This window comes from Oryctolagus cuniculus, chromosome 7 (genome assembly GCF_051225735.1).
Source record: "Oryctolagus cuniculus isolate XC-2025 breed Fujian yellow rabbit chromosome 7, ASM5122573v1, whole genome shotgun sequence".
Classification (NCBI taxonomy): Eukaryota; Metazoa; Chordata; class Mammalia; order Lagomorpha; family Leporidae; genus Oryctolagus; species Oryctolagus cuniculus.
In genome coordinates, this window is record NC_142873.1 from 80,620,702 (window position 1) to 80,764,880 (window position 144,179).

Here is a 144,179-nt window from a genome sequence, read left to right on the forward strand (position 1 = left end):
GGTCACAGTTTTACTTGTTTGCTTTAATGTGATTGTACTAATTGTGTTCTCACCAATAGTTTATGAAATTTCTTTTAGCTCCACATCTTATTCAGCACTTAGCATGGTGAGGTTTAGTTATTTTTAATTTATATCTCATTGTTTTAAAAGATTTATTTATTTATTTCAAAGGCAGAGAGAGAGAAAGAGAGAGAGAGAGAGGAGAGAGAGAGAGAGAGAGAGAGAGAGAGATATTTCATCTACTGGTTCACTTCTCAAATGGTTACAATGGCTGAAGCTGGGCCAGTCAGGAGCCAGGAGCTGGGCTGGTCCAAAACCAGGAGCCGGGAGCTTCTCCAGTTGTCCCACAAGTGTGCAGAGGCCCAAGTATTCAGGCCATTTTCTGCTGCTTTTTCTGAGACATTAGCAGGGAGCTGGATTAGAAGTGGAGCAGACGGGAAACGAACCCGAGCCCATATGGGAAGCTGGCATTGCAGGAAGCAGGTCTACCCACCATAGTGGCCCCTGTATATCATTGTTTACTAGTGATGTTGACTACATCTTTCTATATTTAGCTGCTGGGGATTTTTATTTTTCAAATTACCTCCTTATCTCTTTTGCTCATCTGAAGACCTTTAGGTCCCTTCTAGAATCTGACAGGGTTATTTGTGACCTACAGTGATAAAATCCATCCTATCTTTAACAGACCCAGATAGTAGTCCTGTCTGACCTTCTGTTTCATCTGCCACCTCTTGGGAGGCTGGGATTAGTGCTGGCTTAGGTGAAATTTCACTATAATCCATGGATCCTGGACAGGGTGCAGGGATACGGAATGCCTCCTGTCTATTAGGAATCAGTTAAGGTGAGATGCTTCGACTTCCAGGACAAAACAGGAGATTTAGTAAGACTCTCTACATTTCTACCTTGCACGTTTCATCTGAAAACCTCAAGGCATTCAGGAAACATTAATTAATTAAGCTTTCCAACAGCCCTGTGAAATAGGTAAGGATGTAGAGGAACATCTCTCCTGGGAAACAACATGGCAGCTGTTTAGCAACATGCAGGAATACCAAGTGGCAGGCAGTGAGGACCTACAGACACACGCCATTAAAAATGAGAAAAGCACATGGAGGTAGAGCTCTGTCATGGAACGTGGCCAGATCTGGCCCTGACAGCTCTGGTGCTGGGAGGAAGCAGGCCCAGGCAATATGCTTAGCTGAAAACCCAGGTGGGTCTAGTGACCTGCATCTAAGAATCACAGTGCTTCCTCAGATAACACGATTTTTGCTTATCAGTTAAGAAAATCGTTTATGACATCATTGCTCCTCATGACTTAAACCTTATTTCTGTCCTGAGGCGGGAACAGAGCTAATGTAGTAGTCAGTAAAATAGGAAGAAGCGTTTTGAGTGAAAATTTCTCTTGTTAATCAAAAGATTTCCCCTGATTTTCTTTTTTTTGTATCAAGATAATCTAGGGGTTGGATAAGCCAGAGAGAAACAAAAAACACATCAGTAATGCAAGTGTTTAGGACTTAGGAGGAAAATATTTAATTTTTTAAAAAATTATTTTATTTATTTGAAAGTCAGAGTTACACAGAGAGAGAAGGAGAGGCAGAGAGAGAGAGAGAGGTCTTCCATTCTGCTGGTCCACTCCCCAAATGACCGCAACTGCCAGAGCTGAGCTGATCAGGAGCTTCTTCTAGGTCTCCCACATGGGTGCAGGGACCCAAGGACTTGGGCCATCTTCTACTGCTTTCCCAGGCCATAGCAGAGAGCTGGATTGGAAGAGGAGCATCTGGGACTCGAAATGGCACCCGTATGGGATGCTGGTGCTGCAGGCTGGGGCTTTAACCCGCTGCACCACAGTACCAGCCCTGAAAAATTTAATTTTTAGAGGTTTACATTTTAAAAATTACTATTTTGTTTTATTGGCACATATAAATTATACATATTTTGGGGTACCCAATGATGTTTTGATGCATGTATACATTAAGTAATATTCAAACCAGGATAGGCATGTTTATCTCCTCAAACATCATTTCTTTGTGGTAAAAACATTTAAAGTCCTTTCTTTTCAAAAATTTTTCAAAAATCAGAGTTCATTATCTGCATTCACTCTACTGTGCTGTAGAACACCAGCACTCACTTCTCTTTAACTGCAACTCAGCACCGCTGACCAACCTTTCCCCATTCCTATTTGCTTCCCTACTTTTCCCGCCCTCTGAAAACCTCTAATCTACTCTCCGCTTCTTTGAAATCAATCTTTTAGATTCCACATATAAGTGAGATTGTGCAGTATTTGCCACTTTGTGCCTGCTTTACATCATGTCACATGTCTTCCAGTTCCATCCCATGTTATTGCAAATGACAAAATGTCACTGCTTTATATGGCCAAAACACATTCCATCCCAACAGCATTCCACATGCCCTTTATCCATTCATAGACACTTAGGTTGCGTCCATTTCTTGGCTGGTGTGAAAAATGCTGTAATAAGCACGGGAGTTCAGGTATCCCTTCAGTAGGCTGATCTCCTGTGCGTTAGGTATATACCCAATAGTATGATTGCTGGGACATATGGTAGTTCTAGTTTTAGTTTTCTGAGAAGCCTCCATACTGTTTGCTACAATGGCTGTACGAATCTATATTCACACAAGCAGTGTGCTCCCTTTTCTCCATCCACATCCTTGCCAGCACTTATTATCTTTTATCTTTCCGACTATAGCCAGTGTGACTGGATATTTCATTGTGGTTTTGATTTGCATTTTCCTGATGATTAGTGATATTGACCATTGGAAAAATATACCTGTTGAGCATTCTATGTCTTTTTTTCATGAAAATAAATTTTATTAATTTTTTTTTATTTTTTGACAGGCAGAGTGGACAGTGAGAGAGAGAGAGACAGAGAGAAAGGTCTCCCTTTGCCGTTGGTTCACCCTCCAATGGCCACCACGCTGATCTGTTGGCAGGAGCCAGGTGCTTCTCCTGGTCTCCCATGGGGTGCAGGGCCCAAGTACTTGGGCTATCCTCCACTGCACTCCCTGGCCACAGCAGAGAGCTGGCCTGGAAGAGGGGCAACTGGGACAGAATCTGGTGCCCTGACCAGGACTAGACGGAGGATTAGCCTAGTGAGCTGTGGCGCCAGCAATTTTATTAATTTTATATTAGGCATTTTACCAATGCCTAAATGTATTAAAATTCAGCAATTTCATTCTACAATTTTCTCCTTCCCTCCTTCCCTCCTTCCCTCCTTCCTTCCTTCCCTCCTTCCTTCCTTCCTTCTTTCCTTCCCCTAAAACCTTTTATTTAAGGTATACAAACTTCATGCGTTTCACATACACAAATTTGGGAACATAGTGATTCTTCTCACCCTGTCCTTCCCCCTGCCCGCACTCCCTCCCTTCCTACTCCTCCCTGTGCTATTCCTATTGCCCATGTAAAAATTGAATCACTTGTTCTTTTGCTTTTGGATGGAATTCCTTATATATTCTAGATGATATTTAATATATTAATAGCTAATGTGACATTGGCAGTACTTAAGGCACTAACACATTTTGGTTGTTGTCCTTAAGAGCGGGAGTTAAGTAGAAAATTGAAGGGATGGGGTGTAGGTGGGGAAATACGTTCTAACAAGAAGGAACAGCCTGGGAAAAGGAGCAGAGATGAGGCAGAATGTGGCTCATTTGAGGAAACGCAAAGAGATGAGTTTGGCAGGAGTAGGGGGTCTGTACTGGGGAGCGACAAGAAGTGAAACTGGTTGGGCAGGCAGAGGCCGGGTCGTGAAGGGCATTCAAATGTGTGGTGCATTAAAGGGGAGCCATTGAGGGACAACGATACGTTCGATACGTATGCAGCTGAAGTTGGTAGAAGCAGCTACTGCAGAAAGCGTGGCTGGGTCTGCTGTGTGACATGGGGAGAGCTGTGCCTAAGGGGTACTGCATTCTTGGATGAAGCTTGTTGTGGAAAACAGAAGAGCAAAGGCCTGTGTAGTTCTCATTCCACCACTGCTCCTCTTTCCCTGCAAGGAATGAGCTCTGTGCATGGCAGTCCTGTGCGGGGTGCACAGTCACGTTCAGGATGCCTTGGGCCTCGCTTGCCACGCTCCATTTCTGCAGGCCCGGGGGGAATGAATTACTGTGGAACTTGCTTAGCAAAATCCTCACCGTACACGCTTTCTCCTGGTAAAGGACTGGGGCAGACAGGGGAATGTTTGTAGACCTCAGATATGTCTTCACCTCCTTCTTGGGAGCCAGGGCCCGTCTAGAAATAAATAACTTTTATGTTGAGTCAAGTTCAAAACAACATGCCAGTTGCCCAATTTACACCTGTGGGGAAGAGAAGACACTTCAATGAGAGCTAATTGAATGGCTCTGCCCTTGTAGCAGGTGCCTGTGTTTCTGCTAGTGGAAAGAAGGCCCCTGGAGAACCAAGAATCCAGCGACCTACATTTCCCTGGGAACTCTCCCGCGGCAGAGAAGCACAGTGTGTTCCAGAGGAACTTTTTCTGTTTTCAGAACACGTGGAGTGTGTGCAGGGTAAGCAATCTGTTACTCCGCGGCCAGGTGCTGCGGCCTCTGTGAGAGCAGTCCTGTGTGTGAGCTGCTGAGAAGGCGTCTGAAAGTAGAATGCAGGCTCTTACCCTGCAAACACCCATCATCTGGTGGCTTCACACGCAGCTGCCTCCGGAGCGCCGAAACACCGTCCCAAGTGGGAATCAGAGGCTCCGGATGGAGTTGGGGCAAGCAAAGAGCACCCAGGGATGAGAGGCCTTCTGATGAGGGGGTCTTTCAAATTGCTTTGGCTTGAAGAAGGGGAGGAGCAAGGTCACTCCAGGCAAGTGGGAAAATGAGAGACGTTTGGAGATGGATCATGAGAGCTGTCCCAAGGACCTGTCTGCCCTTGTCTCTGCCCGGCTTAAAACCTGTCATTAGCTCCTCATCGCCTGTGGCATGGAGTGCGAGTTATTAGCTTGACATATAATTGGCCTCTCCTTATCCCTCCAGTCTCCTCACCTTCTCACCCTGTGCCTTGCAACGGATCTTATTCTTATACCTCTCTGCAGGGCTGCCTCCCCCGTGCTATTTCATGCCTCCATGATTCTGTCTCTATCTCCTCTACTTGTAATGTCCTTTCTTGTCTGTTACCCTGGTGAAGTCTGATTTAGCCTTCAAAGCTTTTCTCAGACCTCCATAATTGCCCAAGGTCATACAAGGCTTCTTTTAAAAGTTCGTGTAAGGCCGGTGCTGTGGCTCACTTGGCTAATCCTCCGCCTGCGGTGCCGGCACCCCCGGTTCTAGTCCCGGTCGGGGTGCCGGATTCTGTCCTGGTTGCTCCTCTTCCAGTCCAGCTCTCTGCTGTGGCCCAGGAGGGCAGCGGAGGATGGCCCAAGTGCTTGGGTCCCTGCACCCCATGGGAGGCCAGGAGGAAGCACCTGGCTCCTGGCTTTGGATTGGTGCAGCACGTCGGCCGCAGCGGCCATCTGGGGGGTGAACCAATGGAAGGAAGACCTTTTTCTCCCTCTCTCACTGTCTAACTCTGCCTGTCAGAAAAAAAAAAGTTCATGTAAAAGTGGAATGTAAAGGTAAATTTATTTGGATACAAATTTGTTTTTTTGAAACCTGTGCATAGTTTCTTCATGATATGCATTTTCCATGAACTTTTTGAATCCCCCCCCCCCCCCACTCCACCCCATATAGTGATGAAGTGGAGGCAAGCTTGTTTGGCCTGGGTCCAGAGCATCTGCTCTTAACCACCATGCTCTGTGATCTGTGAGGAGAGGACTCCATTATTCATAAGCATTTCATGCTGATCAGAGTTGGTCTCAGTAGGTGAATGGAGCCCTTTAGGAAGAAAAGTGTTGTGAGTCTAGTACCCCTCCTGCTACAACACCTAGAGCAAGACACACTTTACCTGTGGGCTTTATTTTTCTCATCTGTAGAATGACAACCCTGCTCTAATTTATCCACAGGGTTTAAAAAATTATAGCAATATATTAATTTAAAAATACTCCAGAAATACTGGCAAAGTTCATCTTAGGCATGTAGAATTGTGCTCAAGCACTGAAATGAAGCATTTCTTAGATGTCAAGGATTAATATGATGATAGGATATGGTCTAATATCAAAGCATGGACTTCAAAAACTAAACTCAGAAACAAAATAGGGCTTGTCTTTGTAAAAGGTTGGAAGAAAGGGTAAAAGTAGTCAACATATCTGCCGCCTTACTGGCTGCTGTGTGACCAGAAGCCATGGGCCCTTCTCTCATTCTCAATTTCTTCCTCTGGAAGTGTGGATGCTGATGTGGTGCCCCCCACGGGGTTGGTGTGAAGATTAGACAAGGTCGTGTGTGTAAAGACCTCAGTGCAGCGCCTGACATCCTAAATAGCCCAGTAAGTATTAGCCATGGGTTGCAGGATGGTGCCCCAGGGTCGGGAAGAGGTAGATGTAGCTGGTTCACGCTTGGGGAGAGCTCCATCTCTGTTATCTGGCAACTACGTCTCCTCAGGTAGAAGAAGCTGGTGCTATCCAATGGCACACTGCGTTAGGCTGGGATTGTGAGGCCGAGAAATCCTGAATACTAAAAACAGTAAAAGCAGTAACAGCAACAGCAACAGCAACAGTAATCACCATTCTCAGATCGTCCTGCCTTCAGAGCTTGAGTTCTTGACCATTTTGTTCTCTGAAGATACTAAAAGCCACCCCTTAAGGGACAAGGGAGGCCAGCACTATTATTCTATGGCTCAAGTCGTAGCTGTGGGTGCAGCAGTGCCAGGGTCGTGCCTGCCTGCGACAGGGTGAAAGTCTGTGTGATGTCATTCAGATGAACAAGGGGGATCCCTCATGAGCCAGCTGCCAGGGCACCTGGATGTCCCAGTGTGCACCGCCCTTGGAGACAGAGGCGTTGGCATCCTCTATTAAAATGCAAATTCGATCTGGAAGGCACTACACGTGGATCCTTTACCTTCATTCTAAAGTCATAAATCAGATTTACAAATCTCTTGTTTGGGCAGGAAGCCAGGGACGCTCCAGAGTACTGGGTATTCTGTCTTCTCTAAAAATAGTTCAGTACGAAATTGTCATCTTTCTTCCATGCTCAAATCTGGACAATTTCATTTTCTTTTCACTGGCCTTATAGTTGAGAGAAAGTAATTCATGTCCAACTCTATATAATATTGCACATTTTATAACCCAAGAAAACATTTTTTTCCCTAAATGAAAGATACTTTTGGAAAGCTTGCAGGCATGGGTTAGTTCAAGCCCAGTCTTTCATTTTTAACTTAAATCTTCCTGATATTCATCATAATCTGTTTCTCTCTGTGTGTGTGTATTTATTCTGTATCTATCTGTCTGTCTGTCTGTCTATCATCTGTGTATCTTATTTGTTGCTTTTTAACAGCATTTAATTTATATTTTCAAGTAAATGTGCTAATAAACAGAGTGTTCCTATTGTGAAAGGCTCTGAGGGAAAAGTGAAAGTCAGCCACTAAAGACTTCCCATCCTAAAAATCTTACAAGATAACAGAGAGACAAGTTATAAACTAAGACAGCAATGATGGGCTGCACATGGCTGTGCAGGTGCAAAGGAGGAGATGAAAAAAGCCAGGATAGGGCAAGGAATGGGAAAGAGGTGAAAACGACTCTAAGGTTTTGAACTTGGATGATTGGAGGGACCACGGTGCCATCAACAGAAGGGAGGAGGGCAGGAGGTCTGGGGGCAGGCATGAAAGAGGAGACAATGACTTTGGGTCTCAATGTGATGGATTTAATTGACATTGACTTGAACACCGATTAAGATGTTCAGCTGCCTTGTCAGCTCTGATGAAGACTAGTTCGGTGACTTTATCCTCCTTCTGATATTTATGCAACAGAGCTTCATGCTAGGCAATGAAAGGGGGTTAAAAAGAAACAGAAGGCATGATCTTTGCTGTCCCAGAGTTCCAGCTGGCTGGGGTGAGAGACTGTGTACTCCACAGTGCCAGGTATTAGCCAGCGATATGGGCCACTATGTATAGGACAGAAGAAGGAGCCCTGGTTGTGACCAGCCACCAGCTGTAGGAACCCCTGGTGGAAGTTATTCTCAGAGTCTGAAGAGCAGTGAGCCCCTGACAACCTTACAATCAAAATTGAAAAGATATTATGTCCTCAAATCAGGCTTATTTAAAAGTGAATAAAATCAGTGTAATAGGTATGCATTTTACTATATTAACCTTATTAATATAGATAGATAAGGCAGTGTCACCAACTGATTTATTTCCATCCTTTCATGAGGAAAGTGGTATTTTTTAAGCCATAATGAATGGGGATTAATGGCCATTGGTGACCCCAGGAGTAACCATCACTGCTGTGGGCAGGGGAAGCCAGGGAAACTACTGCCTTCTTGCCAGCTGCTCCCCACCCCCTTCCCACACACTCTTGCCAGGCACACATTCTGGCTTCCCTGCCTCTTGGAGCCTGCTGGCCATATGTTGAGTCTCACTCAGTACCTGATACTTGCTCCTATCGCTAAGGCTCATTCTACTTGGCAGTGGTGAGCACAGCCCAGGAGTCTAACCTTTGAGCAATTTCACAAATGCCACAGGACCCATGGCTACTTAATGTGGTTATTGTCCAGGGCTGACTCTGTCCACAGAGATTGGTTTTAAGCGCCCCCCACTTCTGTGGTTGAAAACACCAGTAGCAATTACAGATCCGACCTAGGGAATGTCTCCAGGCTCACTGAGAGCGCTGAAAGGATTCCACTTTCTAATGCCTGTGAACAGTTGGACTGGGGAAAGTGAGAATTTAAAGAATTTATTGGAAAATATTTTCCTTTTGGCAAGCAAAATCTTAGAGTATTATGGAAATGTCAGAGAAATTATAGAGATATAACATTCATGTTTGGAATAATACTTTTTATTCTTTGATTAAAGCATATACCTCTATCTGATAGTAATGGATGTCAGACTAAGGGCTTTACTACCTCATTAAAATAGTGCCATCTAGTGGCGAATATTTCAAATTGTCGCTAGGTACCTAGAGATTTGTCACAAGTCCTCAGGGGGTTCGGCTTAAAGACCATGCAGTGTTTATAATTTGCTTGTCTATTTATTTATATATTTGTTCACTTCATTTACATATAACTTTTTTTTAAAAAATTTATTTATTTATTTGAAAGGCAGAGTTACAGAGAGAGACAGAGAGAAAGAGAATGAGCTCTTCCATCTGCTAGTTCACTCCCTAAATGGCCACAATGGCTGGAGCTGGGCTGATCCAAAGCCAGGAGCCAGGAGCTCCTTTTATGTCTCCCACATGATGTAGAGGCCCAAGCACTTGGACTGGCTTCTGCTGAGTTTCCTAGCGCATTTTAGCAGGGAGATGGATTGGAAGTGGAGCAGCTGAGACTAGAACTGGTGTCCATATGGAATGCTGGCGTTGCAGGTGGAGACTTAACCTGATGTGTCACAGTGCTGGCCCCTCCTTATCACTTTGTACATGCTGAGGATTTTGATGGGTGTTGTGTTTGAAGAGATGAGGAAGACACAAGTCCTGGCCTCCAGGAGTGTGTAGTCTAGGAGGGGTTTGCAATCCAGATGTAGCAGCTAAGAGAGAAGCACAGCAGGAGCCCGGGAGACTCAAATATCACTAGAGGTTTCCATGGCATTGCTGGAAAGGCCCACCATATGGAATAAGATGTACCTTGCAGGAGTTATGGAGGCAAAGAGGAGACAGCTGTTGGCAATATCACCACCTTGCACTGGGGGCACATTCCCGACCCTGCCAGACCTCTCTTTTGGGTTCTCTTTGATGCTCTGGTTCCACCTTTAAATCAGGGACCCAATGAACTTGCAGTGTGCTGTCGACTCCCCCTCCCTGCCTCTCTCTCTCTCTCTCTCTCTCTCTCTCTCTCTCTCTCTCACACACACACACACACACACACACACACACGAGCTTGATGCTTGGTCATCCGAGGACATGACCTGCAGGACATGGGGTCATGTGTTTCAAGCCCTGGGCATCTTCCAGGAAACCGTTCCTACATTTTTCAATGCATCATCTGCCCATGGCTTTTTCTCTGGGCCTGAGAGTTTTCTCATGAGTTTCCTCTTCTTTACACAGTCCTGCCTCTGCTCAGTGCAACCTGCGTAGGTCCTGTTTAGAGAAATCCACACTCTATGTGATCTTGCTGTGACACCAGATCTTTCTAGTTGTAAGGGCTCTTTTCCTTTATAAACCAGGCCAGTCATATTGACCTACCTACTTTAATTAGTGTTGGTAAAGTGCTTTAATTATGATTTAGTATTTCATACCCTCTGAACACAAGCAAAAGCCTCGTTATACCTTGTCTTCACTTGTTGTAAACCTCTTTGTGTGAAAATTTTCCCACATACTGTTTTTGGGTAGAGTTTAACACTTAAAAATTTTCCACTTCATTTACTTTTTAACATTGTGCACCTTGAATAGGTCTTTTCACTCTCTTTCTAATTGGTTCTGATGAGTTCTCTTGGTTCTCCGTGCCCTCTGTTTCCTCTGTGGTCATGGCTTTCCCAGCTCTGGCCTTCTGTGGGTGTTATTTCCCTTTATGATCAGAACCCTTTTGGGGCTGGCACTGTGGCATAGTTGGCTAGGTCTCCGCCCGTGGCTTCAGCATCCCATATGAATGCTGATTTGTGCCCCGGCTGCTCTTCTTCTGGTCCAGCTCTCTGCCTGGGAAAGCAGCGGAAGATGGTCCAAGACCTTGGGCCCCTGCACCCATGAAGGACACCTGGAAGAAGCTTCTGGCTCCAGGCTTCTGATTGGCCGTTGCAGCCATTTGGGGAGTGAATCAGTAGATGGAGGACCTTTCTGTCTCTCCCTCTCTCTGTCTGTAACTCTGCCTCTCAAATAAATAAATAAAATCTTAAAAAAAAATATAAAGAACTCTTCCCTTACTTTGTTCTTCCTTATACTGTTTGTCTATTTTCAACCTGTTCCTTTCTAGCTCATCTTCTGGATCTTCCCATTCAACCCTTCTCTCTCACTCTCTATTCTACTTCTCCATGTCTCCTATCATGGGTTTTTTTTTTTTCCCCACTGTCTGCATCTCTAAGGTTCTACTTCTCAGATATTTGGTGATCACATTCCTTACTGAGTAAGTGCCTGTATAGTTGGGCTCAGTGACTGCCTTGGGTATACCATTCTGCCAGTGTGAGGGAGGTACGAGATCTGTCAGGAAGGAACACTGAATTCATTGATTCATTCATTCATTCACCAGACATGAATGGTGCATCTGCTGGCTACTAGACAGGCATTGTTGTTAGGGCCAGATGGAGACAAATACAAAGAAGAATGAGCTAGTCTTTGCTTTAAAGGTACGCATACTCTAAGCATTAGCAAATGGTTCAAGAAATTATTATGATTTGGGCTCCAATAGAGATAGATGGAAAGTGTTGAGAGCATGCAGAAGCCTAAAGCAGTTAATTGTGTCTGAAAGAGGTGGGAAAGAGTTCACAGTGCATGAGCGTGAGGCCGAGGATGTGAAGAATGGTGTGCAGATCATCTGCTAGGCGTGGTTGGGGTCACTGAAGGGCAATCTGAATAGAGATGACTTGGAACAGAGCAGAACCTGTAATCAAAGTGCTGGGGCCAGGGAAGCAAGGATGGCAGATGCAAGGCATTTACTGGTGAAAGATGAGACTGGAGGAGTGGGAGACAGTTTTGTGGAGACATGTGGACCAGGGTTAGGGACTGATCCTGTAACTACTGGGGATCCATGGATGGATGGGTCATGAAGATTTGAGTTTTATGCAACATAGGGAATAGATAAAAGTGAATAGATTCAATGGTCTTTCAGAGGTCAAGTGGATGGAACTGAGGACTGATTTGGAGTGGGAGGGGAAAGTGAGGATCTAAACTGGGTTTGCTTTTATTGGCATCTTTTCTCCCTAGGACTTCAAATTCCCCCAAGGTATCATCCTTTTCTAGAGGGATCTTCTCTCAAGCAGTTTAAAATGGGAAGCTCCCATTCAGTTGCCCTGAAACATGGTTCCACAGTGAATTTCTGTTTTCTGACCAGTGCTGGCCTTGGCTGATGTGCCTGTCCAGCCTGTGGTGCTGAGGGGAATCAATGGCTCCCAGTGGAGGCAGAGTGTGGGGGGCAGTAAGCTGATGTGTGTGTTGGGGATAGTGATGAGGGGAAGGGAAAGGGCTCTTTACCTATTCATCTGACAACCCAGGTGCCCTGTGGATGTCTGTGGATTGGAAGAAGGGAGGAATGGTTCTGAATGGTGGGTGACATAAGGAGTATTTATATTAATTTTCTATGAAATTATTTGTATGGATACAAACTTGGAGGGAGACTGGAAGTCAGCAGATTTTCCCTCCTAGTTATATTTTACTTAGACCAATATTGAAATTATTGGAGTGGCGTGGTGGGTTAAGCCCACACCTCATATTGCAGAGCCAGTTTTAGACCCAGCTACTCCACTTCCAGGTCAGCTGCCTACTGATGTACCTGGGAGACAACAGATGGTGACTTAGGTAATTATGCTCATGACACCATGTGGGAAGTCCAGATGGAGTTCTTGGTTTCAGCCTGGTCCAGCCACGGCTGTTGCAGGCATTTGAGAAGTGAATCAGTGGATGGAAGATCTCTATTTCTCTCTCTCTTTCCTCTCAAATCAATCAATCAATCAGTCTTTAAAAGATGCTAAGGTTGTTTTATATCTCTCAAATTCAAATAATTTGGTGGGGGAAGGAGATATTAAACTATGATGAATGTTGTGGGGAGACTTATGGCCAGGTTAGCATTCTTTCTCAGGAGGATTCTGTAAGAGATAATTAAACTGAGTCAGCATCAGTGGACCTAACACCCTGGCTTCAGAAATGAGAGATGTTGACTCTGGAATCCAGCAGCACTTGCTCTACATGTACTCCTCCTCTCCCCACTGCATTTCCAGCCTCTTAGATTCAGCTGAACATTTCTAGATTCTGTATTTTCCTCATTTTTTGGAGGATCATATAAACTCACTAACTCATCGGATTTGGTGTTCTCTCTGCACATCTTCAATGCCTTGAGACATAACCTGTTATTTCATCAGGTATATGCAAAAAATGTTTGGTGGCAGCAATGCCTTGGTCCTGCCCTGAGCCTCCATCCTCATTAGGGATGTTAGATGCGTTGTGTTAGTTACTCCAGTTCTGCGTCCTTCTGCATCCCTGCACCTTTGGTGTGTGACTTTGTAATTTCCCTTGCTCGAGTTGATTTCTTCCCCTTTGCATTCTGAGTTTGGTCACATGACTTTCTTTGGCCAATACAATGTTGGTGATAAAGAATTTTATTACACTTTTGCTATTAGGTTGTTGATGAGATTTAGACATCCACCTTTCTCTTCCCTACCACTGTGGATCTGGTACTTTAGACAAGGACATACAGATGCATCTCCTGAGATCTTGGCATCAGTCAGAAGTCTGGACCCTCTAACCCTTCTCCAGCCCCATCCTCTGCCACCAGAAAGACCCAGTCCACTTTCCCTGTTCTGCTATTCCAGATGGTCTTGTGTCCAACCTCCCCATAGTTGTTCCTTTCAAATTCCCTTGGTGTGTGAAGTATCATTAGTCTTGACATCCAATGTGTTAATTGAGGAGGGTGGGCCATCTCACCTTCACAGGGAAACTACAAAACAGATATTAATCTATGTGATACTTGTAAATGGTTGGAAAAATGCCCACGTTTCTGTTTCCACTGTTGCTCCTCTGTCCTGGCTGTGCGACCATGCCTGGGCCAGCTTCCTAGTGGGTAAAACACACAGAGCAGTGTGGTGCACAGTCACCCATTCACCATCATCGATAGATCATTCACCTTGGGTCTGTAAGCCAGGCAGGCTAAGATCAGCAGAGCTCCTACGCAATCCATAGCTCACTGCAGGAGCCTGACGAAAGCCATGCAAGGTGAATGAAGACTGGCCAAAATCAGTGGACCCTCCCAAACTTGGGAGCTAAGCATGTGATTTTTGTTGTGGACTGCTGAGAATTTTGTGGTTGTTATGCAGCACTGATATAGCAACAGATCACTGGTAAATCAAGTGTTGGGGCTTCTGGACTGACCCTGCAATAGAAAATATAAAGTCTCCAAACTTTAGTGATCTCACTGAAACTGTCTCCAAAAGTGAAGCACAGAATTATATTGCAGCACGTGTTTAGCCCTTTACCCTATTTTTGAGTTTATTTCATTTAATTTTTTTATGCTAGAACACTTCATAAGCAATTAAAAAAAGCCTTAAGTAAGATTAGCAATTTGCACCTTTTAAAAAATTAACAGCACTCTGTTGTTTTGATATTGAGCTCCATTATCAATTTGCATCTTTAAAGAGGTGTAACCTTTCTCAGATATTTTGCTCCGTGTTCTTATATTTAACTGGCAAGACTTGATTTTTACATTGCTTATGTTGCATTTACTTCTGCACAATTAAAGTAAGGGGAGGAGAAGAAAAAACCCAAGGCTCAAGATTTAGGAGTGTGATGTGGATTTCTATAACCTTGGCTTTTCAGAGCGAAAGCCTAATCCTGTCCAGAAGCAACTGTGTATATTAATAAGGAAAAACATCATCAAGCCTAGGAAACCTCATTGCACTCTTCTGCATGCTTGCGTGGTACCCTTTTATTTACTAAACTAGCCTCATGGACCAGTACGACCTGCAGCCTGCAGTGGAGCCTGGAACACTCCCAGTCGTATGAGAGGAGTCTCTTGACTGAGAACTCCCATCTTCTACATTGCCTTGCCCAGACTGTGCGAAGTCCCACCTTCCCTAGCCAGCCCAGCCAACAAGCAGTGCTCCACGATGCATCAGAGGCTGCAGGGCTCATGGACCCAAGTCATCCTTTGCTTCCTACGCCCATCTCCAGAAAGAAGATGCAGGTGGGCAGCAGTGAAGGCCTTCTCCACTAGCTGAAAGCACACCAAATATCCTTTATTGGATTAGAAAAAAGTGGGAACCATAGTGCCCAGTGGAAGGAACTTTATTTTTTTAAATGAAAATTTTGTTAATTATCTATGTTTTCTTTCATTTATAATGAATTATGGAACATTTTAGCTTGTCTTGGATTTCAGTTTAAACCCAATGTATTTTTTATCAAATCATGAACCAATGTATTTTATATTTTTCAACAATGGATCAGTGACAACTGAAGCCTGACCTATATATTTTCTCAGTCTCCTGAGCTGGAACAAACTCAGAAAATTAACATTTTCCTAAGCTGAGTTTATATTCTACTAAGTCTCTGTTGAGTTGCTAGGCGGGTGTGGTCATTCTTGCTCACTTTTTAGACTTCTGTGTAATGTGTAAAAGCTTTGGTTTTATCCTTCAGGTCCCATTTTACCTTGGATTAGTTGTTCTTTCCAACATAGTAAGTGGAAAGAATCATGTTGCTCACTGCAGAGGAGAACAGGAAGCATTACATGTTTGTCCCTACCGTGTATTCTAAATGATTTTTTTTTATTTTTTGGACAGGCAGAGTGGACAGTGAGAGAGAGAAATAGAGAGAAAGGTCTTCCTTTTCTGTTGGTTCACTGCCCAATGGCTGCTGTGGCTGGCACACTGCATTGATCTGAAGCCAGGAGCCAGGTGCTTCTCCTGGTCTCCCATGCGGGTGCAGGGCCCAAGTACTTGGGCCATCCTCCACTGCCTTTCCGGGCCACAGCAGAGAGCTGGACTGGAAAAGGAGCAACCGGGACAGAATCCGGCGCCCCAACTGGGACTGGAACCCGGTGTGCCGGTGCCGCAGGCGGAGGATTAGCCTATGGAGCCGCGACATTGCCCTCTAAATGATTTGTTAAATCTTGCTCTTTACCTCTCTCCATGCAGGTTGACATGGTATGTATAGACATGTAGTCCCCCAGGACAATGTCCTCTAGCTATTTGCATGGTGTTTTCTTGGGGGAACCTGATTCTGGAAATCTCTGATGGATATCCTTTGATTTCCATTTTAGGAAACATTAATGTACACTGCAGTGGTCCTCTAATTTTTCGCTTAGACATTTCTGTAGTCCAAATGTTGAAGGAAAATATCACATCACATGGAGTTTGAGGATATTTTAGTGATATTGACAAAACGGATATGATTAACTTAACAAAGTTGATTTTGTAATATTATTAACTCATTTATTCTTCTGAAGATAATAGAGAAGCTTTTGTCACGTAACTTGAAAAGTTCAAAGAAGACTGAATATTTTGGATGCCAGAGGTATGTAAGAACTGCTATGTGTAAAGGACTACATTTGAAAATTTAAGAAGAGAAAAAAGACTCATGGAGAGTGAAGGTGTGAGAACAGGCAGACGTCCGACAATACTAGCCCAAGGAAGAAGTCACACCGTGCAGCCCCTGGAGAACAGTGACCCGTGGGGTGCTCCAGAGGTAGTGCTGGCCTCTCTGCAAGGCTCTGCCTGCTACAGTGGAGTTTGCATTTCAGGCAACCGCGGCTCTGTTTTTTTACATTTTTACTTGATGCTTTCTAAATTATAAAGGAATTCATTCTAGTTGTTGCAAGGGAGACAATACAAAGACCTGTAAGAGAACGCTAATCATCCGGTTCTTTCCATTTCCACTTTCAAGCTCCTAAGGCCTCAGTGTTAGCTGACTCTTGTGGGCCTTTCACACTTTGCAAATTTCTTATACACACACAGACACACAAATATATTTTTTACATGTAATTTAGAACTATCAAAATGAGACCATGCTCTACATACTATTCTTTGTTTTCCTTATTTCACTTGTAAAATCCTGAGAGTAAACAATATATAACACCATTCTTTCATTTTTTTTCTTATTTTCTTTGTGCAAGCACACACATACACACATACACAGAGATTTACATAAATAGGATCATTAATAGAAACTGTTGTTATTTGTTGATTGCTTTCTTTTTTGTGGTCTCACTCTCCTTTCTCTCTCTTTTTCTTTCTCAGTCCTGCAGCCTACATGGACAATCTGGTATATATCCTCCAGTGATTTTCTCCATTCTCATATAAAATTCTTATGCACAGGCTTATGCACACATGTGCACACACAGAGAGACGTGCTTCTCTCTGTGTCAGAAACTTACAGTGTGCTTCAGATTGAGATTCAGAAAGGGGACTTTTCTTAGTCTCTTTTCTGGGTTCCTCTTCCTTTTTGTTTCAGTTAAAATTTTTATTTTATTTATTTGAGAGGCTGAGAGACAGAGAGTTCCCATCCTCTGAAGAATGTGGGCCAGGCTGAAGTTGGGAGCCAGGAGCTGCATATTCAATTCAGGTCTCACATGTGGGTGGCAGAGACCCAGGTACCTAATGTCCATATGGGATGTGGCTTTACCTGCTACACCACAATGCCAGCTCCCAAAGCAATAATTTCTAAGCAAACACTGATATTCCAGCAACATGGGGATCACACCTCCCCCACCCCTCCCTTCTATTTCAGATGAGTGGTTCCTGCAGGATTGCTTCAGGTCTGTTCTCCTGCAGCCAGCCTGAGCTAAATGAAATACAAACTTGACCTCTGTGTCACTTTTAGGTGCTGGGGAGGACTGGGGAATGTACATGAACGTGGCTGACTTGAAGGGCCACAGTCAGTTCAAATCTAACCAGGTGGAAGAAGAGTGGATGAAAGAAGGACTTTGTTAGAGGGAGCTGCTGGCTGAAGGTCAAGGGGTTCATCTTGTGGGTGATGGCGAATAAGCTGACAAGACTGTCCAGAGTTCTGTTGAGGCGTCATAGCAAATCCCCCATGGGAACAAGTTCTTTCCAGACTGTACTCCTTGTCTGAATGCTTTATCTGTGTTCTCCATTGGCAACCAACAGCTAGGGTAAATGTCATCTATAGCTCCCCAAGGCTCCATTAGATAGTCATCTACTAGGAAGGAAGACGTTTAAGTAAGAGCCAGGAAATACTGTAATGAGATAGATTGGAACCAAACATTTGGGAGAAGATATAGATGGTAATATTGTAATCGAACTGTAATAAGAAGGAAGAATATCTTAAATTTTTCACACTGAATGTTATTTCAGTGAAAGTCCTACTTTATTTTCTCATGGTTGAACTTTGTTAAGCCTCTGAGCATTTCAGGAGCAGGGAGGGAAACGGAGAAGCTTGTTCTCATTTGTTGTGGGTCTTTAGCCTCCTTAAAGACTGTTTTGGGAATTTTGGCCCTGTTGTGGATGTGAATCTTGTGTCGTGATTTTTTTTTTAAGATCTCATTTACTTATTTGAGAGATAGAATTACAGTCAGAGAGAGGGAGAGACAGAGAGGTCTTCCATCCTCTGGTTCACTCCCCAGATGACCGCAACTGCTGATGCCGGGCTTATCCGAAGTCTGAGTCTCCCATGTGGGTATAGGGCCCCAAGCACTTGGTCCATCTTCTGCTGCTTTTCTAGGCACATTAGCAGGGAGCTGGATCGGAAGTGGAATAGCTGGGACATGAACCAGTGCCTTTATGGGATGCTAGTGCCGCAGGTGTAGGCTTAGCCTACTAGTGTGTCACAGCACCAGCCCCGTCATCAGGATTTTGATTGTAAAATATGACACATGACCTCAGGCTGTGGTGAGGTCAGATGAAGTTCATTAATGTCAGTGGCCAAGGGCACTGCAAGAGTAGCAGGTACTGAAGGGTCTTTGAGTTCCTCAGTCATCTGCTTGTGGTAATCTTTCTTTTTCTTTTCTTTCTTTTCTTTTCTTTTCTTTCTTTTTTTTTTTTTTGACAGGCAGAGTGGACAGTGAGAGACAGAGAGACAGAGAGAAAGGTCTTTCTTTGCCGTTGGTTCACCCTCCAATGGCCGCCGTGGCTGGCGCGCTGCGGCCGGCAGCACCTTGCTGATCCGATGGCAGGAGCCAGGTACTTCTCCTGGTCTCCCATGGGGTGCAGGGCCCAAGGACTTGGGCCATCCTCCACTGCACTCCCTGGCCACAGCAGAGAGCTGGCCTGGAAGAGGGGCAACCGGGACAGAATCCGGCGCCCCGACCGGGACTAGAACCTGGTGTGCCGGCACCGCAAGGCGGAGGATTAGCCTAGTGAGCCACGGCGGCGGCCATGTGGTAATCTTTCTGCTTCACTAGGACAGACAGCACCTGACTTATTTATTTATTTATTTATTTTGACAGACAGAGTGGACAGTGAGAGAGAGAGAGAGAGAGAAAGGTCTTCCTTTGCTGTTGGTTCATCCTCCAATGGCCGCCGTGGATGGCACACTGCGCCAATCCAAAGGCAGGAGCCAGGTGCTTCTCCTGGTCTCCCATGGGGTGCAGGGCCCAAGCACTTGGGCCATCCTCCACTGCCTTCCTGGGCCATAGCAGAGAGCTGGCCTGGAAGAGGGGCAACCGGGACAGAATCCGGCACCCTGACTGGGACTAGAACCCGGTGTGCCGGCGCCGCAAGGCGGAGGATTAGCCTGTTGAGCTGCGACGCCAGCCTAGCACCTGACTTATGGTGATTTAACTTATGAGTTTTTTGATTTTACAGTGATGTGAATGTAATATGTTTTTAGTGAAAGTTATACTTTGAGTTTTTGGTCTTTGCCCAGGCTAATGACATGTGGTAGCATCCTCTCTTGGGATGCTGGGCAGCATCAAGCCATAACTCCTGCTCTGCCCATGATCATGAGGGTGAACTACCAATACTCTGCAGTTACATTGCTGTTCACTAGGCTAGGTGTATTAAATTCATTTTCTACTTATGATGGGTTTGTTGGAATGTAACCCCCATCATAATGCCAAGAACATCTGTAGTTAGGAAGAGACTATTGTACTTTACTCTGGACACCAACCACTAAAATTCCACGGTACTTTGTGACACCTTGAAGAAACATGTTACTGGGCTGCAGGCACAGTCACAGCACAGAGATTTTGTTTGGTTTCAGCCTATGCTTGTAGATCATAAAGGTCTGATAGAGTCAGTGACCATGAATAGTGTTATAAAGCCTGAATTGTTTGGGTTGTTTTTTGATAAGGGAAATTGGATCCAACATGCAATGAGAAGTAGTTTGGCTCTTTACATATCCAAAGAGGGACTGGCATCAAGAAAATTCTGGAAGTTATGAGAGAGAGCTATTGATTTCTTTTTTGTTTGTTTATATTTTTTTTTAACTTTTGTTTAACGAATATAAATTTCCAAAGTATGACTTATGGATTACAATGGCTTCCCCCCCATACCGTCCCTCCCACCCGCAACCTTCCCCTTTCCCACTCCCTCTCCCCTTCCATTCACATCAAGATTCATTTTCGATTCTCTTAATATACAGAAGATCAGCTTAGTATACATTAAGTAAAGATTTCAACAGTTTGCTCCCACACAGAAACATAAAGTGAAAAATAATAGATGATTTTTTTAAATGGTGATGAAATCAGATCAGACCTATTGTCATGTTTAATCCCAGTGAGAGTCAAGTTGGGAATTGATAATTTCTTTTTTCTTTTTTTTTTTTTTTTTACAGAAGATCAGTTTAGTATACATTAAGTAAAAATTTCAACAGTTTGCACCCCCGTAGAAACACAAAGTGAAATATACTGTTTGAGTACTCGTTATAGCATTAAATCTCAATGTACAGCACATTAAGGACAGAGATCCTACATGAGGAGTAAGTGCACAGTGACTCCTGTTGTTGACTTTACAAATTGACACTCCTGTCTATGGCATCAGTAATCTCCCTATGCTCCAGTCATGAGTTTCCAAGGCTATGGAAGCCCTCTGAGTTTGCCGACTCTTATCTTGCTTAGACAAGGTCATAGTCAAAGTGGAGGTTCTCTCCTCCCTTCAGAGAAAGGTACCTCCTTCTTTGAAGACCTGTTCTTTCCACTGGGATCTCACTCACAGAGATCTTTCATTTAGTTGTTTTTTTTTTTTTTTTTTTTTTTTTTTTTTTTTTTTTTTTTTGCCAGAGTGCCTTGGCTTTCCATGCCTGAAATACTCTCATGGGCTTTTCAGCCAGATCCGAATGGCTTTAGGGCTGATTCTGAGGCCAGAGTGCTGTTTAGGACATCTGCCATTCTATGAGTCTGCTGAGTATCTCGCTTCCCATGTTGGATCACTCTCCCCTTTTTTTATTCTATCGGTTAGTATTAGCAGGTACTTGTCTTGTTTATGTGCTCCCTTTGACTCTTAGTCCTTTCATTATGATCAATTGTGAACTGAAATTGATCACTTGGAATAGTGAGATGGCATTGGTACATGCCACCTTGATGGGATTGAATTGGAATCCCCTGGTATGTTTCTAACTCTACCATTTGGGGCAAGTCAGCTTGAGCATGTCCCAAATTATACATCTCTTCCCTCTCTTATTCCCACTCTTATGTTTAACAGGGATCACATTTCAGTTAATTTTCAACACTTAAGAATAACTGTGTATTTATTACAGAATTAAGCCAGTCATATTAAGTAGAACAGACAAAAAAACTACTAAGAGGGATAATGTATTAAGTTGTTCATTAACAGTCAGGGCTATGCTGATCAAGTCACCGTTTCTCATAGTGTCCGTTTCACTTCAGGAGGTTTCCTTTTTGGTGTTCAAGCATGGGATATTTAAAATATATACTACTATCATAAATTACTGAAACATTAGATAAAATTATTTACCTGTTTATACAATTGAGGCATTTAAATGAAATTACAAAATTAACAAGTATCTACTCCTCCCTCCAAAACTGCTTAGTACAACATAATGACACTGGGGACTTGAACAACGTGTTTCTATAACATCAAAACTTATTGAAAACAGAGTTGTGTTTTTCTATCATTGGAAAGATTACCAAGTACTGGATACTCTCTCATTACAATAAATCTATATAGGTAATATTCTTTCTAGAAACTATGCCATTCCGTATTTATTATGGATAATTTCAATATGTACTTTATATATGTACAAAGGCACTAAAAATGAGCATAGACAACAGAATTAAGAGGAGGAATTTTGGGTAAGATGCTATTGGAGTGCCCACATCCCACATTAGACTGCCTGGGTTTGAGTTCTGATGCTGCTCTTGATTCCAGCTTTCTGCTATTATGCACTGTGGGAAACAACAGGTGATGGCTTCAATATGTGGGTACCTACCATCTGCGTGGGAATGCTGAATTGAATTTTCAGCTTCTGGCTTCAGCCTGACCCAGGCCTGGCCTTTGTGGGCATTTGCAGAGTGAACTGAAGGATATGAATGCTCTGTCTCTGTCTCTGTGTATGCCTTTAAAAGTCATGGTTTACAGCTTAACCCACTATGCCACAGCACAGGAATCCCATATGGGCACCGTTTGTCTCTGCTGCTCCACTTCCAATACAGCTCCCTGTTAATGCACCGAGCACCAGGAACCAGCCACGTGGAGGAGCATCAAGGCCTGTATCTAAACCAGAAAGCCTAGAGCTCATGGCCGGAAGGCCATGCGCCCTGGAGGCGCCGGGCTACAGCAAGTCCCCTCCTGACAAGAGGCCAGGGAAGAAGAGACTTCTTCTTTTTTTTTTTTTTTTAAAGGAAAGGGTTTATTGGGGAAAACCCAGCAGACCAGAGGGAAGGGGCGAACAAGGAAAAAGAGAGAGGAGAGTATGAGAGAGAGAGAGAGAGAGAGAGAGAGAAAAGGAGAGGGAGAGGGAGAGAGAGAGAGAGAGAGGAGAGGAGCTAGCGAGGAGAGAGTGAGATGAGAGAGAGACTAGAGAGGAGAGGAGAGGAGAGAAGAGAGAGCCAAGAGAGAGCAGAGAGTGCAGATAAGAGAGAGAGCTATTGATTTCAAACATTAGTAAGATTCAGATGATTTGGAAATTAAAATTAAAAATAAAACATTGTTCCTTCTGCAGAAGCAGAAGACTAGCTTTCTGGGTCCATTATGTACCTATGCATCCTAATTTCATAAGCCTTGGTCCTAATGAGTCATACCAAAAATGTTTGCCACCTTCCCATTTAGAGCAACAGAAAAAGTGGCAGCTAACAGTAGCATCTGGTTTTTCTATCTTTCCTGGGCTAGTGTCTGAATGTGGGAGCAGCAGAAGATGGAAGAAAGCCATTAGGTATTTGGCCTTTGTTCTTTAAAACCAGTTCATCATAACCATGTACCATTTCCCACTGACTAAGAAAAATAAGCAGTGGGCATAATGATGTTCTTGTGTGACAAGGGCAAAGACTGGAGGCTCATGCTGTCCCTATAGGAAAATTCGCACTTTTTTTTTTCTTTTTTGTCATTACCTCTGCAGGAAGTGTCAGAGGTAAAATGAGATGACCAACCCTAGGAGATCTCCTCAATTTAATCAATGCTTGTAGATTAGTGTTAGTTAACTGGAGGACATGATTGCTATTTGAATTGAACTAGAGAGGAGGGAGAGAAAAGCCAAGACTGCCTTGGACTTCAGAAGCCCCAACAACTGTGACCTCAGAGCAAGGAGTGGGATAATAGTGACCGAATTCAACAGAACTGAGCTTACCTGGACGGAAGTTGCTTCCAACATCATCCTCGTGTCATGCGTTTGGCTGGAGGGCAGAGAGGATTCTGTCACATCTCTCAGGATGGTGGGAAGTGTTACTTTCTGAAGTTTCACTTGGAGGACCCAGAAATGGTGCATTATTCTGTGCTGGTTTGCTTGTTGCTGCAGAAACTTTTCTTCTTTTTCCTTTTTTTCTCTTTTAAAGAAAAAGAAGGTAGGGGCTGACACTGTTGATTGGTAGGTTAAGCATCCACCTGCAGCACCGGCATCCCATGAGGGTACCTGTTTGAGTCCTGGCTGCTCCACGTCTGATTCAGCTCTCTGCTATGGCCTGGGAGGGCAGTGGAAGATGGCCCAAGTGCTTGGGACCCTGCACCTGCGTGAGAGATCCAGAGGAGGCTCCTGGCTCCTAGCTTCAAATTGGCCCAGCTCCAGCCGTTGCAGCCATCTGGGGAGTGAACCAGTGGATGGAAGACCTTTCTCTCTCTCTCTCTCTCTCTCTCTCTCTCTCTCTCTCTCTCTCTCCTCCCCCCTTTCAAGTGAATAAATAAACCTTTAAAAAGAAAGAAAAACAGGTAAGGTAAAATAAAGTAGCCAGGCAAATATATTGGTGTCAAGGTCATTTGGAAGGCACGATTTTATCCAATATTCTGTCCAACGTTCCTTGCAACTCTCCTGCAGCATGCTACTCAGAGATGTGGGACACCGAGGCTTTCAGCAGGAAGCAGTTTAATTGTGCCGTCACTGGCTCTGCAGATTCACATCCAAAGGCTGAGCCGTGAACAATGCTGGGCTGGTTCCCTGTTTCAGCTTTAGTTCCTCTGTCCCCCTCACATGGTAACATGCATTCTGACTGGGTGCTGTAGTGCTACAGGGTTGTTCCAGGGTTGCCCATGTGTACAAAGATACTGATGTTGCCACACTTTCTTTCCCTTTGTTCTGGGAAGGCTCTTGACTTTCCTGTTTGATCTCTAGTGTCCCTAGAGAAATTCCTCCAACTCCCTTTTCGAAACTGCCCCATTGGGGCTGGCATCCTGGTGCCATGGGTTAAGCTGTTGCCTGCGATGCCCATAGGAGGCCAGTTCAAGTCTCAGCTGCTCCTCTTCCAATCCCGCTCTCTGCTAATGTGTCTGGGAAGGCAGCAGAAGACGGCCTGAGTGCTTGTGCCCCTGCCACTCATGCAGGAGAGCAAGATGGAGATCCTGGCTCCTGGCTTCCATTGCCCCCACTTGACGGAGTGGCCCAGCAGATGGAAGATCTCTCTCTCTCTCTCTGCCTTTCCAATGAATAAAATAAACCTTTTGAAAATTGTCTCATTGTTTTCACTTTCTGTGCTACAGGATGACACCTGGAAAAGCAAAGCCAAGCCACTCTGGAGATGAATTTCAAATGTTGAGTCTTCCAGTGAATTTGAAACTTAGCCAAGTATCTTCTCCCATTCCTACTTTTTATTCCTTATAAATTCTGAGAAACTTTCCTGCTAGCATACTTCTCAGACAGTGACAAACTGAATCCTCATTAAAACAAAGAAAGGTTAAGGGGAAAAAATAACCTATTTAAAATGAGGTAACTCACCAGTCTTTCAGCTATAAATTGACAATAGGATTTATATAAATCCATAATTGTATCTCTTTTACCTGCAGTTAGGTTAGTTAATGATGAAAAAAGTATACAGCTGATCGTGTGGCTTTAATGAGGATTCTTTTTGCAGAGTTAAAAAAATCCACCAAATTAAATTCTGCCAATTTACTCCATTGCAAATTGAGCACCACCCTGTGAGCAAAAAGAAAAAGAAAAAAAAGAAAAAGAAAAAAATCATCAAGTAGCTTAAATCAGTTACAGCTAAATGTGTAAGTCAGCATGTGCTTTAGCCTTTAGTCATGAAGAATATATTAGATTTTAAAAATAAATGGCTTTCTGCTGAGTCCTCATTGCAATGGCTTTCTGACTTTTAATTAAATTTTCAGTACTTGTGGATGCTTCCTCGTGTACTCTGGCCACAGAGCATGCATTGCCTCCATCATTAAGTGGAGTGGAAAACCAAATTGGAGATTATTAAGCTTGTTCATTTCTTTGTTATCAGTAGCTGGTTACTCTCTCCTTTTTACTTGTTAAATAAGGATGGAGCTTTCTACCAGGATTTTTTCCAAGAATGAAATAAGCTCTCGTAAACAGAGCATGATTAGCCCTAATGCGGGAGCTTGTTAAATGTTCCTCATTATACATTTCTGGTCTGTTTCATCAGTGTTAAATGAACTTAATGTAAATTAATAAAAACAGGTTTGCATTATTTGTAACAGGATTGAGTGTAAAAAAAAGAAAACTGTAAGCAACACTAAACTTGGCAATGAATGTTGAAGTTTGCACTTTTTTCTCCGCTGCCCTTTCTGTTCTATGGAATTGAATAAATGGTTCTGAGGACTTAATATTTAATCTTTGGGAATGGAACATTACACATTAGGTCTTACATTACAGACTTTAATTGCTAATTTGGTGCCTTCCTGCGAATTTTGTCTTTGCTCCTTTTGAACTTCCCAGAAACAAAGAGATTTATGAAAATCATATATTATTGTAAGGAACCATCTTCAACAAAGGAATTTGAATTTTATACCAACAGGGTCAAGTGCAACATAATTTTGGCTACAGATCCTAATGGTAGGTTTTAAATTCATATTTGTTTTGATTTATAAAAATGAGTTCATTGCAGACGCTCCAAGGCAAATGTGTTATGTAAAACTTCACGTTGTTTTAAACAGTGACACTCTTAAAATATAAGGTTTTTTCTCCTAATTAAGAAGAAGCCAAACTGCAAAGACACTTAAACATGCACAGAAGGTCAAAAAGCTAAGGGCCGCTAATCTAAATGATAAAGTGATTTATCTCTGAGATGTGGAATTAGATACCCATGAGCAAGTAAGAATAATTGGGTATCCTAGTATTTAAAATTTTAGGACTTTCATTAACTAAAGTCGAATGTGCCTAAATTGCAAACTCCTTTAGAATATGTTGTTAAGAATATGAGGCTACAGGGACTTGGCCTTGTAGTTGGTGGTGAAGTTGGTTAAATATCTGTATGTGGTGGTTATAGTGTTGCACGGCATTCACAAACGTCTTAATACTCTTGAGGGGGGAGCTAGCATTTAAAAATATGATGAAGTCAAGATAAAAAGCCACTAAAATATGAAAAAAATGCATCATGCAACCATGGGCACAGTCTCATTTTGAGTAGGAGTATTCTGGAATTTTACTTTTCATCCAAAATATTGTAGCTCCTCAAACTAATAGTGCCTATTAACTATGAGGACACTTCAACAAGTTCATGGAAATGGAAGTTAAGGGTAGATTTATTCCATGAAAAGAAATGTTTTCTTTTTGACAGGTCTTCAAAGAGTTAATGGAAAATGTATATTATGAAAAAATTGTGCATGAATTTCAAAATTTTTAAAAATTATTTATTTTCATTTTGCTTGAAAGAAATACAGACAGATATCCACATACAGAGAGAGAGAGAGAGAGAGAGAGAGAGAGATCTCATTTACTGGTTCACTCTGCAAATGCTTGTAATAGCCATGGCTGGGCAAGGCTGAAGCCAGGAGCCAGGAACTTCATCCAGGTGTCTCACGTGACTGGCAGAGACCCACGTTCTTAGGCCACCACCTGCTGCCTTCCAAGATGTGCATCAGCAGAAAGCTGGAGTAGGAAATGCAGCTGGGAATGAAATCTAGGCACTCCAATTTGGGATGGGGCATCCCAAGTGGTGTCTTAAGTGCTGTACTAAATGCCCATCCCTCAAAAAATTTTTTGCACCAAAATAAACTTATTTTCTAATCCTATTTCCACTAACATTTGAAGTTTTTGTAATTTAAAAAATATATTTATTTATTTAAATGGCAGAGCGTAATACACACACACACACACACACACACAGAGAGAGAGAGAGAGAGAGAGAGAGAGAGGAATCTTCTGTTCACTGCTTAATGCTCCAAATCACTACAATAGCTGGGGCTGGGCCGGGCTGAAGCCAGTAGCCAGGAACTCCATCTGGATCTCCCACTTGGGTGGCAGGGACTGAAGTAGTTGGGCCATCATCCATTGTTTATTAGGTGCATTAGCGGGAAGCTGGATTGGAAGTGGAGTAGCTAGGACTCAACCAGCACTCCTATATGGGGTGCTGGCATCCCAAGTAGCAGTTTAACCTGCTGCACCACAATGTCTACCTCAGTACTCTTCTATTTATTTAACATTAGTGATAGCAAAAATAGTGAAATCTTGATTTTTAACTAGAATTCTTGGACAATGTCATGCTCGCACTCCAGAATAGTGAAATTCCAGAATGTACTCCAAAATTATCGACCATGGCAGATGCGACTGTTCATAGCACTCTCTCTCTGGCAACTTGGATTGTTCTCAGCATCCTCCTCAGCACAGTAATTGAGGCAGTTCCTACCAAATCTATTGCAATTATTATGTGAGATGAAGTCTTTTTCGCCATCACTGTTCTCATTTGTGAACTTAGGACTTTTTAGAAGTGGTTAAAAAAACCAATCTGTTTTTCAACTTTTGTAGCTGAAATATTTTAGATGACTTCCGGCCTTACTAGGGTATGGTGAACATATTTTAATCACTATATCATTATTCATTTAAATCTTCATTTCCTGAACTTTTTTTGTGATTCAGTGCCATCATTATGATAAGGAGTTTTATTTTCATAATTATTTATATAGGCAGGGTAGAAATTGTGCCAAGCTCAGGATGTGTACTGGAATGGTTCCCTTCCTCCCTCTCTCCCTCCTTCTTCTTCTTCCCTCCCTCCTTCCCCACCTTCTCTCTTTCTGAAAAACCCCAGTTCCTTGGAATTTGTTAACAACAGTAAGAAGAAATGGTTAAAAATTTCTCAAGTGTATCTTAGAGGAAAGGCAGGACACAGGCCTTCTGGACTATCCGGGCAATGTTAAAATGTTGTCCCTTCGGCTTTGTCACAGGGCCATCCACTTTGAACTTCAGCCTCATTCTGCTTTGCTGCTCTCTGTTTGTCTTCTGCCCTGGTGCAGCTTTGATCTTATCCTCTGACAGCTCCATGCTGCCTCCTTTTACTGGCCAGCTCCTGCCCTGGGTCTTTCCCCTGGGTTAAGATACTGGAGCTCTCGCCTTCCCTTACTCCCCAAGGAAAGCAATATAACCAGCTTCCAGTGAGCTGATAGTTTTTATTCACAGAGCTCTATTAACAGAGTTTACTAAATGTATTAACAGCAAATGAGACCTCATCCTTGTTTTTATGTGATGAGAATTATTGGTAATTCTATCATTGTGTAAAGATCATAGGGAGAGATTGGGGCATTTCACAAGAACTTCTGAGAATCAACTGCTACCTCAGCACAAAGACAAGAAATGTAAGTTTTTTTAAATAAAAAGATTTATTTTATTTATTTGAAAGACAGAGTTACCAAGAAAGGTAGAGACACACACACACACACACACAGAGAGAGAGGTCTTCCATCTGCTAGTTTACTCCCCAAATGTCCACATGGCCGGAGCTGAGCTGATCTGAAATCAGGAGCCAGAAGCTTGTTCCAGGTCTCCCATATGGGTGCAGGGTCCCAAGGACTTGGGCCATCTTCTACTGCTTTCCCAGGTGCATTAGCAGGGAGGTGGATCAGAAGTGGAACAGCTGGGACTTGAACTGGAGTCCATATGGGATGCTGGAGCTTCAGACTGGGGCTTTAACCCACTGTGCCACAGTGCCGACCCCAGAAATGTAAGGATTTGGGGTTGGCACTGTGGCATAGTGGGTAAAGCCACCGCCTGCAGTGCTGGCATCCCATATGGACTCCAGTTCAAGTCCTGACTGCTCCACTTCTGATCCAGCTCTCTGTTGTAGCCTGGGAAAGCAGTGAAAGATGGTCCAAGTGCTTGGGCCCCTGCACCCACATGGGAGACCTGGAAGAAGCTCCTGGCTCTTGGCTTTGGATCAGTGCAGCTCTGGCTATTGGGGCCATCTGAGGAGTGAATCTTTGGATGGAAGACTCTCTCTTTCTCTCTCTCTCTCTCTCTCTGCCTCTGCCTCTCTGTAACTCTGCCTTTCAAATAAATAAATAAATCTTAAAAAAGGAGAAATTTAAGGATTTGACACGTGGCCTACACATAGACTAAATATTATAACAATAAATGGTTTTAGATTATCATTTAAAATACTGCAAACTATATGTAAGTGGTATACCAAAGCATGATAAGAAAATAGGCTTAAAATATGAGGAAGATGACTGACTTATGTATCTCTGCACAATAATAGTAATAATAATGATGATGACAGAATATATTAGTTGAATACTCACCATGTACTAGGCCCTATTTCAAGAATTTCTATAGGTTAACTCATTTCAGACAACTCTATTGGGTAGCTACTATATTCTCCCTGGTTTATGAATAAAGACCTGGAGTTGTCAAGACAGCAAATGGCTTGCTCAATGCCCAATAGCTGGTAAATATCAGAGCATGTGAAACTGGCAAGTGCATGTGGGTCTTCTGGACAATTGCAGGATGGTCAAGGCAATGGTGGGTTCCCAGGCAGAGAAGGTCTGGCCCAATGCGTTGCTGTCCTGGCTCACCTGCCAGAGCTGACTGTGGTCTACCCTGAAACAACCAGTTGCTTCCAAGGTTTTCATGGTGTTTGGGATCAAATCCAAGAAATCATCTTTTAGATATAAAATTACTACCCTTTTCCTTACTGAACATCTGATAGGTATGAGGTCTTGCACAGAATCATAAGATGAATATAACGACCACTGGGGGTAGATTTTTAAAATTATGGACAATTAGATTTTCTTTTAGGTCTTCTCACCCCTCCTAATATTAACAATACTGATGTGCTTGAGGTCCTCTAGAGAGGTGCCATAAGCCATTTAGTAAGTTTTCAGTAGATTCTTCCCTGGTACCTTTCAGGCATGTCCTGGAGTGGGCTAGAAAAGTCGTAATTTTGCACAGGTAGAAAATCATCTGTACCATTCATCATTCTGCTCATTGAATGTTAAGTAAATGTACGCAGTGTGTTAAAGCCTAAATGCATGACCTAAAAGCATGAAAAAATATTGATGAGGGGAATGAGAATATATAATTCTGATTTCTCAAATCTTTTCCCAGTCTATTTCAGGGAAAAAACAGCCAAAAAAAAAAAAAAGACTAAGAAAGGAACATTTCTTACTCATATAATCTTAGGGAAATTCTAGCAGGTAGCTAGCTGTGTTTTTAGATTGCTGTGAAGTCTCATTAGTTGAAAGCAATTGTTAATGATATTTAGTAAAAATGAGGATCATCATAGAGACCACTTTGTTGGGCTTCCTTTGGAGAGTTCTTAGGAGGACTCTGAGTGATTTTTCATTCATATTTGGCAATTTCATAGATCTTCCCAACATAAAAGTCAAGGGCAGAGGGAAACCTCAATCCACTTAAAAATGGTGATATAGGGCAGTATTTGTCATGGTGGTGAAGCTCTACTTGGGAAAGTGGTGTGTCATACTAGAGGGTCTGAGTTTGAATCTCAGCTCCACTTCTGATTCCAGCTTCCTGCTTATGTGTACCCTGGGAGGCAGAAGGTGATGGCTCAAGTAGTTGGGTTTATGCCATCCATATGGGAGAGCTGGACTGAGTTCCCATCTGCCAGGCTTTTGAGAAGTAAACCAGTGGATGGGAGTCTTCTCCCAACTCCCTTTCCCAAATCACTGTGCTTTTCACCTCTAAAAAAAAAAAATAGAAAAAAAAGAAAACAACCCTCAATAAATAAATTTTAAAAACAATGGCATATATTTTCTTCATAAAATTTTCAGGGAGGAGTTTTCCCAGGATCTGTTTGGTTCATGTGTCACTCAGATAGGACAAAAGGCCCCCAACACAGCCATTCATTCATTTTACCTCATCCTTCACTTGTATTCACCCTTGCAACACAGCCAATGAGTGCATTAACTTACAAAATTAAGGACCTATGTCATGCAATAAAATGACACAGCAATTATCATAGCTACAACCTAAACACGCAATCCATGTTTAGCTACAGCCTAAACACGCAATCCAGGAGAGGTGTTCCACCTTTGAATTCTCATGGCAGCACAGCAAGGCAGATGCCATCCCTATGTGTTGGATGAGAAAGCCAAGGCCCAGCAAAGTGGAGGGATCCACTGAAGTCACCCAGTTTGTCAGAGGTGGAGCTGAGGTTCACAAAAATACCTAGAGATTGCAAAGCCACTGCTTCATTCTGCTGCCCTATGTTACTGCCATTAAGAAATTCTGTGTCACCTAATACATGCCAGAAACAAAAGATAACCACTGCACTGCCGTGTTAGAAAGGAAAATACTGCGAGGGGCCTTGTCAGCCCCACCTGGCTATTTCTGACCACTGCGAATGCTTTGGTACACGCTTAAGACACAGACTTCCCCAGCCAGGCAGGTGGGCTGGCTAGATAGGATTAAGGCATGGGGAGTCTTTGCCAGGCAAGGTGCTCCTTCCTGTCGGAACACATTGCAGTAGAGTCCTGCAGTCTGCGAGCTGGTAGCCCCTCCTCCCGCTTCTGCCTCCTAGTGGGCTGTCTGAGGGAGGCTATACATATGTATTAAGTTATTAAGCGGTGGTATGGGCTCTCACAAGTTCAAACACAAAGCCTGCTGTGTCTCTGCTCGAGCATCTCCAGGAGGGCCTGGATTAATAGAAATGCAAATGGAGCATCTGCACAAGGCCATATGATTAGAGCCTCCCCCTCACACCTCAAAGTCAAGAGCAGAAAAACACTGCATGTGAAATACAACAAAAAATGGTGATATAATATGCAAAGTCTGTTACCCTTTCAACAGCAGTCAGCAAAACATTTCTACTCACACCACTCAGAACAGTTCTGCCCCAACTTTATGATGAAGCTAATGTTTTTCATTGGGCTAAAATTGCTTTGGGTTTGTTAGAGCCTTACTGATGGCTGTATTGCCAAAGACTCTGCACACCACTGTTGAGCCCACTCTAGAAATACACTGTTTAAACAAGTGGGGCTTTAAGGTTTTTTGTCTCTTCACCTCCCTGGGGTAGAAATTCAGTGGTCAAAGAAGCGCTCGGGGGTAGTGGTATCAGCCCGCCTGCCAGGGCTAGCCTTCCATCCTGTCTGGCCTGAGTTCTAGTTGTCACCACGCTGGCTTGGGCCATTTGGTCAGCTTGCCTCTCTTTTTGTGGCTGCACTTTTAATGGCACATGACACTCTGTGTCTTCAGGATGGGGACCGAATTGCAGCATATCAACATAATGATGTTTAATGTATGTTTGTGGCATGAGTGAGTGCATGAATGAATAAAAAGTGAAAGTCAGCTTCCTCTCCGTGCACGCTGCGGGCAGGAGGTGTCCATGTGACAGGGGGGCGTAATTTAGTGCAGTCTCCTCCCTGGAGGAAGTCCAGAAGCTCACCTACGACTGCCCCTTCCTGTCTCTTCCCTGTGACTAGTGTTCTTCCTCTCTGAATCCAATCTGCCTTCTTTTTTTCCCTTCAGTGGGTTGATTTGGCATGCATATGCCTACTCGGGTTTGGAAAATAATCTTTCCCCAGTCATGGCCCTGTGAGATTAGATAACCAAGAGAGAGAATCTGTGTTCTTCCCTGAGAAAGAGATGGCATCCATGAGGCTGGGAGTGAGGCATGCGTAGGGATAAATCCTGGGCTGACCCTGATGCCTGGATATTGGATAATTTCTCTTTTTAAAATGTTTTTAATCTGAGAGATATAGGTAGATAGATAGATAGGCAGACAGATAGTGATCCTATCCACTGGTTTGCTCTCTAAATGTCTGCAGAGGCTGGGGGATGAAGCCATGGACTTCATCCAGGTCTCCCACATGCATGGCAGGAATGATGTGAGCTCTCACCACTGTCTCCTAGAGTTCATCTTAGCAGGAAGCTGGAGTTAGGAATTCAAGCTGGACATTGAACCCAGGTACTCCAATGTGAGGCAAAGATGTCCTAAGCAGGGGCTTAACTGCATGACCAAATGCCCACCCCTTGGCATTTCTATATTCCTGAGCTGCTGGAGAAGGCATAGGCTCATCAGCCTGGATGCTTCTATTTATACTAGCTGTATTTCTAGAGAACAGTGTTCACTGGAGGACAGTGAGTACGCATTGTCACAGCAAACTTTCTCCCCTTACTTGTATCAGGACCCCTTCTGACCTCCACTGCCCCAGCTTACTCTCGCTGCCTCACCTTCACCAGTTATACACGGCATGCCTTCCATGTTCGTGCTCCCGGGACTCTGATTAAGTAGCTTCTCAGCAAAACACCTCCTACAGTTTCCGTTGCCTGATAAATAAAACAGGTTTCATATGCTGGCATTTACAAGTGTTCTAGGATGGGCCCCCACTGGCTTCTCTCACTATTTCAAATCACCTATCACCCCACATGATTTATGGTCCCTCTTGCTAAAAACCCTCAACACCAAGCAGTTGAAGCTCTTACCCTGGTTCAGCCCCCTTGCAGCCCTGTCCTTCTGGAAGTATCTAAATTGTCACCTCCTATTGGAGACTACTCCGATGTATCCCAGTGAGTTCCTTGTGTGCCTGCTCAGCTAGCTTTGTCCTTCTTCTTGGCTCATATCCCACTCTCCCTTGTATCCCAGGCAATGCTTATCACTTGGACAGCTGTGCAAGAGAACACATCCCATTTACAAAACAAATGAAAGCTTGGATGAATGTTCATCTCTGATCTCTCCTTGGAGTTTGTGAAATCCCTGATGGGGCCACAGTGTGGTGTTTGGGGCCAGAGACCTTAGAATGGAGTCTCTGCTTAGCCATTTATTAACTGCCAGACCCTGAGCAAGCTAACTCACTTCTTTGTGGTCTCACCTCCTCAATGCTTGTTGAATGGGTGGACTTTCATTGTGCATCTCTGTTTTGCTTTTGTTCTTGTTGTTTATATGCATTTTCTTTAGTCCCTGGAAATGCTGAAAAGCAAAGTATTGCTTGTCTTCCAGTGGTGACATTTTCTTCCATATATCATGGCATGCACTGACATCGTAATGTACACCACAGACCTACTGAGACTTCACCCAAAAAATAATGAGTCAGATAAGTATTATATGGTCACACTAGCAAGTGCCCCTGTGACAACCAACTGTGAACAATGAAGCTATATGCAAGCTTTTAAAGACTATGTGTTTTGGTAGTTTTACTAATTTGGGGACCCCATAATAGAAATGACACAACGCTGTTAATCCAAGCATCCACCATGAGGAATTTCTTGGAAAGAGAAAGAGAAAGGGGGGAGAAGTTAGCACAGTAATTTCTTACATCTGCAACCCTAAATCTCATTTAGTATTAGTGCTCCTGACAGGAAAAGGAATTTCAGGGTAGTTACTCACGCTTTTGAAGGTTTTATTTGGTTTAACCTCAGGAATAACTGCAGAGAAGGAGCAGCGTGCTCTCGGATGCAGGCTTTCTCTCTGAAATAATGGACTCTTGAGTTTCTTCTCTTCCTAAAATTAGCTCTGAGATGCTGTCGGAGCTTCCCGAAGAGCGGCTTTAACTACCTTGTGATGTGAGGACATAAAAAAGAATCCCCTGCCTGCTTAGTGGGGTGTTTCTGTGCCTAAGAACCTGGGTACCCTCACTGACCATGCCGTAGATCGCGAGGTGACGGACAGCCAGGCTCACTGGAGCCACACGTTCTCCTCACCAGGCACCTGCCCTGTGAGCCAGGACTGCCGTTTGGGCTGCGGCCACTGAATGATGTGAGCCTTCCACCATGTGTCAGGTGCACTCCGGGAGTCGTTTTCATGTTATTTACAGCATTGTCTCCCTTTTCCTAGTGTTTGTCCTTTTCTTTCGAAACTTCCCCCTGGCCTCTTGATGAACTACGGTAGGGAACATAAAACTGGGAAGCCCTCACTCATTTTTCTTTTGGGGATGAGACACATAACTGGACAAGAAATAATCGACCTTCTCCCCGACACAACACGTGCCACACCGTGGTGTCAGAGCCCTGGCAGAGGAAGGGTTCCACCTTTGGTGCAGGATAGCACTGAGCACAGGGCCAAGTTGTTTATTTTTGTTTTTCCCTTTGTCTGATATAGTGCTAGGGAAGAAGTTACAAGTATTTGTATAGTTCTTTACTGTTTACTAACATTTCCCATAAAGTGTTACTGTTTTAAAGAGCAGCCCTGTACGCTGGATCTTGCTCTTACTGTTGACATTTTTTTCTGATGATGCAGCTGTAGCTGGAAGGTCTCCGAAGTGAAGTGGACAGAAGCAGGGGATGCCTTGGGGTGGTCATGCTCCCACCAGCAGTGGCTCTCAGAAGCAGCAGGACATGGAATGCCACAGTCAGGAAATGAGAACCTGTAGCACTACATGGAGTCTGGTTTCCCGAGACAGGAGTGGAACTGGCTTAGGGTGCCAGAACATGGGGACTGGAGTGAGCCAGGGGTGGGAAACCCCACTACGCTATACGCAGGAGATTCATTCAGGGGTCATTCTAGGGAGGCAGCCAAGTACGCAGGGAGGAGCTGGCAGGACTGAACCCTGTGCCCTACAGTAGGGTTCAAGGATTTAAAGATGGGGAGATGGAGCTTGGTAGGTGTGGGGAGCAATTCGGACTATACTGTTACTGGAATTAAGACTTATTCTATGCATCTGCTCTCCCACAATATGGCGCTGGGAGAGAAGAAAGAGGCTTCTACACAGCTGCCTCCAGTTCAGCCAATAAACTGTAGGACTCGCTCCTGATTGGAGAGCAGCGTACTCGGCGTGTGGGCAGCCGAGTTAGGATTGGCGGAGGAGGACTATAAAGGAGAAGAGAGACGGCATGCACCGGGAACATCTATGGGGAACATCTAGCTGAAGGAACACCCGTGCAGCCCCCGAGAGAACCGGCCGGTGGTGTGCCGCTCCCCTGCGGAAGTGGGGAATGCGGCCAGGGGGAACTGCCCTTCCACGGAGGTGGAAGGGATAGTAGCCAACCCGGGAAGGACCAGCAGCAAACCCGGGGAGGGCCGAGCAGACGAAAGAACAGCGCAGGGTCCTGTGTTGCTCCTCCACGAAGAGGGGGAGCGACATAATGGTGCCGTGACTCGGATAGAAAACCTAGGACGGATAGGAAACCTGACTCGGATAGGAAACTTAGGACGGATATGAAACTTAGGAGGGAAGAAACGGGAAGAACTAGGGAAAATATCGGAGAGAGAAACTAGCAAACAGCCTAGGGAAAAGCCGGACGAAAAAGGAGCCGGAAGAAGCTATTGAAAGCCTAGGCATAGACTCGGACACGGACTACGGGGGGAAGCTGGGAGAAATCTCTAAGGTCGAAAGCGAAAGTGAAAGCTAGAACAAACAGATTCGGACGCGGACTGTGGGGAGAGGCCAGGAGAAATGAGGGAGGAATATCGTTGGAGGAAAGCTTGGGGAAACATACCGGGTAGAGAAAAATGTTAGGGAAATTGAAGCCGTGGGGGGCAGGCCGAGGCGGAAACGAAAGCCACTTTGGGATTCTCAAGTTAGCCCGGGAATAGGGGGCGAAAAGTTGAAACCAGAAGCTGAGACGTAAGCCAGATTGGGATCCGTCTGATTAGCCCGGGGAGCAAAGGACGGGAAGCCAAATCGTGGGGCGGAGACGTACGCTGGGTTGAATTCGCCAGGCTAGCCCGGGGAACTTAGATTGAATCCTAGTGGCGGAGACGCAAGCTACGCTGTGTTACTCGCGGAAGCCGCCGCGTGCAGAGAGAGCACGGGGCGTGAATAGATAGGGAACGCTGGCGTAGGCCGTGGTTCAGACGCGAAAGGGTTAAGAGTGGAGACCGCGGAGCGCGCAAAGCCGAGCCGCGCAAAGCCGGGAAGCTGCGCAGATGAGAGAGGCGCGCGGGCTGAAGCGGCGCAGAGCCGGGAACCCGCCGGCGGGGCGAGGTGCCGGGAAGCCGCAGGGATAAGAGAAACAGAAGTTTTAGAAGTAAAGTGAGAGAAATAGGAATGCTGGCAGACAGAAGTAAAATGGGAGAAATAGAAATGCCCGGAGATAGAGAAATAGAGAAAAATAAGGCTTCCCCACAATGCAACAATTAGGAGGCTTGGATTCGGTCTGCCTGATTTAAGGCGGTAAGCGCCAGCAAAGCTCGACCAGAGTATGAGCTGCAGGTCACCGAAGATAGGCACAAACCAACACTAATAAGTCTCCCCCACAATACGGCAATGAGAAGGCTTGGATTCGGTTTGCCTGATAGGTTTTGTAAACACCTGCAGGCAGTTCTAGCAGAGCAGAGCATGCGCTGCAGGGCACCGAACACAGGCACGCATCAGCGCCTAAAAACCTCCTCACAATGGCGAAGAGAGGACCCGGATTCGGTTTTCCTGATTGATAGGACTTGTAAGAACCTGTGGCAACTCTAGCAAGTAGAGCAGAGTGTGTGCCGCGGGACACCGAAGACAGGCGCGTATCAACGCCAAAAAATAAAAAGAAAGGGGGATCTGTGGGGAGCAATTCGGACTATACTGTTACTGGAATTAAGACTTATTCTATGCATCTGCTCTCCCACAATATGGCGCTGGGAGAGAAGAAAGAGGCTTCTACACAGCTGCCTCCAGTTCAGCCAATAAACTGTAGGACTCGCTCCTGATTGGAGAGCAGCGTACTCGGCGTGTGGGCAGCCGAGTTAGGATTGGCGGAGGAGGACTATAAAGGAGAAGAGAGACGGCATGCACCGGGAACATCTATGGGGAACATCTAGCTGAAGGAACACCCGTGCAGCCCCCGAGAGAACCGGCCGGTGGTGTGCCGCTCCCCTGCGGAAGTGGGGAATGCGGCCAGGGGGAACTGCCCTTCCACGGAGGTGGAAGGGATAGTAGCCAACCCGGGAAGGACCAGCAGCAAACCCGGGGAGGGCCGAGCAGACGAAAGAACAGCGCAGGGTCCTGTGTCGTTCCTCCGCGAAGAGGGGGAGCGACAGTAGGAATCTCTGAAACACTGAAAAAATGCTGCAGGGACTTGGTGTAGACATGAATGTGCTTTGAAATGTTCATGGAAAATGGAATCACATGAATTAAAACCTTTACATTTTTGATGCCGATGTGTGGCTTAGCAGGTAAAGCCTCCGCCTGCAATGTTGGCATCCCATATGGGCGCCAGTTCGTGTCCCAGCTGCTCCGCTTCCTATCCAGCTCTCTGCTGTGGCTTGGGAAAGCAGAAGATGGTCCATGTTATTGGGCTCCTGTACCCATGTGCGAGATTTGGAAGAAGCTCCTGGCTCCCGGCTTGGATCAGTGCAGCTCCAGCCTTTGCAGCCATTTGGGGAGTGAACCAGTGGATGGAAGACCTCTCTCTCTCTCTCTCTCTCTCTCTGCCTCTCTGTAACTGCCTTTCAAATAAATAAAATACAAAATTTAAATTTTTGGTGCAAAAATATTGATGTCAATGCATAAATTTTTCATAATACACATTTTCAAATAAGTTTTTCAGAGTTCCTTATATGCATAGATTTAAAAAAAATTTTGGACCAAAATAAATTTGTCTTCAGTCCATTTTCTGTGAAGTTTTTGAATTGCCCTCATAGTTTTAGCCTTGACTATGGCTGGAGAGGCGCAGGCCCAGGTGTCAATACCCAGGAGATACAGAAAATGAGGTGAAGTGATGTTCGAACACATGCTAGGGCTGAAAATAGATATACTGTTATCTTTAGGAGTTCTTGGGCTGTCTCTGTCCTCCCTGCCTCTCTCACCTTCTTCCTTCCTCTTGTTCCTTATAGTACAACCATTTGACACCATGCTAGGGAATGGTGTTAGGCCCTGGGGATTTAAATGTGACCAAGAAAGACATTTAGAAATATTTTACCAATGAGGAAAGCTATCTGACCACCTTCGGAGTATTTTTTTCTAGAATTTTAAACTCTCCACATCAAGGATATGAATTCATGTACTGAAAGTAAAAAAAAAAAAAGATTCTGATGCTTGTGTTTAGTTCCATGACTATGTATGGGAGTGTGTGTGCTCACACTTTGTAAAATACACGGCCTACTGATGAGGGGCTTTGAGCTTAATGAGGAATACCTGTGTTTTGAGGTCATAAACCTAACTTTCCATCCCTTTTGTAGCTTTCTTGCAGCTCATCTCACTTATAGAAACAGTCATACTGGATAAATACTTGCTGACTTACTCTCCAAGCTTTCCTACAAGCTCTGGTATTGAAAATGACTTGTGTTCTCATATTTCAAAGACTGAAGTACTCTTCCTTTATGATTCCAAATGAACCCTTCTCCATCTTTATCTTACCATCGCACAAAGCAGTTGTGAGGGCCCAGTGAGCTGCTTAAAGTAACTGTAATTTATGGATTCCTAAACTCTGTGCTTTAGAAGAAAACGTGTTTAGAGATTGAATAATGGAGACTGGCTTTCTGTGTGGACAACATTTAACCTGAAGAGCAACTTTTTTTTTTTTAATTTTTATTTATTTGACAGAGCAGACAGTGAGAGAGAGAGAGACAGAGAGAAAGGTCTTCCTTCCATTGGTTCACCCCGCAAATGGCCGCCACGGCCAGCACTGTGCTGATCTGAAGCCAGGAGCCAGGTGCTTCCTCCTGGTTTCCCATGTGGATGCAGGGTCCCAAGCACTTGGGCCATCCTCCACTGCACTCCTGGGCCACAGCAGAGAGCTGGACTGGAAGAGGAGCAGCCGGGACTAGAATCCAGCATCCATATGGGATGCCGGTGCCACAGGTGGAGGATTAACCAAGTGAGCCACGGCAGCGCTGGCCCCACAACTTTTTTTTTAAATTAATACTGTTTTAAAAGAATTTTTCTATTTATTTTGTATATTTGAAGAGAGAGAGGGGGAGAGAGAGAGAGAGAGATCTGCTATTTGCTGGTTCACTCCCCAAATGTCTGCAACAGCTGGGGCTGGGTTCGGTTGAAGCTAGGGACTGGGAACTCAGAACTTGGTCTGGGTTTCCCATGTGAGTAGGACAGGGACCCAAGTATTTGGGTCACCACCTGCTGCCTCCCATGGTATCCGTTAGCAGGAATCTGGAATTGGAAGCAGAGCTGGGACTTGATCTCAGGCACTCTGATATGGGAGGTGGGCATCTCAAGTGGTATCCTTTTTAAATATTTATGTGAAAGGCAGAGTTTACACACACACACACGCACACAAACAGATCTTCCATCTGCTGGTTCATCCCCCAAATGGCCGCAATGGCTGGAGCTAGCATAGTCCAAAGCCAGGAGTCAGGAGCTTCCTCCCTCTGGGTATGCCACATGGGTGCCAGGGCCCAAATACGTGTGTCATCTTCTGCTGCTTTTCCAGGTGCATTTGCAGGAAGCTGGATCAGATAGTGGAGCAGGCGGGTCTCAAACTCGTGCCTACGTGGGATGCCAGCATTGCAGGCAGAGGCTTTACCCACTATGCTGTATTGCTGGCCCCTCAAGGACTGCGTTAACTGCCGTGCTAAATGCCTGCCTCAAGATTAATATTCTTAATTCATAAACTTTTCCTTTACAGAATACATAACTATTCAAAAATGTGAAATAGTCAAGAGATGGTGGAGGAGTTAACAACAACAACAAAAAAAACAAGCTTATTCTACAACACAGCCATTCTTGTGTCTGCCTTTTCAGAGAATCCATGTATTAACGGTTCTGAAAGAAGTTTGAACAGAATATAGCTTTAAATCAGTGAGAGGCATTGTGATCATCATTATTATCATTCACAACTCATCAGCAAGCACTTTCTCTAGCCCTGGAGAGAGTTAAGCTCTAACTTCATGAGCTTGTCACTGAGATTCAAGTATAGTTATACTCCTGGAAAATATTACTGAATGTTCTAATTAAGTATGCCTAATTCATTTGAACTAGAAAATTTCAAAATCTCCTGTGCATAGTTTTTCAGGATGATTGTTCACATCAATAATACACAGGCAGAAAGCAGGATAATCAGTAAAAGAAGTAAGATTTGGGACTCACATCATTTCCCACACTATTCACTTGTCTTGGGAGCCCATTCCGATGTCTTTAGAATGGGTCTGAGCTCATTGTTATGGTAGGGGAAGGTGGGAAGGAGGAGGGCTAGATCTGGACAGGAAACGTCTCTCTCCACCACAAATTTGTACACAGTGGTCTTCCACTGCTATGTTCCTGAAATCCGTGTCTGGTGTTTGTGTTCTTATTGCCAAGTGATGGAGCCCGGGCATTTCAGGTAACACGCTACCTGCTGTCTGAGTGGAAGTATTTAAATACCTGCTGTTTTTCATCATTCTAGTTGTTTCCCCCTATGTTTCTCCTGCTAGGAAGCAGGGCTGCCATATGTACAGGGCCACCTGGCTGGCACAACGTGAGGATCATGTTTGGTGTTGGATTTCTTTGATGGTGTAATATTCCTGGCAGCTGGGCTTCAGTGGGACCTATTTTGGCAAGTCTGGGAGGAAGACATGATCACTGTTCTCTAGTATATAGACTCGCCACCGGATTCCAGACAGGTGGGGTCTGCTAGTGTGATTAGCATAGCCTGGCAATGAAGACAGATGTAGAACACATAGTTTGGATGTTAGCTTCAAGCCTTGGTGTCTTTCAGTCTTAAGGAGTGGAGTCAAAGCCTGGGCCTGGAGTGTAGATTCATTCTCCCTTTCAAGTATTTTTTTGACCTGCAGCAAGTCACCTATCTTCTCCAAGGCTGAGTTTCTCCAGCTGTAAAACGCAGCTAAAGCACTTTCCATCTCATAAGGTTGCTTTGAGGACAAATGCAAAGGCCTGTGAAACCCTTGGTCTTGTTTGTCACACAATGAGTTTGTGTCAGATGTGAGCCACTGGTCAATTCTTCTCCTTCTCTTTTAGCACCTTTAACCCATTTTGTAAGGCTCAAAGTGTTAGCTTGTAGAAAAGATGTAAGATTTATTTTCCACCTTTTCCTTTAAATATTTTAGGAAACTGAGCTTTGCAAGATTCATGCCAAATGCAAAACTGTTCAAAAGAGTATAAATGTTGGCCCTTGTTGGTGGCCCTGCCTTTCAGAAATCACTATAGGTATGTGAGACATGAAGGCAATGTGATAATAATTCTCTGTGTCATAAGAGCCTCACTTGGGGTTATTCTCAGTTTCCTATTGGTGAATGTAATCTTAACAAATTTGTTTCATCTTTGCTTTTCTGTTCCCACTGGTCGCAGCCCTAGTTCAAGGTCTAGGCACGTAAATGGAATCAAAGAATCACAGAACCTTGGTTGAGAGGAACTTGAAAGGTCATTTTTTGCTTGCAGTGGCAGCTTGTCTTTTGTCATGTTTTGGGTATACTCTAGTAGTCTGGAAGGATCTTATGGGAGAAGTGTTAAGAAGGCAGTAGATGAAGAAAAGAAGGTGGTTGTAGACATAGTGTCTTAAGTCCACAAAGGGTGTTTGAAGGAATGGAGAAAGAAAATGGAAGGGGAAGAATATAGAAAAGATAGCATGTTTGAGAAATTAGAATATACATATTGGATTATTATCCTTAAATTAGACTGCAACAGGAACTTTTCTGGTGGTTTTAGGGGTGGGTGTCATGTTACCACATCTCATGAAGCAATTTTAACAAACGCTTAAGCTGCTCTTGGTTTTTGGAATTCACAGGCAAGGGAACTCTACGTTCCAGGAAGCTGGTAAGGTTGTGAATGTTATGAGCCAGGCTTCATTTTTCAATTATAAGCTAGAGATTATATATTTTATCTTACTTTCTTGTCTTCTACGTTATGCCAGTCACAAGGGTAAATGTCATGGAACAAGTCAAGATTTTGTTCAGCTATGAAAAAATCCCAAAAGGACTATGAAGGAAAAGTAGAGGTGTGCATTCATGTTCTTCACTGCAAGTACCAAAGCGAGGTAGTAGAGAATCTAGCCTGTCCCTCTGAAGTTCCTGGAAAAACGAAGGCAGGCCTCATTTATCTCTGTGGTCAAGCATTGTCAGATGAAATGCCAAGAACACACCATTCTGGAAGCTGTAAACAAGCTAGTACTTTCACTTACTAGAGCAATGGAACATGTATAATACATTACGGGTTGTGTATAGAGAACTGCTCAGTGATAGCAAGCTTGAGACAGGACTAGTGGAAGAACATTTACATGACAGAAAATCTATGTGAGTAGGAAAGAAGACATTAATCTACTAGAAAATGAGCCATGCTACTGAGGAAATTTACAATGTGTCCTTGTAAGCAACTCAACTGTCCTGGCCTAGAAGATTTTCTAATTATCATTGTTTGGATGAGTAGTTTACTAGAATGCCCAAGGAAGAGAATGAGTTCCTAATTAAAGAATCGAGAAAGAAAAACTCTAAAACAGAAGCCATTTGACAGAATAGACCAGATCACCGGTGATGCTGATTTTGTGGAAATATGTAATTGTAAACACAGAGGCAGGTGTAATTAGGTTTGTTGTTCAGAAATAGTCAACTAGGGTCAGACTTTTGGCACAACAGTTAGGAGACTGCTTGGGACTCATGCATCCCATATCAAAGTGCCAGAATTTGAATTTTGGCTCTGCTTCCAGCTCCACTTCCCAGCTGATGCACCCTGTGGAAATCAGCAGATGACAACTCAAGCACCTGGGTCCCATCATCCATGCGGGAGACCTGGATTGAGCTCCTGGCTCTAGCTTTATCCTGGTCTAACCCTGGCTCTTGCAGGCATTCTGGGGAGTGAACCAGTGAATGGAAGATCTCTGTCTCTCTGCCTTTCAGATCAATAAATATTTAGAAACAGAAATAGCCAAATAATCTAATTCTAGATGCTTCTTTCAAGTGTAGATGGATCAGGAATCAATATCATAATGTGGACATTTCAGCGGGTCTCACGTAATATAGGCACTTAGAAAATTTGTAATAAATGTGAGGAGAGTGAGGGAGTGGAAGTGGGAGATAAACATTTCCAATTCTTGATCCCTTATCTTCACCTTTTTAAATATGGTAGCCTCATGAGTTGTGAAAGTCCTCTGAACCACAGTGATGATCTGGAGAGAGATGCAGGCAAAAATTGAGATCCAATCTAAAGAAACGGACTTAAAAATAAAAGTCAAGTAAGTCTTTGTAGTGAGTGCAGAAGACCCCAAAGACCTGCAACCTTTGGGAAAGATTTCAGGTGTTATTAAGCATAGCTGAGGACACAACACTCTTCTGACCCTGCCATGAGGAGGAGATTATCTCCCCTCTTAGCCACCCGCAGACGAGCAGGGTTTCTGTATTGAGTGTCAATGCTCCCTCCCTCCCCATGCTTGGAAAAAAACGTCTTGTCATTTGTGTCATCTCCAGCCTGTTCCATCACTCTGTCTCCTAGCTGACCTATAGAGATCCCGCCCCATCCACACCCCTGTTTTGCAGATGAGGAAACTGAAGACTTGGTGAAGTCAGACACATGATAAAGATGTAGCCCTGTGGTTGAACCTGGAACTCTTGTTCCTACGGTTGCAGTTTCACCTGGGGCATCCTGGGGCCTGCACCATGAATCTTTTGGGGATATTTGCATTTAGGCTGCAGAATGTGAGGTTTTGACTCAGAGACATTTTTAGCACCATTGGGCAGATGGTCAGGTATATTTCAGGGCCATGGATCATGCCCAGCTTCCCTGAAGTCACCATACTTTGTTCTCTGGGTGGCAGTTTGGCCCTTCTTCCCAAATTTGAGCTTATGATTGCAGTGCCATTAACTGGTGTTTAAGCTATGCCAGCACGTGAGAGGCAGTGGAGACAAGGAAAGAACTAAGTTTTCAACCTCCATTTTATGACAAGGAAAGCACAAGTCAGAGGGGTGAAACCTGAGAGACACAGAATTAAGAATAACAGAATGAAGGCCATCAGCACTCTTCCCCCAAGGCCCTCCGTCCATGGGATATAAAAGTGGAAAACTTTACTTGCTGCTGTAGAAAACCCTCCTGGTAAGTCGAACTCACTGTGTGGTTAACAAGGAAAATTCCTTTAAAATGGCTTTTTCCTTAGTGTTGCTGGCATCAAGTATATTTATATGTTTTCCATTTGCTACTTGATTTATTTTAGAGACTGACACTTTTACAAGCTGACATCTCAGGATACAGACACTTTCTTTTTTTTTTTTTACTTTGCTGAATGCAGTCGGTGCTCCTTACTTGATGCCATGCCGAGGAAAACCTAGTTAAAGGTTCTTCTTTGTGCCGCAATCCATCAGGCCCTTTGCAGGTCTGCCTCCGCAAGGGTGAAAACCGCCTCCTAATTTTGGCGTCGGCTCCCTGCCTTCCTGTCTGCTCCCTGTTGCTTTCTGAGATGGCTCTGGCAGGTTGTCACTTGAGGATTTCACTGCTACCCAGGAGAGTCCCAAGTTCAGAATTATGGAAGTTTTACAAGCTCCCATTAGGATAATTGCGATAGGTGAATGAGTAACAGAAAGCTGAGCACTGAAATAGAAATTGATCAGCTAATGGTAGCTGGTTGTTCATTTGTTTATTCCATTGGAAAAACATTTAATATTTGCTTATGAAGCACTGAAAGATTTGGAAACAACGATCAAGTACCACTTCCCTGCAGGAGCTCTCAGCATGCTGACGAATTGTATGATGGCCTGTTTGCTGAGACTCAGAATAGGTCTTTTTGCTTCCAACTTTTTCACCATTGCTACTTTTTTCTTCTCTGTTTCTTTGAGAGAACAGGGCTGCACTGAGTGCCCCTGCTCCGATCCCCCTTCTTCCTGCTTTCCTATTTTCTGCTCCAGCACTGAACAACGCTTGTTCTATGCTCCTCTCTTTTGGGTTCTGCTCTTTTCTGGGGTTAGCTAATCTGGTAAATCGACCCACACCGGTGTGTTTGTGCTGTAGCCTCCCAGGTAACAGATGATACTCTGGGGGATAGACATGGGGGCATTGGGTAGGCCAGATTGGTTAGGCTACTTTATCAGAGACCAAAATAATGAATGCTTAAACAAAACAGCAAAATTAGTTCTATGTGAAAGTAGGAAGTAGGATGGTTTTGATCCAGACAGCTGGATTCTTTCTATCCCGCTGTGCCATTGTCTCCAGGGTGTTGACCTCATCCCCATGGCAGGCTCCCCACTCTCATACCAGTCTCCTCTCCCAGGCAGTAGGAAAGAAGACAGGAGGATAGCAGTTTCCTTTGTGACCTGGAGGAAGCTGTACAAATCACTTTGGCTTTAATGTCATTGACCAGAATTAACTTCAAGGTCACACCTACTTAAATGGGATGGTGGAAAATGCAGTCCCTAGCTGGGCTGTTCTATACCTAGTTGAGACTCCGGAGAGGCTTACCATGAATGAAAAGAAGGGGAGAGTGGCTACTGGGGGAAAAATCGCTGTTACTGCCTTAACATGTGTAGAATCTTTCATATGGGAATGGCCATTTGGACTGTCTAAACTCTTGGGTGGTAAAAACAGAAAAAGTGACCTTATTCCTGATGCATCATTGCAAGTGAAAGTGGTTACAAACTGATTATGTTTCAATGGGCTGCTGACACGTTACTTGTTACTTCTGTTGCTTTCCTTGACTTTTCTGAGAGGACCAGCTGAAATGGGCACATTAACTCTTTAAGGAGTGTTTTTTTTTTTTGACTACTCCCCCTAGAGCAGTTGCATTTGTCTGTATGTCTAGTCAGGCATCTATGGTCAGCCTTATGTAAGCTATTCTCATTTTAATGCTATCTGCTGACAACACAGTTGTGGATCCCATTTTTAACCAAAGTCTTTCTAGGCTAATTTATTTCAAGTCCATTCAACCATTGGGTAAGGAATACCTACTGTGTGTCTGCTACAAAATGTTGGGGGCGAGAAAAAAAGATAGTCTCTGTTTTTTAGCATCTCACACAGCAGAAGGTGAGACTGACAGATGCATAAAAAGGCTTGAATACAGGTAGACTGTGAGAAGTGCTATGTGAGAAAAACAGATAAAGTTCTGTGGCTATGAAGGAACAGAAAGTGATTCTGAATGTGAGGATCAGGAGAGATGTCATGGACACTGTGAAAGTTAAACTGGAAAGTGGCCGGCTTTTCATTTGGCATGTAGAGGACTAAGGCTCTTCCTGGCCTGTTTGCAGTTCTCCAGTAGGCTCGCGTTGCAAGAACTCAGAGGGAAGAGGACTGTCGTGAGCTAAGGTTGGAATTTTGGAATTCAGTCTTGGAGATCTTGGTATATCAAAGTAAGAAGCTACAAAACCTCTGGATGCAGTGTGTGATATCTTGGATTGCTGTGTTAATAGAAGTGTGTGTGTGTGTGTGTGTTGTGCGAGTATGTTTGGAGCAGGGTAGAATCCTTGAGATAGAAGGACTGGTTGAAAGTTGATATTGTTGGTCTAGGTAAGAATTAATGGGGTGGGCATTTAACATAGAGGTTAAGATATTTGTGTTCCACATCAGAGCTCCTGGGTTTTACATCTGGCTTTGGCTCCCAACTCCATATTCCTGCAAATACAGACTTGGGGAGGCAGTGATGATGCTCCAGTCATTGGATTCCTGCCATCTCCATGTAAGACCTGGATTGAGTTTCTAGTTTCAGCCTGCCCCATGTCCAACCCAGGCTGTTGTGGACATTTGGGGAGTGAACAAGCAGATGGGAACTGTCTTTCTTTATGTCTGTCTCTGTCTCCCTGTCTATCAAATAAATGCATAAAGATATTCTAAAAAGTATAAACTAGAACTTGGAAATGTGGATGGAAGTAGAAAAAAGATTATGAGGATTTGCTAACAACTGTCTTTGAGGGTAAGAGAGAGTGGAAGGAAATTCAGTTTTCAAGGCTGAACTGGAGCAGGTGATAGCATTAATCAAGATAAGAAACCCAGTTAATTCATGGATATAATTGGAGATATTAATTCCCACTGCATTTCAGATCTATTGTATAAAGGATATCAAAGGTCCTTAGATGATGAAGTACCAAATAAAACGCAGGATGACATTTTCACCTGCACATCCTAGTGGACTGTCTGCACGGCTGGTTTATTCCCCCACTGTGTACCTACTGCTTAGCAGAAGTCAATGAATTATCAGCACAAAAGGCTCCAAAAATCCTTAATAAAGAAACATGTTAAACCTTATTTAAGCCAATATTTCGTTTGGCCCTGAGCCCTTTTAAAGACAAGGTCCCATTTCACTGAGTATTCCCCAGAATGGCTTTGAGAAATACTGCCTTAGGGTACTATATGATGACAGGGCAAGGGAGTGACATCAAGGTCCTAATGAGAGAAGGGAATGGAGGTGTAGAGCTGCCCTTCTGTCTGTCCACCCCTTTCTCCCTCTGACAGTACTCAGGGCTCTGAGGTCTGTGGCAGGAGTGTCCCCTGGCAAAGGCACAGCCACAAAGAGGAGCTCACGGCTGACCTCTTCCTCCACACCTGATCACAGGTTTTAAAAGACTCACCATCAGTTTTAAAACGTGTCTTTAAAGCTGTAAATATGGCCCTAGGACTTCACTGTTTAGACTCAAGTTCAAGATGATGGTCACAAGCATGTCCTGGAGGCAGTTTTGAGTACTTTAAAGGCTTCATTTCATTTTCAAATGTTTCTCACTGCCCCCAGTGCCCTGGAAGGCCGAGAGAGGCTTGCAGAATTCAATAGAATAGCAAGAAAGGAGTGGGGCCCAGTATCTAATTGTTGTTATTTTTTTTTTTTAATACAAACTAGTTCTACTAAGCAGAAAAGTTACAACCTAAACTGCAGTTTTCTGGTTTTTTTTTTTTTTGTTTGTTTGTTTTTATGGAACCTCTTTGAGAGGTGGGAACTATATAGATAAAGAATGTCAATGCATCAAATATCAGTGGGATTTATGCCTTTGTATGGAAGATTTTTAAGAGGAAAAGCATATTTTAAAAATACATTGCAGCAGTGGATCCTGTTATAAACTAGACTCCATTAAAAAGTGACAAGGCATTTTGGTAATCTCCGCTTTCTACATGCCGGTCAATGTAGTGATTCTACTCTGTAAGCACTGTTTCATAATGATCAAGCCTGAATTCAAAGCTGTGGATGTTTCATGGTTACATTAAAACTCATATTCTGCTACTACTCATTTACTAAGCAGTGGCCATCCTTGGCTTTTGCTACAAAAAAAAAAAAAAAAAAGAATGTTATTTCACAAATGATTAAAGTGCTGGAAACCCAAGATTTATGGCTCTCTTGCTCAAAATGCTCATGTGGCTCTTGTCTGATTAAAGGTACCTATCGTTGAACATATTTCATTTACAGTGTAATTCCTGGGTTACCAAGGTAACATTCAGGTTAATCAGCTGCACCACACTTTGCCTAATTGAGGGAGACCACTTCAGCCTCCACTTCAGTCCCTGGAAGGTAGCAATCTTTTTCTTCTTTCCAATTTAACATTTGGAGGCTGCTTCAGATACTCTTGACTCCAGAACCATTTCTCTCCCTGGTGCTAACACATAGTACTCTGCCTTCAGATCAGCCATGCTTGAATGACTGGGCTTGACAAAGGCCATTTCTCCATCTGTTAGATGTGAGTATGATCACGCTATTCCATACCTCTTTCTGGAATTATGGTTTAATAGGTGAAATACAACTTTGCGTGTTAAGATCAGCGCATTGGAATGTGTTTCCTGTTTGCCTGGCCCTTGGCTTTCTGTGCTAGATCACTTGAGTAGATATGAATGAGAAATTTTATTCAAAGCAGTAGGTTAAGGAAACGTGTCTGAACTTCCTAAAACTTTGTTAGGCAGAATTTCCAACTGTCATTTTGACTCTTCCTATTCCATCTCCTCTGAAAAGTACAGTTATCCCCTAGGCCAGCTGCTGATGGCTGTGCTGAGGACTCAGCATTAACCAAAGTTAAAAGCTGGGGATAAATAATTTTGAACTGTAGAAAACTGCTGTATGGACTATTTAGCATACAAACTTGGAAGCCATTGTTTAGGAGAGCTTGTCCATGAACTCATGCAATGTCATGGCTTTTTAGTACCCCATATCTGCCCAGTGTGCTGACACTCAATTCAATGAGTTTTGGCCTTGACTAAAGATAATATTAATTGAAAGTAAAAGTGGAACTGAAAAATCAACAACTACATGCTCTAAGATTTCTCTAAGAGTTTCCATGTGAAATTCTTATTATAAGAGTGATTTATGGGGCCAGTGTTGTGGCCCAGCAGGTTAATGCCCTGGCCTAAAGCGCTGGCATCCCATATGGGCACCAGTTCTAGTCCCGGCTGCTCCACTTCTGATCCAGCTCTCTGCTGTGGCCTGAGAAAGTATAGGAGATGGTCCAAGTGCTTGGACCCCTGCACCCGCGTGGGAGACCTGGAAGAAGCTCATGGCTCCTGGCTTCAGATCGGCACAGCTCTGGCTGTTGTGGCCAATTGGGGAGTGAACCATTGGATGGAAGACCCCTCTCTCTCTCTCACTCTGCCTCTTCTCTCTCTGTGTAACTGACTTTCAAATAAATAAATCACTCTTTTTTTTTTAAATTAAAAAAAAATTGTTAGATTTGGGGAAATAATGGTTGAAGTGATCTTTGATTTGATTCTGTTTTCATCCAAGACAGCTTATATATATTTTTTAAACACAGCAAGTGTATTGTTAAATGCCATGCATCCAAACCACTTTTTACCCTCCCTGAATTAAAGAGCAGAAGCTTTTGTTTGTGAATAACTGGAAGGGTCTGAACATATTAGCAGAATTAACTCCTTACACATAATTCTCTGAAACTTTGGCTCCTCAGGACCCTTCTGAACTGTCCTCTTGGTGTGAATTCTCCACTTGTGACCTAGTGAGCCCAAAGTTATTTCACCCCCTGAGCCTTAGTTTTCTGTATAATAGGAATGAGTACTAACCTTGCGAGGCTGTTGGGAGAGTTAGATGGGGTATGGTTTGTACAGCATTTGGCACTCTGGAAGTAATAGATACAGTATAGCTATTAGGACAGTTAATGTAATGGAGAGTTTGTAAAGAATCTTTTTATTTGATTTGTTGTTGTCACCTTAAGGAATAGCTATGTTTTTCAGTATTATTTTCATCTTCTCTGGCCTACAAACATTTTTCAAAAACTTGGAATCATAGATTTAATAAGTTTTCTACTTGAAGGACCCTTTCATTTTGGCTTCATCTTATTTAATGGAAAACTGTGTGAAAAAAAAACAAATAATTTGTATTCTGCAACCCTGAATTCTACTTCCTGGGCGGTGAAACCCTCAATAAATCCTATGAATTCCATTTTAGGCAGTGTATTTCACATTTTTGAAAAAGATACAAATTTGCTAACCAACATCAAGACTTACTGTAGTGATAAAGTTGGAGTTGTTCCCCACAGAAGTGCTAAACACAACTAAAGTGGTAAATACCACCTTTTATATGCAATAAGTATTGACTAAATACTATCAGCTGATGTCTTGGAAACTAGCAATCTGTAGTTTTCTATATGAAATGATGTTTATTACACAGCACCAGTGCCTGAAAATAAAACTTGAAGCATCTAAATGGAATTCCTTTGTGACCTAATCCAGGCTTCTAAAGTTAGTGATCTATCTGTTTGGTTTTGCCATCCAGGGTAACATCAGTTAGTGACAGGTATCTGGAACCTGGCAAATCTGGGCATTTTATGTTGATTCTATGTTATAAAAATATGCATTATCATTATCAGTACTTTCTGTTCTCCCATGCTGTATTGAATGGATGAGTTTGCAGTGAAGGTAAATCGTGCCAATGGACAAATTCTCTCAGCTGTGTCCCAGGTTTCTCTCTACTTACCTGATCCCTTCATTTTCTACACCTTCAATTTAGAAGCACCCCAGGGTGTCTTCTGATGCCTTCAGGCTGGTTATAATTAGGGATCTGAAAAATGAGCCCACTGCCTGGTGTTCTATAGAAAGTTACAGTTCTTTCACATTGATGAGTTAAATATCAGCCCTTTTACTACAGTACTTGCTGTAAAAATTTTCTCAGTTTGGTTTTTATCTTTCAATTTTAATTCTTTGGAATGTTTACATGTAGTTAGATTTTGCTTTATGATTTCTTTCACTGTTGTAAGTTTAGAATGTTCTCTTTTTATCTTTGATTTTTTTTGCAAAATTAATTTTTTAAAAGGCAGAGAGTGAAAGAGAAAGAAGGAAACAAAGAGAGTCCTTCCATCTGCTGTTTCACTCCCCTAAATGCTTATGAAAGCAGGGGCTGGGCCAGACTGAAGCTAGGACCTATGAACACAACCCAGGTCTCCCGAGTGAGTAGAAAGGACCCAGTGACTTGAGCCATCACCTCCTGTCTCCCAAAGTGTGCATTAGCAGGAAATGGGAGTCGAGAGCTGAGCCAGGACTTGAATCCAGGCATTCTGATGGAAAATACAAGTTTCTCAGGTGGCCTCTGAACTGCTATGCAATAGGCCTACCTCATGGCTTTGGTATTTATTATTATTATTTTCTAGTTCTTGATTTTTTTTTAAACTACGTTTTTGTAGTCACCTGAAGTTTGTGTTATCGTTTAAGGTAATAATTAAACTGGCTTCTATTTTTTTATTTTATTTTTTTTAGATTTTTTTGAAAGGCAGAGTGACAGAGAGGGAGAGACAGAGAGCTCTTCCATCTGCTGGTTCATACCCAAATGGCTGTCAGGGCAGGGGCTAGGTCAGGCCGAAGCCAGGAGCCAGGAACTTTATTCAGGTCTTCCTCATAGGTGACAGGAGACCAAGTACCTGGGCAGTCTTCCACTGTTTTCTCAGGTGCATTAGCAGGGAGCTGGACTGAAAGCAGTGCAGCCAGGACTGAACCAGCACTCTGATATGGGATGCTGGTGCCACAATGGTGGCTTAACTTGCTGTGTCTCAATGCCATCCTCATACACTGGCTTCTTTTCTGACTTTGTAAGAGAAGTTTATGTATAAACTTATTATTTATAAAAAAACTGTTTATTTCAACAGTACTCAAAAGGATATTTGATATATATTATGTGACTCTATCATGAAACTTGGCTGTAGAGCATTCTCTGTGTTAGACGCAATCTGCCATTGACTTTAGGCACAAAATAAAGTAGAGGGGAGTAACAACAGAAAAACTGCCAAAGCACAGATGAGGCAATCATGAGAATTCCTGAGCGATGGAGTATGCTTCTCTCTTGCCCTCTTCTCCTCGACTCTTTAGAAAAGACCTTTTAATTTCATTATGAATAAGGCAGTTTGGGATGATCCTATTGTGTTATTCAAGGGAAAAATCATAGATCTTTCCAATAGCCATCATGCTTTTGGCAATTATTTGAGAAGGTTGATGTCTTATTTGGCCTAACATGTGCATGCTTGTTTGTCCTTGATATCACCATTTATATATTTACTCTGTTAGAAATGACACAGGACACAGGTCACACCGCGTCTATTTGATTCTAAAGAGTACAATGTGCCCTGGATTGATTCCTCCATTTACTAGAAATTTAGCTGTTTTCAAATAAGAATATTTAGCCAGATGTCCTCTGTGCAACTTTTTCATGTTTTAAGAATTAGTATTTAATCTGTGTTTAGCTGAAATTTAGTTAGCAATGTTGACACCTCTGCATTTTAACACTGGGATTTCTTTGTGGGACACAATTCCTTTCAATCAACTTAATATCCCATCTTGGTCTCTAAGGGACAATAATTGAGTTTAGGCTAGTTTTAAATAGCGATAAGGACAGAGAACACAGATGGGTGTTTCATTGATTAACACTAACCCTGGCCTAAGGCCCCAGTGTCAGGCATTAGATTAGGACATTACGAAGAGAATGACAGAGTTTTGGTACTTTATTCCTCTCAATAACATTCTTTCACATATTAAGTTTATCCCCCCCTAGGTAGCTACTTTAGCATGCAGAAGGCCTTAATCCACTGATGTGGCTCTCTCTGCTCTCACTTTGATGCAGCCTCTGTTTACAAGAGTAATGCGGCCTGTGTAAGACAAAGTACTTGGGACAAGGACAACTGAATAAGGCTTTTAGATGCACAGTGATCCAGCCTAAAAACAAAGCAAAACCCACTCTGAGCGCACACACACACACACACATTTTCACAAACACAGACACACTTGCACATGCAAACACCAGCAAAACGAAGGCTTTTTGAAATGAACTTAGGTTGCTTGCATGGCATTGTGAAGAATCAGACATTAGGATTTCATCAAGAAGACCCCTCCGTTACTGATCTCCTTGTTTGGCACTTTATCTTTTCTTCACCTTTGACCTTCCTTTCAGGCTCTCTTCAAGGCGTCCTCACCGTAAGCCCTTGTGGTGTTCTTTTAGAAGTAGGATTGCTGCCATCCCCTCTGGTGAGTTTAAGCAGCTGCCGGAATCAGTGACAAGGTTGGGTACAGATTTGGTATCCTGGCTGGGAAAGAGATTATGGGTCAGTCCCCAGTGCTGGGATACAATAGATTCAAGCAGTTCAGGATTTTTTGGATATCCGAAAAAGATTTCATGAAATTTGTAAAGATCTAACAGTGTATGGCAGATTTCATGTGGTCTAAACAGCTTATACTAAGTAAAACTCTCGGGAGTTAGTAAATGGTACTTTCACACAGTGCAATTTTTCCTAGACTGAAAGCTCTAGAACAGTTTAATTCGGCCAAATTGTGTTGGCTGCTGGATGAGGCTGGGGGCCTCTTGCCTTCTGATGCTTTATCTTAACTTCAGAATGTGTGAGGATTTATGTATCCACTCTAGTAAATTTAGACCACCAGACAATGCCCTTTCATTCTTCAGGCCACTGTCAAATTATAGAGTTAGATACTGTGGGAAGTCATTTTTTTTTCCTGCAAAAGGAACAAACCACCTGAAAAAAACTTCATTTTTTCCTTTGTCATCATCTTATTTTCCTCCAAAATCTCAATAAAAAAATCTTCTTTGGCATGTACCTAAGGTTCATTGTTTTCTTAGCATTATAATAGTCTTGTTTATATACATTTATTATGATGCATTATAATTATTGGTTGAATTTGTAAATCTCTAAAATTCAAAATAATGAATGTATTGAAATTTCCAGCATTTTGAAAGATGAAAAGCAGGCACATTCCCCACAGTCTTCCTGTTTCTTCTTCCACCTGCTTTTCCCCTAAAACCTTTTAATAGGAATCTGTGATGGCACAGCACAGTGATCCCTGTTTGTTTTAGACAGCAGCAACAAGTAAATAAAAAGCAGGGGAGGACAATTAGTGAAAAGCAGAACATTTGGCATAACCCGTTATGTCCCACATCAGAGACTGATGGAGGGACAAGGCCTCTGGCCTTGACCCGGTGCCCACCTTGCAGCAAGGGGTGCCTACTCTTCCCAGGGCCCACAAGGTGTGTAATTACTGTCCTGCAGCAGCTCAGTCAGTGGAACAGGGCTCACTTAGGCAGAGAAACAATTTTTAGCTACTAAACAGTGTTGGTTCATACTATTCCTTTCTCAATGAATTGGAACTCTGCTAACTCATTTATTTAAAACTCACAAAAATTCATTGGGAATACAGCATACCAAACAGTATGCACTAACCAGATATGGAGCACCAAAGCCGTAAGTTTCCTACCAAGAACACCTCTCATCTGGGAGACTGATTATCTCAGAGAACTACAAGACTGCAAGAGATCTTAAAGAGCCTCACGTTTTGTGGCTTCTGAATTTTCATCAGTCAAGACTTCTCTATATTATTTTATCTCTAGGGTTCATACACGTTGAAGATTTGAAAATTTTACCTATGAGTTTGATTTCCATTAGGCCAAAACAAGTGCAAATAATTCAGGAGTAGTAATATATTTGGGGGAAATTCTTATGGCCTTAGTTTGGGAACCTCAGACCTCCTGTGACTTTTTATATCGGTGAGGGGTCTGACCCTACCTGACTTCCTCCTCACTCCCTCCAAGGTCACAGAGCTAGTTGAAAGCAGATTAAAAACTAGGTTCTTGGTGGAATTGAATTGCCCGGTAGGTCTAACCAAAAGTTTTTCAGAGAACAGATAGAAACTCTGGCAATAGTTGTTTACTTGTAGACTAGTGGATCCACCTGGAGGAAAGTGTATTATCATACAAAATTAGCCTTTCTGTTTAAATGCTGTTAGGGAACTCGTATTTTCAGTTATTCTCAGACCAGTAATTACAGCAAACCAAAGCATGATGGGCTGCTGCCTCTCTCACACTTTCACATGACTTGCATCATTATGAAGATTGGCTTTTATGATATTCATAGGAGTTTGACCTGAGCCAACAAAAGCCAAGGCAATCGATTAGAGAGGAAAACTCAGCCTTAAATCTTCCGTTCCATGGAGGCCACTTACAGCCTCTGGGCAGCCAGGAGCCTGTATGTGGCTCACTGGTGACACTATTCTGAAATAAGAAAGAGGCAGATGCTGGAGCTCAAGTCTTAAAAAACGTGTTCCTTTTGTCCATTCAAGTTCCCACCTAAGCTAGTGCTTTCATACCCTCCCAGTCCTGAATGGAGACCAGTTATAATAAGGCAAAAATCCAATATGGAAAATGAAGCAGTTGGCCAGAATTCCTAGATTAGATTTTTTTTTTTTTAAATAGTCATTTGCTCATCTTGTGCTGGTGGATTTGGCCTCTTGCATTCTCTGGCAGCTAAGGAAAAGTTAGCTCAAGTTTTGCTCTCTCGGCCATCAACAGATGGCACGCAGATCTAAGCATAAGCTGGGCTCCCGGGCCACAGGCACAGGGTGAGGCCCGCTCCCCTGTGGACACCCTCAAAAGGCCCTAAGCTTGAGTAGCACAAATGAAAAGGTCTAGTGCTGGTGTTAATTACGCAGAAACCACACAGAAAGTGCTGCCTGTTACTGAGTTGAGAGGTTGGCCATCTCTTCTTCCCCAGATAAAAGGCTTGATATGAAAACATTTTGCAGAGGACAATGCAGTGAAGATTAGCATAATCTTCGGCAGTATCCTCAGTAAGCTATCCATGAGTGAGTTGCTTTTTTCTCATTCCTTCAGCTCTCATGTCTGGATTTAAGGAATGGTATTGTTAAGAGAGGCTTTGTCTTGGAGGCTGACAGTTGTGTTTTTCCCGCCTTCATCTGATCATTCCAGTTGCTAGTCCCCTGCTCTTCATGGGGACAGACAATGGGAGGAAAAATGAAGTGTCAGTTCATTGACAAAACCTCCCTGCACTATGTTATTCTTAATCCAGACTCTTCAGGGATTTCTCTTTTCTATTCTCTCTCTCTCTTTTTTTTTTTAAAACATTTTCTCCGCCATGCTCCCTGTTTGAATAGGAGAAATTCCCTTTAATATCATCCAGAGGAAAAAGTGGAACAAGTTAACAGGGAACTCCATGGTTCAGGCAGCTTTGAATTAAAAAGAAAAATCAAATTGTGTTGTTTTCTCTGTACGCCCATCAGAACATGAAACCGCCACGCTTACATTTTATATCTAAACGTGGGCAGCTGTGAAAAGGGTTATTGACACGCATGCAACTGGAAGCCGGGAGTGCTGAGTTTCTCATGAGGAGAATTGAACCCCTTGCACAATGCAGCTTCACGCAGTCCTCTCAGGGGCTGGTCCGGTGGCTAATGCACTAGTTTGTTGGCCGCTTTGATCCTGGCTGCCCTGTTTTAAGTCTGGCGACGACTGGTTAAGCTAGTGCTCTGTAACCCCGGGGATAACTTGAGGGTTCTGAAAGTCAGGAGGCACAGTCCCCAAGATCAAAATAGAAAAATAGGTCTGGGGTCAGGGAACGCGACAGGCCCCCGGAAGCTCTCCACTTTTACAGCTGGAGACGGTCTCTTATGTATTTAGAATTCGTCATTAGGATTCTGACAAAGAAGTGCAGGATGGGATGGCTGCAGGGCAGGCTCTTTGAATCTTATTCCTGGAAAAAAAAAAAAAACACCTAACTTCTGGCTGCTGACAGGAGACAAGGCAAGTACAAGGCACGCATTGAAAAGCAGTTTATGTCTATTGATGGCAGAAGGAAAGTTAGAATGGCTCAGTTTTGAGTTTGGGTGAAAAACCCCAGAGTTTATTTGTTGAGCCAGATAGTTTTGAGGAATAACTGGGGGATTTTAAAGACCTAAAGGAGCGTCTAGTTTGGATATCTTAAGCACCTTTGTCAGACAATTTGTTGACCTTTCCAAAGTTCCACTGTGCATAACTTTGGCTGGGATTCTGCCTCTGGATTTAGTCCATCTACTTGATGTATTGCCCAGGCCACACATGAACTTGGCATTTACCTCAACAGACTTACCTAAGATTTTCTTTCTTAATACTAATCACTTGAATACTTCTTATTCTCCTTCATAGAGGCAGCTCATTTCATGTCAGCCTGTAATTCAAACCAAGATCAGGCATCTGATGCAACCAAAATCTGCTAGACTTAGATTGTTTGTTTGAGCTTACCATGGTATGACATTGAAGAAGAAAGGACTTTGTATGTTACCTTATAGTTATTACATCAAGATACCAAATTATGACTTGGAGCCAAAGGCCAGACTGAGTCATGGCACCATGAGATTCAGCACTTTCTTAGAGAGTGGAAGGAGCACTTGATCCGGAGCCAGACACCCAGCAATTCCAGAGCTGCCTTTTGGTGGCTTAAAGACTGACGCTCTGTGAGACTTGTCCATCGTCTGTGCAATGGTCATTTCTGTGGCAATTTCACAGTTCTGTTGAGAGAATTAAAGGACATCATGTATTTGAGAGCAATTTGAGAGCTGTAAATCCTTTGACTATGTAAATTCCCATTATAATATTTTTAGAAAGTTTTATTTATTTGGCAAACATTACAGACTACTGCTATGTACCAGATGCTGCCTAGACATGCAGAGTTAAAAAATGACCAATAAGACATGGTTCTTGACCTTAAGGAAGTCATAATCTCCTAGGATATAGGAAAAGGAACTTATAACAGAGATTGCTGTTAGTTTAAGGAACTCTATCTCTTTTAACAAGTAGTGAGAATCTACTATGCACACTACACTGTATTAAGTATTTTGGTGGTAGTGGCAAATTATTGAGCAGTGTAATAACCTGTTTGGGAAGATAAGACCTACAAGGGGCTTCAAAATATTTGTGGAAAATCAGCATTATCTTTAATTGCATTTTCCATGAATATTTGAAGCTCCTTCATATACAATGTACTCCACAAATCCCTAAAACAAGGCAAGAAAACATGAGTGAAAAAAGTACATAATAAATTCAAGGGAGACAGCCATAGTTACTATAGAACATGGGATTTGAATTGGTTAGATATGAAAACTCTTTGAATGTTCATAAATTTAATTTTATCTTCTGAAAGTATTTTGCTTTGTCTACTGTACATTATAGTAATAATAATTATTATTGTTTCTGTTCCTTCTAAGTTCCCTGAGAACAAGTTATCTATTTCACTTTTTGGTCTCACTTTAATACTTAGCAAATGCCTAGCCCAGAGTAGGAACTCAGTAATACTTGTATTTATTCATTGAATTAATATAGGTTAGAGAAGTGATTTAATAGTGTATAGGTAAGAATAATGGAAAATTTTTTTCCATTTATTTACCCATAAATCTGTTCAATTTGCCTTTGTATCTCACTGTGTCCAGTGGTCTTGAATGAGTACATATGTGAATTTTAAATGAACACAACTGGAGCATGTTTTTCTTCCTAGCCTAGCCAATTGTCTTCCACACGCCATTTTTTATGTTTTTTTCAAAACTTACTTGTTCAGTGAAATTTTTGTCCTGGATTGTGAAAATGCTCACATCTTGCTCAGCTCCTCCCAATTCCCATATATATTTCTTCTGCTTTTCCCACCTGCTTTCTGTGGGTTCTCAAAGATAATTCTTCCAAGGTCATAACCTCTGACCTCAATTCAAATGATACATTTTTCCTAGTTCTATTTCTAAGATACTTATAGAATCTATTTATTTTGCCTAATTGGATAGGTGTGTAGTGGGCCTAGGTCTCCATCTTGGAGTTTCTAATTATATAATATGTTGACTGGAGATTTGAAGTATCATGAACCAAGTCACTGAGCACATGCAATTTTTTTGTGTTTAGTGCAGCTATAAACTTAATAAATGTTTTTTCATATAGCAAAATAAGTCATTTAATTTTTCTTCTGAAATATTTTTGAGAATGTTAAACTAGTGATATTGCTATAGTTTGAAAAGTTTGATATTTTGTCTGGTTCTTTTTACTTGAAACATATGGTGATACTTCCAAAAGCTCATGAAAAATGGAATTAAAGATGAGTTTATTTTGGTGCAAAATATTTTTGGGAACCATGAATAATTTTCTCATAATGTCCATTTCCCACATTTTGTACTATGGCATTGGCATTATGAACAATTAACAATGATACTATGATATTCTTTTCAAATGCCTCATCTAGCCGTGGAAATGGGAAGTTGCTGGATTATAGAAAGTGTGGGTGACCTGCTAATGGCATAGTATCTCCTAGAATTATTTTTTAAATGGTTTGTTGAGATGTTTTGTTCTTCCCCTGTTTATTTGCTCCACGTGACCAAACCAAAACAGAATGAAAGGCTGCGAATGACTAAAATAAACAACTCCTGCCAGTTGGTGGCCTGTGGTGGCTGTTCACTTGTTCTTTGAGTACCACAGCTCTGCTCTAACAAAGTCAGCCCCATTCCAGCCTCTGAATCTCAATAATGTAGAAATGTCTCTCTTTGTATTTCTGTGGTCTGGTGTCTAGGACATTGAGCTCTATCAGATTTTGTTTTATTTCTAAAAGGTTCTAAACTGCTACTTACATATGTGAATACCAATGTTAAATACCGGTCATTAAGATCTGAAACAGTCAACATATTGAGGGAAGGGAGGGGAACAAATATCTAAAGCAATTGCTTCTGAATTCCCTTTCTGATTTGAGAATATTATCAAGTTGTGTGGAAACCCCCAGGAGATTTTCTGCAATACCAGGCCCAACTTCACAGACTCACCTGCTGGGTAAGTGACAGTGACCTGAGGTCCAAAGGCAAGATGACATTTGGTTGTGAGAATGAAAGGCAGAGCTAAGCACAAGATAAAGGAAAAGGGAAAAGAAATAATGCTGCAAAAAGAGGACTGTGGGAGAACATTTACAAAGAATCTTCATAGGCTCATTTTTTTTATGCAAGTAACTAAGGATACAGAGTTTCTGTGGGACATTCTGGGATGGCTGTTCATGGCCTGCAGGTATTGGGGACTAGGTCACAGGGATTTTGGATACTACTATAAATAGGTGAAGGCTAGCAAGGTCAAAACACCACCGTACAACAGAATTGACATGCAATTTCTATGTATCTGATTTGGGGAGTGTGGAAAACAGTCTTTGGGGGGCTGCTCAGAGTTGAAATGTTCTAAACCTGTGCACATGACAGCTGTGCCTTTGCCTTACACCATTTTTTGGAGATTAAGTTTCTCCACTTCAAGATCTCTTGAGGTTAAGGTTATCACTCAAAATGTGGATGAGTTTATTAATTTCATTGGGTCAAGAAATTCTAAAGTAAATTGATGATGGTGGTACAATATGTTTTTAAAATTTTCAACAAAGAACCCAAATCATGTGCTAACCTTGAAAAGACTTACAGATTCATTAAGTGAATTAGGTGAGTGATCAGTTCAAAATGCTGACCTCAGAGGGCAAGAGGTGTTCCTTATCCATTTTTGTATATTAAGCGTGGACCACAGGGAAGATGCCCATTACATGTTCAATGATTTACATTGCATTTGTCCACCTTGATTTTAAAGGGAAAATGCCCACAGGAGAAATGAGATAACTGCCTGTCTGATCTACAGTAGCTTACGTTGGTAAACAAGTTTGGTAAACAAGCTTTGTCCTGTACTTACTAGCGTTTGAAACATTTGGAAATTGTGGTCAGCTAGAGTAGAGGCAATTGTCTTGAAAACATGATGTGATCTGAGGCTCCCCAATTGTTTGAAGTTCCCACCTTTAAATCCATGCCTTTGAGTTAAGGAATAGATTTTAGAAAACTTTTGTTAACATGCTCATGTGATACCTGGAGGGGGGAATAAATTAGTCTTCACATACCCTGTATGTAAAAATGCCTTAACATTCTTCAGATGAAGTAGCAGACAGTAATTTCTTGAGTGAGTAAGACCCAGAATAGCTTGGTTTTGTTTAGAGGCTGTGAGTGAGGGAAGAAGATGTGAAATATAAGGTACCATCCACCTTATATAGGCCATAAGGTTGCTTAGGCAACCAGGATCCAGAACTGGATAGCAAAAGGGATAGGCTTTAGATGCTATATCCCTCAGATTCTGTTTTCTCTTTTTTATCCTGCATAACTATGATGCTGGCCTTGTAACATGGATTTTCAGGACCTAACAGAGTTGTCCTTAAATAATAACCCATCAGATCTTTGATCTTGTTTTGTTAAATTCAATAATCTTGACTCTTTGAATGGAGTAAGAGTGGATGAGCCAGACCAGTGGTTGGCCAACACTATTCCAGCGAATTGATTGTGTGTTGTTCTCAGTGACTATATGTCTTTTTGTTTAGGTGAAATACCTTGGGGGAGAAAAGCTGTTATAACACCTATTACAATATTTCCAGAGTGACCCAGCAGGAGGAGAAACATTCAGAAGAGAAAGATAGAAAAATAGAGACAAAATAGCTGGGCTCAAGAAGGGTTATGGGAAAATGGAGGAATAGGGGCCAAACATGTTAATTATGTGAAAGTCACAGTGCTTCTATTGGACTTTGCATTTCCTACCCTCATGAATGGTCAGCATTTAGTGGCCCATAATCTGGTGTGGCAGGCAGCAGGGGAGCCTGTGGATTGAACCTGACACTTGGATGGTCGAGATTGTATATTCTCTGAAGATGTAAAGAATTCTGAAGAATCACCATAGAGCCTGAAAACTGAAAGATTATGCTTCCTCCTGATTCATAGTAATCTTGAGGTATCATGAACTCGCTAAACAGCAAAATTGAAAGTGTATATTTTCCTCTGCCACAGATGATAGGGTTTACCTATGGAGGAGTGGGGGTAGAAGCCATGTGTGCAAAGATGAGGGTAATTCAAAGAATTCTTGGAAAAATGGAATTAAATATGAACTAATTTCGGTGAAAATAATTTTTGAATTTTATATATGAGGGGGTCTTTAAAAAGCTGGTGTAAAGTGTGTATTATGGAGAGACTATGCAGGGCTTTCAAAAAATTTTTGCACGAAAATAAACTGAGTTTTTAATTGCATTTTCACAAACCATTTGAAGTCCCTTCATATGTGCAAAGTGAGGCAGGTGTCTCCCTGCTGTGTAGTGAGGTATCAGGGGAAAAACAGATCTGGAAACTGAAGATGGACCTAGATCCTCAGCTCCCCACTTAATGAATCTGCTGCTTAAACAAAACCTTCAGCCTCCATTTCCTCATCTGTGAAATCAGGATAGTCTACAGGTATATCTATGTCAATGAGCCATTATGGAGGTAAAGTTAATGCATATAAATTGCTGAATATCATATAACTGCAATATTCTTATTTCTAAGACTGATATGCATGAAACTAAAATCTAATCCTTTTTATACAGCGTATATAGTTAAATATTTAATGTGGTTATATGGTGTTACAAGTGCAGTAGGAAGTGAGAAGAGGGAGAAGTTGGCATGGATTAGAGTGGACAGTAAAGTTTTCAGTGTATTTCCATGGTGCCACCTGCACTTATTCATTCCTCTTCTTTCTGAATGTCTTCTTACCCTTGAACAAAGTAGACTTAGTTAGCTCTAGACATCTTTGTTCCCTGGCAGTACTTAAAGCTTCAATTAGTCTGGTATCCACTGAAAGTTGACATACCCATTTCTTTTACGTGTTTGTACAGACATAGAAGCAAGGCTGTATTTGGGTTGTGTTTTGGCAGGGTTTGAAGTCATGTTCAAAGATTTTAAAAAAAAAATTGAATGACTGAGGACATATACTAGAATTCTAACCTTCAGTTTATGTGCAAAATCAAAAACATGCAAAGATTGTGGCATCTGAGCTTTATCTGATCGTTCATACATGAAAGTATAAAAAGAAGGCCCAGAAATAGGAGTCTTGTCAGTTTGAATGTTAGTTAAATAAGTACATAAGATAAACAGTTCATGGAAGGTTATGCAGCTGAATTTCAATCAGAATGCGCATGAGACTGCTGCACTACCATCTCCTGCTAATCAGAGCCTGTTGGGTTTGCTGTTTATCTTACTTATGCAGACTAGGTTGCAAGTTTTAAGGCTGGAACTTTCATATGCCCATGCCTGCATCCCTCTGAAGCATTGTTAGATAGGCCAACTCCATTCCCAGCTTCTCCCAGCTTGACAGCGTGGGTAAGTTCCACCCATTTCTTAAACATCTGCTCCTTGATATTGGCTCTGTGACAAGAGTTCCTCCTTGAGTGCTGAACATGGGTGACCATCCTCGTCATCTTGTGTCTTCTTAGGTAGACAAGGAGTTGAGTACTGAAGTGAAGGATCCTAGTGGATGTGGAGCGGGAAGTGAAGTGGAGCACAGGGACATTTTAGACTAAATGTGGGGAGTCCACAGAATTGTCCCAGGTGGCAGTTTGTGTATGTATGTTATGCTCTCCACAGTGAAGGCCGTGGTCATGACTCTACCAGTGCACTTAAATTCATTGACGTTTAGACAGCAGGTAGTCTGCAAATGTTTGCGGAATGTGGCTGTGCATGTAGTGACTAAAGGCAAAGGCCTGAGAGGCAGACTTACCATTTGAATCCTGTTTCTGCCCTTCGCTTGCTGCAAGAAGCTGAGGAAGTTACTTGTCATCTGAGTTTATCATGCCATTTCATAATGAGAGAAAAGTGAGACCCAGCATTTGTGCTTTCTGTGAGCTAAATAATGTGACGGTGGTGAGAGCTCTGGAGGATCGCTGCTTTTGAGAAACGGCACTCAGTACGTGTCAGCTGATTCTCATCATCAGCATCATGGGCCTGCATGAGTGAATGAGTCTAGCTTGCTGCATTTTCTCAACTGTAATTTGGGCTCCTCGCCTTTGGCCTGCCATGGCTATTCCTAGGCATTTTATTCTCTGGGAATGACTCAGTGCTGATTTAGGAGGGCACAGGCTAAAGGCTCGGTGACTGACAGCTAGTTTGTTCCGTTAAGTCCTTTTTCCTAACTCTTTTTCATTCTTATATAGTAATTTGTGTCCTTTTAACTCAGCGTATTTTTAAAAAAGATTATTTGCAAGGCAGAGAAAAAGAGAGACAGAGAAGCTCCCATGAATTAGCTCCCTCCCTTCCACCCCCAGTTTCCTCAAGGGCAGGGGCTGGGGCTGGGCTGAGGCCAAAGTTTGGAGCTGGGAATGCTGCAAATAATGCCTCCTGTGTGGGTGGCAGGAACTCTTGCGTCTTCACAATTGCCTCCCAGGGTTTGTATTGGTAAGAAGCTTGAGTCAAGAGCAGGACTCAAACCCATGTACCCTGATGTGGAATGATGGCATCTTAACTACTAGGCTACACACCAGCTCCAGCATGTTTTTTGAGCTTTACCTACATTGCTACATTTAACAATAGTTCATCCCTTCTCATTACCAAATAGTATTCCATTCTAGGAATGTTCCACATTTTGTTTATGCAGTTACCAAATGTAGACATTTGGGTTGTTTCTAATGTTTGCTTGTTAACACTGCTGTTGTGGACATTCATGTAGGTGTGTGTGCACACATGTTTTTCCTTCTGTTACTGTCTCAGAATGGAATGGGTCCTATGTAGATTTATATTTAACCTAAGAAAGGAGCAACTGCTAAATTTTTCTAAAGTGGCTGCATCATTTGTATTCCCCCCCAGCAATGTATGGGGTTCCAGTTTCTTTACATCTTTGCTGAATTTGGCATTACCACACTTTTTAACTACAACCATTCTAAAGGATGTGTAGTAGTATCTTATTGTGGGTTTTAAAAAATTTTTTATTTAAAGATTTATTTATTTATTTGAATGGCAGAGTTACAGACAAAGAGGGAGAGAGACAGAATTTCCATTTGCTGGTTCACTCCCAAAATGGCCACAATAGCCGGGGCCGGGCCAGGTCAAAACCAGGAGCCTGATACTCCATCTGGGTCTCTGGTGCAGGTTCAAGGACCCAAGCACTTGGGCCATCTTCCACTGCTTTCCCAGGCACAGTAGCAGGGAGCTATATTGGAAGTGGAGCAGCTAGGACTTGAACTGAGCGTGCACATGGGGAGCTGTAGGTAGCAGCTTACCTACTGTGCCACAATGCCACTCCCTCATTGTGTCTTTTTCTTTTTTTTCATTTATTTGACAATTTATTGAGTGCTTACTAATCTTAGTGTAGGAATACATTTTTTTCAATTTTTTTATTTATATAAGGTGAACAAATTTAATGTGTTTCATATATACAGATTTAGGAGCACAGTGATACTCCCCACCATCCTTCCTCCTTCCTTTCTATTCTTTCTTTTAATTTTTACAATGACAATTTATTTTATAATCATAAGATTAACCCTCTACTAAGTAAAGAGTTCAACAAATAGTAAGAAAAAAAAACCCACTGTTCTTCCATTAGAGACAAGGGCTGTAAACAATAATCAAATCTCAAAACGTGCATTTTGCTGATATATTACATTTTTTGTACTCTATTAGTTACCATGCATCAGAGAAAACATTTGATATTTGTCTTTGTAGTGGTTTTAATTTGTATTTAAAGACAAATGATGTTCAGCATCTTTTCATGTATTGATTAGCTATTTGTCTATCTTTAGTAAAATATGCATTAAATCTATTGTCTATTAATTTTTTTTGTCTTTTTCACTTTTGAGTTGTTGGAGTTCTTTATATATTCTGGTTAAAAATCATTCATAGGGACAAAGTTTGCAACTATCTGCCTATCTATGGCTTGACTTTTCATTTTATTAATGGTATCTTTTGGAAAGTAAAAGTTTTCAATTTGTTGAAGTCGACTTTATTGATTTCTTCTTGAATGGATTTTGCTTTTGATGTTATATTTATGAAAGCTTTGCCTACCTCAGGGTTTTAAAGATTTATGCATATGTTTTATTTATGAAGTTTTAGTTGTAATTATCATATTTAAATCTGCAATCCATTTTAAATATTTTTTATGTGTGGTGTGAGATAAAGAAAGGTCTAAGTTCTCCTTCTTTACCCCTTCTTCTTCCTCATTTTTCTTCAAGATAATAAAAGTTCTTTTTTGAACATGGAAAACCAGTTGTTCCAGCATTATTTATAGAAGCTACTATCCTATTGAATTGTCTCATTGGCCATGGCTATGATAGTCTAGTTCTGTGCTCTCTGTTCTTTTCTTCTGATTCTTTCATCTATCCTATTGTTGATACTGCAAAGTTTTGCTTACTGTAACTTCATGTTTTGAAATCAGGTAGTGTAATCTCCCTAAATTTGTTCTGTTTGTTCAAATTTTCTTGTGTCTAATCTTGGTTCTTTGTGTTTCCATCTAAATTAAGTTAATCAATTTCCACAAAAGAACCTGCTGGGATTTTGTTTGGAATTACATTGATTTACAGATTAATTTTTGAGAAATTTATATCCTAACAATATTGAGTCTTCCATCCATGAAAATGGTATGTATCTTTCTTTATTTAGATCTAAATTTGAACAATATTTTATGTTCATGAGTTCCATTTCTTTGGTTATATATGTTCTAAAGTATTTTATTCTTTTCAATGCTATTATAGATGGAATTATTTTTTAAAGTTTAATATTTTTAATTGATGTTATAGGATACAGTTTTTTACAATATTGTTTGTGTGTCCTGTGATTTTAAAATAAAAGAAGAAATTTTATAAGATTTTATTTATTTATTTGAGAGGTAGAGTTACAGAAAGAGAGAAGGAGAGACAGAGAGAAAAGTCTTCCATCCCCTGGTTCATTCTTCAAATGGCTGCAACAGCCAAAGCTGGGCCAATCTGAAGCCAGGAGTCAGGAGCTTCTTCTTGGTCTCCCAAGCAGATTCATGGGCCCAAGTACTTGGGCCAGCTTCCACTGCTTCTCCAGGCCATTAGTAGAGAGCTTGATCAGAAGAGGAGCAGCCAGGACACGAACTGGTACCATATGGGATGCCAGCGCTGCGGGTGGCTGCCCAGCCCACTATGCCACAACACCAGCCCCTGTAAAATTTCTTACTTGCAGTAGATTATTAAAAATAAATTACTTACCATTTTTAATACAAATTATAACATCCATGAAAAAAGGCAGCTTTACTTCTTCCATCCCAGTGAGACTTTTTATTTTTCTTGCATGTTTGCACTGGCTAGAACAATGTTAAATTGGAGCGGCAAGAGCAGATATTCTCACCTTGTTTCTGATCTTGGAAAGCCTTCAGTTTTTCACCATTGTGTTTTGAATGTAAGATTTTTCATGGATGGCTTTTGTCAGGTATGGAGATATAATTATATTCCTAGTTTGTTGAAAGTTTTTTTTTTCTTTTTAATCATGAGTGGGTGTTATATCAAACACTTTTTCTGTGTCAATTTAAATTATTTTTGTTCTTTATTGATATGGGTTATTACACTGATCTTTGGATATTAAATCAATCTTTTTTTCTGGCAGAATTCCTTCTTAGTTATGATTTGTAACCTTTTTGTGTGCTGCTGGATTTAGTGTGCTAATATTTTTGAAGAATTTTTGTGTCTGTAGTCTACTTTTTTTGTGATGCCTTTGTCTGGCCTTTTTATCAAGTCAATACTGGTTTGATGAAGTGAGAAGTTCTTTGACTACTTTCTGAAAGAATTGATATTATTCTTTTCTTAAATATTTTTAGAATTTGGTGAAATCTCCTGGATTTTTTTTGTTGTTGCTGTTGAAGGAAATTTTTTTTTTTTTTGACAGGCAGAGTGGACAGTGAGAGAGAGACAGAGAGAAAGGTCTTCCTTTGCCGTTGGTTCACCCTCCAATGGCTGCCGCGGCCGGCCGGCGCACCACGTTGATCAAATGGCAGGAGCCAGGTACTTCTCCTGGTCTCCCATGGGGTGCAGGGCCCAAGCACTTGGGCCATCCTCCACTGCACTCCCTGGCCACAGCAGAGAGCTGGCCTGAAAGAGGGGCAACCGGGACAGAATCTGGCGCCCCGACCGGGACTAGAACCCGGTGTGCCGGCGCCGCAAGGCGGAGGATTAGCCTAGTGAGCCGCGGCGCCAGCCTGAAGGAAAATTTAAAAATTCCTTACTCATGTTCTTTATGTGATTTATGTGAATTTAGATATTTTATTTCTTTTAAAGACCACTTTAGTATTTGTGTTCTTCTAAAATTTGTGTTTTCTGTAGTTTGTCTACTTAGAATAAAATTGCTTTCCTATAATTAAAAAAGTTTTTGTCATTTGTATAATAACATCCCTTTGTTCATTTCTGATTTTAGTAATTTGTGTCTTCTGTCTTATTCTTATGATCAGCCTAGCTAAAGCTATATCAATTTTGTAGATGTTTTAAAAGAATCAACTTTTGCTTTGATCTCTTGTTTCATTGATTTCTGCTCTGATAATTAATATTTCTTGTATGATTTAATTTACTGTTGCTATTTCTTTTCAGCTTGAAAAATGATTTAGAATTTCTTAGAAGGTAGCTCCATTAAAAATAAATTTCTGCAATTGTATTTATCAGGGAATACTTTTATATTGTCATCATTTTGAAGGATAGTTCAATTAGATATAGAATTCTTGGTTGATTTTTTTTCCCTTTCAGGGATTAGAATTTGTCATTCTAATGCCTCCTGGCCTACATTGTATTTAATAAAAAATGAGTTATTGATTGAACACTTTATACCATGAACATGGTACATTCTTTGGGTTTATTGCTTTCAAGATTTTCTGTTTGGATTGATTTTCAGTAGTTTGGATATGATACTTCTAAGAGTGAATCTCTTTGTATTCCTATTGGGAACTTAATGAGTTTTAAATATGTAGAATAGTATTTTCCTTTAAATTTGGGAATCTTTTTTTTTTTTTTTTTTGACAGGCAGAGTGGACAGTGAGAGAGAGAGACAGAGAGAAAGATCTTCCTTTGCCGTTGGTTCACCCTCCAATGGCCGCCGTGGCCGGCTGGCACACCGCGCTGATCTGAAGGCAGGAGCCAGGTGCTTATCTTGGTCTCCCATGGGGTGCAAGACCCAAGCACTTGGGCCATCCTCCACTGCACTCCCTGGCCACAGCAGAGAGCTGGCCTGGAAGTGGGGCAACTGGGACAGAATCTGGTGCCCCGACCGGGACTAGAACCTGGTGTGCCGGCGCTGCAGGTGGAGGATTAGCCTAGTGAGCCGCGGTGCCAGCCAAATTTGGGAATCTTATAGCCATGTTTCATTCTTCTGCCTTTTCAAATTTGCTACTGAGCTTATTTAATGGGTTTTTCAGTTCAGTTATTGCACTTTTCAACCCTAGGATTTTTATTTGTTTCTTTTTTACAGTTTCCACTTTTCTGTTGAGATTCTCTATTTGTTGTCTTCACCTTTTTTTAAAAGATTTATTTATTTATTTATTTATTTTTTGCCACAGTGTCTTGGCTTTCCATGCCGGAAATACTCTCATGGGCTCTTCAGTCAGATCTGAATGCCTTAAGGGCTGATTCGAGGCCAGAGTGCTATTTAGGACATCTGCCATTCTATGAGTCTGCTGTGTATACTGCTTCCCGTGTTGGATTGTTCTCTCCTTTTTTTATTCTATCAATTAGTATTTGCAGACACTAGTCTTGTTTATTTGATCCCTTTGACTCTTAGTCCTAGCATTATAATCAATTGTGAACAGAAATTGATTGCTTGGACTAGTGAGAAGGCATTGGTACATGCCACTTTAATGGGATTGAATTGGAATCCCCTGGCATGTTTCTAACTCTACCATTTGGGGCAAGTCCAATTGAGCATGTCCCAAATTGTACATCTCCTCCCTCTCTTATTCCCACTGTTATATTTAATAGAAATCACTTTTCAGTTAAATTTCAACACTTAAGAATAATTGTGTATTAATTACAGAGTTCAACCAATAGTATTAAGTACAACAAAAAATACTAAAAGGGATAAAGTATTAAGTTGTTCTAATGAACAGTCAGGGCAGGGGCTGATCAAGTCACTGTTTCTCAAAGTGTCCATTTCACTTCCATGGGTTTCCTTTTTGGTGCTCGCTTAGTTGTCACTTATCAGGGAGAACATATCATATTTGTCCCTTTGGGACTGGCTTATTTAACTCAGCATGATGTGTTCCAGATTCCTCCATTTTGTTGCAAATGACTGGGTTTCACTGTTTTTGACTGCTGTATAGTTTTCTATAGAGTACATGTCCCATGATTTCTTTATCCACTCTACTGTTGATGGGCATTTGGGTTGATTCCAGGTCTTAGCTATTGTGAATTGAGCTGCAATAAACATTAAGGTGCAGGCAGCTTTTTTGTTTGCCAATTTAATTTCCTTTGGGTAAGTTCCAAGGAGTGGGATGGCTGGGTTGTATGGTAGGGTTATATTCAGGTTTCTGAAGAATCTCCAGACTGACTTCCGTAGTGCCTTTACCAGTTTGCATTCCCACCAACAGTGGGTATGTATTCTATCTTCTAGACTTTGGGTTATGGTGGTGAACGTGGCAGACACAGCCCTGGAATTATTCTTAATAAAAAATTACTTATTCTATTTATTTGAAAGGCAGAGAGAGAAAAAGAAAGAGAGAGAGAGAGAGAGACAGAGACAGAGACAGAGAGAGTTGGAAAGACATCGATCTTCTATCTGCTGGTTCGCTCCCCCAGTGACTGCAGCAGCCAAGCCTGGGCAAGGGCAAAGAACTGGGAACACAATGCAAGTCTGCCATAAGGTGGCAGGGACTCAAGTATTTGAGCAATTCCCTGCTGCCTCTCAGCGTGCACATTACTAGGAAGACACTGGAAGCAGATTTGGACTTGAACACAGGTATTCTTATTTGGGACATGATGTCCCAAGAGATGTCTCAACAGTTGTGCCAAATGCCTGCCTCCATTCCATGGAATTCTTACGAATGGATCGGTAGGCCTGACTAGGTCGGGGATAAATGTTCTAATAAGGAGAGTACTCTGACATACAGCTCTATCAAAATTTTCTTTTGCATAGCCATAAACAGTTATTAAGAAATTCTAACCTTAGGGGCTGGCGCCATGGCTCACTTGGTTAATCCTCCACCTGTGGCGCCAGCATCCCATATGGGAGCCAGGTTCTAGTCCTGGTTGCTCCTCTTCTAATCCAGCTCTCTGCTGTGGCCGGGAAGGCAATGGAGGATGGCCCAAGTCCTTGGGCCCCTACACCCACATGAGAGACCAGGAGGAAGCACCTGGCTTCTGGCTTCAGATCGGTGCACCGCTGGCCGTAGCAGCCATTTTAGGGAGTGAACCAATGGAAGGAAGACCTTTCTCTCTGTCTCTCTCACTGTGTAACTCTATCTGTCAAATAAAAAAAAATTAAAACAAAAAAGAAAGTTTTTTGAATTGACATGTGACTCATTTTGGTAGGTGTAAATGTTGGCATATAGAAATTTACCAAGTGGTTAAGTTATACTTTATCATTGAGGGGGGAAAGACTTTTGAGCAAAAATCAATTTAGGAGAAAGTCTTCTTTAGAATTTAGATGGAGGAATTCAAAGGCACCACAATAAGAAAGGGAAAAGTAAATGGAAAGAACTTGGTCATGCCTGATAGTATTTTAAATTGGGGAGGAAAATTTTTCTAATACTTTGTTTCAAATTTAAATCACAAATTGAAATGACAAGTCTTTTATATCCTAGACCTGAATGCTTTCACTATCAGAATTAAAAGTATATATTTCACCTTTGTATTTTTTCTTACGAGTTATATGATAAAAACCAATTTTGTGAAGTTTTATTACCCTGCTATATAAATGAAAAATTGCATTATATTTTTGTTTCTCCTATTGTAACTTTAATACAGCTCCTGACCCTTCAGTGAGTCTTGGCCACTAGATTATTTCCTAAGTTTTAGAGTCCAAGACCATAAGTGGAAGGGATAGACTGGAACAGGACAAATGCATGCCCGTGGAGGAAAGCTCTTTCCCTGTTTCCTTCACTGCAGTGCCTCCTCTGCCCGAGGCAGTGCCTGACCTTAATGGGTAATAAATACAGGCGTGAACAAAGGGAGAAAGGAGCCATTTCCTCAGCCTAGAATGAGGGGAGAAGGTAGCAGGGAAGTAGAGGAAAGTTTTCACCTTGGGCTTGAGGTGGACAAAGCTCTGTGGGAGAGAAACATTTAGGTTAGCTTGCCATAGATTTCATGAAATTTGAGTTCTGCCCAGTGATTTTGTGAATCTCCTACAGCCCACGGAAGAGACATCCCCCACCCCTGGTTAAGCAATTAAACTGGCACTGATGTGATATGAAAAAAAAAAAAAAAAACAGAAGGCACAGATGAATGTCATGGCATAGATTCTAATTTTGTTTCATGAGCTTTACTCCACAAACTGCTTACCATTTAATTATTTGATTTTTTTTCATAATATTAAATGCTTAATTTTATATTTGCATTAATTCTGTATCTAGCATCCTGAACTATTCTGGGTTATTCATTTCTGTTTAATTTTATTTATTTAAAAAAATTTAAGAAGATTTATTTATTTGAAAGATAGTTACAGCTTGAGTGAAGGAGAGACAGAGACAATGATTATTCTGTCTACTGGTTCACTTCCTAAGTGGCTGCAATGGCCAGAGCTGGGCCCATTGAAAGCCAGGAGCCAGGAGCTTCTTCCAGGTCTCCCACATGGTGCAGGGTCCCAAGCACTTGGGCCATCTTCCACTGCTTTCCCAGGCCATAGCAGAGAGCTGGATGGGAAGAGGAGCAGCTGGGACACAATCAGTCACAAATACAGGATGCCTGCGCTTAGGCAGAGGCGTAACCTGCTATGCCGGCCCCTAATTTTATTTTTGTTAACATTTTATTTCCGAATAGTTTTAAGTTTACAAAACAAAAATTGTGAGGTAATAAAACAAAGAGGTCTAATATACCTCTTGCCTCCTTTCCCTTATTAATATCTCTTATTAGTATATTTGTCACAATTATGAGCCATACCCAGCTTCCCTTATTTTTATTCTAAAACCTTTATCCCTCCTTTGCCTCCCAGCCACTAGTTCATTCTGTGTTCAGATTTTTTTAACACAGAAATCTTTTACTTACAGTCTACAAACTTCATGCATTTCATAAATACAAATTTAGGAACATAATGATTCTTCCCACCCTCCTGCCCTCCCACCTGCATTCTACCCTTTTGCCTCTTCCCTCTCCTACTCTCATTCTTATCTTTTACTAGGATCTATTTTTAGTTAACTTTATACGCATAAGATTAACAATATACTAAGAGTTCAACAAATGGTATGAAAAAAATGTTCCTCAACAGTCAAGACAAGGGCTGTTCAAAGTCATTGCATCTTTAAATTTTAGTTCCCATATATAAGGGAGAACATGTAGTATTTGTATTTCTATGTAGCTTACTTCACTCAATATCATGTCCTCTAGTCCCATCCATTTTGCTGCAAAAGATAGGACTTCATTCTTTTTTTTATATCTGAATAATATTCCACCACACACACATACACACACACACACAAACTACATTTTCTTTATCCATGCATCTGATTATGGACACCTTGGTTGATTCCATATTTTGCCTATTGTGAAAAGTACTGCAATTAGCATAATGGAGCAGGTGTCTTTTTGATACAATGGTTTCGTATCGTTTGGATATATACCCTGTAGTGGGATTGCTGGATCATATGGCAGTTTTATTTCTGTTTTTTTTTATTTTATTATTTTTTTCTTCTTTATTTGACAAGTAGAGATATAGACAGTGAGAGAGAGAGACAGAGAGAAAGGTCTTCCTTCCGTTGGTTCACTCCCTAAATGGCCGCTATGGCCAGCGCTGTGCTGATCCGAAGCCAGGATCCAGGTGCTTCTTTCTGGTCTCCCATGTGGGTTCAGGGGCCCAAGCACCTGGGCCATCCTCCACTGTACTCCTGGGCCACAGCAGAGAGCAGGACTGGAAGAGGAGCAGCCGGGACTAGAACCCAGTGCCCATATGGGATGCCAGCGCCACAGGCAGAGGATTAACCAAGTGAGCCATGGCGCCAGCCCTGTTTTTTTGCCTTTTTTTTTTTTAAAGAAATTTCCATACACTTTTCCACAGTGACTGCCCTAACTTACATTCCCATCAACAATGTATAAGAGTTCCACTTTCCCCACATCCTCACCAGTGTTTGTTGCTGTCTGTAGTTTGGGTAATACCTATTTTTGACAGGGATGAGGTGATAGCTGATTGTGGTTTTGATATGTGTTTCTCTAATGGCTAGTAATATTGAGCATTATATTTGCGCAGGGGCCATGCTAATCTTCTCTGTATCGTTCCAATTTTAGTATATGTGCTGCCGAAGCGAGCACGAGCATTATATTTGTATAATTCTGTATCCAACACCCTGAAGTGCTCTGGATTACACATTTCTGAGACTGCCAACTTGTATAATTATTCCCCTACTTTACCTGCTCACATCTGACTGTAGCAAAATCTGCTATTAGACACTTCTGGATTACAAGCACTTGAAGATAGGAACCATTCATTATTTATAATTTTATTTTATTCATAGCATATAGCATGGTATTGTACCCATAGTAGATGTTCAATAAATATTTAATGAATGAATGATTCACTTATTTAGTTATATAAATCTTATCTGAAAATACCAAGATTTTTAAAAAACAAATCACATATAAAAGTAATTTAAGTACAGATGTCAAACCTCACAAATACTTTCATCTTTGTTTTTATCTTCTCAGATAACATTTATAACACACTTAGTTTTTCTCAAACGTAGGCAGTTCAGACCTCAATGAAATGAAAAGGATTCTCTTCCTTCAGAAGCATGACATTGGTGAGACAGATGACAGATTCTTAGGTGGAACTGCTGGATGACAGAGCGAATCTAACGGCAAGCTGCAGGAGCTCTGTAAAGAGCAAGCGTTGTGGGAGAGCCTCTTAGGTATAGGTTCTGTGAAAGGTGGGATTTTGCAATATTTCTATTAAACTGAGATTGGCTTTACCCGTAGATGTTTCCATCTTATTTTAGAGGAAAGTGAAAAGGGCTTCTTCAGTAGGGGAGACGTAGGCAAAAACCTCCACAGAGGCGAGAGGAGGCAAAGTGGCAGAGGCCAAATTTGTATTCAGAGAAACTGAATGATCACAGTCAGAACTATTTGCAGAGATGCGCTGAAAAGCTACCACTAGAAAACCAGGGTGTGTTCTCTTTAAGGGTATGTAGTGCATTTACAGCCGTTGTGTCAGTGATGGACGTCTACCCTCAGCATCTGAAGAAAACAGAATGTTCTCAAAGGCAGAATCACCAAAATGTACCATTTAAGAGCATCTTGGAAGAGAATATCTAATTCACCCATTGGGCTTCAAGTAAGTAAAAGCTTATTCAATGAATTAAAACTAAGAAATAGTTTTGCTACAATCACAATACAGTATTGATAATCCTGGAACTTCACCACACTGTCTAAGGATCACAGTACATGTGCACCGGGCCTTGAAAAATTGGTTTTAGGATGGGCAACTGTCTGTTTCAGGGGTGTGTTTGAGGAGCAGCCATGAACATAATTAACTTCTCACTATTTCCTTATCTCTATAATGGTTGTTACAGGCATTTGGGAAGTGAACCAGCAGATGAAAGCTCTCTCTCTCTTTTTCTCTTCCTTTCAAATAAAATAAAAATTAGAAAAATAAGTTTGAAAACATTAGAATGGTAGAATTAATGGTAGCAGGAAGCTTGATATTACTATTTTTTTTTTTTTACCATTCAATGAGATTCCAGATTTACTTACCTCCTGCTCAGTACAAGCAAACAGAAATACAGAAAATTGCAAAACTGGTCTGTGATGCATTTAAATCTTGAAATGGCTACAGAGTTGCAGCTGGGGGAAGCAGGACTTTTCGGTCTTTCCCTTTTGCCTGTGACCATTCACCCAGGGGAATCGGGCTCTGGCCTGAAGGTGGCCTGTGCCACGAGGTCTCCACGCAAAGAGTGTTTGTTGTCTCAAATCCCTACCTGATCAGGTGCCCGATTTTCTTACATGTGGGTCAGAATTGTAAAAGTAAGCTTAACACTGGTTCTGCTCGACTAGATCAGGTTTGCCTTCGTGTTATTTTAGGTTGCTCTAGCAACAAAACCAAGCTTCTGAAGATTCTCCTCAATGACTACAGCTTCGGCAGCAGCAGCAATGGGAAAGGTAATTAGTCCTGGAACTTTGCTTTTAAAATGTGGCTTTAAGTTACTCTGCCGGCAGCAGAGAGCGATATTTAAATGCATTGGATAAAGCTTGGAAATCATTTTAATTTTCAGTTGAAATGCAGGACATGTTCTTCATATGATTTCTGTTTACAAGAAGAAAAAGTTCTAGTATTCAGCCCAGAGAGAAAACTAGCTATGAATACTAGATTACTGAGTACAGATGAAATAGGCATGAAGTTGGGGCGGATGTGAGTTGGACATTTTTCTAATAGAGAATCATTTAGCAACTTGCTTATGTGTCTTTGAACAAAGAACAACTTTAGGCAATTGAGCTATCAACAATGGTGATTGTTACTGACTATATTCTAAATGATCTAAATTAGGAGTGATAGATGGTGAGAACTGGCTAGTGAAAAAAAATGAGAAAAAAATCTGCTCTAATGTGTAGTTTTAATCTAGCTAGACCTTGATAGGAAAATTTGAAGTATCTAGGGATTCTTAGTTATTCTACTTCCTCCTTCCCCAAATTGACTCACAGCATTTAATTTTTTTTTCTTTGACAGGCAGAGTAAGAGAGAGAGAAAGGTCTTCCTTCCATTGGTTCACCCCCCAAATGGCTGATCTGAAGCCAGGAGCCAGGTGCTTCCTCCTGGTCTCCCATACGGGTGCAGGGCCCAAGCACTTGGACCATCCTCCACTGCCTTCCCGGGCCACAGCAGAGAGCTGGCCTGGAAGAGGAGCAACCAGGACAGAATCCAGCGTGCCAATTGGGACTAGAACCCCGGGTGCCAGCGCCGCAGGCGGAGGATTAGCCTAGTGAGCCGTGGCACTGGCCAACTCATAGCATTTAACAATAGACCAGTGATCTAGCTCATGGACTTAAGTAAAAATAAGAGGCTGATTTACAATGTGGGTTTTATTACTTTTAAAATTTTTATTTTATTTTTATTTGAAAGGCAGAGAGACGGTCACCTGTCTGTTGATTCACTTTCCAAATGCCTACAATAGTCAGGGCTGGGCCAGTCCGAAGCCAGGAGCCAGGAACTCCATTTGGACCTCCCACACAGGTAGCAGGAGTGTGAAGTATTTGAGCTGTTATCTACTTCCTCCTAGGATGTGCATTAGCAGGAAATTGGATTGGAAGTGGAGTATCCAACACTCAAAGCAGGAATTCCAAATGGCATGCAAGTGTCCCAAGCAGTAAGTTAATCGCTGTACCAAGTATACAATCTGGTTTTTAAAGTCTCATTTTATTTACTTAGTTGAAAGGCAGAGATATGCAGGTAGGGGGTGGATAGGGAGAGATAGGCAGAGAGAGAGAGAGAGAGAGAGAGAGAGAGAGAGAAAGAGAGAAAGAGTTTTTACCCACTTGTTCACTCCTTAAAAGCCTGCAATGGCTGAGGCTGAGCCCGGCTGAAGCAGAGAGCTGGTAATGCAATCCAGGTTTCCCATGTTGGGGGTAGGAACCCAACCACTGGGGCCATCACTGCTATCTCCTACCATGTGCATTGACAGGAAGCTGGAGTCAGGATCCGGAGCCAGGATTGAACCCTGGTAGTCTGTGGGATACAGGTACTTAACTGCTAAGCCAAAGGCCAGCTTCCAAGACAGTAAATAAAAGAAAGTCTGATTCACATGACAAAGAATACTCGGTGGGAGACACAGATGAGTTGAATTTTCTGGTTCTGAAACTTTTAGGTGTTAACATGATAATCCTATGATTGTGGTTGGTTTGATGATACAAAACTGTAAGTTTCAATGGCAATTTTAGAAGAGTTCCATTGGATCCTCAGATATGTTCTTGTTCATGGTTCTGGGGACATGCTTCTAGGCACAACAGGTGACATTTGAACTTTGAAATATATTTTCTATAGTATCTGAAAAGCAACAGGAAAAGTTGATATCTTTTGACCCGGACTTTATAATGTTGAAGTTAGTTTAATAAATAAGTGTCTAGCTTTGGGAACCTCAAGTAATATAAAGAAGCACTCAGGTTTCTCTCCTTGTGTGATATTTGCTGCCTTTTCCTGCCTGGGCATATTATCCAGGACAATGTTCCCCTCAGTTTTGACTTTACAGTGTGTCTTTAGAGGGCATTTCTCTGAGGCAGGCAATGCGGAAGTGCAATGATGAATAAAATATAGCCTTTTGATCCCTTCTTAGAAGCTTGAAATATAGCAGAAGAAGTGTGAGACTGGTTCTAAGTAACAGGAGGTGGAAATTTAGTAGAGAATGTGGGTTTTGAGCTGTACCTTGGCAAAGATTAGGCTTTCTGGTTGATCAGGAACTGAATGGAGATTGGCTGTGTCTACAGAATTGTAAATTGCATGGTGTCCTGTCTTAGCTACTAATAGCAAGGTGTAGTGCCGTGTCTTATCGACTGTAGCCTCTATGGTGCCCTGTCTCACTTCTGATAGAACAGTATGGTACCCCATGTTATCCACTGTAGAACAGTATGGTGCCCAGTCTTACCTGCTATAATATGGTAGCATTCTCTCTCTTAACCATTATAGTATTTCCTCTCTTGCCTGCTGTATCTCAGTATAGTACCCTGCCTTGCCTGTCACATATCACAATATGGTACCTATCTACCTACCATGTCACAGAGTAGTACTCTATCTACTGAATCTCAGTGTAGCTTCATATCTGTCTATTGTATCATGGCTCAGTACTCTATTTCCTTATTGCATTACAGTATAGTACTCTCACCTACTACATGGGAAGAATGGGAAGAGATGGCAAAATAAGGAAGCCCATAAAGAATCCAATGTTATTCATAAACTTGTCCATGCCTTCTTTGCAGGCTCATCTACTGTTTCATTTATTTATTCACTAACTATGAGGATTTATTACAGGTGCACCTTGATCCAAGTGCTGCCTTAGGTGCTGAGGGTACACTGGTCAGGAACAAGGACTAGGTCTCTGATGGAGCTTACAGAAAAATGAATAATGGGGTAGGTGTTAATCAAACAGTAGTACAAATAAATATATAATTCCTGGATTTAATGTTTTCATTTCTGATTTGTAGGCTAAGAAAACACATAGGAAACTCTCAAAGTGGAAGAAACTGTAATCCATCTGGGTGGCATGGGGCAGAGATTGTCAGGGAAGTTTTCCTGAAGTAAGTGATGCTTATGTTAAAGTCTAGAGGAAAAAGAGAAATGCTCATAAAACAAACAGGATGGGTGAGGACAGTATTCTAAGCAGGGAGAGCAAAGCCTCTAAGGCAGGGGCCAGCATCCAGGTTTAAGCAGCTGCAGGGAGGTTGGCTGGAAAGGTGCAAGTGGGGCAGAAAAGGGCATGAGACAAGGGTGGAGAGAGCACCAGGGCCAAGTTCCAGCAAGCTATTGAGAAGAACATTAGTCATCACCCTCAAAGCAATGGGGAGCCTATGAAGAGTTCTATATGGGAGAATAACACAAGACAGTTTCACTTTACAGTGGTAATTTGACTATACTAGAAGGAATGCATTGGACCAGAAAGTGTCTGGGGAAACCAGTGGTGAAGTTGTCACAGAGATGCAGTGAGACATAGAAGATGATGGCAACAGCAGAGGGAGTAGTCAGATGTGGACTGATAGAGAAGAGCCAGAAGCATCATAGCCTGATACAGATTGGATATTGGAATGAGGAAGATTGAGGTATTCAAGACACCTTCTAGGGTTCTTCTGGCTTTTCCAACTGGAATGATGCTGGCACCATCCTTTCTCTGGGAAACAGGAGGAGGTCTGGGTTGGAGAGAGGACTAAAAATGGATTGGGTTGGAGGAGATAGTCGAATGGAGTTGTTGAGTGGGAAAATGTATAGCTGGGTCTGGAGCACCCAAATGGATGAATCTGGAAAACATTATGCTGAGTGAAATAAGCCAGTCCCAAAGGGACAAATATCATATGTTCTCCCTGATCAGTGACAACTAACTGAGCACCAAAAAGAAAACCTGTTGAAGTGAAATGGACACTATGAGAAACAGTGATTTGATCAGCCCTTGTTCTCAATGTTGATGAACAACTTAATACTTTATCCCTTTTAGTATTTTTTTTTTGTTCTACTTAATACTATTGGTAGAATTTTATATTTTTTAATAATACAATACTTTTCTGTGAGATATATGTGATTTGGAGAGGAGGTTAAAATCAAGTTGAAAATATGTCTTTTACTATTTAATAAGAAGCATAAATCAGAGACCTTTCATTATTTATATGGTTAGCAAGTAGATATGATTCTGGTGGTAGCAACATACAAGTATACATCTGTATATATTTTCCATTTCTGTTGCCATGTGAAACTCTTGTCTTTTCTACAGATAAGAACATGGAGAGATTGTTACTCTCATCTTGTCTCACCATATAATTTTTACAGCTGTTCTTCACTTGTTAATATATCTCTGTGGAATATGTGTAAATAGACATGAGCAAACTGTCTAAAAGTTATTCAGTTAGGCAGTGAACCATGTAAGCTGTTGGTTCAGAGACAACAGATAATAGAGTGAGATATTTGCTTTACCATCTACACACTCCATGTCGCATCTAGGTTCCAAAAGTCAATTTCTGTTCTGTTGGGGCATGTCTCATCACACTAAATTATCACATCAGGCATAGGAAATTTGGATAATGACTATCTGATTTAGAAAAAAGACTATTTAGTGAATTGAATATCTGTGAGGTGGGAATTTTGAACTAGAACTCTGGCTCTATCTTTGGTTAATTTGATACTCTCTATGTGTTTCATCACTATTTCCCTCTCTTTTAACAATGTAAGTTAGAAATAACCTTGTTAATTAGCACCTATTTTTAGGTTGATGACATGACACAGCCAAGACAGAGTGGGAACATTCCAGTACTACCATAGCGCAAGCAAAAACTTTCTAGAGGGAAGTTAGACATGGAAATAAAAACACCCCTTGTAGGTGTATGTGGGGATGTACTTAGTTTGAACAGCCAGAATTAAGGGATCTGTTAGGCAGGAGATTCATTTGGTAGACATTCTTATCTTCACAAGCAACTGAAAACTGGCTGATATCATGGTATTTTCCATTCTTGGAAACTTTTATTGGGTCCTTAGTATTCTGACAAGTCCAATTCCTCTAGACTACATTCCAATTTTACTTTTGTATCTTTAACTCCAACACTCTGTCCTTCTAGCAAATCATGCTATTCTGACTTTTCTGTATTTGTGTATCTTTCCTATGGCTTTGCTAATGCTATCTCCCAATAATTTCTTTTTTTTCTAAAGATTTTATTTATTTATTCGAGAGGTTGAGTTACAGACAGAGAGAAGGAAAGACTGAGATAAAGGTCGTCCATCTGCTAGTTCATTCTCTAAATGGCCGAAACAGCTGGAGCTGGGCCATTCCGAAGCCAGGATCCAGGATCTTCTTCTGGGTCTCCCACATGGGTGTAGAGCCCTAAGCTTTCCCAGGCCATAGTCAGAGAACTGTATTGGAAGAGGAGCAGCTGGGACATGAGCTGGCACCTATATGGGGTGGCGGCACCCAGGAGGAGGCTTAGCCTGCTATACCACAGTGCTGGGTCCTCTCCCAGTCATTTCTACATTTCCTGTTCTTGTGTATCTCTTGAGGCCAAATCATATTCTCTCTTATTGATGTAGTTCTTGTGGGCCTCTTGGGGTTAGAAGTGATTTCATAGCACTTCATCTGTTCCTCTGATAAGACAATTAATGCCTTCTTTCTTTATTTTGATTATGTATGTACATATTGTTTTCTCCTTCTAGACTGAAATCTCCTAAATTATGGAAATGATGGGTACTTGACTAAATCAGTGAAAGGATGGGACAAGGGAAACCTCAAAAAAAGGACGTGAGGGAGGTCCAAGTTAAAGTATTTTTGAACTTCTGGGATAACCTACAGTTCATCCAGTCTTCTAAATTCAATAGCATTAAATAAGTATGGATATAAGATGTTCTGCTTATTTTTAAAAATCTTAGGAGATAATTATAGTTTTTGTTATGCAGGAATAATTAAGTGTACGGGTTCCATAGATGAAGTGACTAAATGGAATTCACCAGAGCAGTACATCTCAAACTGGGTAGGGAAGAGTAAGTAAGTATATGGAAGTAGGGCATGTGGTCTGTATTGGAGAGCAGGTGCCTTGCAAGGGTTGCTTTGTATGCTAGTCCATGATCATCTTTCTCCTCTCTGCATTTCTATTTCAGTTATATCAATATGACACAATTTAGCACTTATTTGGCTCATGTGCAATCACTTTGCCTTCCACATGTTGTTGAAAATTTCTTGAACGCAGAGAGATACTTTACCTTTTCTGTGTGTGTGTGTGTGTCTGTGTGTTTGTGCATTTATAAAAGAGAGAAAGAGAGAAGACAGGGCCTAGCACTATTCCTTGGGCACACAGATACTCCAAAATCAGTTAATTTATTAATTGACTCATCAATTTATTAATTGGTGGATTACTTGCATTCAATTAAAGGGTTATTTATTGATCCCACTCACAATAGCTACAAAAAATCAAATACCTTGTAATAAATTTAACCAAGAACATCAAAAATCTCAATGATGAGAATTATAAAACATTAAGGAAAGAAATAGAAGGCACAAAAAAATGGAAAAATCTTCCATGTTCATGGATTGAAAGAATCACTATCATCAAAATGTCCATACTACCAAAAGCAATTTACAGAATCAATGTGATACCAATTAAAATACTAAGGACATTCTTCTCAGATCTAGAAAAAATGATGCCGAAATTCATATGGAAGCACAGGAGACCCCAAATAGCTAAAGCAATATTTCTTATACAACAAAAGCAAAGCTGGAGACATCACAATACCATATTTCAAGACATACTTCAGTGCGGTTATAATCAAAACAGCCTGGTACTTGTACACGAACAGATGGAGAGAGCAGTGGAACAGAGTAGAAATGCCAGAAATCAACCTATGCATGTACAACCAACTTATCTTTGACAAAGGAGCTAAAATCAGTCCCTAGTACAAGAACAATCTCTTCTACAAATGGTGCTGAGAAAACTGGATTTCCAAATGCAGAAGTGTGAAACAAGATCCCTGCGGGTGATCCCAGCAGTTAGCTGAGTCCAGGCACATTTCTCCCCATCTCTGCCTTCTGCCAATCAGGTAAACTACTCCAAGGTGTGGCCCAGGCCCATTAACCCCACCTGGAAAGCTATGTGACCTTCAAGCTGATTGGATAGGCATGTTGGTGCCAGTGTTGGTTCTGTCCTATAGTTAGTGTTCCCCAGAGTTAGTTACGCCCCTACTACCTGCCCATCCCCCCCGTTTTTTTTTTTAAAGATTTATTTATGTATTTGAAAGAGTTACACAGAGAAGGAGAGGCAGAGAGAGAGAAAGAGAGAGAGAGAGAGAGAGATCTTCCATCCACTGGTTCACTCCCCAGTTGGCCACAACGGTCAGAGCTGTGCCGATCCAAAGCCAGGAGCCAGGAGCTTCTTTCAGGTCTCCCACGCGGGTGCAGGGGTCCAAGGAGTTGGGCCATCTTCTACTGCTTTCCCAGGCCATAGCTGAGAGCTGGATTGGAAGTGGAGCAGCCGGGACTCAAACTGGCACTCATATGGGATACTGGCACTGCAGGTGATGACTTTACCGCCTATGCCACAGCGCCGGCCCCTCTACCTGCCCTTTATAATGTACGTGCCTGTGAGTAGACCCAGACATGTTCATTGAAGCCTTTCCCCGTGTCTTTGTGTGGGAAAAGGTACCGCAGCCCTACTCGTCCTTGACAGTGTGGCTTAGCAGGACTAAGCTGCAGATCCTTGCCTTTCTTATGCAAAAATCCACTCCAAATGGATCAAAGACAGAAATCTGTGACCTGATACTATCAAATTATTAGAGAACATGGGAGAAACCCTGAAGACATTGGCATAGGCAAAGCATTCTTGGAAAAGAACTGCAAAAAGAACACTCTGCAAAGTGAAGAGGGTACCAACAGAGTGGGAGAAATTATTCGCAAACTATGCTACAGATAAAGGATAAAAAATTGGATAACCAGAATATATAAAGAGATCAAGAAACTTGACAACAACAAAACAAACAACCCAGTTAAGAAATGGGCAAATGACTTAAACAAGCATTTCTCAAAAGAGGAAACCCAAATGGCCCATAGACACATGAAAAAATGTTCAGGATTACTAGCCATCAGGGAAATGTAAATCAAAACCTCATGAAGTTTCACCTCACCCCCATTAGAATGGCTTTCATACAGAAATCAACAAACAACAAATACTGTTGAGGATATGGGGGAAAAGGTACCCCAATCCACTGTTAGTGAGAATGTAAACTAGTGAAAACAGTATGGAGATACCTCAGAAATCTGAATATAGACCTACCATATGACACAGCCATCTCACTCCCAGGAATTTACCCAAGGGAAATTGTGGGGAGCAACTGGGAGCAACTTGGACTAGACTAAGTTACTGGAATTAAGACTTATTCTATGCATCTGCTCTCCCACAATATGGCGCTGGGAGAGGAGGAAACAGCTGCTACACAGCTGCCTCCAGTTCAACCAATAAACTGTGGGACCTGCTCCTGATTGGAGGAGAGCAGCGTACTCGGCGTGTGGGTAGCAGAGTTGGGATTGGTGGAAGAGGACTATAAAGGAGGAGAGAGACAACATGCACCAGGGAACATCTATCCGAATAACACCTGAGCAGCCCCCGAGAGAGCCGGCGGTGTGCCGCTCCCCTGCGGAAGTGGGGAAAGTGGCAGGGGGAACCGCCCTTCCACGGAGGTGGAAGGGTCAGTAGCCAACCCGGGAAGAACCAGCAGCAAACCCAGGGAGGGCCGAGCAGGCAAAAGAACAACGCAGGGTTTAGTGTCGTTCCTCCACAAAGAGGGGGAGCGACAGGAAATGAAATTAGGATATGAAAAATTATCTGTACCCCCATGTTTATTGCAGCTCAATTCACAATAACTAAGATATGGAATCAACCCAAATGTTTGTCAATTGAAGACTGGATAAACAATTATGGGAAATATAAACCATGGAATACTACACAGTATTAAAAAAGTGAAATCCTATCATTTGCAACAAAATGGAAAAAACTGGAAAATATCATACTTAGTGAAATAAACCAGTCCCAAAAGGACAAGTTCCATATGTTCTCCTTGATCTATGGTCACTAATAGAGCACCTAAAATGTAACCTATAGAAGTAAAATTGACACTTTGAGATGTGATGATTTTGAAGTGCCTTTTTCTTGACTGTTGAGGAATAGTTTTTTTCAATACTATTTATTGAACTCTTTACTTAGTATAGAGTTAATCTGATGTGTATAAAGTCAGTTGAAAATAGATTTTAATAAAAAATAAGAATGAGAATAGGAGAGGGAGGAGGAAGAACGGTGGGAGTGCAGGTGGGAGTGTGGGGGGGAGGGCGAGTATGGTGGGAAGAATCACTGTGTTTTTAAACTTGTATTTATGGAGCCGGCGCCGTGGCTCAATAGGCTAATCCTCCACCTTGCGGCGCCAGCACACCGGGTTCTAGTCCCGGTTGGGGCGCCGGATTCTGTCCCGGTTGCCCCTCTTCCAGGCCAGCTCTCTGCTATGGCCAGGGAGTGCAGTGGAGGATGGCCCAGGTGCTTGGGCCCTGCACCCCATGGGAGACCAGGAAAAGCACCTGGCTCCTGGCTCCTGCCAGGATCAGCGCGGTGCGCCGGCTGCAGCGGCGGCCATTGGAGGGTGAACCAACGGCAAAAGGAAGACCTTTCTCTCTCTCTCTCTCTCTCTCACTGTCCACTCTGCCTGTCAAAAAAAAACAAAAAAACAAAAAAACTTGTATTTATGAAATACATGAAGTTTCTATATCTTAAATAAAAGATTTCTGGGGAAAAAAGAAAATAGTAAGTTATCTTAAATTATTTTTTCCTATTTAGGATTAATAAGCAATAATCTGAGATTCACAGAACACTGCAACTCCATTTACCTCCTTTCAAATTTTACTGCTCCTGCCCTAAGCTCCCTTATATTAATTAGATCAGTCCAGTGATTCATAAAGAGCAAAGAAAGTAAATATCCTGTCACTGAGACTCTTTGAAAGCCTGGGACCACTGAATTTTCAGAGGCAAATGGTCCTGACCTCCATGCTTCTCTATTTTATAATCTACTCTTATTTTCATTGTGTGTGTTATGCTGTAGGTCCTTTATTGTGTTTTACACTGTTTGAGCCCAGCACTGACCAATGGCATTTGCAAACGTTTTGCAGACATAGCTCATTCACTCTCACAGCTCTACAGAGGTAGGGAGGGGCAGGTAGCATTGTCTCCAAGGAATGAATGAGGAAGCAGAAGGGCAGAGAGGTTAAGTGACTTGTATAAGATCACACAAGGGGTCAGTAGCTGAGTGTGAATAGGACTCAACTTCCAAACTTTTAGTCTAAGGCTCTGTCCACTAAGCCCTCCTCCACTGCAGGCAACTCTGAATGTTAGAGGAAATAAAGAGGTAGTGCTTTAGGATTCTAAGTAGATAAATAAAATAATGGTGAGATGATTTGTGAAAAAGATTCATTTAGTTTTGGGTGGATGTTGTAGAATAGTTTAACTTTGTATTTATTTGGTTTGTTCAAGCATCATACATCATCAAGTCCCCAAATTTAGTACTTTGTAAGTTGATGTAGGCAGTTCAAACTTTTGGAAGATTAAGGTTCAAGAAATGAGTGGCTGGGATCAGACTGCCACATTGGGATTCCCTTTGCTACTCCTGCTCTTTCAGGGAGCAGATGTCTAGGACATCATTCCATTCAGACATGTGCCAGTGCTCAATCATTTAGAACGCATCACATACACCAATCTGATAGTTTTGCAGCTTCTAGATCAACATTGTTCATTACAACTGACTGAGGACCACAAGCTGTTGAAAATGCCAAGCTTGAAGTTCTGAGGCCCGATGAAGATGTGCTGCTGTTTGCCTTGTCTTAGTATTTGGATGCAAAAGCAATGCATACAATGCACACAGAGCAAAAACTGCTGCCCCTGTCACCACTACCTTCCATCACAACACCAAGAGTCCAGCAGAATTTGTGCTGGCAAAACCTTCTCTAATAATTTAGTCTTGGAATCGAGTCTTGAGTACAATGTTCCCTGAAATAATAACTTTCCCAGCAAGTTCTCTAAGAGTCTGAACAGTAGTTTCAAATGAAAATTGCGTCATTTCAGCCTAAGCTATTATCCTACAGTTGTGCCACACTACAGTTGGATTTTTTTTTTTAACTTGACCCTGCATTTTCTAAATCTTGACCCTACAGAGGCGTTCTAATGAAACGGTGGATTGGTTTCTGCCCCACTAGAGAGAGACAATGGAATATAAGTTCCATTAAATTCAGAGAAATGAAGACGTATCCTGTATGGGTTTTCTAGATAAATCTGCCTCTCGAATATAGATTTTTTAAATGACAATGCGGTTTCAAACTCAATGTTATTCAATACCAAATCAAAGCTGACTGATGGAGAAAAATACTGTCTGATTCTATTTGGGCCACATTTTCCTCCCCACTTTAGGTTGCCTGCCTGTGCAGTTGGGGGCAGGGATGTGTATAATGCGGTCTGAATACATTCTTATAAGTATTAGAAGTATGGAAACGCAGAGCCCTCCGTGACCCCCAGAGCACTCTGTTGATCACTGGTGTTTGTTGAAGGAGGAAGGCAAACATAAGCATAGAAGTGTTATTGAACAGGACCCCCTTCAAAAATGTCTCTGGGCTTTTGTTCTCAGGTTGCATAGCAGTAGGGGGCCCCCTCCTCAGAAAGCATACTTATGCAAGTATTAAGAACTGGCTGAGATAAGAAGTGAAGCTTAAGAGACCTTCATCATTAGCTGCTAGTGGTAGAGATTAGTGATCCTACTACAGGATTACAGATGGAAAGAGTGCCAGTGTTGGTTAATTGTTCATTAATGCTTGTAAAATAAGCCAGCTGGAGGAAAACTGACCATTGTCTGCTTGCTCAGAGAGAAGCTAAATTGGATCTGCTCATCAATGGCAGTATTGATGTCAGGGAAAGAAAAGACACATGTAAACTACTTCCTTATGCCTCCCTCTCAATTTTAAATATTGAATTAAAAACCAACCGTTACCCTAATAAGCAATGACCATGTCGTCGAGGCATCTTTCCATCTGTGGCTGACCTTCGGCTCAACTGAAGACACCTTTCTTCATTCACTGAAAGGCATTTGCTCTTTTAGTTTTGCTCTGAACCGGAAAAGAAAGTCGACTTCTGAAAATGGCCTCTAGATACAAATAATCCTGTATGATTTGTGGTTATAATTTTGAATTGTAGCAGATCTGCTACTTCAAAATCCCAGGGAACTTTTGGCCCTTCCTTCTTGCTGCCTCCCTCCCTAGGCAACCTTCCACCCCCCAACCCCTAAGACAGATGCAACAATTTGGTAGGGGTGAGGCTGTTCTCCCCCACCCCCCACCTCCACCCCTTAGGCACAAGCAAGGTTAAATGATTTGCCCAAAGTCACACGCTCTCTGAGTCAAGATAAGACTGAACTCTTTTGCATTGTCCCAGACACTGTCTTTGTAAGGTCAAAGGTCTTAGAGTTAACTGTTAACTGAATTAAAAAATGGAGAAAATTTAATCATGTTTCTACCAGTCCTTTTCTTTGAAGTTAGGGTGGAACTTAGCTTATCTATTTAAGAAATATTTCTTGAGTCCCTACAATGTGCAATTGTGGTGAACAGACACAGTGCCTGCCCTCAGTGTGCTTACAGGCTAATGGGGGAGATGGGCAGGGAAGACAGTGGGAGCAGTGAGGGGGTGTTCTACATGGTTTAGGTTTGAGGACAGGCGAGAAGTTGAGGGGATGAGTGAGAGACAGCCAGGTGCATCTGGAGGTAAGGGCAGTCCCTGCAGGTCCTGGAGCTTGAGGCCAAGGAATCTCAGTGTGTTGCAGAGACTGTCCAAAGAAGACGATATTCTTTCAGAATTGGGAAACAAGTCCAGGTTAGCCGTCTGCAGAGGGCACCTTCTCGATGAGATGGTGTGTACATAAGTGCTGCTGGTGAGCCTAGGCTATTCTTGTCTTGTTGGAACCATGGTCTGGCCTTTGCCTCCTCCCGCTCCTTGGTCACCTGCCACTTCTCTGCTTGTTGTGCTGAAGCCACGTTGCCTTTCCTTCTGTTTATCTGACATCCAACACCATGTTCCCCCATTTGCCCAGTCCTCTGCTTTCAGGCACATTTTAACATCTGTGAGCTAGCCTGTATTCTTCTGCTCATTGTTTTGGGAAAACCTGGTATGTGAGGAGTGGCCACCAAAGGCAGAAGGTGATATGAGACTGAAGAAAGAGGTGAACAGATCCAGGATTACACAGAATGTAATGTGGTGGAGACATAGAGATACAAGTGTAGTCTTGGGTGGCTGCAAGATAGATGGATTGCTGTGCCGCAGGCAGGAGAAAAGGGCTTTCACAGACATAGGTGGCCTCCAGCTAATGGGAATGCACCCGACTTTCTCGAGGAATGTTAGCACTCACAGAAACATTCTGGACACGGTGTAAGGATGGCCTGGGGTCGTGGCTCGTTTGGGTTTGAGAAAACTCTCAGGGCCACCAAGAGCATTATGGTGACAACAAAGATGGCTGATGTCATGTCAAGCTGGGTTCTTAGATTCATTCGTTCATTTAGCCAGTAGTTACCAGTTATGAATTCTAGGTGCCATGGAAACAAGAGAGTCTATCAGGACCCAGGGTCAAAGCCCTTCCTTTCACTGTCAGTTCTAATGTCTCCCTCTTTGGAGGCTATTTCTCCCTATCACATTGACCTCTTTGATTTTAGGTTCATAGCAGCTTTTGCAACCTGTGGTTGTCACATTTATTTGTGACATGTTTATTTTCTGTCCCCCCACCCTCTTGTGAAGGCAAGGAGTGTGTCTCATGATTGTCACAGTATCTATCGGAATGAGGACAGTACCTGGCACACATAGGCACTCTGTCAATTCTGAATGGCTCAATATATGAGAAAGAAAAACCAAACCAGAGTTGAAGTTAGCAGTTGCTGTCAAGTACATGAAGGGAGGTACTATTTACCAAGCACTCACTGTGCTGGAAGAACTGACCATCCTTCGTTGGAGGCCAGGGTCACACGGCACTCTGTGGCTGTGCTGGTGTGCAATTTGGAAAACCCCACCTTCATCTGCTTGGAAGGCAGATATGTTAAAAAGATGTACTCATTTGACTGTATCTTGTGTGTTATTTGCTTTATAAAAATGCCCTTATGTGATCAATAATCAAGACACTGTAAAACCTCAAATTTCATGATTCCCTAATTAAATAGCTATTGTCCAGAATTTAAGGCCACTGCCACAGCTATTTTGTATTTTACCAACTGGTAGCATGAAATTCACAGAGTCTCTCTCTTTATGTGTTGTGATCTGTTTATCTTCAAAATATACAAAATTGAGGGGGTCAGAGGCAGACTTTCATATGATACCTTTTGAAAATTAATTGAGATATTGTGATGCAGACATGATAAATGGCTGTTTCCTGTGTTACCATTTCAGGATAGCTGGAATGTGACAAGTGGGGGTGTTGCATAGACCTGGGGGTGTTCCACAGCAGACTGGCACTTGCTGATACTTGTTATAAAGTGAGAAGTTCATATAAGGCTTAAGTGGAAGGTTAATATGGTACATGACTTTCCTTGTTCTTGGAGCTATGCTGGTCTCAGCTGTGGTTTTTACCCACCTCCCTTCTGATTTGAAAAGCCTGATGCGTTCAGGGACTGTTGGTTAGAAGCATGGTAGCCAATTAAAACCAGGCAGGTATTCAGATGGGAATCAATAGCAGTTCTTACTATGTTGTCCCTCTATGTTGCAGTGCTACTTGTGATATTGATGTAAAAATTGATTAGGATAAAGAAATGACATCCAAAGTGATGGCTTTGGCTTGGCCCTATTCCGAGTCATTAGTGAACTGTAATTTTCTGTTGAACTGTCCATTGGTGGCTGTGAAGAACAGAATGATTCCAGGGACTGGAAAATGGAAGCCATTGTGCCAATCACCATGGTTGATTGTTTTACATGGAATTTTTTGAAGACTTAGGTTTTTGAAAGGCACTGTTTAGAATAGTTCTATGATGGTGTACAGCAAAGTTCTCATTTGGCATTGGATTGCAAAGTGAAGAAGGAGAGATTCTGCCATTCTGACCAAAAAGCTGACTGATAGAGAAAAGGAAGAAAGCCAGAGAGAGAGAGACTCCTGAGTATGGGTCCATACCACCAGGCTCACATGGTTCTAGTTTGGAAGAAGAGGTTTGGGGAATAATGGGCCCTGGGAGGGCTTATGAAGGCCTGAAGATGGAGACTTTGCCAGAAAGTTCAGCAGTCTTGACCCAGCTCTCACTCCCGGTGATGGTGGGGTTGCATAAGAGCCCAACAGACTGAAAGTGGCACTGTGTATTGTTAGAATCAGCTTTAGCAAGTTATAGGGATGATCTTAACTCCCTACACCTTGCATCTAAGGAACAGTTTTTTAAAAAGCTTTTCCTCACCTCTTTATAGCAGTGACGAGCAAAGTTCAGCTTGTGACCATCTAAATATATCAAATTCCCCATCGCATTGTCTAAGTCTTATTTTTATATCTTCATCACACTGGTGAACAGGACTGAAGACCAAGGACTTACTATCCACATTACACTGTTCTGTACCTAAGGCTCCTAAAGCCAGGAACACAGACCCCGGGGTGAAGGGAGCAGCTCTGTAGGTAAATCTGTGGATTCACCTGGTCTTTGCCAATGTGTGTCGACCAAACCATTTTCTCAGGAGATACTTTCAAGTACAAAGTACTTTCAGAATACACAAAGAAATGATTAAAAAAGAGACGATCAGTCTGAAAGGTAGGATTTCTACATCTTAAGGCAGATATGCTCATGAGTCCATTAAGGTTCAATAGGCAGGCTTAATACTTTTTCTGGGTATTTGTGATGGTTTTAAAAGGACTTTTCGTCTGACACCATTTTTGGGATTAGTATGAAGGAGAAGAAATGTGTTCCTTTTTCATAAAGCTATCCCCATTTTCAGTATGCAGGGAAATGTCTCATCTACAAAGCCCTAAGGCAGTCATGAGTAGCCATTCTTTCATGCACACATCATGAGTGGCATCTGTAAGGCACAAATCAGTTCAGAGCACTTTCTTCCCTTAAAAGCAACCTACTGACCACCATCGCAAGCAGAAGGAAAATCCAGGCTACCCATCCTCGTGTGGCTGGCTGAGTAGATGGAATGGAGCCATCAAGAGACAGCTTTGTTATTATTTTTTGCCACTGACATCACTCTTGCTGAGATTTTGGGCAGATTCCATGACTTTCTGTCACTTTTGAATATTAGAAAACCTTTCTTTCGCAATGAATTCCAGTCCAATATAAACCAAAATGTCTATTTCCTGTTTAACTTAAAGGATCTCTCATCTGTTTAACTAAGGCCTGAGACCAATGGTGGAAAAGAGGACTTCATAGCCATTAATTTGCCTTGATTTCTCCTTTAGAGCCTTTGAGATACAGGTGGAAAGGAAAGGAGAGAGGATAAGTATAGTATCTACATTTCTCCAAGAATCTCCATCATACCATTCTAATGTTAACTGTATCTTTAGGGCATTTATATATATATATATATACATACACACACATATGTGTGTAGCCAATTAATATGTGTGTGTATATATGTATATATATATATGTATGTGTATATATATGTACAGCTGCTCCTCTGTTTTTGTTTTGGCTGCAATGGTTGGAGCTGTGCTGATCTGAAGCCAGGAGCCAGGAGCTTCTTCCAGGTCTCCCACGTGGTGCAGGGGCCTAAGGCCTTGGGCCATCTTCTACTGCTTTCCCAGGTCATAGCAGAGAGCTGGATGGGAAGAGGAGCAGCCCGGACTCAAACCAGCTTCCGTATATATGAGAACCCTGTGTGGTTCTCAGTCTTGTACTGGTTGCTGACTCAGCAGATGCTTACCCACTTCAGTTCCTTTCTTCAAGTGTTGGACCTTCAGTCCCTTTTACCTGAGATCTCTTTCCTGTCCTGGTGATCCTTCCTAGGCAGGATCCATGACAGATGATTGGAGTCAGGATACCTTCTTTGGCATCCAGTTAACACGGCCCATGGGAAAACGTACTCATTCTTGCACTATCAAATGGACTGGATTAGCCAGTTGCTCCTCTGTTTTTGTTTTGGCTGCAATGGCCGGAGCTGCGCTGATCCGAAGTCAAGAGCCAGAAGCTTCTTCCAGGTCTCCCACGTGGGTGCGGAGGCCCAAGAACTTGGGCCATCTTCTACTGCTTTCCCAGGCCATAGCAGAGAGCTGGATTGGAAGTGGAGCAGCCGGGACTCAAACCAGCGCCCATGTGGGATGCTGGCACTGCAGTCAGTGGCTATACCTGCTACGCCACAGTGCCAGCCCCATCCGTGACTTTTTGAGTCCTGCTCGGACAGTAGCTCTGAGAAGAGCTACAAATATTATCTCTAAACAAGCATCTGTTTGGGCTTGAAAATAAAACCTCTGACACATAATTCCAGTCCTTGCAAGTGTTCTCTTGGGGTCTGCTTCATTTAACTTGAACTTGGCATGGGTACAGAAAGATAATATGGCACTCCCTTCTCTTATCAATTCTTCCACTTAAAAATATTTTATTTTCAATAAATTGCCTTCGTTTAGGCAGTTGATGGTGATGAAGTTTCACTGACAATGAAGTTTGATTCTGAATAAGTTTTATCTCTTCACAACCAGAAGCGTAGTTTAAAATGTGGCAGGATTATCACCCATTATTCTTAGCTTAAGGATCTTAGCTGAAACTTAGAGATAACAGGAAAAATTCCATTCCACTTCTGATACCCTGGCATTTAAAGTCCTGAATAATTACTTCAGAACATTGCTTTCTTGCTGTATCTCTGAACACCCTCTCCTCATTAATACTTGCTCTAGTATGATTGAGCCATAACTCTCCTTTTATCTCTTCCATCCTTCTCCAAATGCTCTATATTTTGTATCCCAGTGTTTTTCTTTTTGACCATCTTTGCTTGTTGAAATTGTGCTCACCCTTGGAAGTCTTCCTTCACTGTCTTCTCCTGGAAGTCTTCTCACGTTTGCCTAATCTGACTAAATCTCACCTATCCCATTAGCTGTTGGCTGAGCACTTTCTATTTTTATTGTAGCTTGCAATGGAACCATTTGTTAACACTGTAGTGGTATTGTTACACTGTTCTTTGTATTAAATATATTTGTGTTTCTGTATACCACCAGACTATAAATTTCACTCCATCCATTCATTTGTTTATCCAAAGCTATTCATCTTCTCAGCACTAGACATTATATTAAAAAATGGGGATGAAACATTGAATAAGGCACTATAATTGGCTTCAAGAAAGTTGTTCTGGGAGAGCAGATCAAAGATAGATGTGTGAAATTTTAAATGTCAACTCCATGAAATACACAGCAAGATGGGGCCGGCGCTGTGGCACAGTAGATTAATCCTCCACCTGCGGTGTCAGCATTCCATATGGGCACCAGGTTCTAGTTCCAGTTGCTCCTCTTCCAGTCCAGCTCTCTGCTGTGCCCCAGGAGTGCAGTGGAGGATGGCCTGAGTGCTTGGGCGCCTGCACCTGCATGGGAGATCAGGAAGAAGCACCCGGCTCCTGGCTTCAGATCGGCGCAGTGCCAGCCATAGTGGGCATTTGGGGAGTGAACCAATGGAAAGAAGATCTTTCTCTCTGTCTCTGACTCTCACTGTCTGTAACTCTACCTCTCAAATAAATAAATAAATAAAAATCTTGGGAAAAAAATACACACTGAGAGTTGATTAAAAGATAAAGTAGGGCCGGCGCCATGGCTCAATAGGCTAATCCTCTGCCTGCGGCGCCGGCACCCTGGGTTCTAGTCCCGGTTGGGGCGCCGGATTCTGTCCTGGTTGCCCCTCTTCCAGGCCAGCTCTTCGCTGTGGCCTGGGAAGGCAGTGGAGGATGGCCCAGGTGCTTGGGCCCTGCACCCCATGGGAGACCAGGAGAAGCACCTGGCTCCTGCCTTTGAATCGGCACAGCGCCGGCCACCGCGGCCATTGGAGGGTGAACCAACAGCAAAGGAAGACCTTTCTCTCTGTCTCTCTCTCTCACTGTCCACTCTGCCTGTCAAAAAATATATATATATATATATATATAAAGTAGGAAAAGAATGTCTCCCCTGAAGGGACTCACAGTTTAACTCAAGGAAAAAAACTACAGTTGGCACAGGAAACTATTCATTCCTTCCTTCCACAAAGATTTATTTCATATCTTCTGTGCCTCTGAAAATACTCTAAAACGTATTAATTGTCATCTAATAATACTCTAGATTTATGAGAGTGGATGTATTTTCAAATGACTTAACAAGAAGGATGAGGATGAGATGCTTCTAGTAAGAATGGGTTGTATTTTCCCTGAGCTCTTACAACACTTAGAGGATGCCTGGGATGTGGTGGTAGGAAGTTTTAGGAGAATGTTTTTTTCTCTGAAGTTGACCATTTTATCATTTAGGGTAACTGTTCTCTCACATGTCCAATGTCAAATCCACAATTCTGTTTCAAAAATAATCTTAATGTGCAATACCTAACGAATCAAGTTAGAGGAGCTCAGATTGTCCCTTAAGAAGCATCTGTGTTTGGCTTTCCCAGCATGCCTATGGATGACTGTATTAGGATGACTTTGGTGGACAATGCAGTGTTTCTCAGAGTATTTTCTGAGAATATGAAATCTATGAGATATTAATAGGAACTATTCCCCCTCCTCATAAGGATTCATTGGTCATATTAATTAGTTTTGGAAACATTGAATTAAGTAAAACAAATTTATCTGGTGCATGGCATAGTAGAGCCTTTTAAATTTGATGTGCTTTGTAAATTTCTGTTTGGGTAGTATGAAGCAAACACTTAGATAGGGACACTTTGGGAAAGACGAACATAGTAGGTCTTTCCCATTTCTAATATCTAGTTTAACCACTGTTTCATCTGAATTTACTCTTGCTGGGGATTTACCATGAAGACCTGTTAGCTAATGAAGAGGAGGCCAGCCATCAGTTATTGCAAACGGATCTGTTTAAAGTGTGTGTGATCTGCAGTTGATTCTGAGATGCGTCTAGCTCATTGTGCTAAGCACTGGGGATAAAAGACACAAGATACTCTTTCCATGTCCTGCTGGGAGGGGGTCCCTGAGGTGTAACTCACAGGGGAGCTGGCACAATGTCTTGCAAATGAAGGAGGAAGATGTCCTCAAATTCCTTCTGGCAGGAAATCACCTGGGTGGGGGGGGGGGCGCGGGCACCAACCCTGCCATCCAAAGGAACAGGACAGCTACAGAACGAAAAGTGATGGCATCTCCCTCATCCATCTGGAGAGGACCTGGAAGAAGCTTCTGTAGGTGGCTTGTGCCCTTGGAAACCCTGGTGATGTCAGTGTGATATCCTCCAGCCACACTGGCCAGAGGGCTCTGCTGAGGTTTGCTGCTGCCACTGGGGTTACTCCTACTGCTGGCTGCCTCACACCTGGAGCCTTCACTAACCAAACCCAGGCAGCCTCTGGGAGCTGCGTTTTCTGGAGGTTACTGATCCCGGGGCTGACCACCTGCCTCTCACGGAGGCGTCTTCTGTGAACTTGCCTACCCTTGCTCTGTGTAACACAGACTCTCCTCTGCACTATGGCACATTGCCATCCCATGCAGCAGCAAGGGAGCCCACTCAGTGGTCTCGTGTGGTGGGTGCTGGCCTGGGAGGTTCTAGGCCTGCATAGTACCATCTCCCCAACACCCATGGGAGGTCATGCCCGGTCGCTGCTTGTACAGAGATCCCAAAGAGACTGAGTAAGAAGAGCAGGCCGCTGCGAGAGCAAGGGGGAATTTCAGGCTGAAGCGACGGCCCCAGCTCCTGAGTTGGCTGCTGCTCACCCTGAGGCTGGGGACCGGCCTGCAGGTGACCTCTGTGCCTACTCACCAGTTCCCCCTGAGGCCTGGAGTGCTCAGCCCGCCCCTGAAGACTGGGCTGCAGCTCCCACCGCTCGGGCCACTGCATGGGTGGGAACAACCTCTGGGTGGTCTCAAGCTGCTCTGCACAGTCTCTGAAGCAAAAATGGAAATGAGGTTGATGGAAAATAAACACCACTTTCTAAAAAAAAATAAAAAAGAAAAAAATGAGATACTTCCTCATATGTAAAGAATTGCAGTGTAATTCTGGAAAAAATTCAGTCTACTTACGTAATTGCCAGGATAGAGGCTCTTACAAATAGAATGGAAGCCAAGAGAAGGGACACTTAGCTAAGCTTGGGCATTTGGGCAGGACTTCCTGGAGAAGATGACCCCATCACGGATTGTTAAAAGGGAGCTTCAAAGAGGTGATTGCAAGGTAGAGTATCAGGACCTTAGGGGGGAAGTGAGGGAAACTGAGGAACATTGAGCATTTAATTTTTGTCATTACAGAGAGACAAATATTCAAAAGGTACAACTTTGGAAAAAGAGAATGTACTATTTGATAAGGGGAGGGCTGTTAAATGCTTGGGATACAGCACCTGTCTACAGAGACAACTTTCAGGCCATGACCAGTATCAACCTTGAAGATGCTCTAGATAAGAGGTTTTTTTTTTTTTTTTTAATTACACCAAATCAAAACACATCTAAAAGTGCCTCAAAGGGCTAAATTTAGGTCTGTGACAAAAGATAAAAAGAACAGCGATGGTCTTCTAAAGCAAAGAGGGGCTTCCAAGACAGGATCACGCCTTCCACTCTGCCTCATTATACAGTAGCTGGCGGATGGAGAGGAGAAATGTTTCTCTGTGTAGCAGCTCATTAGCAAAAGAAGAACTCTGACATTAGTTAAAATGTTGATAGATGTGACAGGTGGTGTGAAGACAAGATGGTGTTGTCAAACTGGAGTGGGAGCCCTCCAGCCTCATGCCTTGCCTTATAGAACCAGTTTATGCAGCATATATTAAACTGCTAAAAAGAGAGACTTTGTTGAGTAAAACATACTAGGAAAGTGCAGATTACGATTTTGTGGTCTGAATCGAGCTATGATATGCATGTGAAAAATTTCCTCACACTCACAGCTTATAAATACCCAAATCCATTATTTGACTTTATCTTAGGCCTTTTTAGTTCTGTGTAGCTGAGTTAACCTCATTCTCTATTTATTTATTTATTTATTTGACAGGCAGAGTGGACAGTGAGAGAGAGAGACAGAGAGAAAGGTCTTCCTTTTTCGTTGGTTCACCCCACAATGGCTGCTGTGGCTGGCGCACCACGCTGATCCGAAGCCAGGAGCCAGGTGCTTCTCCTGGTCTCCCATGCGGGTGCAGGGCCCAACCACTTGGGCCATCCTCCACTGCACTCCTGGGCCACAGCAGAGAGCTGGACAGGAAGAGGGGCAACCGGGATAGAATCTGGCGCCCTGACCGGGACTAGAACCCTGGGTGCTGGCGCCGCAGGCGGAGAATTAGCTTAGTGAGCCTTGGCGTCGGCCATCCTCATTCTATCTTCAAGCTCTCTTTTTCATCCTTTTCCTTTGCCTAAAAATGTGCCCAGGGCTCCTTTATTGGAGAAAAAACAAAACAAAAACAAAAACCAAATAGATATAACAAAATCTTCCCCTGATCAACCACGTTTGGGCCCCCGTGCAATCTCCTTTTTTTCATTATGATACTCCTGAATGAAAAAGGCGTTTGTTCCCTGCTCATCACTTTCAAAGCACCATTCATTCTTTAAACATTTGCAATGTGGTGTTAATTTCCAAAGTTGAAGGAAATGACTCTTCCAAAGATCTGTAATGATTTCCTAGTAAGCAAATCTGATGGTCATTTAATTTTTTATCAATGTTTGTTAGTCTTAATTTCTCCATGCATTTGGTGCCAATGACACTAAAATATACTTGAAACTCTCTACCTCACTCTCTCTTTAAAAGCTTTATTTATTTATTTGAAAGGCAGAGTTACAGAGAGGCGAGTCTACCATTCACTGGTTCACACCCTAATTGGCCGCAATGGCCGGAGCTGGGCTGATCCGAAGCCAGGAGCCAGCAGTTTCCCAGGTCTCCAATGTATATGCAGGGGCCTGTTTTCCCAGGCCACAGCAGAGAGCTGGATTGGAAGTGGAGCAGCCAGGACTTGAACCTGCACCCATATGGGATGCTGCAGCGCTGGCCCCACCTCATTCTTAGTGATGGATATACCCTGGGAGGGACTTGGATGGAAATCCCAGGTCTGCCACTTACTATGTTGTTTGGGTACATTATTTAACTTTTCTGAGTCTCTGCTTTCTCAACTCTAAAAGGGGGTAATGCCTACCTGATAGTGTTAGGTCAAAGACTAAAATGAGATAACCCATAACATGTCCTTAACACAATGGTAGGCACTCAGAAAATGTTAGTTGTCCTCTGTTTTACCTTTCTGAACTCTTTTCTAGCTAATTCTCTGGATCTTCTTATCTCTTAATGTAGTTAATCCTCAGGGTCCTATCCTTGACCTTCTGACATATGTTCCTTTCCTTGAACATCTCACCAACACTCATTTCTCCAGGTATTATATCCTTGCTATCCTTCCTTTACTTTTAGTTTGTATGCTCTTGGCTGCTTACATTCTTCCACTCATTATACACCTTTATGTGGATATCCACTATCCTCTCATGTGAACAACTCACATTTTCCTCCAGAACTTGTCTTCCCACCATGTTTCCTATTTTGTTTGTTAACTTCTCTATCGTCTTCCTAATACTCAGGGTAAAGATCTCAATACTGGAGGCTGGCACTGTGCATAGTGGGTAAAGTCACCACCTGCAGTGCCAGCATCCTATATGGCTGCTGGTTCAAGTCCCAGCTGCTCCACTTTCAATCCAGCTCCCTGCTATTGTGCCTGGGAAAGCAGCAGAAGAAGGCCCAAGTGCTTTGGCCCCTGCCACTCATATGTGAGACCTGGAAGAAGCTCCTGGTTCCTAGCTTTGGAAAGGCCAAGCTCCAGCAGTTGGGGCCAATGGGGGAGTGAACCAGTGGATGGAAAATATCTCTCTCTCTGTTCTTCTTCCCTGTCTCTTTCTTTAACTCTGCCTATAAATAAATACATATTTCTTTAAAAAAAAAAACTCTCAATATTGTCTTGGTTCTTTCTTTTATCTCCCACATCCAACCATTGATCAAATTCCATAGATTTTTTTTTTTTTTTTGACAGATAGAGTTAGACAGTGAGGGAGAGAGACAGAGAGAAAGGTCTTCCTTCCGTTGGTTCACTCCCCAAATGGCCACTACACCAATCCGAAGCCAGGAGCCAGGTGCTTCTTCCTGGTCTCCCACTTGGGTGCAGGTGCCCAAACACTTGGGCCATCTTCTACTGCCTTCCCGGGCCACAGCAGAGAGCTGGACTGGAAGAGGAGTAGCTGGGACTAGAACCCGGTGCCCATATGGGATGACAGCACCACAGGCGGAGGATTAATCAAGTGGGCCATGGCGCCGGCCCCTAAATTCCATAGATTTTAACTGCTAGTCTGTCTCAAACCTCTTAAATTCTTTCCAATCCACCTGTCATTAACCTACAATAGGCCTTCATTATCATTGCTGTTGTAGTAGGCCCTTAGCTAGTCTCTCTGCTTTCACTATTTTTCCATTCCATTAACTTGCACACAAACAAACATGCTGTACTAACATATGTGGTCAGACTTATTGTGTATTTCTCTGTGAAAAAATTTTTCCTTGTTTTACTTAATGTATTTCTTGATCTGACTCCTAATCTAATTTACAACCTCATCTCTAATTTCTTGTATTGATCCATTCAAACTAAACTGCTGATTGTACCCCATGTTCTTCTCTCTCTGTTCTGTGCTGTCATTCTCTCTCCACCTCTGTGTAACTGAATACTACCTGTTCAGAAACTCAGCTCAGATGGGCCTCCCACTTGAGAGAATCACAAAAGTCAACAAAGGCTTTACTGATTTCTCCAACTAGATATAATTTTTCCATCTTCTAAATGTGCACTGTACTCTGTGTCCATTTTATGGCATATCATGTCATTCATGGAAAAAATCAGTCAACTTATGAATTCATAAAAAGTCAGTGAATGTATTGTGTTGAGATAGAGACTTGAGACCCAATTGCTACCCAAGTATACATTAGGCTAGGGCTAGCAAACTATGACCTATGGGTTGAATCTAGCCTGTTTTTGTATAGCCCATGAACTAAAAATGGCTCTTACACTGATTTATTTTAAAATTACAATATAATACACATAACATATATACTTTACTATCTTAACTTTTTTTTTATAGTTCAGTAATGTTAAGGACATTCACATTTTTTGTGCATGCAATCTCCAGAACACTTTTCACCTTGCAAAACTGAAACTCTATAACCAATAAATAATTTCTTATTTCCTTTCCCCACAGTGGTTCCCAGTGCCTGGCAACCACCATTCTACTTTCTATCTTTATGAATTTAACTACTTAAGGTCTCTTATACAAGTAGAATCATGACTGCTTATCATTTTGTAACTGGCTTATCTCATTTAGCATGATGTCCTTGAGGTTTCTCCATGTTGTAGTATCGGTCAAAATTCCCTTCCTGTTTAAAAAGACTATTTCATTGTATGTATTTGCTACATTTTGTTTATCCTTCATTCACTGATGGATATTTAGGTTGTTTTCACCTTTGGTTATTGGGAATAATGCTATTCTGAACATGGGTATATAATATCCCTTTGAGATTCTGCTTTTAATTTTTTGGGGTTTATTTTTACTTTTTTGAGGAATTAGTATACTCTAATTATGCCACTTTATATTACCACCAAAATACCCAAGTGTTCTTACTTTTACACATTCTCACCAACTGTTTTTAAAGAATAGTCACTCTAAGGGAGAGAGTTGGTATTTCATTGTGGTTTTTATTTGTGTTTTCCAAATGATTGGTGGTGTTGACCATTGAATATTTGTTTTGAAGTGATGTCTATTCAATTTTTTGACCATTTTACATTTGTTGTTGTTGCTGTTGTGTAGTAGGAGTTCTTTATTTCTGCTGGATATTAATCTCTTATCAGATATATGATTTGCAAATATTTTTTCCATTCCATAGGTTGCCTTTCAGTTTTTGATTGTGTCCTTTGATGCATCAAAGTTTTAAATTTTGATGTAGTCCAACTTACTTGTTTTTGCATTTGTTGACTTTTTACATTTTAAATGGTGGAAAAAACAAGAGAATAATATTCTGTGACACATGAAAATGATAAACAATATATACTTTAAATTTCAAAGTTCATAAATGATATTTACTAGAACACAGTCATATTCATTCATGCACATATCACCTAGGGCTATTTTCATGCTACGAGGGCATAGTTGAGTGTCTGGGACAGAGAAGTTTGTTGACTACAGCAAGAGGCCACAGTTTTTATCCTTGTTTTGTTAAAGGTTCTGGTGTAACATTTTGAGTAGGCTACATGTTGGCAATAGGAGGCCTACCCACTAGTGCCCTATTTGTTTATGGCATCATAAGACTTCATAGAAGTGACAAGGCCCCATGGAACAAATAATGATGATTTGAAGATTTTGTTCTTGGTACCTCTTTTCATAACAGATTTAGTCTCCCAGAGTAGGGGATAACTGCCAAATTCTTGCTACAACCTGCCCTTTTATATGCAGGGCCCACATCACCAACCTAGATGAAGATACACTCAATGTTCTTTCTTTTATAAAGCTGTGTTTAAAACACAGAATTGTCCTGGTTCTTGAGCAAACTCAGAAGTAGCAAGACTATATTCTAATTAACTGTAGGAAGCACAGTCAGAGCCCAGGAATCTCTGACCAAAATTGTTGCTACCACTTATTCTGTGTCTTGGGGAATGATTCTTGAGGAGGGCCTCTGACCTTTAACTAATTATATCTATATCTATCTATATCTATATCTATATCTATATCTATATCTATATCTATGTCTATATCTATATATCTGCATCTACATTATCTATATCTATACCTATATCTATAGATAAAGAGTTTTTGTACTCAATGTGAATTAATGCTATAGCTAGTACTCAAACAGTACTTTACACCTTGTGTTTCTGTGTGGGTGCAAACTGTTGAAATCTTTACTTAATATATACTGAATTGATCTTCTGTATATAAAGAGAATTGAAAATGAATCTTGATGTGAATGGAATGGGAGAGGGAGCAGGAGATGGGAGGGTTGTGGGTGGGAGGGAAGTTATGGGGTAGAAAAAGCCACTGTAATCCAAAAGCTGTACTTTGGAAATTTATATTTATTAAATAAAAGTTAAAAAAAGAGTTTTGGTACTGAGTTTTGTGTAAGAGCTAAAAATAATAAGCCTGTTCTCTATACCTAGAAATTCAAATACTTTCTTATTTCTTTACTTATATAAAACAGAAGGCCAAAGCCTAATGTATTAAAAGGATTGTTGGTTGTAAGCCATGTAATTCACTCTAGCTACTTAAAGGAGAAAGGAATTTACTAAAACATCCGAGGTAGCTCACAAAACCCCTGGAAGGACTAGAAAACTGTAGAACTGGGAAAGTGCCTGACCACATAAGGAACAGTTCTAGCAAATGCCATGCAGAGCTGCCCTCCAGTTAGCACTGGTTGTTCTGATACTGAATACCAGAAGTTTTGTGCCCATACACTGGCTCAAAAGATTTTTCAAAGTTCCGACTAGAATAATCTATCTTCTCTTGCCTGGCTATCTCTTCATACTTCTTGCTTCACCTTCAAGTTTATCACACTCTATTTTTTTAAAGATTTATTTTATTTAATTGAAAGACAAAGTTACAGAGAGAGGTAGAGACAGAAAAAGAGGTCTTCCATCTACTGGTTCACTCCCCAGATGGTTGCAACGGCTGGAGCTGCGCTGATTCGAAGCCAGAAACCAGGAGCTTCTTCTGAGTCTCCCACATGGGTGCAGGGGCCCAAGGACTTTGGCCATCTTCTACTGCTTTCCCAGGCCATAGCGGAGAGCTGGATCAGAAGAGGAGCAGCCAGGACTCGAACTGGCACCCACATGGGATGCCAGTGCTTCAGGCCAGAGCTTTAACTCATTGCACGGCAGTGCCGGCCTATACACTCTTTTTTTTTTTTTTTTATGGTGAAAAACCATATATTTAGAATTAGCCAGCTGGACTCAGTTTAGATGATCCCAATTTTGTTGGTGACATCCAGAGCATCATAATTGGGAGCCAGTGGAACATATGCCTTCTATCCATCAGGCCTGATCACAGTGTTGGCCTTGGCCACATCAATGTCATAGAGTTTCCCCATGGCCTGTTTGATCTGGCGCTTGTTGGCCTTGACATCCGTAATGAACACAAGTGTGCTATTGTCCTCTATCTTCTTTATAGAAGACTCAGTGGGCAGGAGAACTTGATGATGGCTTTAATGGTCAAGCTTGTTTCTCTTGAGGACACTCTTCCAAAGATATTTGGGCTGTTGCTAGAGGCAACAGACTAACAGAATATGGGTGACCTATGGATTTTTTTTTTTTTTTTTTTTTTTTTTGGTGGCTGTGAACACTTTTCAGCACTGGCTTCCTGGCCTTCAAAGCCTTTGCTTTGGTTTGGCTTTGGGAAGTGCAGGAGCCCTTCTCTGCGTCGTTAGCGCCATCTTGGTAAGAAGTAGCTCTATCACAGAATTGAAGCCACCGTCACAGTCCTGCACCACAGCTGCAGAGGAATCTGCGTCAGTGCAAGTTTTGCTCTCCAATCTTTGGTATAGAAGAATGAAAATAGAAAGGGAGTCGGGATGCGATGGATTTGTTTTTTTTAAGATTATTTATTTGAAAGAGTTACAGAGAGAGGCAGAACCAGAGAGAGAGAGAGAAAGAGAGAGGTCTTCCATTCGCTGGTTCACTCCCCACATGACTGCAATGGCCAGAGCTAAGCTGATCCGGAGCCAGTAGCCTCCTGTGGGTTTCCCACGCGGGTGCAGGGGCCCATAGGGCCTATTCGGAGGTGGGAAAAGGCTGGGGAGATAGAATGGCTTAAGGGGAGCTGAGTCCTTCTAAATTTCTCAGAATCAAGCATCCTGTCCTCTCTGCTTTCCCAGGCCACAGCAGAGAGCTGGATCAGAAGTAGAGCAGGCAGGACTAGAACCGGCACCCATATGGGACGTCAGCACTTCAGGCTGTGGCCTTAACCCGCTGCACCACACAGTGTCTGCCCCTGGGGTGGACTTTAATGAAAACAACCTACTTAGCTGCCTATCTAATAACATTTGTTTATCATTATAACACCAATCAATCAATAATCTATATAAAAGTTTCACATAAGCACTATCTGCTCTTAAGGCACTCTACATCTAGATATATTAACACCAATATACATGAGCACTTATAAAAGTAGAAACCCTAAGACTAACTGGAGATATATAGATTGTTGATAGATTTGAAAGCTTGGTTTAGAGATAAGAGTGAAATTTTTATCTCTTTTTTTTGGAGTAGTTCTGGAAGAAAGCTCTAGAGTGGCAGTGGGATTTCAGAAAATGGATAAGGGAAGAGCTTGCTGGAGAAGATTAGGAGTAAGTATATGAAAGAATGGGATCATATACGCAGCAGCACTCAGAGGCTCAGAGGTCAGAGCTGGAGAGTTAGGCCAACAGAGCACAGGGCCTGTTAGGAGAGGTGGGAAAAGGCTGGGGAAGTAGAACGGTTTAAGGGGAGCTGGGTCCTTCTATATTCCTCAGAAGCACGCATCCTGTCCTGAGATCTGATGAGGCTACCTAGTCCTATGGGGAGGAGTTCCCGAGAGCTAAGAGGGTGGTGTTACTCTGCGGAGAATATTTGCCCCAGACTCTCTCGAAGGAGCTCTAAAGAACTTCTCTGTGCTTTGCGATGCTGAGGTCTATCCATATGATGGTCTGGAAGACAGCAGGAGCTCGTCACACGCCAGCTACTCCGTAGCACTCTCAGTTTCGGATTTGGCAAACTCTTCTTTGGTGCTTTCCACATCCACGTTTATCTGGCTTTGTCCAGGACAATGGGGGCAGTGTGGGCTTTACCTCTAGTGCATTGAAGGCCATTCATTGATAGTTGAGCTTTGGATGTGCCTGTGAGTGCAACAAGAGCAATGAGGACAATGCAGGTAGCAGGAGCACTGTTAGAAATCACTAGCAGCCAGACACAGTGTGCTCATTTTGCTCAGGGCCTATTCTTCAAGGAAATCACAAGAGGTACATTTCTTAAGTAGCATCCATTGGAGATGGATAAAAAGTACAATTTCTTTCTCTTGCATATGTAAAACAGCTCCTCTGTTCCTTCTCAATGTTCTGTATTTCATAAGTTCTCCCCACATTTATTGCTCAGTGATGTTTTGTCTTTGCTTCTATTTTCTGATTTTGTAGTTTCTTTTGCTCTTGATAATTATAAATCTTAGTTAGATTGTGAAGAATAGAATATTTAAATTATGACCCACAGGCAAGCTGCCAGTCCTTAAAATTTTTGTTACTATTCTGAGACAGAACAAAGAGCTTGCTCCAGAATGTAAATCAACCACACCATTAGGCATGCTGTTTAGCTCAGTGGATGTAAATATAAACACACACACACACACACACACACACAGTAACACTTTCTCAGAGGGCTGGCGCTGTGGTGTAGTAGGCTAAGCTTCTGCTTGCTGCACCAGCATTCCATATAGGTGCTGGTTCACGTCCTGGCTGCTCCTCTTCCAATCCAACTTTCTGCTTATGGCCTGGGAAAGCAGTTGAGGATGGCCCAGGTGCTTGGATTCCTGTACCCACTTGGGAGACCTGGAAGAAGCTCCTGGATCCTGGCTTCAGTTGGCTTAGCTCCCATCATTGCAGCCATTTGGGGAGTGAACCAGCAGATGGAAGATCTTTCTCTGTCTCTTCATCTCTCTGTTTGTAACTTTACCTCTAAAACAAATAAATAAGATCTTAGGAAAGAAACAAAACTTTCTTAATGAAGGCAGCAGTGTACTGAGTACCTTCTGTAGCACTGATACAGTGTTCAATTGTTATTTTTCAGAATTTTCCACAAAAGTTGGGACACTATAAATATGCAATGCCAATTTAGAAGCTTTATTGATTTACTTTGGATGCTGAAAAGTATCATTTTCTTTTTCTTTTTTTTATATCTATATCTATATCTATATCTATATCTATATCTATATCTATATTTTTAGACAGAGTTACAGATAAGGGTAGAGACAGAGAGAGGTCTTCCATCCGCTGATTCACTCCCAAGATGGCTGCAATGGCCGGAGCTGCGCCGATCTGAGGCTAGGAGCCAGGAGCTTCCTCCAGGTCTCCCATGTGGGTGCAGGGGCCCAAGGACTTGGGCCATCCTCCACTGCCCACTCAGGCCATAGCAGAGATCTGGATCGGAAATGGAGCAGCCAGGACTAGAACCAGCGTCCATATGGGATGCTGGTGTTTCAGGGCAGGGCTTTAACCTGCTGCACCAAAGCACCAGCCCTATCTTTTTTTTTTTAAAGATTTATTTTATTTATTTGAAAGACAGAGTTACAGAGAGAGAGGTAGAGACAGTAAAAGAGGTCTTCCATCTGCTGGTTCACTCCCCAGATGACCGCAACAGCTGGAGCTGCACTGATCTGAAAACAGGAGCTAGGAGCCAGGAGCCCAACCCTGGGTCTCCCGCATGGATGCAGAGGCCCAAGGACTTGGGCCATCTTCTACTGCTCTCCCAGGCCACAGCAGAGAGCTGGATTGGAAAAGGAACAGCCAGGACTCAAACCGGCGTCCACATGGGATGCTGGCGTTTCAGGCCAGGGCTTTAACTCGCTGCACCACATCATTTTCTTTTAAAAGTTACTCAACCAAAATATTCTTCAGAGAGAATGAGATAGAAAGTCAAAGAGGGGCTGGCATTGGTGTAGCGGGTTAAGCCACCACTTGTGATGCTGGCATCCCAAATTGGGGCACCAATTGGAATCCCTACTTCTCCACTTCCAATCCAGCTTCCTGCTACTGTGCCTGGGAAGACAACAGAGGAAGGCCAAGTGCTTCAGCCTCTGTGGGAGACTCAGTGGAGTTCCGGGCTCCTGGCTTTGTCCTAGCCTAGTCCTGGCTGTTGCTCCCATTTAAAGAGTGAAGCAGCAGATATACAGGAGATCGCTCTGTGACTCTGCCTTTCAAATAATTAAATAATAGCTTTTAAAAAGCCAAAGAAATGTGTCGCTCCCCCTCTTCGTGGAGGAGCAACACTAAACCCTGCCTAGGCTTCATATCCGAGTCACGGCACCATTATGTCGCTCCCCCTCTTCATGGAGGAACGACACAGGACCCTGCGCTGTTCTTTCATCTGCTCGGCCCTCCCCGGGTTTGCTGCTGGTTCTTCCCGGGTTGGCTACTATCCCCTCCACCTCCGTGGAAGGGCAGTTCCCCCTGGCCGCATTCCCCACTTCCGCAGGGGAGCGGCACACCGCCGGCCGGCTCTCTGGGGGGCTGCACGGGTGTTCCTTCAGCTAGATGTTCCCCATAGATGTTCCTCGTGCATGCCGTCTCTCTCCTCCTTTATAGTCCTCCTCCGCCAATCCCAACTCGGCTGCCCACACGCCGAGTACGCTGCTCTCCTCCAATCAGGAGCAAGTCCTACAGCTCATTAGTTGAACTCGAGGCAGCTGTGCGGAAGCTGTTTACTTCTCTCCCAACGCCATATTGTGGGAGAGCAGATGCATAGAATAAGTCTTAATTCCAGTAACAGTCTAGTCCGGTTTGCTCCCCACAGATCCCCCTTTCTTTTTATTTTTGGCGTTGATATGCGCCTGTCTTTGGTGTCCCGCGGCACACACTCTGCTCTACTTGCTAGAGTTGCCACAGGCTCTTACAAGTCCTATCAGGCAAACCGAATCCGGGTCCTCTCTTCGCCATGTTGTGAGGAGGTTTTTAGGCGCTGATGCGTGCCTGTGTTCGGTGCCCTGCAGCGCATGCTCTGCTCTGCTAGAACTGCCTGCAGGTGTTTACAAAACCTATCAGGCAAACCGAATCCAAGCCTTCTCATTGCCGTATTGTGGGGGAGACTTATTAGTGTTGGTTTGTGCCTATCTTCGGTGACCTGCAGCTCATACTCTGGTCGAGCTTTGCTGGCGCTTACCGCCTTAAATCAGGCAGACCGAATCCAAGCCTCCTAATTGTTGCATTGTGGGGAAGCTTTACTGATGTTAATTCGTGCCTGTCTTCGGTGACCTGCGGCTAGCCGCCCAGGTACTCATCGCCTCACTAATCGGGCAGACCGAATCCAAGCCTCCTAATTGGCATGTTGAGGGGAGGCCTTATTTTTCTCTATTTCTCTATCTCCGGGCATTTCTATTTCTCCCATTTTACTTCTGTCTGCCAACATTCCTATTTCTCTTTTACTTCTAAACTTCTGTTTCTCTTATCCCCGCAGCTTTCCGGCACCTCGCCCCGCCGGCGGGTTCCCGGCTCTGCGCCGCTTCAGCCCGCGCGCCTCTCTCATCTGCGCAGCTTCCCGGCTTTGCGCGGCTCGGCTTTGCGCGCTCCGCGGTCTCCACGCTTAACCCTTTCGCGTCTGAACCACGGCCTACGCCAGCCCCGTTCCCTATCTACTCACGCCCCGTGCTCTCTCTGCACGCGGCGGCTTCCGCGAGTAACACAGCGTAGCTTGCGTCTCCACCACTAGCATTCAATCCAAGTTCCCCGGGCTAGCCTGGCGAATTCAACCCAGCGTACGTCTCCGCCCCACGATTTGGCTTCCCGTCCTTTGCTCCCCGGGCTAATCAGACGGATCCCAATCTGGCTTACGTCTCAGCTTCTGGTTTCAACTTTTCGCCCCCTATTCCCGGGCTAACTTGAGAATCCCAAAGTGGCTTTCGTGTCCGCCTCGGCCTGCCCCCCGCGGCTTCAATTTCCCTAACAGTTTTCTCTACCCGGTATGTTTCCCCAAGCTTTCCTCCAACGATATTCCTCCCTCATTTCTCCTGGCCTCTCCCCACAGTCCGCGTCTGAGTCTGTTTGTTCTAGCTTTCACTTTCGCTTTCGACCTTAGAGATTTCTCCCAGCTTCCCCCCGTAGTCCGTATCCGAGTCTATGCCTAGGCTTTCAATAGCTTCTTCCGGCTCCTTTTTCGTCCGGCTTTTCCCTAGGCTGTTTGCTAGTCTCTCTCTCCGGTATTTTCCCAGTTCTTCCCGTTTCTTCCCTCCTAAGTTTTCTATCCGTCCTAGGTTTTCTATCCGAGCTAGGTTTCCTATCCGAGTCACGTTTCTTCCCTCCTAAGTTTTCTATCCGTCCTAGGTTTCCTATCCAAGCTAGGTTTCCTATCCGAGTCACGTTTCTTCCCTCCTAAGTTTTCTATCCGTCCTAGGTTTCCTATCCAAGCTAGGTTTCCTATCCGAGTCACGGCACCATTATGTCGCTCCCCCTCTTCGTGGAGGAGCAACACTAAACCCTGCCTAGGCTTCATATCCGAGTCACGGCACCATTATGTCGCTCCCCCTCTTCATGGAGGAACGACACAGGACCCTGCGCTGTTCTTTCATCTGCTCGGCCCTCCCCGGGTTTGCTGCTGGTTCTTCCCGGGTTGGCTACTATCCCCTCCACCTCCGTGGAAGGGCAGTTCCCCCTGGCCGCATTCCCCACTTCCGCAGGGGAGCGGCACACCGCCGGCCGGCTCTCTGGGGGGCTGCACGGGTGTTCCTTCAGCTAGATGTTCCCCATAGATGTTCCTCGTGCATGCCGTCTCTCTCCTCCTTTATAGTCCTCCTCCGCCAATCCCAACTCGGCTGCCCACACGCCGAGTACGCTGCTCTCCTCCAATCAGGAGCAAGTCCTACAGCTCATTAGTTGAACTCGAGGCAGCTGTGCGGAAGCTGTTTACTTCTCTCCCAACGCCATATTGTGGGAGAGCAGATGCATAGAATAAGTCTTAATTCCAGTAACAGTCTAGTCCGGTTTGCTCCCCACAGAAATGTCAGTGTACTAAGAATGGATATTGGGTGGGAGGCTTTCTGTTAAAAAGTCAAGGACTCTGTTTTTTATTCTTTTTTTCCCCCATTTTTGTGCACACCCTGCACAACACAGCATCTATTACAGGTACCTGCAATGTGATCTGTGCTTGCTAAGACCTTGTTGAACAGAATCCTCTCTTTTTCAAGCTTTCTCTGTGTCTTCTTGAGAGAACTACCCATGTTTCTACTCTAGCGTCTGAAGAGTGCAAGTGGGCAGGCAGTGTCTGGAATCGCCAGCGGAGGCCTGGTGAGCCTCACGTCTCTGTAGGAGGCATCTTTGGTCTCATCATCCTTTCAGTGTAAGGGAGACTTTTCTATCAGAAAACTTTTCAGACTCCTCTTTCTAGCACTTGACTTCCAGGCAGGGATCACAGCTGCCCTTAACTCCATGTTTTACACTTTCTCTTGTGAGAAATTTTATTTAATTTAAAGCCAACATGCTTGAGATTCCAGAATTTCTTTAAACACACACACACACACACACACACACAAGCAAGCCCAAACTCTAGTAGAAGGAGAGGGAGAGAGAAAAAAAACAAACTTGGCAACATAAAATAATCAATTGCAAGTTGGTGAACCTTTAAAGAGTATTAATTCAATGGATAAACTGTAGTTAAATAACTTTTATCAAGAAAACTGGGTTAGGTGGTTAAAAGTGAGGAAAAAGAGTACTAAAAACATACAGTGGGTAGCAGTTTATGTGTCAAGAAAAACTGAGAGAATTTTTGAAGCTCTGAAGTCTAGCAGATAGCACTTAAATCATTTTTCTCCAAACTTCAGTCATAATACTTCAAAGAGTTATAGCCATAATACAAATTTTTAGACTAAGAAGTGGTGTTTGAAGTTATCTTATAGGATTTTGCTGTAAGGGCTCCAATTGATTTGTAGTAAGATAAAAGAAGAAAACTTTATTTTCGAAGCTTTGTCGGGAAAAGCTTACCTTCCATTGGTTGTTCTGCCAATATGCCTGCGGGGTGTGATGATGTCGACGCTGATATTATACACCTATAGGACACGAGGCGGGAGAACACCTCCTGCTGTTTGTGTTATGGTTAACGTCTGTCACAAAACGGGTGGTGATTTATTAAATGTTTAATGAAGGAAGACAAAAACTTCAATAACTACAAACAGAAAAGTAGAACATCACATTAAAATATAATAATACAGATTACATTTCTATTTTTCTTCCCAATTTTCACTTGCTAAAAGTGATAAGGGCACATTTGGAAATCCAGACAGCATAAAAGGCAAACGAAGAAGCTGTCCTCGTGCAACCAAGGAGAGGCTTTGGCTTTATGCTTTGCTTTCTTTTTCTTCTAAGAGAAAAAGGAAAAAAAACTCTGTTCTGAAAAAAAAGAATATAGAAACCTTTCTTATTAATAGTATCTATATTAGGTTTTCTATGAATAGTATTTAAAATATCCCACTATCCATGAAGAACCAATGGACACTTTTGAATTTGTAATTGAATGTGCTGTACTGATTTTATGATACGCTATTTGAGCTTTGCTGTAATGAACTTCCTCCAGTTCACAGATATGAAACACTGAAACAATAAACAATCACAGGCATGTCTAAAATTAAAAAAAAAAAAAAAGAGTCTAGGGGCTGGCATTGTGGCATAGCGGGTAAAGTCTCCACCTGCAGTGCTGACATTCCCATATGGGCGCCGGTTCAAGTCCCAGCTGATCCAGCTCTCTGCTATGGCCTGGAAAGACAGTAGAAGATGATGCAAGTGCTTGGGCCCCAGGTCTCTCCCATGTGGGAGAACTGGAAGAAGCTTCTGGCCCTTGGCTTTGGATCAGCACATCTCTGACCGTTGTGGTATTTGGGGAGTGAACCAGCGGATGAAAGACCTATCTCTCCCTCCCTCTCTCTGCCTCTGCCTCTCTGAAAATCTGTCTTTCAAATAAATAAATGCTTTTTTTTTTAAAAGAGATTATATTTTTCTCTTCTACTCAAGAATCTATGGTGTCATTTTAATTGAAAAAAAAAATAGAAAATGTTTTCATGTTGCTCACCTACCTGCCTGTATGTCCTGAGCTAATGTCTATTCCTCATGTGTAAGGGAGGAGGTGAGGGTAAGGAAGATTAGCTAATTTCATTATATTATTTGATTGTATATATTATTACTTTCCACTCACCATATATATGCTTTTCCCTTCCTCTCACCTCTTTCTCTCCTCCCTCCTCTAAACTACTTAGTGGCTTTATAGTATCAATTTGCAGTGTTAAGTGATTACTTATGTTTATTGATTCTGATTTACTTAATACTTGTAATGGAGATTCATACACTAAGTGAAGAGGGAATTTTGAAAGTACAGGAATATTGATTTTGTTATAAGCATAAAATTTTGATATAACTATATGAAATTCTTATTTGTGTTAAAATGTTTAAGAAGCTATTAATGTTACCATAGATAACTTGGCTTACTAAAGGGTCATTTCTCCATGAACTGGCTGATTGGAAGATATGAACTTAAAAGAATATAATCCAATAAAGTAATTAACTGATATATTTGAGAAAAGCATGACATATTAATTGGTTGATGGGCTGAATTTTGTACTTTTAAAGTGTCTTTTTCTATATTTAGTAGATACAGACTACATCATGGATCTATGCAGAAGTTTTAGCTTCCAAAGTTTTGTTTCACTCATATATATATATATATATATGAATATATATATATGTTTCATTCATATATATATATATATATTTGACAGGCAGAGTTAGACAGTGAGAGAGAGAGAGACAGAGAAAAAGGTCTTCCTTTTCCATTGGTTCATCCCCCCAAATGGCCGCTACGGCGGGCACGCTGTGCCGATCCTAAGCCAGGAGCCAGGTGCTTCCTCCTGGTCTCCCATGCGGGTGCAGGGCCCAAGCACTTGGGCCATCTTCTATTGCCTTCCTGGGCCACAGCAGAGAGCTGGACTGGAAGAGGAGCAACCAGGACAGAATCCGGCGCCCCAACTGGGACTAGAACCCGGGGTGCTAGCACCACAGGCAGAGGATTAGCCTAGTGAGCCACAGTGCCAGCCATATATGTTTGCATTAACTGAATGGCCACTGTGTGTCTGTAAAGAAAGCACTGGGGAGATAGCAACAAGAAAAACAAATAAGGTCTGTTCCCTCATAGGATTTACAGTCTAACTCATGGACAACAAAAGCCAAAACTAATACAACTTTGCAGTAAGTTCTATGAAGAAAACAAGATACTATTATAAAAACATGAATTCCTTCACATCAATCCAAATAGGGTGACTCAAGCTATATCAGAAAGGCTGATGAGTGAGCAGCAAAGTGAATTATAGCACGATCATATTTGACCTAAGTCTTAATTAGCTTTTTGTCACTGTAATGAAATACCTGACACTACTTCCAAAGAAAAGAGGTTCATTTAGTCCACACGTTATGGAGGTTCAACATCCAAAAGGTGTGGTGCAGGCTCCAAAGTCCCCTTGGCAGATGGCAGATGGTAGAGCAAGTCTGGAGGATCATGTGCAGAGCCAGGCAGCAGAGAGCTGGCTGGGGCAGGCTTGCTCCTTCTGTGATCAGCCTGTCAGGAAAACTCTGCCAGTGACTTGAAGACCTGCACTAGGCACTACCTCTTACTGTTTCCACCGTCTCCTAACTGTGCCACCCTGAGGACCAGGCCTTAATCCCAGGGACCTTCAGGGAGGTCACAATTAGATAATATGCATCAAGCCATTCAAGTAATTGTTATGAGTCTAGTTAGTTCTCTTAGCATATTAAATAAAATTAATTGTGGGACAATCTGACCAATTAAGCACTTATTAATCAACGAACTAGTAGGCTGGCTTAGAATTATTATTTTTAAATGATTTTATGATTATTTCTTGACTGGATATTTCTTCATGAGTTTTGTTTCACTATTTTGAAAACAGTTTGTCTTTAAGTAAAATTTTTTAGATTTTTTAAAGCTACGTAATTCTTTTTGTGAAATTAATTTTTATTTGAAAGGAAGAGAAACAGAGACAGATACGAGAGAGAGAGAGAGAGAGAGAGAGAGAGAGAGTTCCCCTATTAATTTGTTCTCTGTCCAAATGCCTGCAACAGCCAAGGCTGGGCCAGGCTGAAGACAGGAACTAGGAACTCAGTCTGGGCCTCCTACATGGGTGGCATGGGCCCAAGCACTTGAACCATTATCTGCTGCTTCCAAGGGTGTACACTAGTAAGAAGCGGGAATTGGGAGCAGAGCCAGGATTCTAATTCAGAAACTCTGAAATGTGGTAGCTTAAACACTGTGCCAAATGCCTGCTCCAAATAATATTATTTTTACTTAGCATTTACTACTTAAAAATGAATCTTAGAAATCACTTTAAGGTAATGATGAATTACTGCGATTAATCCTCTAATTCTCCCCAAAGACAGAACTACTGTATAGATGGCTTGGATTTAATCCAGCATATTGAGATAGATTTAAATCTCACATTTGGAAAGCTGCTTTGGTGATAATGTCAAGTAATTAATTTGCACATAGACTAAGGAATAAAGGGACAGGGAGCTTCAAGACCTAGGTTGTAGCATTGGCCCTACTGCAATGCAACTGCCTGTGGAAGAGTAGGTAAATTAATTCAACTCAACCAGTGCTCAGCAAAAGCTTATTTATTACTGGCAATTCAAATATTTATAAAATTTGACCTGTCCTTAAGGACATTACCATCTGCTTATGAGGAAAAGCAGTTCCCCTCATGTAAGGCAAAGGGGTGCAGATTGGTGCCTCCTCACATGGGACACCAAATGTTAGGAAAAGGGATACGAACTCACAGCCAGACCAAATTTATTCACAGAAAATAAACTGGCAGAGGTAGACCAGCTGCCAGCCTGCACACAGACTGAACACATGGCAGAGGCCCCAGACTTCCAGTAGCTGGGCCTTTTTATATCTTAGGTGGGCTAGGAGTAGGGGTCGGGGCTGAAGGCAGAGGTGAGCTTCCCCATACAGGTTCTTCAAGTTTGGCCCACCAGCTTCCAATCTGGAGAAGAATACAGGGGGTGGGGTGGGAACAGTATAGTGTGAGGCTGAACTGGTCTCTTGAAAAAAAGCAGGGGTAACAAGAACCCAAAATGGCTGAGGCTTTTGTCCTTGTTCCATCAATGCTGACTCTAAGCATAGATAAGGAGATGCGGTGCCTGTTTCTTTCTGGCTACTTCCTGCTGATACAGGGTGTAGATGTGGGACAAGGGTCTATATTCAGGATCAGATTGATTGAAGAAGTGCAGTCTTGTGTTGTTCCTGCGTGATTGCTTGGGCTATAGCAGTCACATACTCCTGTAAGGACTTCTGAAACATGTTAATTATACATGGTAGGAATAGGAGCACTAGGATTATGAGGATCAAAGGAGAAATTAGAAACATTGCCCATGGTGGAAAAGATGGCTGAAATGAGGACAAAGAGGGGAATAGGAAAGCGAGAGAGCTGTGAAGTGGGAAGACAGGTGTGTGCCTGGTTGTCTAAGAGAAAGACCGCTCCTGTTTTGTTTAGTGTGTATGTGCTGTCAAGGAGCTGTGGGATGGAGTTAGTCTGGCCTGCTTCTAGTCCTAGGCTCCCTCATTTCTTCCCTCTGCTTATCGAAACCCTGGCTGCTGTAAGGGGTTGGGGCGAGGACTGTCTGATTTCTTCAAGCAGAGTAGGGGTGAGGTAGGGACTTGTGGTCAAGACAGGGTTCCAGCAGAAGGTGGCCCTTTGAGGAGGCTGCAGTGCTAGCTCCCAGAAACTGTCTCCACCCAAGGTTCATGTGCATGGCCATCTAGAATTTCACTGCTTCAAGTCTGGAGGAAATCGATCTAACAAGCAGATTAAATATGCAGGGTCTAAAACAAAGGATGGATCGTTATTAGAGGGTCTAGAAAAGATGTATCCAAACCAGGAGGAAGTTTTTCCACTGACAGGCAAATAGAAACTGATGGGAGGGGCTTGATATAATCAGGGGGTGTTAAGGCCTGGCCAGGTATATGTGAGGTCCAGACCTGTCTATCTCCTCACATGGGGTACTGGAATAGACATCATAAGGGAGGTGTGGACCTCCTTAGGGAAGACACCCTATTGACTTCCATTACCCAGCTGGGCTGGGAGGAGTGCTGGCCTGAATAGGAGGTCACTATAGAATAGGCAGGATCTCTAAGGGCAAATTTCCAGCTCTGCCTGCATTGTTACTGACCCTAGGCTGGCCCCCTGGTGGCGGTGGTTATTTTGGAAGGTTGGCAGAGTGAAGGGCTTTTTAGCATGGGGCCAACAGGATCTGCCGGTCTGACTCAGGAATCCTTCAACCCCCAAGGCAGCTCCATTTCCAGTGGCCTGGCTTTAAGCAGAGCTGACAGGGCTCTTCATGACAGCTGCTTGCCCTGACTCCTTACATCGAAAACAGGTGCCATTTGGGGGTGGACTGGCCTTGTTGGGTCTCCTTGATGGCAGATCACTGTCTAAGGCTGTTAATTGGCCTGCCACCTATCCTTACATTGCTCCTGTTGCCTAGCTTGCTCCTCTTCCTCCTGGTCTCTGTTAAAGTAGACCACAGAGGCAGCTTTTAGGATGTCAGCCAAGAGGGTGCTCAATCCTGTCCCTAATCTTTGGTGGCCTGAGCTAGAAGTCTATGATCACAGCCACATTATGACAGTGTTCTTCCTGTGAGATAAGACAGTGCCCATGAGGAGAGCTATGTCCTTCTAGGTAAGATCAAACATTTAGATCACCTTTTCCAAACTGTCTACAAATTTTGAAGCAATTAGTAAGACTTTTAAACTTTCCCGTAGTATAGTTTGAAAAGGGAGTTTTTGCCTATTTACTGTGTCCATGGAAAAATAAATCTAGCTGTGAAATCATATTTTAAGCTCTCATTTGGGCTATACTATTTGTTTTTCCATATGTGCCAGGCTTTTATAAGAGAAAAATGTTAGCTATCCCCTTTATAAGGTCTAAAGATCAAGCTATACATCCTGATGGAGAGTCCTACAGAATACAGTCAGTTTCCCATCTCGTGGAGAATAGAGGAGAAACCAGGGACCAAGTCAAGCTTCCCAGCTTGCTTACTGTCAATATCAACTGAAAACTTAGTAAACTTTTCTAGCTGTCAAATAACTTACGAAATCATTTACCAAAAGTTCCAATGCCTTCTATAAATTTTAACAGTACATGTAGTTGGAAATATTTCTTGAACATCTAATAAAAGTGTAAGCCAATTAAAACAGAGCTGTTAAAATTTTTCCCTTGTAGACATACAATATGTACATGTGTATATCACATTATAGGAGAGAGCAACAAAACAATTTCAGTTACTAGCAAAGAACTCTTGGCTGCCACTAGACAGGGCAGGGGCAAAGACAGAAGCAAGCTAGGCGTGGAGCATTCTTTGGAGTGAAGTTGCTCAGGAATTATCACTGTTCTGGAGTTTTTCTTTGCTAGCTCTTCCAAATATATTACTGGTGATGGTTGGGACAGAGATTTTGTCTTCATGTGAGAGAGAATTTAGATATGAGACAGAGTAGCAGTGCGAGATGTGGCTCCATTATGTTAGGTTTCACGATTTTAGGGTTTGTAGAAGAGGTGGGGGGGACAGAATGAGGGATAGAGAGTAGGGGCTGAGCCCGCCCAGATAGAGGGCTGGGAGGGGGTGTTGAAGTCAGGCTTCATTGCATCTGAACAGTAGGCAGAGTCCCATCTTAAGTTGCTTGTTGGAGCAGGTGCAGAACACCACAGGCACCCTGACAAGGTGGGTGGAAGATGTGAGAAAGGCTCCTTGGTGAAGTTTCCCATTGTCGTAGGAGTTTGGGATTCCCAAGCACAGGGCTTTCTGGAGCAATGAACATTCTGCTAGCCTTCACACTATCCTTCTGCACCTATGGGGAGAGAGTGGCAGAATGTAGGATGGTAGGTAGCATCCCTGAGGGAAGAGCGAGAGCGGAAGAAGGGAAAGTCCAGGGTTTGCATGTCTCCTGCCCAAGGACTTGGAATGAGGAAAGTTGACATTGGAGGACAAAGGCTTAAATGTAAGGGGATCAGATGGTTCTGCCAGACAGGAAATACCATATGCAGGCTCAGGAGGGCCCTGGGGCAGGTAGGGCAGAGGATTATCTGCTGGGTGAGGATCTCAGAGAGGATGGGAGGAGGGCGGGTAGAGGGCTTACAGAGAGGTTTTTCTTCCTTGGAGAGAACAGGATAAAGAGAATTTGAGGAAGAAGAAAGTAGAGGGGTGGCAACTGACCCTGCTGCTGCTGGTGACAGGGCGAGGGAAGAGGAGGTGCTGTAGAGAGAGGGGGAGTGGAGCGAGCAAAGGGCTGTGTTAGATCTTAGTAAAAATAAGAATGGAAATAGGAGAGGTAGCAGAAGAGGGGTGGGAGTTGGGTAGGAGGGTGGGTAGGACTAGAAGAATCACTATGTTCCTGAAGTTGTACTTATTAAATATATGAAGTTTGTATCCCTTAAACAAAAGTTTTCTGGGAGGAAAAAAAAAGTGCAAGTGGGAGTGAGAAAATGTTTTGGAGAGGTATGTCTTAGGTCTGTCTGGGTCAGAAGGGAAAAAGGAGGTTTTGGGAAAGAGAAGGTAAGGGATGGGCAGAGACCGTAAAAAGGGGAAGTTCAGAAAGCAGACAGTTTGGAGGAAAAGTGAAGTGGTCGCAGCTCTTACCCAGAAAACGCAGGAGTGGCTGGTTTGGGCAAGATGTTGATCGCTTGCTCCCCTGCTCACATGCAGCACCAAATGTAAGGAAAAGTGCACAGAACAGAGAGGAGACAGGATATGAACTCAGCCAGACCGAATTTATTCACAGAAAACAAACTGACCAACTGCCAGTGTGCACACAGACTTAATATGTGGCAGGGGGCCCAGACCCCAGTAGCTGGGCCTTTTTATATCTTAGGTGGGCTAGGAGTGGGGGTTGGGGGCAGTAGGTGGAGGTGAGCTTCCCCATACAGGTTCTTCAAGTTTGGCCCATCAACTCCCAAACTTGAGGAAAAATGCAGGGGTTGCGGTGGGAATAGTAGGTATGAGACTGAACTGGTCGCTTGAAAGAAGGCAGGGGAAACAAGAACCTAAAATGGCTGAGGCTTATGTCCTTGTTCCACCACTTCACAATATACAGTGGGATAGAATCAGGGTCATGAAGTAGCAGCTAGGACTTACCATTTCTCATATGATGCATAAGTCATGTAGAGATGAGAAGTCCAGCTCCACACAGGAGCTATGCATTGCAAGTAGACACAATTTCAATAAGTAGTCAGAAACGCAAGTTTCTAAGGAAACAGCTCACCACGTGCAGAAGAATGGAGGCAGGAAGTGCATGTCATCTTTGATAATCTAAAACTGTATACACAGAAGAATAAAACATTTACAAAAGATTTATTTATGTATTTGAAAGGCAAGTTAGAGAAGGAATGGGGTGGGGGGGGTGGGGAGAGGAGAGAGAGAGAGAGAGAATCTTCCATCTTGGTTCATTCCCCAAATGGCTGCACTGGCCAGAGCTGGACTGATCCGAAGTCAGGAGCCAGGAGCTTCCTCTGGGTCTCCCACATGTAGGGACCCGAGGATTTGGGCCATCTTTTGCTGCTTTCCAGGCACATTAGCAGGGAGCTGGATCAGAAATGGGCCAGGACTCGAACCAGCACCTATATGGGATGCCAGCACTGTATTACCTGTTACACCATGGTGCCTGCCTCAGAGTAAAACATTTTTAAACTTTCTTCTTCTGTAGTATGTCAGCATTCCCTTTTTCCTCCCACATGATCAAATTTAAAATGGCTTCTTGGATTCTTCTGTGTCCTGCCCTGATGCGAGGAAGTGTCGAATCAGTGTTGATAAAACACTATACACATACTTGCCTCATAAATATTTGTCCAAGAGATGAGTAGCAGAATCTCTGTTTTCCAAACTCTTCTCCCTCTCTTCCAAACTCTTCTCATTGGCCCTGAGAAATCTGCTCAAAATTCTCACAAGCCCAGAAGTGATTAAAAAAAGTCTTTCTAAGGCAAGCCTCTTGGCTGTCAGTTGCATGGAAGCACCTGCTTTATGGCGACTGCAGGTGCTGGAGAAAGGGGTCACCCTCTTGTTCCTGAAGTTTGTCTGTGAAGCTGAGAAAGTTTGCAGCTCACCATTTCTCCTTTTCTCATTACCCCTGGCTATGGGGGAGGGAGTTAAGAGTGCTACAGTCAAAGCAAGCTAGCCTAGGCTGGAAAGGAGACAATTGTCTTGGGAGTGTTGTAATCACTCATTTAAAAACAGAGACCTCTTGCTTCCCAGGCTTGTAGGGAGTGGACTCATTCAAGGTGCTTCCAAGTCCTCCTTGCGTCTGATAGGGTAATTCTGTTCCCTCCTAACAGAACAGACACGCATGCTCAGGAAGGCCAATGGTATTTATAAATGTGTAGTTTTTTTTTAAAGATATTATAAGCAATGTTCCTAAAATGTTACAATTATTTTCACTTACTCTTGCTTTTCCACTTGAAAATGGTTCATATAGGGGGCTGGAGCTGTGGCGCAGTGGGTTAATGCCCTGGCCTGAAGCACCGGCATCCTATATAGGAGCCAGTTCAAGACCCAGCTGCTCCACTTCTGATCCAGGTCTCTGCTATGGCCTGGGAGTGCAGTAGAAGATGGCCCAAGTCCTTGGGTCCCTGCACCAGTGTGGGAGACCCAGAAGAAGCTCCTGGCTCCTGGCTTCGGATCCGTGTAGCTCCAGCCATTGAGGCCAATTGGGGAGTGAACCATCGGATGGAAGACCTCTCTCTCTTTCTGCCTCTCCTCTCTCTGTAACTCTGACTTTAAAATAAATAAATAAATCTTAAAAAAAAGAGTCATTTAAAAAAAGAAAAAGAAAAGAAGATGGTTTGTTTGGTCCTGGCACTGTGGCAGAGTGAGTAAAGCTGCAACCTGCAGTGCCGGCATCCCATATGGGTTTGAGTCCTGGCTGCTCCACTTCTGATTCCACTCTGCTATGGCCTGGGAAAGCAGTAGAAGATGGTCCAAGTCCCTGGGCCCCTGCACCTGCATGGGAGACCTGGAAGAAGCTCCTGGCTTCAGATCGTCACAGCTCTGGCCATTGTGGCCAACTGGGGAGTGAACCAGCAGATGAAAGACCTCTCTCTCTCTCTCTCTGCCTCTCCTTTTCTTTCTGTTTAACTCTGACTTTCAAGTAAATAAATAAATGTAAAAAAAAAGAAAATGGTTCATTTTAACATTTAATCAAATTCCATAAAGAGTTGATTTGAGGAGTCCAGACCTGGGGATGATCACCCCTAGCCTTGGTGTTCGTGTCCAGGTTCCTGTGCCACCAGCATGTAAGGCTGCTGCCAGGGGAGGCATTTGCTGTTTGCCCTCATCTCTGTGGGAATCTCACCAAACACCACTGCCGGCAGCTTATCCCTCCATTTCCTTTGCTGACAACTCTGGGAGTTCGAGTGGGTGAGTTGCCAGATTTCCACAGACTGTGCCAAGCACTTGAGCAGAGGACACCCTTCCACACCTTGCAGGTGTCTGCAGGTGCCTTTTTGCTTGTTCCAAGGTGGAATTTTAGAAAGACATCCCACTACTTTAAAGTAGTGGTACTTTAAAGTACCTTCTGTACTTCACAGATTCATAATAATAATCACCCAAATTAACAGACGGGACGATTTTGACTTTAATTTGCCTAGTAGTTATGGAGGATAACACAGTGTGAAGTGTTCCTCTAAATAAGCTATAATTGTTGTGTTACACCCATGTATTGCCCTTCTTAGAAAAAGGAAGGGATCTAAAACCAGACAGCCTGTTGAGCCTACTAAATGAGAAAAATGAAGCTTAATTAAAAGATTTATCTTTGCAATAAGGGAATTATATCTGTGTGTGTGTGTGTGTATGTATTCGTTCTCATTATGAAAGATTCAGATTGTCCTTTCATAATCAGTTGCGTGCACAGCAAATGGCACAGTGGGCTTCATTATATAACCCGCATCCCTGTATTTTATTTTCCTATGTCAATAGAAATGAGGCAGAAACTGGTTAACTAGCTGTTTTGGAAATCCTGGGCTACAGTGTTAGAATCAGAAGCACCCATTGCTGGGGTAAGAATGCAAATATATTCACCAGCTTTCTTCTTGCTTAGTCCACAGGACATCTAGTGGCAGGATGAGCAGTAGCAGCGGCTTGCCCAGGCTCCTGTTGGCCTTTTCTGTTACCTGTACTTTCTGTAGGGATGCTAATCTGTTCTTTATTATATTATGCTGCTGGGGAAACAGAAGACCGCCATCTGTTCCAGTTGCAAAGTGCTTTATGGAAAACAAGACAAGCTTATTGGTCTGATGTAAGCAATCAAATGGCATTTCTGTAATTTGAGTGTAAAGAGGACTTCTAAAGAAATGTAGGCATAAACTACAGATTATTGTTAAAGAAACAAGCTTTGGATTTTGATGATGTTGTATCGTTCTCATGGATAACTTCTCTTTTCTGAACATCGTGATGTATCTTAGAAGTAATCCCATTCTTTATATTCTCCAAATTTTGCTTTTGAAACGTTCTACAGCTTCCTGAGTAGGATTATTTTTTATAATATAAAACAATAAATGCATTTTATGTCATTGTTGCCAGTAATTTAGCCTTTTCCTTCAAATGGCCATGAATATTTTGTTACTAATGCATACTTTACTATTTACTGTATAGATTAAATATGGGAACATCAAGAAATAACATGCTACAACAAACAATATCCAAAAGGCAGGGGTTTTTCCTCTGCATAAATTGTAAGAATTTGGTTTCCCAAATTAGTACCAGAGAACAATAAGATTGTATCTCATTGCTAAGTTTTCAAACTGATATCTAAAATAAGTATGGACACAAACTCATCTGATGTGGCTATTATTAGGTTAATTAGGTAGTAATGAATGAGATGCCATAGGCTAGCATAGAGTTAGCACAACAGGATTTGTTTCAGCATGACACAAAGTTGAGTGTTAAAAGTTTAATTTTTATGTGCTAATATGCTTGAGCATACCTTGTTAATTATTGCTGAAGGATTCTTTCTACTTTTGAACACTAACAAGTGGGTAATTCAGAAACGGATATGTTTCATAGCTGTCTACACAGATTAGTTTGACAAAGTCTACCAGACATGTGAAAATTGTGTGGCATGTTACTATGAATACCTATGACATGGAAAAAATCAGTTGTAGGCATTGTTATATGGAGAATTACTATTTTAAAATAAATGAGCTAGAGATTATTTTCAGTTTTAACTTATTCTAAAGCAAAAAGTATTCATCTATATACAAACATATATTTACTATTAATGTCTTCTTAATTTTATTATGAGTTTATCATCATTTAAGAAAAGGCTCATTTGTTTTTAACACCATTAGTCACAATTAAACTAGTGATGTTAGTTCGCAGAAATAATACTAAACTAATGAAAAATTCAATTAGCTATGTAAATACAGTTACTGAAGTAATGTCTCAATTTCATGACATTTTAGTGTCATCCACATCTACTAACCAAAAATTTTACTAAATATGAATTTGATTATTGCTACATTATTTGTGACTGTACTTGAGATTAATAGCCAAATATGAAGTAATTATAGAAAACAATTTGGTTCATTGAAAATGAAATAATTACCTATGTATTTGTAAAAATAAAACACTGAGTTTCACCAACCTCTACTTGTGAAATGATAAATATGTTATAGCAGAATTATTTTTTTAAATTTTATCTATTATACAAGTTTCATGTTTTTCATATATATATATAGATTTAGGAACTTAGTGATACTTCCCCCACTACCCTCCCTCCCACCCATGCTCCAACCCTTCTTCCTCTTCCCTCTCACATTCTCACTCTTAATTTTTACAAAGATCTATTTTCAGTTTACTTATGATCATATAATTAACCCTACACTAAGTAAAAGATTTCAACACATTTCACTCCTAAACATAACATTTTAGGTACCGTATTAGTTACCTTCTATCAGGGAAAACATATAATATCTGTCTTTTTGGGACTGGCTTATTTCACTAAGTATAATGCTTCCAATTGCATCCATCTTATCACAAAAGATAGGATTTCATTTTTTTCAGCTGAGTAGTACTCCATAGTTTATATATACAATAATTTCTCTATCCAGTCAACTGTTGATGGACATCTGGGTTGATTCCATATCTTATCTGTTGTGAATTGTGTTGCAGTGAACATATGGTACAGATAACTCTTTCATATACTAATTTCACTTCCCTTGGGTAAATTTCCAGGAGTGGATTGGATTGGCTTGATCATATGGTAGGTCTATATTCAGATTTCTGAGGTATCTCCATACTGTCTTCCACAGTGACTGCACCAGTTTACATTCCCACCAACAGTGGACCAGGGTACATTTTTCCCTACATCCCCACCAACATTTTAATTGGAATTAGTTCTTCTTTAAATGTCTGGTAGAATTCAGCAGTGAAGCCATCTGGTCCTGGGGTTTTCTTTGTTGGGAGAGTCTTTATTACTGATTCAATCTCTGTCTTGGTTATTGGTCTGTTTAGGTTTTCTATATCTTCATGACTTAATTTTGGTAGATTGTATCTTTCTAGGAATCTATTCATTTCTTCTAGATTTCCTAATTTGTTGGAATATAGCTCTTGGTAATAATTTCTGATGACTCTTTTCATTTCTGTGGTATCTGTTTTTATATTTTCTTTTTCATCTCTGATTTTATTAATTTGGGTCTTTTCCTTTTTTGGTTAGTTGCACCAATGGTGTATCAATCTGGTTTATTTTTCAAAAAACCAGCTTTTCATTTCACTGATTTTTTTGTTTTGTTTTGTTTTCAGTTTCAATTGCGTTTATTTCTTCTCTAATTTTAATTATTTGTTGCTTCCTACTAACTTTGGGTTTTGGTTTGTTGTTGGTATTCTAGGTCCTTGAGATGCATTGATAGCTCTTTTATTTGATACCTTTCTAGTTTCTTCATGTAGGGACCGATTGCTATGAACTTCCCTCTTACCACTGCTTTTGCTGTATCTCATAGGTTTTGATATGATGTATTTTCATCTTCATTTGTTTCCAGAATTTTAAAAATTTTCTCTGATTTCTTCTATGATCCACTGTCTATTCAGGAGCATGTTGTTCAGTCTCCATGCGTTTATGTATGTTCTAGAGATTCTTGAGTTGTTGATTTCTAGATTTATTCCATTGTGGTCTGAGAAGATGCATGGAATGATTTTGAATTGTTTGAATTTGCTGAGACTTGCTTTGTGGCTCAGCATATGGTCTTCCCTAGAGAACATTCCATGCACTGATGAGAAGAATGCATATTCTGCCTCTGTGGGGTGAAAGGTTCTGTAAATATCTGTTAGGTCAATTTGGTCTATAGTCAATGAATTCTGTTCTTTCCTTGTTGATTTTCTGTCTGGTTGATCTGTCCATTGCTGAATGTGGGGTATTGAAGTTCCCCATTGCTATTGTATTAGAGTCTATGTGTCCCTATATGTCTATCAACACTTTTTTTAAGTAGCCAGGTGCACTGTAATTGGGTGTATATACATTTATTATAGTCACATCTTCCTGTGAATGATTTCTTAATCATTACATAGTGCCCTTCTTAGTCTTTTTTTGATATTTGTTTTGTTAAAGTCTATTTTGTCTGATATTAGAATGGCAACACTAGTTCTTTTTTCATTTCTGTTAGCATGGGCTATCTTTTTCCATTATTTCACTTTTAATCTGCATGTATCTTTCTTGGTGAGATGTATTTCTTGTAGGTAGTAAATAGATAGATCATGTTTTTTTGATCCATTCTGCTAGTTAAAACTGGAGAGTTGAGGCTGTTTACATGTAAGGTGACTATTGATAAGTAACCACTTGGCCCTGCCATTTTTCCATAAATATTCCTATTGTTTACATGGAATTTTTTGTATTTCTACTTTTTTTTTTTGCCTTCTAATTCTTTCATAATGATGGCTATCTTTCTGTGTTTCTGTGTGTAGGACATCCTTAAGCATCTTCTGTAAGACTGGATAGTGACGACAAATTCTTTCAATTTCTATTTGTTGTGGAAGGTCTTTATTTCACCTTCATTCATAAATGCAAGCTTTGCGGGGTACACCATTGTGGGTACACAGTTTTTTTTTTTCTTTTAAGGCTTGGAATATATCTTGTCATTCTCTCCTAGCCTGTAGGGTTTTTGATGAGAAGTCAGCTGTTAGTCTGATTGGAGATATTCTGAAAGTAATCTGGCATTTTTCTCATGCACATTTTAGAATTTTTTCTTTTTTTAAATTTTAGAATATTTTCTTTATGTTTTATTGTGGAAAGTTTGACTACAATGTATTGTGATGAAGATCTTTTCTGGTCATGTCTAATATTAGGAGTTCTATGTGCTTGGATGTCCCTTTCTTTCTCCAAACTGGAAAATTATTTCACTAAGTAGGCCTTCTAGTCCATTCTCTCTTTCCATGCCTTCAGGAATTCCCAAGACCCATACATCTGGTCATTTGATAGTATCCCTTAGTCTCTAACACTGTCTTTAAGTTTTCTAATTTCTTCTCTTTTTTTGGTCTGACTGAAAGATTTCTGAAGATTTGTCTTCTAGCTCAGATATTCTTTCTTCCAATTCTGCTATTAAGGCATTCCACCGCATTTTTGTATTTCATCTACTGAATTCTTCATTTCTAATAATTAATTTTGATTTCTCTTTAAAATCTCAATTTCATGGGAAAATTTTCATTCATGTCATGTATGGATTTCTTTAGGTCATGGATTTGCTTCTGATTGCCTTTAGGTAACCCTTTGATTAATTTTTCAATTCCATTTTTGGCATTTTATCAGTCTCTTCATCTTCACATTCTAATATTGAAATGTTGTGTCCCTTTGAGAGGGTCTCCTTATTCTTGTTTCTTGAGTTTCTGCATTTATTTTTAGGCATTTGTGGAGTTGATTGTTGTTTATTTCCTCTGATGGCTTCTATCTTCGAGCTATGCCTCTGTAGCTTAGTAGAATGTCTGCTCTTTCAATTAATACCAAGAGGTATGTGGTAGATGTGGCCAGGGAGCTCTGGTCAGTGCTCCAGGGTGGGGCGAGTATCCAGGGTAACACCCAAGTTCAATATGGTAGGTCTCCTCTTGTTTACAGACATAGGGAAATGTTCACCTCTGTTAATGTGATCACTTCCTCATCTTTCCTCCAAGTTGAACAATGCCCAGTGTGTTTAATAGTCATGCATATCACTGTATGAACCACACAAAGAATCTGTGCAGTCCCCACTGTGAGCACAGTTCCTGCTGCAATGACCTGCCCCAAACAACCAAGGAACTTAGAGTATGATTACCCGATAACTCAGCTACACATTGCATCTTCTGTAACTACCGAGTCCCCATGGTCTCAGCACACAGGGCTCCCACAGTCATTGGGTACAGAGGTTTGGCTCTGCCCTGCCAATCTGGCCAACAGAGAGGCAGATGTTCCCCGAGCCAGCACTGCCTAGGTGTCTTGATCCTGGAAGGCAGGGGGAGCCTTACAGCAGCAGAATTGTTTCTAGGAGACATTTAACCTTATTGTTAAATAAAGTTATGTTTATGTTTAACATAAAACTTTATTGAGGAAAACTTTTGGCACAGTGGATTTGCTGTTTCCTCTGAATTAATCAGGCTTATCTACCTGATGACAATGGTCCTTCTTCCCCATATGTCCACTTCTGTCAATACTAATAGTTTAATAATGCTTTTGCATTTATAGGTCTGCCTTTAAAAAATTTTTATTTAAGTTATACAGATTGCATGTATTTATATATATATAGATTTAGGGACAGTGATACTTCCCACCCTACCTCCCTGATGCCCATGATCCCACCCTTCTTCCTCCTCCTTGACCTATTCCCACTCTTAATTTTTAAAAGGTCTATTTTCAGTTGAATTTATACTCATAAGATTAACCCTACACTAAAGATTCAGCCTCTTAAATTTTATTTTATTCTTTTCATTAAGTTTTGTATGCTGTACTATGGCCATCTTCATTAAGTGCTGCAAGAGAATCAGGTCCTCAGCTAGAAAGCTTTGCTACCATGAGGAGACTTAATGACTGCAATTGTACCGTGTCACCTCTGTCAATGCAAAACTTCCAGCTCAAAGACTCGCAAGGGAAAGTTAGATCATCTCATTGCAGTTACCAACAATATAACAGTTGCTTGTGGGTTTGTATTCAATGTTTGGCAGAGCCTATTTTCAACTCTTAAACTGTTTCATTTTGAACTATTTTTATGTGGTATAGACAGTTCTCATGTTCCCTCTCCAGATTCCCCTAACGTTGACATATATGTCTATAGTACAATGATAAACACCAGGGCATTGATACTGATACCCTGTTAATGGGCTTACAGACCTTACTAGACTTCTACCTGTTGTCCCACTAATGTCCTACTTCAGGACATTTACCACATGCACTTTTTGTCCTTTTTCACCCCATACCCCATCATGACAGTTGCTCAGTGTTTGTTTTTCATGATGTGATATTTTTGAATAGTACTGATCAATCATTTCTACTGGAAAGTTTCTCATAATTGCATTGAAATCATACATTTTCAGCCAGAATACTGCAGGCAATGTGACTTTCTTGGTGTATCGCATCAGGTGTGATGTCAATATGACTTCTTGCTGGTGATTGTAATTTAGATCACTCAGTGCTATCTGCTAGGTTGCTCCCTAGTAAAGTTATTATTCTCCCTCCTTTAATAAGTGTTTTGTGGGCAAGTACTCTCAGGCTATGCAAACACTGGATTCCTTACCATATTTTTGCCTGTCAATGTAAGCATTCAGTGGTGAATGCTGTCTGTAACAATTATTTTGGTGGTGTGTGTCTAATAGTAATTTTATACATCCATCATTACTTTTAATTGATTAATTGGAATTTTACATTAAGAAACAGCAGCCCCTTCATAAGCAAATTTATAGATTTACTCATATATATATATATCTGTATATCAATACAGATTCATGGATATTTCTCTTATTCTATTTGTTATAATTCAAGACTAGCATGTACTTTATCGCAAGAGCCCAATTTAAAATCATAAAATAGTTTTAAATATACACATTTTAAAAAAGATTTTATTTACTTATTTGAAAGCTAAAGTTACAGAGAGAGGGAGAAATAGAGGTCTTCCATCTGCTGGTTCACTCCTCAAATGGCCACAATGGCCAGACCTTGGCCAATCTGAAGCCAGGAGCCAAGAGCTTCTTCCAGGTCTCCCACATGGGAGCAGGAACCCAAGCACTTGGGCCATCCTCTACTGCTTTCCCAGGTGCAATAGCAAGGAGTTGAATCAGAAGTGAAGCAGCCAGGACTCGAACTGGCACCCATATAGGATGCCGGCACCACAGGTGGAGGCTTAGCCTACTACGCACAATGGCAACCACAAATATACACATTTTAAAAATCGATAAATACGCTCTTCAAGAACCAATTGAAATTGGACTTAGACTTGATATGATGAGGCCTGATGACTACAAAATAATGCAGTAAGTGTTCGAGCACTGAGAAAGGGATTCCACCAAAGACCTGACCACCAAGGGCTCCTTCTCCAAAAGTCTGTGTTGTGCTACTGAGACCTGGAAAAAAATTGTAAAGCAAATATTGTATCACATTTTCTGGAAGAAATAAAGGAGCAATACATCTCTTCACACCTCTCTCATAATTTTCTCCAAAGGTAAATTCTGAATGTTTATGCATGAAAGTATAGAAAAGTTAGTTAACTTGATGCATGAAATCTCATAATCTGCTTGAGCTACCTCTTCAGACCTATTTTTTATTTTCTTCCTTCAAATCCACATCCCCGTTTCATTCCAGGCATAAGGAACTTAATTTTCCAGATTCAGCACGTTTTCATGCTGTTACCACATTCGGGAATGCCTTTCAACATATCTTTTGAAAGTTTCTTATCCTTTAAAACTATCCTAAAAATCTCCGCCTCTTGGGAAGAATCTCCAGCTCCCTGGTGCACATCCCCAGTGCTCTCGTGGTTCTTTATGAGTGCATCTGTTTAGACCTTACCATGCTCATTTTCAGGACCATACTTCCATGAATTGACAATATCCCACTTGCTTGTTTCTGGGATGGGGCATTTTTTGTTAGCCCACCTGTGGCACCATTGAGGAGATCTATTTCTGCTCAAGACTACTGGCTCTGGAAATGGTTGAACTAAATATTTACTTAGCCACTGCATCCCAATGTTGTAATATTTGACAAATGACACAGGCTCTCAGCATTTTGAGGATGCCAAAAATGTATCACTTTCCTTTTGAAACCATTTTGGATTGCACTACATATGTTACTGAGTTTAATGCTTCAGTCTCTGAAGATGAGAAGTAAATGAAGTAAGTGAATAAAATACCTGTACTTAACTTTCTAAAAAAGTTGGGTCCTGAAAATGCCATCTACTAACATTAAAGTTTTGCAATTGCAAATGTAAGTGCTTTTGAGTCTACTCTAGGGAGTTATTTTGCCAGGTTAAAAAATATTTTATAACTGAAATACCCTTTAATCTGAGCCTAATATGAGACTTAATATTCCAAGTTTTCTTGCAATGAGCTCTCTGAAATTAAAAATAATATTTGATGTATTTCTAGAACCCAAAATCATAATGAAGAAGAATTCTCGTGGTAACAATTAGTGGAATTTTTTAAACATTTGATAATTAGGAAGGTTAAGTTTCAAATTGTTTCAATTATGATTTAAGATGTAACCTTAAACATTAGGAACTCACAGTCTCTACCTAAAGGAAATATCTTATTCTTGATTAGTTCGTTGATTTTTCCTTAAAACTAGATTGTTTTATTCCTTAGTCTCCATGAAGAAATCAAAACACGACACTAAGATATTAAACAGCATATATACCCCAGTGTAGACGTAATAATTAAATAAATTTATTTGAACGTGAAGTATTTTCTACTAATTACCCAGCATCTGCTCCAAACACATTGATTGTTTTGTTGTTATATGTACTATTGAATTTATGTTCAAGATAATGTAAAAATGAAAAGTCAGTGTTCAGTTACATGATTTCACTGTAGAGGCTCCTAGGAAATGTTCCTACTTAAAACATTCATTAGAATAAACTTGTAAAACATTTCTTTGCAGTATACTGTCCTAACCAGGCTTAACAAATAAAACTATCATCTTCCACTGTAGTACATGGTTTATTTCCACAACCACAAAGATGTGACAATTGCCCCCCTGCCTCTTACCTTGACAGAGTAGCACTTTTGAGTCTAATGCATACCAATGGAGGGGTCACACAAGAAGAAAATAGACCTATTTATTTTATAAACTTATTTAAATACATTTTGTTATAGAGAAATAAATCTGCATTATTTAGGAACTAAGTGCCTTGTTCTGTGCTTGGTTCTTGAATGGAAGGTGTATTTTTTTTTATCAGCAGTTCACAAATATTATACTTTCTTAAAAATAGGACTTTCATAGAAGTCATACTTAGTTGTTTCTGAAAGGCCTTGACAGTGTCTGTGAGTTCCGTGGGCCTCCTTCTTATCTATTTACACCTTAGGTGATATGGTTACACTATTTTCAGCACAGCAAATGAATAGAATATGCCAAACCCAACACAAATGACATTGCCAAATTTCATCTTCTGGTATTCACTACCTCTCTTCTTTCCTGATAATGTGAATACTTAACTAGAAACCAGAGCATCTTGGAATGAGCTAATAATGCAATAAATGCCACAGCCAAGAATTTTAACGAAAGACAAGAGGGAGAGTTAATGTGTGTATGTGTGTTTCAATAATTAGAAAAGGCAAATATATGCCATTTGTATACAACATATATATACCTTCATACACATATGAAAAATGTGTGTGTATGTGTGTGTGTGTGTGTGTGTGTGTCTGTCTGTCTTAGTAATTCTGGAAAGGGCATAGGACATGCCCCCAAAGTCTGATTCCAGTCTTCTGCCACTTATAAACCAATCCATTCTGGGTAAATTCTTCTGAGCCCCAGTTTAATTCTATGTGGTACTAGTATTGCTATAATTATCCCATCTGTAATCTATGACAGAATTATAAGAAGCAAATGGGATTCTATATGTGAAAGAATTTTGTCAAGTGTAACACACTTATTCAATGTAAGCTAACATTCATTGATTTGGTTTTTAAGCAACTATGATGTGCCGTACAGAAAATACATACAAGACTCAGTCCTCAGAGACTCTCCTTCAAGTAAGTTAGCCCCAGTTGAGGTGGAGCCAATGGCAAAAGTCAGGTAAACAGACGCTTCTACACAGTATATTAAGACTAATTTTAAACTCATATTGGCGTCTTTTTATAATTTATTTATTGATTTGAAAGGCAGAGTTACAGAGAAAGAGTGATCTTCCATCCACCTGTTCACTCCCAAAATGGCCACAAAGACCAGGGCTGGTCCAGGCTGAAACTAGGTGCCAAGAGCTTCTTTCAAGTTTCCCACCTGTGAAGCAGGGGCCCAAGCACTTGAGCCATCTTCTGCTACTTTCCCAGGTGCATTACAGGCAGCAGGATTGGAAGAGAAGCAGCTGGGACTTGAACCATGTCCATATGGAATGCTGGCTTTGCAGGCAATAGCTTAACCAACTGCATCACAGCACTAGCCCCTGGCAGTGTACTGTCCTAACCAGGCTTAACAAATAAAACTGTCATCTTCCACTGTAGTACATGGTTTATTTCCACAACCACAAAGATGTGACAGTTCCTCCCCTGCCTTTTTTTTTATTTGACAGGTAGAATTAGACAGTGAGAGAGAGAGACAGAAAGAAAGGTCTTCCTTCCGTTGGTTCACCCCCCAAATGGCCACTATGGCCAGAGCTATGCCGATCTGAAGCCTTGAGCCAGGTGCTTCCTTCTGGTCTCCCATGCGGGTGCAGGGCCCAAGCACTTGGGCCATCCTCCACTGCATTCCTGGGCCACAGCAAAGAGCTGGACTGGAAGAGGAGCATCCGGGACTAGAACCCAGCACCCATATGGGATGCCGGTGCAGCAGGTGGAGGATTAACCAAGTGAGCCACGGTGCCGGCCCCTCCCCTGCCTCTTACCTTGACTCAGTCGCCCTTTTGAGTCTAATGAATACCAATGGAGGGGGCGGCACAGTTGTGCCAGTGGAGAGCCATTGGTGTGGCTGAAAGTTGTGAAGGGTCACTCTAGCACTTGGCAATTGCTTATAGGAGTAGAGAATAGATGACACGTTTTAGGAGAGTTCAGAAGGTAACACTGACAGTTCTTAATGATAGACTTGTTGGGGAGGAGGGTGGGGAAGCAGGAGCCAAGAATGACACAGATTGGCTTTGTTCCCACTGAGATGTGTAACAAAAGAGGATGGGTATCTAAGTGAATATGTCAACAAGGATGTCCCTGGGGCCCCACCTTAATTCAGCATCAGTAGATTTGACAAAGATAAAAATTGCATAAATGTTTTATACCAAATAAAGGTGAGGGAAAATTATTGAGGGAAGAGAAGAGGAAGAAAATGAATGAATAGTTCTGTTTAATGGAAAGCACTATCTGGTTTCTAGATGGCTGTGAAATTGCCTAGCCCTACAGAACAGAAGAAAAAAAATGTATTTTGTGATAAGCAACGGTGATACATTTGGTTGCTTTAGGGAAAGCATTTTCAAGAGAGAAGTGGGGAAAAAATGGAACAGTAGTGAGTTGAATATCAATGCAAGCCTTGGTGACTGTAGAATAGTTTTTTGGTTTAGTTTCATTTTTGTTTTTCAGGGTTGGTTGGGAAGAAGGAGAAAGGGGGGTTTTATGTAACAAGGAGGTCATGAGAGTATATTTTTCTCAAAATGTAAGAGGTTTGGGGACTAACTGGTTAGGGCATATAGTAGGAGAAAATCTGAGAATCCTGAGGATAGGAAGGGACAAAAGAACAACTCCGTTTATTCTGAATAAAAGAAGGGAACATACTCTGAGATTGGAGGAAAGGAAGGAAGGAGAAAGGTATCTGTTGTTATTCTATTTAAATTTGTGGTTAGGCATCCTGGAAGCCAAGGGGGATCACTGACTGACAGCTTAATTTTGGTGATAAGGATGGCGTGTGATCACCTGCTAAGAGAGGAGCCATGTACATCATGAAGAGGAGAAAACTGCAAGAGAGAGTGAAGGGGGAAGTCACCCACATTTACAGTACCTGAATTTGTGATTTTATGGTTTTCTCAAGCAACGAACTGATGCCTGCATATAGAAGCAGAGGGAGTAAAATATGGCAGTGGCATGAGTTGAGTTTTGCCATGTGGGCAAGGTAGAAGTACGGGATTAAGAGGGGAGTCAGCAGTGTTGATAAAGGGGCCAGCGCTGTGGCATAGTGGGCTAAGCTTCTGCCTGTTGCGCTGGCATCCCATCTAGGTGCCAGTTTTGGTCCCAGCTGCTCCTCTTCTGATCCAGCTCTCTCTGATGGCCTGGAAAGCAGTAGAAGATGGCTCAAGTGATTGGGGCCCTGCACCCATGTGGGAGACCTAGAAGAAGCTCCTGGCTCCCGGCTTCAGATCAGCCCACCTCTGGCCATTGTGACCATCTGGGGAGTGAACCAGTGGATGGAAGACCTTTCTCCTTGTTTCCCCCTCTGTCTGTCTTAACTCAACCTCTCAAATAAATAAATAAAATCTTAAAAAAAAATGCTGAGAAGGTAATCACTCAGATGCTCAGTCATGAAGTTCAGCATGGCAGAAAAAGAAGAGTGTAGTTCAACTATTTACTAACAGCTGGAACCTTGACACAATGCTAAAGATATTACATGTGGGTTGGCTGAGCTGGTCTCATGTCCCCCATGACTTGCTGTGGTCTCATTGTGGTGAAAACCGAGGCTGCTAGGGGCACCCTCACTTACTCCAGAATAAGGGAATTAGTAGCAGTCCTCATCGCTGTCATGAAGCAGAGAAGGATGGGTCTGAACGCTTTTATAACTCCTATGCGTGCAAACACCCTGAAGTCTGTCCATTTTGATCCTATTTACTGAAGAACCTATCCCCGACTCCACTGGCAGGTGTCCGACAGAATCCTCATCACGGCCAGCATCAAAGAAGCTGCTGAGGCCTTCTTCGGCTTCTCCCATGCGGCACCCATGGACTTCTTCCTCTGAACAGGCTTAGGCTCAGTTTGGAAGGATTTCTTGTGTGTTTTTTAAAAAATATTTTAGTTAGCCTTTTGGCAGAGGTGCCAGCTGACAGGACATCTTACAGGAGAATCTGCACCTCCTCTGGAAGCTTGGCAGTCTTACTGCATATTGCTTGTTGGGAGCTTCTCTTCTCAGTGAGCTCATGAGGTTTTCCCTTTCTCTTCTTCCTTCCAATGTGGTGCTATGTCTGAAATGAGCATTACAGTGCTGACCTAGACAGAGGCAAGAGTCTTGTTAGGAGGAGGAAGACCCTGTTCTGAGAAGGATCTTCCGTGGGACTGTCTCGGCTGTGATGACGAATATTATGAAGGGTGCCTTTTCTGATGAGATTGTGTTAGCTCCAAGTTTTTCCTACTGCAGAGAGTTTTCATTCTTTATTTTCCCTCGGGGATCTCCTATGTGAAGAGTGGTGTGAATGTGGTGTGCTTGATCACAGATGGATTTTGTTATAAGCATTAATGTGACACTTGCAGGACACTGTAATGTGGGACATTGTTTCTTCCATGTTTGGAAGATAAAATTATGTGTAGACTTTTTTTGTGTGTGTGAGATAGGTAATAACTAAAATGTCTTGAAATGGTCTTGCAATGACTTGTATCCAAATGCTTAAAGAAAGCACTACTGCTGCTGGGCTGGTGCTGTGGCACAGTGGGTTAACACCCTGGCCTGAAGCGCTGGCATCCCATATAGGCGCCAGTTCAAGACCCGGCTGCTCCATTTCTGATCCAGCTCTCTGCTGTGGCCTGGGAAAGCAATATAGGATGGACCAAGTCCTTGGGCCCCTGCACCCGCATGGGAGACCCGGAAGAAGCTCCTGGCTCCTGGCTTTGGATTGGCACAGCTCCAGCCGTTGGGGCCAATTGGGGAGTGAACCATCAGATGGAAGACCTCTCTCTCTCTCTCTCTCTCTCTCTCTCTCTCTCTCTCTCCTTGCCTCTCCTCTCTCTGTGTAACTTTGACTTTCAAATAAATAAATCTAAAAAAAAGGAGAAAGCATTGCTGCTACAAATATTTCTATTTTTAGACTTTTTATGGACCAATGCCCCAGTTTTCGGTCAAAGCCATTGATGATTGAGGTTTTCATTGTTTAAAATGTCACCTGTAAAATGGGCATTATTTATGTTGTGTTTCTTTTTTGCCTTCCTGATAATATAAAGAAAGTCTGTACATTGGGTTATAACACTAGTATATTTAAACTTACAGGCTCATTTGTAATGTAATCCACATTTTAATGTACTGTAATTAACATGTTATAGTATGTGCAATCCTCCTCCCGTCCACACAACTTATTTTTTTTTTGGTGGGGAATGTTCCTTTTTTTTTTTTTTTAAATTTAAGCTACACAAGTTTTATATATATAGATTTAGGAACAATGTGGGGCTTCCCCTCCCTCCCACCCCCATTCCAACCCTTTTTCCCTCCTCTCAGATTCCCATTCTTAATTTTTACGATGTTCTATTATCAGTTTACTTAGTGATCTTATAGTTAGCCCTACTACAAGTAAGGGAGTTCAGCAAATAGTATGAAGAGAAAGAAAACTAAACTAAACTAAACAAAAGATTGTTTCTCAGCTAAAAGGCTATAAACAATCATCCATTCTCCAAATGACTATTTCACTCAAATACTTTACATTTCAGGTATTCTATTAGTTGCTTCAGATCAGGGAAAACATATGATATTTGTCTCTTTTGGAACTGGCTTATTTCACTAAGTATAATGATTTTCAGTTGTGACATTCTTATTGCAAAAGACAGGATTTTATTTTTTTTAATAGCTGGCAGCTAAGTAGTACTCCATAGTGTAAATATACCATAATTTCTTTATGCAGTCACTAGTTGATGGACATCTGGGTTGATTACATATCTTAGCTATTGTGAATTGTGCTGCAATGAACATGGGGGTACAGATATCTCTCATGTTGATCTCTTTTGGTTTGGGTAAATTCCCAGGAGTGGGATGGCTAGATCATATGGTAGGTCTATTTTCAGGTTTCTGAGGTATCTCCATATTGTCTTCCACAGTGCTTGTACCAGTTTACATTTCCACCATCAGTGGATCAGAGTACCTTTTCCCCCACATCCTCACCAGAATTTGTTGTTTGTTGATTTCTGTATGCTAACCATTCTAACTGGAATGAGGTAAAAACTCATTGTGGTTTTGATTTGCATTCCGCTCATGGCTAGTGAACTCAAACATTTTCTTAAGTGTCTGTTGGCCATTTGAATTTCCTCTTTTGAGAAATGCCTGTTTAAGTCCTTTGCCCATTTCTTTACTGGATTGTTTGTTTTGTTGTTGTTGAATTTCTTGATCTCTTTATATATTCTGGATGTTAACACTTTATCAGTTGTGCAGTTTACATATATTTTCTCCCATTCTGTCTATTGCCTGTTCATTTTGCCAAGTGTTTCTTTTGCAGTGTAGAAGCTTCTCAGCTTGATAAAATCCCATTTGTCGATTTTGGCTTTGATCGCTTCTGCTTCTGGGATCTTTTCCAAGAAGTCTGTCTATGCCAATGTCTTAAAGAGTTTCCCTCATTTTCTGTAATAATTTGATGGTATCAGGTCATAGATTTAGATCCTTGATCAATTTTGAGTGGATTTTTGTGCACAGTGTAAGGTACATATCTAATTTCATATTTCTGCATGTGGAGATCCAGTTTTTCCAGCATCATTTGTTAAAGAGACTGTCTCTACTCCACAGATTGATTTTAGCTCCTTTAGCAAATATAAGTTGGCTGTAGATGCAAGGATTGATTTCTGGAGTTTCTATTCTGTTCCATTGGTCTATAAGTGTGTTTTTGTGCCAATACCAGGCTGTTTTGATTGTAGCTTCCCTGTAGTATGTCTTGAAATCAGGTATTTTGATGCCTCCAGCTTTGTTTTTGTTGTATAAGATTGCCTTAGCTTTTCAGGGTCTCTTGTGTTTCCATATGAATTTCAGCATTGTTTTTTCTAGATCTGCAAAGAATGTCATGGTATTTTGATTGAGATAGCATTGAATTTGTAAATTGCTTTTGGTAGTATGGACATTTTGATCATGTCGATTCTTCCAATCCATGAACATGGAAGATTTTTGCAATTTTTAATGTCTTCTTCTATTTCTTTCTTTAGTGTTTTATAATTTTCATCGTATAAAGGGTTGTTTCATCATGAAAGGATGTTGTATTTTATCAAATGTCTTCTCTGCATCTATTGAGATAATCATATGATTTTTGTTCTTCACTTTGTTAATGTGGTATATCACATTGATTGATTTGCAAGTGTTGAACCATCTCTGCATTCCAGGGATAAAGTCCACTTGGTGAGGGTGGATGATATTTCTGATGTGTTGATGTATTTTGCCTTTTCATTCTTTCATAGTGAGGGCTATCTTTCTGTGTTTCTGTGTGTAGGAAGGACATCTTTAAGCATCTTTTGTAAGGCTGGATGAGTGACGACAAATTCTTTCAATTTCTGCTTGTTATGGAATGTCTTTATTTTACCTTCATTCATAAATGCAAGCTTTGCAGGGTACACCATTTTGGGTTCACAATTTTTTTTTTTTAATTTTAAGACTTGGATTATAGCTCGTCATTCCCTTCTAGCCTATAGGGTTTCTGATGATAAGTCAGCTGTGAGTCTAATTAGCGATTCTTTGAGAGTAAACTGTCATTTTTCTTGTGCCCATTTTAGAATGTTTTCTTTATGCTTTACTGTGGTGAGTTTGATTACAATGGGTCGTGGTGAGGTTCTTTTCTGTTGGGAGTTCTGTGTGCTTCTTATACTTAAACATCCCTTTCTTTTTCCAAATTGGGGAAGTTCTCTGTACTTATTTCAGTAAATAGGCTTTCCGTTCCCTTCTCTCTTTCCACTCCTTCAGAAACTCCTAAGACCCATATATTGGGTTGTTTAATAGTATCCCATAGATCTCCAACACTGGTTTTAAGTTTCTATTTTCTTCTTTTTTTGTCTGATTGTAAGATTTTCAAAGATTTGTCTTCTAGTTCTGATAGCCTTTCTTTTGCCTCATCAAGTCTGCTGTTAAGACTTTCCACCACATTTTATTTGTTCCATTAATTTCTTCATTTCTAAAATTTCATTTTGATATTTCTTTATATTCTGAATTTACTGGGAAAAATTTTTATTCATGTCATGTATGATTTTCTTTAGTTCATGGATATGCCTCTGATTTTTTTGAGTAATAATATGATTAATTTTCTAAATTCCATTTCTGGTATTTTCTTGATCCCTTCATCTTTGCATTCTAATATTGAAATGTCATTGTGTTCCTCTGCAGGGGTCCTGGTGACTTCCTTATTCTTGTTTCTTGAATTTTGGCTCTTATTTTTCTGCATTTGTGGAGTTGACTTTTAACTTTTTCTTCTGTTGGTTTTTACCTTTGGAGTTATGTTTCTGTGGCTTCGTGGAATGTCTGCCCTTTCAGTTAATACCAGGAGGCATGTGGTGGGTGTGGCCAGGGGGTTCTGGTCAATGCTGTAGGGTGGGGTGTTTCCAGGGTAACGTCCAAGTTGGACATAGTGGAACTCCTAAGCTAGCTATACCCTACACCTTTTCATGTAGCCGCAGAGGCCCCAAGGTCTCAGCACATAGGCCTCCCACACATGCCAAGACCATAGGGCACTGTTGGCACAGTTGCCCCTCTTTTTCTCATGGCTGCCCAGTCACCTTCCTGCAGAGCTCAGAGGGGCTGTGGGCCATTCCCTCCACTGGTATCTCTGGATCACATATGCACACTAGAGTCACTGGTCTAATACCTGCCCACTGCTGCTGCCAGAGCTGCATTCAGGTGTCCCGTCTCAGTGAGCAGTATGTGTATGCCTACAGGCTTCCATAGTCACAGTCCTGTTTTAAGATGGTGCCCACCCTCTCTCAGTCAGATTGTAGGTTCTATTTTAGAGAGATTTGTTTGAATCAACTGTCCCCCTCTTTGTCCACCATAAGTGGCTGTTAGCAACCTCCAGCTCCCTGGGCTCCAGTCTGGATCCAGGCCACTCTTTCTCTCTGGCTCTATCCCCATGTATTGGTGCAGACTTACCTCCCCTCATCTCAAAAATTCCTCCAGCTTCAGCTCTCCATGGCTGCTGTTCTCTGAGTTCTCTGGGTGCACGTTAGCTCTCACTACTCAGGTTCAAGTAATTTCCCCTCCTCCTGCGCAGCTTCTGGGGCAGTTTTCATTCCACTTCTCACTGAATGTTTACCTCCTACACTATTCTCCACACTGTTTCTTCCTAGCCCTGTGAAGCGTGCCACTCCATAGTTCACTATTTTTTCCCTCCACACAACTTATTTTTGTGTGTGATAAACCAATTTTGGTTTGCAATAAAACTTTGAAAAATAAAAAAGAAAGATATTACATGTGAAAATTTTCCAACATGGTGCCTAGAACATAGCAGATGCCCAACAAATGTTAGCTTACTTTCCCTTTTTCCTCTAGGAAAGCAAAAGAGAGAGAGAGTGGCTAATACAAGCCACTTACTAACTGTGTAACCTTGAACAAGTGCCATATTCAGAGTCTTAGTTTATCTGTAAAATGAGCATGATGATTTCCCTACCTACTCTATCTCAATGAATCACCCTAAATTGTTGTAAAATAATCAATAATTACAATCAATGTAAATTGTGAAGTACCAGAGAAAGGTAAGTTATTATCATCACAAGCCTACATTACATATTAGTCATGCAAATTTCATGTGTTTAATTATAAGAGTTATTCTGAGTGAAAAATGTCAGAAATCATTACCAAGATGAGAATAATAGAAGCATTAGGATAAGCATAACTTACATTTTTCCAGGATGATGATTAGAGTATGGTGATCATGTCATAAAATTGTTAATATAATCATTATATGCTAGAAAGTACAATATATGATTTGGAAAATAGATAAGAAATTAATAGTAAGGATGGTAGAAGTCAGTCTTACAATCAGCCAGCTTAACTGGTGGGAAAGTGTTAAGAGAAAAATCTACTAGCCAAGAGACCCAAGTCAAGAAAAGACTGAAGTCCTATGTTGGAGATGCTTGTGACATGCAGCATAAATTCTTCTGGCTCAAGCTATTCCTGGGTGTGGTCACCAGCCCATATTCCATCCTTCCAAGGGGAGAAGTTGCTATCTGAAGGACAAGATTAAGGAACGGATAGATAGCTCATTCCTCTGACAGAGGAATTACTTAAATATAAACAAGTCACCTGTAGGTTCATCCACTGGCATTTTGAATTCTGTGAGTTTAGGAATTCTAATATCTTTCCACTTGCTTGATGATATAAGAATGATAAAAGACTCAGTTAAAATGGAAAACTCTGGTAAAGATAAAACACTGAATTCATTCACACTAAGGAAGTAAATCCCTTGCATAGAATATATGAAATTGGGGGTGAGGAGAGAGGCCTTGATGAGAGGGAAAGGACCACAGAAAAGAAAGAATGCTAAAGACAAATGAAACTGATTTGACAAGTTCATTCTTTTTATTTATTTATTTGAGAGGTAGAGTTACAAACAGAAGGAGAGAAAGAAAGAAAGGTCTTCCATTTGTTGCTTCACTCCCCAAAGACTACAACAGCTGGGCTGGGCTGGGCTGATCTGAAGGCAAGAGCCAGGACTCAGAAGCTTCTTCAGGGTCTTCCACTCAGGTGCAGGGGTCCAAGTACTTGGCCCATCTTCCACTGCTTTCCCAGGCCATAGCAGAGAGAGATATATCTGAAGAGGAGCAG

General features: G+C 42.0%; 1 non-coding gene across 1 annotated transcript; it reads right to left on the reverse strand.

Annotated features, from left to right (window-relative positions):
• Positions 1–75,469: 75,469 nt before the first annotated feature.
• On the reverse strand, positions 75,470–75,576 carry LOC127493797 (U6 spliceosomal RNA). Its single transcript, XR_007924341.1, has one exon. It is a non-coding gene; the product is annotated as a U6 spliceosomal RNA (small nuclear RNA).
• Between the last annotated feature and the right edge of the window lie 68,603 nt (positions 75,577–144,179).